This window comes from Pristiophorus japonicus, chromosome 24 (assembly GCF_044704955.1).
Source record: "Pristiophorus japonicus isolate sPriJap1 chromosome 24, sPriJap1.hap1, whole genome shotgun sequence".
NCBI lineage: Eukaryota > Metazoa > Chordata > Chondrichthyes > Pristiophoridae > Pristiophorus > Pristiophorus japonicus.
Window position 1 is genome coordinate 11,069,593 of NC_092000.1, and position 142,500 is coordinate 11,212,092.

The following is a 142,500-nucleotide window of genomic DNA, read 5'->3' on the forward strand; positions in this document are numbered from 1 at the left end:
GGGGGAGGAAGGGGGCGGGGCGTGGGGGAGGAAGGGGGCGGGGGTGGGGGAGAAGGGGGCGGGGTGGGGGAAGAAGGGGGCGGGGTGGGGGAGAGGGGGCGGGGTGGGGGGGGAGAAGGGGGCGGGGTGGGGGAGAAGGGGGCGGGGTGGGGGGAGAAGGGGGCGGGGTGGGGGAGAAGGGGGCGGGGTGGGGGAGAAGGGGGCGGGGTGGGGGAGAAGGGGGCGGGTGGGGGAGAAGGGGCGGGGGTGGGGGAGAAGGGGGCGGGGTGGGAGGAGGGGCGGGGGGGAGAAGGGGGCGGGGTGGGGAGAAGGGGGCGGGGTGGGGGAGAAGGGGGCGGGGTGGGGGAGAAGGGGGCGGGGTGGGGGAGAAGGGGGTGGGGGGAGAAGGGGGCGGGGGGGAGAAGGGGGCGGGGGAGAAGGGGGGGGAGAAGGGGGCGGGGGAGGGAGAAGGGGGAGGGGTGGGGGAGAAGGGGGGGGGGGGAGAAGGGGGAGGGGTGGGGGAGAAGGGGGAGGGGTGGGGGAGAAGGGGGAGGGGTGGGGGAGGGGCGGGGGGAGAAGGGGGAGGGGCGGGGGGAGAAATGGGGGAGGGATGGGGAGGGATGGGGAGGAAGGGGGAGGAAGGGGGAGGAAGGGGGAGGAAGGGGGAGGAAGGGGGAGGAAGGGGGAGGAAGGGGAGGGATGGGGGAGGAAGGGGGAGGGATGGGGGAGGGAAGGGGGAGGGATGGGGGAGGAAGGGGGAGGGATGGGGGAGGAAGGGGGAGGGATGGGGGAGGAAGGGGGAGGAAGGGGGAGGGATGGGGGAGGAAGGGGGAGGAAGGGGGAGGGATGGGGGAGGAAGGGGGAGGCGTGGGGGGGAGGGGGAGAAATGGGGGAGGGATGGGGGGAGGGATGGGGGGGGGGAGGGCTGGGGGCGGGCTGGGGGAGCCACTGGGGGAGAACTGGGGGAGGGATGGGGGAGAAAAGGGGGAGGGATGGGGGAGAAATGGGGGAGGGATGGGGGAGAAATGGGGGAGGGCTGGGGAGAAAGGGGGAGGGGGAAGCGGGAGTCGAGTCGGGTCGGGTCGGGCGGAAGCAGGCGCCGGGCGTGGGAGGCAGCCTTCTGCACGCAGCCCCAGTGAGCCCATTCGGCCAGGGCTAGGGGCTGCGTGCTTTGGCCCCTCCCACACAGTTTTGGGCGCCTGGAGCTACTGCACATGCGTGCCCACTGTAGCGCGCATGTGCAGAGGTCCCGGCACTGTTTTCAGCGCAGGGACCTGGCTCCGTCCCCTACTGCTCCTGTTGCGCTGCGCCGAACTGCAAATGACCTGCAGGGAGCTGGAGAATCTGGAGGGTTTTTTTAGGCGCACTTTGTGGCGCGAAAAACGGGCGTCCAGGTCGGGACTGCGCCGTTCTAGGCGTGGCTCGAAACTTGGGCCCTTTGCTTCCTGTCTGCCAACCAATTCTCTATCTACGTCAATACATTACCCCCAATACCATGTGCCTTAATTTTGCACACTAATCTCCTGTGTGGGACCTTGTCAAAAACCTTTTAAAAGTCCAAATACACCACATCAACTGGTTCTCTCTTATCCACTCTACTAGTTACATCCTCAAAAAAACTCGAGAAGATTTGTCAAGCATGATTTCCCTTTCATAAATTCATGCAGACTTGGACCGATCCTGTCACTGCTTTCCACATGTGCTGCTATTACATCTTCAATAATTGATTCCAGCATTTTCCCCATCACCGATGTCAGGCTAACTGGTCTATAATTCTCTGTTTTCTCTCTCCTTCCTTTTTTAAAAAGTAGGGTTACGTTAGCTACCCTCCAATCCATAGTCCATGGAATGTTGGAAAATGACCATCAATGCATCTACTATTTCTAGGGCCACTTCCTTAAGTACTCTGGGATGTAGACTATCAGGCCCTACGGATTTATCGGCCTTCAGTCCCTTCAATTTCCCTAACACCATTTCCTGACTAATAAGGATTTCCCTTAGTTCCCTCTTCTCGCTAGACCCTCGGTCCCCTAGTATTTTCAGGAGGTTATTCGTGTCTTCCTTAGTGAAGACAGAACCAAAGTATTTGTTCAATTGGTCTGCCATTTCTTTGGTCCCCATTATGAATTCACATGATTCTGACTGCAAGGGACTTACATTAGTCTTCACTAATCTTTTTCTCTTCACATATCTATAGAAGCTTTTGCAGTCAGTTTTTATGTTCCCTGCAAGCTTACTCTCATACTCTGTTTTCCCCCTCCTAATTAAACCCTTAGTCCTCCTCTGCTAAATTCTGCTTTTGCTGCTTTTTCTGGCCAATTTATATGCCTCTTCCTTGGATTTAACACTTTCCCTAATTTCCCTTGTTAGCCACGGTTGAGCCACCTTCCCTTTTTTATTCTTACGTCAGACAGGGATGTACAATTGTTGTAGTTCATCCATGTGATATTTAAATGTCTGCCAGTGCCTATCCACCGTCAACCCTTCAAGTATCATTCTCCAGTCTATCCTAGCCAATTCACGTCTCATACCATCGAAGTTTCCTTTCTTTAAGTTCAGGACCCTAGTCTCTGAATTAACCGTGTCACTCTCCATCTTAATGAAGAATTCTACCATATTATGGTCACTCTTCCCCAAGGGGCCCCACACGACCAGATTGCTAACTAATTCTCTCTCATTAAGGTAGATCTGTTCATTGGGGACAATGAACACAACAGCAAGTCTATCTTTCTGCTGGTCCTGGTTAAGTAACAAAAGCTTCCACCCCAGAAGGGAGACAAATGGGATAGACACACTATCCCACAAAGGAGTACCTTTATTCAATCCCTTTTTAGAAAATCTCTTCGGCAGAATTTTAAGCCAAAGTTCTATAAAAAGCAACCAATGTGGAAGGTTTACACTCTTGTCTGTCCTTCACTGTGAGCTGGGAAAAGCACATTATTGCAGTCCCCCACACTGAAAGCAAAAGTGTATTCACAAAGTCACAAACTGAGCTGCAGAATGTGCTGTTATTGAGCCTCACACTATTGAGAATACAACAGTTCTCATCTAAGGAACAGAAAGCAGGTCCCTGTTTCATACAGCAGCATCAAGCCCTACGGATGGATGACTGGGGGCAAAAATATACTGTCTTTTACCCAGAGCTTCAGATTACATCGTCATCCACAAAGAAGAGGTTTACATAGGTCAGTGATTATATTACAACTTTATGCTTCCCCCTCCACAATCCATAAGAGGATAGTTTCAATAAAATGAGAAGTGCTGTTCATAACTGTTAAATATAGTTCTAAAATTACACTGAAAACAGAGAGCATATTGTCACATATCTCATGAAATCAACAATAACTACTTGTGTTTACATAGGTCCTTTAAAGTAGGAAAATGTCCCAAGGCGTTTCATAGTAATCAAACAAAAATTGACACCGAGACAAAGAAGAAGACATTCGGATGGGCGACTCAGAACTTGGCCAGAGGTAGTTTTTGAAAGGAAGATCTTAAATGAGAAGAGGGAAGCGGAGAATTTTAGGGAGGAATTCCAGAGCTTGAGGCCTAGACGGCTGAAGGCACGGCCGCCAATGGAGGGGCAGGAGGAGTGAGGGATTCGCAAGAGGCCACAGTTGGAGTAAAAGAGTTCTCGGAGTGACGTATAGCTGGAAGAAGTTACAGAGATAGCGAGGGGTGAGGTCATGCAAATCTCCTGGGAGGACAGACGCACCAACGTTAGTGTCCTCGATCAGGCCAACATCCCCAGCATCGAAGTACTGACCACACTCAACCAGCTCCGTTGGGCAGGCCACATTGTTCGCATGCCTGACACAAGACTCCCAAATGAGAGTGGATATGGGGTAGGAAGTTAATTTCAGGGTCAAATAGGGCGCTGAGCTTACGAGCAGTCTGATTCAGCCAGAGACAGTGGTGGTGGTATCAAAGGAAAGGGGGCGTGGGCAATGGCTTTGGTCTGCCCAATGTCCAATTGAAGGAAATGGTGGTGCATCCAGGTCTGGATGTTGGACCCGCAAGCTGACAATGTAGAAGCAGCGAAGGGGTTAAGAGCGATGGTGGTGAGGTAGAGCTGGGTGTCATCAGCATGTCGAACCATCATGTCTTCGGATGGTGTCACCGAGGTGCAGCACGTAGATGCAAAATAGGAGGGGGCCATGGATAGATCCCTGGGGACTCCAGAGGTAACAGTGCGGAGGTAGGAAGAGAAGCTATTGGAGGAGATTCTCTGGCTGCGAATGGCGAGGCAAGAGTGGAACCAGCTGAGGGAGTTCCCACTCTGCTGGACAACGGAGGAGTGGCATTTGAGGAGGCTGCATAGTCAACCGTGTCAACAGGCTGCAGAAAGGTCGAGAAGGATCAGGAGCGATAGCATCTCAAGATCCATAAAACTGAATCATTTAGCAACTTTTTTTCCTACCCCCCTTTTTCAATGATTTCTCTATTCTCTCCACTCTCCCAAAGACTACCGACCGATTCCTTTCTGGGGTATGGTTTCACAGGATCCTTCCAGAACCTCATGCAAAGTTTGTGTTTGAGCCCAGGTAACGTCAGTAGTCTATTTGACCAGAGGGCATCACCGTCAAATTCTGTCCTCACATTCCCAGCGAGTGTTGTTGGGTTCTGATCAGGACAGATTGTCCCTTGTTAATCCAGGAGCATTGAGGCCAACTTCATCATCCTGTCCCACTGGCCCCATTAAGATCAGCTAACTCAACACAGACTCCCCGCTACGTTTAGTAAATAGAATATTAAACAACAGAAAATGCTAATTGGGGGAGTTATTACGATTTAGAAACATAGAATATAGGAGCAGTAGTAGGCCATTTGGCCCTTCGAGTCTGCACCGCCATTCAATAAGATTATGGCTGATCCTCTATCTCAACAATTTAATTTGGGGATTCTGATATTGCAGCCATGTAATAATGCTTCCTAGGGCATCATGAAGGTTGTGAATCTTTGGAATGCTCTACCCCAGAGGGCTGAGAATGCTGAATCGTTGAGTATATTCAAGACAGAGATCGATAAGACTTTTGGATATTAAGGGAAATCAAGGGATATGGGGATGGGCGGATGGGAGTTGAGGCCAAGATCAGATAAGCCAGGATCTTATTGAATAGCTGAGCAGGCTCGAAGGGCCAAACAGCTGACTCGTGCTCCTATTTATGTTCTTATGCATTTGTTTGAATTATCGGGGACTATAATATTATTGCATTATACAGATTTTTGAATAAGGAAGTCAAGGGTTATGGGGAGCGGGCAGTGACGTGGAGTTGAAGCCAAGACCAGATCAGCCATGGTCTTACTGAATGGCGGAACAGACTCGAGGGGCCAAATGGCCTACTCCTATTTCTTATATTCTTATGTAGACTCGAGGGGCCAAATGGCCTACTCCTATTTCTTATATTCTTATGTTCTAAAGCATTGCATAAACATATAATTTCTCAGTAATACTGTAATTGGCATGAAAGATGCACGTGAATTCTTGCAAAAGAGACAAGAAAAAAGGGTGTAGCTAAATATATTGCATCACAATAGAATATTTTTTGAGAGCAGCTAAACAGATAAAATGTTTGCGGTAACATATGTGCATCAACACCCAACAACTTGTATTTATATAGCGCCTTTAACATAGTAAAATGTCCCAAGGCGCTTATCAAACAAAATTTGACACAAACCCATATAAGTTATTAGAACAGGTGACCAAAAGCTTAATCAAAGGCTTTCAGGAGTATTAAAGGAGGAGAGAGAGGTAGAGAGGTTTAGGAAGGGAGCTTAGGGCCGAGGCAGCTAAAGGCACGACCATCAATGGTGGAGCGATGAAAATCGGGGGCCAAGAGGCCAGAATTGGAGGAATGCCAAGATCATGGAGGGATGTAGGGCTGGCGGTGTCCTACACCTGAAACAGAACAGCTGCTTACTCCTTTTGTCTGAGCACTAACCAGATGAAGGACAGACCAGAATAAAGTGCCTCACAGAAACTCAGTGTATTAATAGCAATCGATACCAGGCAGCAACTTCCAGCCTGTAACTTAACCTCGAGTGACGATTATGAAACAGCAGGGGTTCGCGCATGTTATATGATGTTGCCTGAACCCAACTGGATTTAATACTTTGTAATCACCTTCTGCTATATATTCGTCTCTCTCTGTTTTCATCAGAGAAATTCAGCACTCGAAAGGCCTGTTTCTGTGCTGTAAATACTCGTTAATACTGTCATACCAAAAGCTCTGAAGCTGGTTTATTCATTTCAACAAAAAAACACAGCTGATAAGCAGCAAGAAAACTTAAAAGGAAATAAACCTCTAAACAAATCATAGTATTTCGGCGCATAATCTACAATCAGTTTAATCGTTTAATCTCATTATCTTTCTCTCGCTGCAACCAAAATAAATAAAATATTGTCGCCTGCACAACAACCGTTGTAACAGAGCAACCTCAAAAAAAACTCAACCATTTCTGTCTATTGTAAATAGCTCATGTGTATCAAGCCAGGTTCTTTTGTTTCTTCCACGTGTCAAATAAAGATCACTAACTAGTTCACCTCATGGCTCAGTGTGTAAGTGCACTGCCCAGTGTCACTATAAACCACAGGAACTACAAATGTCCATGGGCGTATCTTGAATTCTCTAATCGTGGCCTGGAAGGATAACAATTGTCACCCGGGGCAAGGGAGGGATTAAGACAACCAAGATCCCAGTTCATGATAGGTAACCACTGACTCGAGATAGAAAGTGCAATATCCATATGTGGGTGAGAAGACAGAATTGGTCTGGGCTATGATGCTGCTAACCATTGAATGGCCCTCTGGCACTAGACTCACAAAATGAAAATGGAAACTTCCAACAAGGATATCACAAGGTGCTGAGGTACCAGCTCAAGGAGCGGGGAGTGAACAATTGAGAAAAAGATGAGCAAGGGAACAATTGGGAAAAAATGAGAGGGGGAGAATTGGGGGAAAAGGGAAAGGAGGGGAAGAAGTTGGGAAAAGGAAAGGAGGGGAAGAAGTTGGGAAAAGGAAAAGAGGGGAAAAAGTTGGGAAAAGGAAAGGAGGGGAAGAGTTGGGAAAAGGAAAGGAGAGAATTGGAGGGAGAATTGGGAGTCATTGGGAGAGAATTTGGGGTCATTGGGAGAGAATTTGGGGTCATTGGGAGAGAATTTGGGGTCATTGGGAGAGAATTTGGGTTCATTGGGAGAGAATTTGGGGTCATTGGGAGAGAATTGGAGAGGGGGACTAGTGTCACAATAAACTGAGCCTCAAATCATGATTTAATCCGGCACAGAAGCTATTGATGTGCCTGGGGACCCAGTGATGGCCAGTTTCTCCCTCACAGGGTACCACTTACACACACTTTTGCTGCCAAGTTTTTAATTCCAAAAAATATTTCCTCCTCTCCTCAAATGGCACCTGCACTCGGGGCGCAAAAAACGTTAAACGGGCCTGATTTTCATTATCGTGGGGAGAGGGGGGCACATACACACCCTCCCTCTCTCCCCACCCCAATATAAACACAACGAGTGAGATGGACGGTTCGTCCGTGAGGGGAGGGAGGAACTGTTCCCGGGATCGGGGCTGCAGTCACCCGAAGCCTGAGGTAAAGGAGCCGATTCACACCTGAGCCCGGCCCCCGACCCGCCCAGGTCAGGCCCGGCCCCCGCCGCTTTTCCCATTGTTTTCCTGAGGTAAAAAAAATTACGGGAATTTCTGACTGACTTTAAAAGCTCCCGTGTTTTGGCGCCTCTTTTTCCACAACTCTCTTACCCCCGCCCCCGCCGACGGACTCCGACCCCAAACAAGTTGCCGCCGAGCGAACTCACCGGTTGATTTTCTGAGCGAAAGCGCGGCGCTCACTTGTCGTGGCCATCGCATCTCCGACAGGGAACCCGAGCTCCGAACGGCGGCTCCAGCCCCTCGGCAATCTCCGGAAATACTCGGTAATGCGTCGGGCAGGAGGGACTTCGGGCCGGGCGTGTCTCCGGCAGTTCGGGTGGTTCGAGTTCAGACTCGGCAAATTCCGGCAGCCGAGCGCTCGGGTTCGGAGATCTTCCGGCAGTTCGGGTGACTCGGGTTCAGACTCGGCAAGTTCCTCACCAGTGTGCTGTGACAATAATTTGGTGTTTTTTATAGATAGGTCGATAGATGTACACAGTTGTTTTTCAGGAGGAGTCAGTATGAATTGATCCTCAAGCCCAAGACTTATGGAAAACAAGTTTCTTGGGAGCTTTCTGTCAAATCATCTAAATAATCAATAATAGTGCCAGCCAGTGACTCAGTGGGCATGACTCTCCTCTGAGTCAGAAGGTTGTGGGTTCAAGTCCCGCTCCAGAGAATTGAGCACATAAATCCAGGCTGGCACTCCCAGTGCAGTGCTGAGGGAGTGCTGCACTGTCGGAGGTGCCGTCTTCCAGATGAGAAGTTAAACCGAGTCCCCTTCTGCTTTCTCATGGCTCCTATTTCGAAGAAGAGCAGGGGAGTTATCCCTGTTGTCCTGGCCAATAATTTATCCCTCAATCAACATCACTAAAACAGATTATCTGATCATTATCATGTTGCTGGTTGTGGGAGTTTGCGGTGCGCAAATTGGCTGCCGCGTTTCCTATGTTACAACAGTGACTACACTTCAAAAGTACTTCATTGGCTGTAAAGCGCTTTGGGATGTCTGGTGGTCGTGAAAGGTCTTGGAGTCATTACGGCCCAGAAGGGGGTCCTTCAGCCCATCAAGTTCATGCCGGCTCTCTGTAGTACAATCCAGTCAGTCCCATTCCCCCGCTCTATCCCCGTAGCCCTGCAAGTTTATTTCCCTCAAGTGCCTATCCTTTTGACATTATTGATTGTCTCTGCTTCCACCACCCTCATAGGTAGCGAGTTCCGGGTCATTACCAGTCGCTGTGTGAAAATGTTCTTCCTCACAACCCCTCTGTATCTCTCGCCCAAAACCTTAAATCTGTGTCCCCTAGTCCTTGTACCATCAAATAATGGGAACAGTTTTCCTTTGTCTACCTTATCTAAACCTGTCATCATCTTGTCAGGTGCTATATAAATGCAAGTTTGTTCTTTTAACTTTAACACACAGGATAGCATTTAAAAAGTACTTGGATGTGCACTTGAAGTGCCGTAACCTGCAGGGTTACGGACTTAGAGCTGGAAAGTGGGATTAGGCTGGATAGCCTCTTGTTGGCCAGCATGGACACGATGGGCCGAAATGGCCTCCTTCCATGCTGTAAACTTCTATGATTCTATGATAACACACATACTGGAATGTATTAGACACAGAATAACATGGTCTGAAGTGTGTTACAGAACTGTATTCGACACTATTTTAAAGTATGAGTGCTAAGCTTGTGTAATCTTTTCCCCCTCCCCAGATGTTCCAGCCCAGCTGTTCTCTGGTAGACATTGAAAGAAATAACTTGCATTTATATAGCGCCTTTCATAACCTCAGGACGCTCCAAAGCGCTTTACAACCAATGAAGTACTTTTTGAAGTGTAGTCACTGTTGTAATGTGGGAAACGAGGCAGCTAATTTGCACACAGCAAGCTCCCACATACAGTAATGTTTTCGTGCTGTTGGCTGAACCCATGTCAGAGTGTGCAGACACTCTGTGTTGACTGTTGGGATGCTGTTGGATGTAGTCAAACTGCAGAAGAAGATGAGCCTGAAGAAATGGACTGGTTTCGGGTTGTGTGTTTAATTGTGGTTTAACTGGATCTTCAGAAGCCAGTAACAACATGCTGTGGGACAGGCTGCAACAGTTGGTGCGTAGAGTAGATTCTTAGACTCTTCTTGTGCTGCGACATACACCGGAGAAGTGGTTTGTGTCTTCAGCATAAATTGTTTGTATCTCAGACCCTCCTTTAAATAAACTTTGCAGCAAAGCAGTTGGCAAACTGGTTAAATGGGGAGAGAACATAAGAAATAGGGGCAGGAGTGGGCCATTTGGCCCCTCGAGCCTGCTCTACCATTCAATGAGATCATGGCTGATCTGCTACCTCAACTCCACTTCCCTGCACTATCCCCACATCCCTTGATTCCCTTATTATCCAAAAATCTATCGATCTCTGTCTTGAATTTACTCATGACTGAGCCTCCGCAGCCCTCTGGGGTAGAGAATTCCAAAGATTCACCAACCTCTGAGTGAAGAAGTTTCTCCTCATCTCAGTCCTAAATGGCCGACCCCTTATTCTGAGTCTGTGACCTCCTCACTAGTTCTAGACACCCCAGCCAGGGGAAACATCCTCCCTGCATTTACCTTGTCAAAGCCTGTAAGAGAGGGAAGCACGCTCGGTCCACTGTGGGAAGGATGGTTGCTAGGGTGGAGGTCATTATCAGCCACTGGCAGGCGGTTCCCAGCAACTGGTGGGACAACGGCAATGGCAGTGGCCTGTGCGAACCATCTCAACCGCAAAAAAGCACGTGATCCGAAGATTATAGATCAACAGAGAAAAATACTTGAGAGGAAGCGAGAGATTAATGAACAGGGCAGTGGCAATGTGTAAAGAATGCCCTCTTGTGGCTGTGGTAGCTCACTGAGCGGAAGCCAAGCACCAGCTCGTCTAGATGGCCCTAACCAGGGATTCCCTTTCAGTGGTTGACTCTTTTAATGCCGGCGATTACCGATTTAAGGTTAAGCAGGTGCCCCTTTCTTAAAGGGCCGTCGCAAATAAAGACTCTAAATAAACAAAAACGTTAAAGGAACCGTAACAAATCAAATTCAAATTTGGTTGCCGGGGGTGATGATGCACTCCAGTCCCTCCAGTGCCCACCGGTTGTGGAAGGCCTCGACTGTTGCCGGTGGATACCGTGTGCTCCATCTTCAGGGATATCCTGGCGCCAACGTAGCTGTGGAAGAGAGGCAGGCAGTCAGACCGAACGACCTCCTTGACCTCCCGCTGCCTGGACCGGTTGATGGCCACCTTGGCCATGCCCAGGAGCGGTCCCACGAGGAGGCCCTCCGACCTGCCCGCTCTCCCCACCCGCATCAGGTGACCAAAGATCAGGAGCGTGGGACTAAAGTGCAACCAATAATCGAGGAGCAGCCCCTTCAAATAGTGCCTTTCAGTGGCTGAGAAGGGAAGCACATTAGCCTAAAGTAACTGCTTTGTATTTACTATTGAGTCCACTGTGGGTAGCTCTCTCGCCTCTGTGTCAGAAGGTTGTGGGTTCAAGTCCCACTCCAGGGACTTGAGCACAAAAATCTACGCTGACACTCCCAGTGCAGTACTGAGGGAGCGCTGCACTGTCGGAGGGACAGTACTGAGGGAGTGCTGCACTGTCGGAGGGGCACTACTGAGGGAGCGCTGCACTAATGGAGAGGCAGTACTGAGGGAGCGCTGCACTGACGGAGGGGCAGTACTGAGGGAGCGCTGCACTGTCGCAGGCGCTGTATCTCTGTAACTTCCTTCAGCCCTACAACTCTCTGAAAACTCTGCATTTCTCCATTTCTCTGCCTTCAGCTCCTGGACCTTAAGCGTTGGAATTCCTTCCCTAAACCTCTCTGTCTCTCTAACTCTCTCTCCTCCTTTATGACCCTCTTTAAAACCTACCTCTTTGACCAAGCTTTTAGTCAGCTGTTCAATATCTCCTTTGGCTCGTTGTCAATTTACGTTCCTATGAAGTGCCTTGGAACGTTTCCCTAAAGATGCAAGTTGATGTTGTTATTTAGCACCTTTAATGGAGAAGAACATCCCAGGGTACTTTGCAGGGACTTAATTAGAAGATGGCCATCGCAAAAATGAAGGAGATAAGAGGTAAAAAAACCTTGGTCAAAGAGGTGTTTTAAGGATGGTCTTTGTTGTCTTTAGATGCCCTGATAATGACTCCTTGAGGCAATGTTTTTTCTTATTTCAAAATAAACTTTATTCATATAAAAATTTGCACAATACATTCAAAAGCGGTTCAGTACATTTGGATGCGGTCAGCAATTCCATACATTACATTTGGATGCTGACTGCAGTTCCGTTTAATACATTTCTTTACTTTACATTTTAAGGTACGATTCATACAATCCAGGATACATTGTGGTACGTTCATCAAGTTACATTACATGTGTCACCATACGGTACACAGTGAGGGTACAGTTACATTTCTTTCCAACATGCATTACGCAACAGAACTTGCATTATACATGGCACTACATAGGTGTTTGTAGATCATGGTGCTCTATGTATACAAAAGGTTTACCATTGCAGCCCGAGGGGAGTTTTACACTGATACCAGCCCCTGGGTTTACCGTGGCGGAAGGGCTTTAAACTGTGGCCCTTCCCCACCGTGCCTTTGCGGCGGCTGCACCAATTTTCAGTGCGTCCCTCAGCACGTATTCCTGGATCTTGGATTGCGCCAGTCTGCAACACACAGACGTGGACATCTCCTTGCTCTGGAAAACCAGCAAGCTTCGGCAAGACCAAAGTGCGTCTTTCACCGAGTTGATGGCCCTCCAGCAGCAGGTGATGTCTGTCTCGGTGTGTGTCCCTGGGAACAGCCCGTAGAGCACAGAGTCCTGTGTTACGGAGCTGCTCGGGATGAACCTCGACAGCAACCACTGCATCTCTTTCCAGACCTGCCTTGCAAAGGCGCAATCTTGAAGGAGGTGGGTGACAGTCTTGTCCGCCCTGCAGCCGATTCGGGGGCACCGTGCCATGCTGCTGAGATGCCGGCTGTGCATGAACGCTCTGACGGGTAGGGCTCTCCCCATCGCCAACCAAGCTACATCTTGGTGCTTGTGTGAAAGCTCTGGCGATGAGACGTTCTGCCAAACGAGTTCGACAGTCTGCTCGGGGAACCACCCAACTTCGGGGAACCATCCTGTGTGTGTCGGTCCCTTGATTAGCAAATTGGGAAGGAGGAAGAGAAGTTGCTTGGTGATGGGGGAGGGGGGGCGTGGGATAAAGGCTCTGGTGGACATCCTGTTGCAGTAGGCCCTGTGCTCTGATATGTCTTTAGATGCTCTGATGATGACTCCTCAAGGCAATGTATTGTACTTGAACTGTAGTGACCTTAGTCCGTTTAATATAACTCCAGAGTGAGAATCACACATGGTGGCCTGCCTTTTATATTAGGCCTGGCCTATCTGTACAGGTAACCTACAAGTCTCCCACTGCAGTGCCCTCTGGTGGCACACCTTAGTGACCATACAGCTAGTGTACAAGTTTCCCATAGTAGTGCCCTCTGGTGGCACAGCATATGTAATAGTACAGGCAGTAACATGTCTAGATACATGACAGTCTTAAATGAGGAGAGGGACATGGAGAGGCAGAGAGGTTTAGGGAGTGGATTCCAGAGCATGGAGCCTTAGCGGCAGCTGAAGGCATGGCCGCCAATGGTGGAACCAAAGGCCAGAGTCAGCGGAAGACAGACTCAGGGGTTGTAGGGCTGGAGGAGGTTACAGAGAAAGGGAGAGTCAAGGCCACGGAGGAACTTGAAAGAGGAGGAGAATTTTAAATTGGAGTCGTTAGAGGACTGGAACATAATGTAGGATGGAGAGGGGTGATGGGTGAATGGGACTTGGATACGGGGTATGGTAGCATAGTGGTTATGTTACTGGACTAATGATGCCGGAACATGAGTTCAAGTCCCACCACAGCAGAATTTAAACTCAAATAATTAAATAAATCTAGAATAAAAAGCATGTGTCAGTAATGGTGACAGTTACGCTCATAATAAAGTAATGCAACTGAGTACTCTAGACAGTGAGTAAATGTGACCTTAGCTCCTTTATTTAAACTCCAGAGTGCTGGTACAGCATGGGAGGCCTGCTTATATGCTGGGTTCCCTTGGGACTCCAACAGGTAGGCCCTCTGGTGGCGGTATGATACAGGTTACCTAGGGTTACATACATAACAGTGACCATGAAACTAACGGATTGTCGCAAAAACCCATCCGGTTCACGAATGTCCATAGGGAAGGAAATCTGCCGTCCTTACCCGGTCTGGCCTATTTGTGACTCCAGACCCACAGCAATATGGTTGACTCTTAACTGCTGTTCAAGAGGCGGCACACCACCATTTTCTGAAGGGCAATTCGGGATAGGCAATAAATGCTGGCCTTGCTGGCGATGCCCACATTCTATGAATGAATTTTTTTTAAATATGAGCGGCAGAGCTGATGTTCACAGAATGCAGAGGATGGTGGCCAGCCAGGAGAGCATTAGAATCGCGAGTTAAGATACGGGTAGCAAAATTTCGGATTAGCACAAGTTTATGTCGGGTGCAAGGTGGGAAGTCGGCCAGGAGAGCGTTGGAATAATCAAGCCTCGATGTAACAAAAGCACGGATGAGAGTTTCGGCAACACGACAAAAAAAGTCCATGAGCTCCTCGCACTTTTTGCTGGTGAGGGTTGTGTGTGTGTGTGTGTGTGTGTGTGTGTGTGTGTGTGTGTACAGCGCAATAAATGTACAGGTATCGCTCTAAATAACCTGTGCGGTGATGCGATGACTCAGAGGAGTACTCAGAGAATTGTGATCCTGTGGAATTCTCTACCACAGAAAGTTGTTGAGGCCAGTTCGTTAGATATATTCAAAAGGGAGTTAGATGTGGCCCTTACGGCTGAAGGGATCAGGGGGTATGGAGAGAAAGCAGGAATGGGGTACTAAAGTTGCATGATCAGCCATGATCATATTGAATGGTGGTGCAGCCTCGAAGGGCCGAATGGCTTACTCCTGCACCTATTTTCTATGTTTCTAGGAGTACACTTTCCATTTAAATACTGAAATCCAGTACCGTTTTGTCGTCTTCATCTTTCACGGAGAGCTGTAACCACGACTCGGTTGAGTAATGAGATAGCTGTCGTACGTTCCGATTGCTCAGCCGAGTCAACTCCATAACTCAACCCTTTTTACTTTCAAAAAGTCCAAATATTTACTTCTAACTGGGGGTCTGAATATTTGACAGCTGCCAACAGAGCTTCTATCTCGCTGACTGATTGCTTTCCAAGTGCTGAAGTTGTTAACAACACTGGGAGTAAACATTTACTTTCAGACCTTGTTCGTGGATCCATGTGTAACTCAATGCCCCTCCTTCTCCTCCCCTTCCCTGCCTGGCACCACTTGGCCCCGGGACCCCACGCAGCATTCTAGTCCGCAATCTTATCTAAAGGCTTCACGCTCCCGATTGGTGGCTTGTGACGTGGTCCTGAGTACAGCGAATAAATCTTAATAAAAGGACAGATAAGAATTTGCAATTTACTGGTCTGGCTTCACAGGAACTCACTCACTGCAGCCGTGAACTGGCTTTATTTAGCGGAAACTCCAGGAATCGATAGATGGGCTTTAACCAGTTTGCATAAGGTAAGAAAAAAAATTAATTTTAAGATCCATTTCTCCTGCATTTCACTCAGTTCCTTGTCTGGATGTATCAGACTGAAAATGTCATCTATGCCATTCGGCCCAATTGGTCCGTGGCGGTGTTTATGCTCCACACGAGCCTCCTTTCACCCGACCTCACCTCACCCCATCAGCATATCCTTCTATTCTTTGCTCTCTCGTGTGTGGAGAGACATGATCGGGCCCTGGAGAGGCAAGAGCCCAGGGGCAGCACGGGCCAGCCCACACTGCGATATGTGTGCGCACCAGGCCCGTGCAGCAGAGCTGGTCTCCATTCGTCCTGGTTAACCCTTGCCACTGGACCAAGGCCTAGCTCTGTCAAGCCCGTGTGGTGGCTGGTGTGCAACGGCCACCCCACGTTAAAAAAATCCACGCACAGGCATCTTCCACCCTTCAAGATGTAGTTCGGGATCCGGAATATTAGATCCTTCATTGAAACACCTGTGAACTCATCCCTTTTTGGCGTGGAAGCAAGTCATCCTCGATACGAGGGACCGCCTATGATGATGATGATAAGGTAAGAACTCTGATCTCTACAGGGTTCAGAAGAGTTTTTTTAAAGATTCATTCGTGGGGATGTGGGCGTCACTAGCAAGGCTGGCATTTATTGCCCATCACTTAGTCGCCTGTGAGAAGGTGGTGGTGAGCCGCCTTCTTGAACAGCTGCAGTCCCGTGTGGTGAAGGTGCTCCCACAGTGCTGTTAGGGAGGGAGTTCCAAGATTTTGACCCAGTGCCGGTGAAGGAATAGTGCATTTACAAGCACCGCAGAACAGGGAATGCGCAATGGCTCGGTCCTGAGAGAGACACAATTAACAGCATCGGTCCCTGAGCACTACAGGCCGAGAAAGGCTCCAGTCCGCTCACTGTGAGGGCCAGTGCAGCTGAGCATTCAAGCAGGGAGATTTTAGTTCATCCATTGTGAAGAAAAGTAAGGAGCTGGAGAGTTTTTTTCATTTATTGTAAAGGGTGCAGAGGATGTTGCCAGGACTGGAGAATTTTAGCTATGAGGCAAGATTGGATAGGCTGGGGTTGTTTTCTTTGGAACAGAGGAGAATGAAGGGAGGTGTATATTATAAGGTGCCTAGATAGAGTGGATAGGAAGGACCAATTTCCCTTAGCAGAGGGGTCAACAACCAGGAGGCATAGATTTAAAGTAATTGGTAGGAGGTTTAGAGGGGAGATGAGGAAATATTTCTTCACTCAGAGGATGGTGGGGGTCTGGAACTCACTACCTGAAAGGATGTAAGAGGCAAAAACCCTCATCATATTTAAAACTATTTGGATGTACACCTGAAGAGCCGTAACCTACAGGGCTACAGACCAAGAGCTGGAAAGTGAGATTAGACGAGATAACTCTTTGTCGACCAGCCTCCTTCTGTGTTGTAATTTTTCCATGATTCTAAAGCTCCCGGGTCTGTGCTGAGTTACTCGATCTCAGCACCGTATTTGGCCACAGATGACCTGTGATGGAGAGGGGGGAACCACACAAAGGTCACCCACTCCTGACGGTCAGCCTGTGACTCCTGCTGGAGCATGCGTGACTGCTTATGGCGGACGAGGACAGGATTGGGCTCGGCTGTGCCGGCCCCCACGGTGGAATAGCCTGCCAGCACTTATTATAACGAGGGTTAGTCCCTTCAGCCGAGGAATGGCAATGATTGGAGGGATAGAGCACGACAGAATGGAGTGTGTCAGCTCGTTGCTGCGGGCCATAACAAATTCTATCAGCCCAAATGCTACTTTAAACCTGCCCTGATTAACCGATGTACATCTTTCATTTTCATGTGCAAAAAAATGAGTGGAACGGCTTGATATTACTGCTTATTTTGATTAAAGGATTTTACTACACCATATTATCAGCCATAGATGTCAAAGAAAGAAAGATTTGCATTTATATAGCATCTTTCACGACCACCGGATGTCTCAAAGCGCTTTACAGCCAATGACGTACTTTTGGAGTGAAGTCATTGTTGTATTGTGGGAAACGCGGCAACCAATTTGCACACAGTAAGCTCCCACAAACGGCAATGCAATAATCTGTTTATTGTTATGTTGATTGAGGGATAAATATTGGCCGGGTCACCAGGGGTAACTCCCCTGCATCTTCTCCAAAATAGTGCCATGGGATCTTTTACGTCCAGGCCTGAGGCCTCGGTTTAACATCTCATCTGAAAAACGGCACCTCCTCAGTACTGCACTGGAAGTGTCAACCTAGATTTATGTGCTCAAGTCCCGGGAGTGGGAATTGAACCCACAACCTGCTGACTCAGAGGTGAGTGTGCTGCCCCCCTGAGCCATGAGTGACATTTTAAACAGCTGTTGTTCAACACAGGTAATATGTCTACCAGCCGACGGGCTGGTTTGTGCGTGATGGAGACACTGAACCCACTGTTTCCTCTGTCACAGTAACGAGCTACGGGCAAGTATCCGAGCAGTAGCTCCAGCACTCTGCGCAGGCCCAAGAGGTTCACTGAGCTTCAACACATCCCAGCATGGACAGAAGGAGAGTGAGCCTGGTCCCTGCCCGAGTCACAGAGAAAAGAATGTCTATCTCAACCAGAGGAAGGACCAATAGCATTCCTTTACTAAGCAAAGCAACAATCGAGGTAAAGTATGTCACAGCTAGGGCTCAGGTGTAACAGGAGAATGGCACGAGTGTGTCTGCTTGTTTATAAGTTATTTATTTTGCTTTTGTTTTGTGCACAGTTTTGGCCTCTTTATCTGAGGAAGGACATACATGCCTTAGAGGTGGTACAACATAGGTTTACTAGATTGATTCTTGGGATGAGGGGGTTAGCCTATGAGGTAAGATTGAGTAGAATGGGCCTATGCTCTCTGGAGTTTAGAAGAATGAGAGGTGATCTCGTTGAACTATTTAAGAATTTGAGGGGGATCGACAGGGTAGATGCTGAGAGGCTGGATGTTTCCCCCTGGCTGGAGTGTCTAGAACTAGTGGGCATCACCTTAGGATAAGGGGTTCGGCCATTTAAGGCTGTAAGGAGGATTTTTTTCACTCAGAGGGTTGTGAATCTTTGTAATTCTCTACCCCAAAGGGGCTGTGGACGCTGAGTCTCTGAATATATTCAAGGCTGAGCTCGATAGATTTTTGGACTCGAAGGGGATGAAAGGATATGGAGATTGGGCGGGAAAGTGGAGTTGAGGTTGAAGATTAGCCATGATCTTATTGAATGGTGGAGCAGGCTCGAGGGGCCATATGGCCGATTCCTGCTTCTTATTCTTATATTCGCTGACATTTCCTCATGGCACGCATTTTAACCTGCTCCCTGGTTGGTGTTAATCCCCCTCTGGCTATTAAGAGATTGAGAGGAGTTGTCTCAGGATGAAGTTCCCTCAAATGGCTGCTCACACCGTCCTAGTCTGACAGATACTTAGAATCATACAGCACAGAAGGGGGCCATTTGGCCCATCGTGAGTGCACCACCACTTTGAAAGAGCGATCCAATTCGTCCCACTCTGCCTTTTCCCCACAGCCCTGCAATTTTTCCTTGACAGGCATATATCCCCTTTTGAAAGTTATGGTCGAATCTGCTTCCACCACCCTTTCAGGCAGTGCATTCCAGATCAGAACATTCACGTAAACAAAATCTCCTCTGTTTCTTTGATTGTGTCCATTGGTTACCAGCCCTTCTGCCACTGGAAACAATTTCTCCTTATTTAGTCTAAGCAAAAACCTTTCATAACGTCCCTTTGGAAACATGAACACTCCCACTTAGTCTCTCTAATGAGAGACTCTCGCCCTCGCTCCTTGAACAGGGTCTGGTTAGAAACTCTATGCTTGACTGGAGACATGCCTCCTTTACTCACTGGCAATTAATTCCTTAACTCCCTCTAATCTTCTTTTACAGCTTGCAAGGCTGAAAGGGAGAGCCTCTCTGGGGAATGTTTTAAGTGAAGCACACCCTCCCTCCTTTACCTTCAGTGGGCTTCTCGTTGCCAAGAGACTGACAAAGAATTTGAAGGTGACTGAAAATGCACAGTTGGTGGCAAAGAATTGCAACTTCTCTGTCAACAGAGGCTTAAGAGTAACTAAACCTTTCTGTTTTTTATGTTGGAAGGAAAGAACTGCTTTGAGGATAACGGCAAAGAAACCAGCTGTCACCAAGATCATAAATGAACAGGTCTGTGATATTCCCTCTCTCGCCCAATGGGAGTGCGGGTAATCCACGCTCTCCCCTCTGCCAATGCTGCTAGGTTAACCGTTGTCAGGAGGCCAGGGTTGCCAACTCTGATTGGACGTATTCCTAGAGGTCTCATCACATGACCTTCGGCCTCCAACTGCCCCGCCTCCCCCCTCAGTCTCTCGCCATTGGTCGCCCAACATGTCCATCCTCGTGGCGGGTCCACCTTCCCCAGCCAATCGGAAAGCATAAAAGACTCTTCATGACCTGATTGGATGATTCTCGATTGTCACTTTTCCCATCACCAAATTTTTATAACTAATAAACAGAAGAGTTCAAATGAAATGAGAAAAAGCACACACAATGACCCGAAGATTGTGGTCGGAGGGTTCCTCCGACCGAAATTGTTTTAACGAAAATACCTGATGGTCCCAGAGGAACGTAGACATTCGCTCCGAGGCCGAGCTGCGCAGTCCAGCGTACGGGAACACGTCTTCCAGAAGCGTGTGCGTATCCTGGGATCACGTGGGCCTGAGTCACCAATCATAATGTAATATTCTCATTGATAATAATGAGCTTCGAGCTCCCATTACTATCAATGAGAATACCCCGAAAATCAAATAAATCATCAACATAAATAAAAAAAACACCACTTTTTAAAAATTAATAAAAATTGCATTAAATTAAATGTTTTAGAGAGAAAAAATTATTTTTGTGAATTGAACAAAAAATGTTTTAATTATGTTCAAAATAAACTTACCTTCATAGACAGGGTTTTTAATATAAAAATAAGTAATAACATTTATTTTTGTTATGTTTTAAAACTCTTACACTGGTAAAAGTAACCTACACGCCTGCTTTTACCAGGCGTAGGAGTCTGAAAGCCATTCGCTGGGCAAGAGTTGGGCAAATAGCCCAAATCGCCGCCCGCAAATGTCCTTCCCCCGGAGATGCGTGCGATCTGTCAAAAGACATTCTGACAGATCGCAAATGCCGGTTCTCGGCGTAGGCACATTGGGTGGCGAGAACCGGCATTTACGAGGCCTCTTCGGCTGTGCGGGCACATCGCCGCGGTTTTCGTGCCAATATTTTTTTATGCCCCTATATTTTTCTCCAGGGTTGCTTGCAGCAGTGTCCTCGAGATTAATCATAAGTTCCTGGACACTGCAGGCCAATCCTGGAGGGTTGGCAATCAAAGTTCCCGCTGATTTTTTGTGGGTCAAATTTCCGGGCGTGCGCGCCTTCTTCTATTTAAATGCCGGTGAGCGGCCTGCGTGGGACCCGCCAGACTGCTGCGCAGCGGCAGTTGGCGAGAGGCGGGAGCAGCGTCGGAGTGGCCTATAAAGGCCGAGCGGGTGTTCCACAGGCAGCAGCAGTTGGTGAGAGGCGGGAGCAGTGTCGGAGCGGCCTATAAAGGCCCAGCGGGTGTTCCACAGGCAGCGGCAGTTGGTGAGAGGCGGGAGCAGTGTCGGAGCGGCCTATAAAAGGCGGGACTTGTGCAGCTACAGCGGGGAGAGAAGGCAAAAAAGAAGTAGAAAGGAAACAAAAAGTGACGTCACAGCCAAGGGGGTAAGTGATTGGCTGGTGATTGGTGAGTAGCTTTTCTTTTTATTTTTTATATCAGTAAGTAAACTGTAACATTGTTGTTACCAATTTAAGGGTATCTAAGGGTTAAGGCATGTCGGGAGAGCTCGGTCACGTGTTATGCTCCTCCTGTACCATGTGGGAACTCAGGGACACGTCCGGTGTCTTTGACGACTATGTGTGTGGGAAGTGTATCCACCTCCATCTCCTGACGGACCGCGTTGCGGAATTGGAGCTGAGAGTGGATTCACTCTGGAGCATCCACGATGCTGAGAATGACATAAGTGGCACGTGTAGTGAGTTGGTCTTACCGCATGAGAAGGATCCACAGCCAGCTAGGGAATGGAAGACCAGCAGGAAGAGTAGTACAAAGAAGGTAGTGCAGGGGTCCCATCTGGTCATCCCCCTGCAAAACAGATACACTGCTTTGAGTGCTGTTGAGGGAGATAACTCATCAGGGGAGAGCAGCAGCAGCCAAGTTCATGGCACCGTGGCTGGCTCTGTTGTACAGGAGGGCATGAAAAAGAGTGGGAGAGCGATAGTGATAGGGGATTCAATCATAAGGGGAATAGATAGGCATTTCTGCAGCCGCAACCGAGACTCCAGGATGGTATGTTGCCTCCCTGGTGCAAGGGTCAAGGATGTCTCTGAGCGAGTGCAGGACATTCTAAAAAGGGAGGGAGAACAGCCAGTTGTCGTGGTGCACATTGGTACCAATGACATAGGTAAAAAAAGAGATGAGGTCCTACGAGACGAATTTAAGGAGCTAGGAGCTAAATTAAAAAGTAGGACCTCAAAAGTAGTAATCTCGGGATTGCTACCAGTGCCACGTGCTAGTCAGAGTAGGAATCGCAGGATAGCACAGATGAATACGTGGCTTGAGCAGTGGTGCAACAGGCAGGGATTCAAATTCGTGGGGCATTGGAACAGGTTCTGGGGGAGGTGGGACCAGTGCAAACTGGATGGTCTGCACTTGGGCAGGACCGGAACCAATGTCCTAGGGGGAGTGTTTGTTAGTGCTGTTGGTGAGGAGTTAAACTAATATGGCAGGGGGATGGGAACCAATACAGGGAGACAGAGGGAAACAAAAAGGAGACAAAAACAAAAGACAGAAAAGAGATGAGTAAAAGTGGAGGGCAGAGAAACCAAAGGCAAGAAACAAAAAGGGCCACTGAATATAAAAGGGCTGCAGGAGGGGTCAAAACTAAAAATCATGGTTTAAAAACTAGGATGAAAACACTCTATCTAAACGCATGCAGCATTCGAAATAAAGTAAATGAGATGATGGCACAAATCATTACAAATGGGTATGATTTGGTGGCCATTACAGAAACATGGTTGCAAGGTGGCCAAGACTGGGAATTAAACATTCAGGGGTATCTGACGATTCAGAAAGATAGGCAAGAAGGGAAATGAGGTGGGGTAGCTCTGTTAATAAAAGATGATATCAGGGCAGTTGTGAAGGATGATATTGGCTCCAATGAACAAAATGTTGAATCATTGTGGATGAAGATTAGAGATAGTAAGGGAAAAAAGTCACTGGTCGGCATAGTTTATAGGCCCCCAAATAATAACTTCACGGTGGGGCGGGCAATAATCAAGGGAATAATGGAGGCATGTGAAAAAGGAACGGCAGTAGTCATGGGGGATTTTAACCTACATATCGATTGGTCAAATCAAATCGCACGGGGTAGCCTGGAGGAAGAATTCATAGAATGCATACGGGATTGTTTCTTCGAACAGTATGTAACAGAACCTACAAGGGAGCAAGCCATCTTAGATCTGGTCCTGTGTAATGAGACAGGAAAAATAAACGATCTCCTCGTAAAAGATCCTCTCGGAATGAGTGATCACAATATGGTTGAATTTGTAATACAGATTGAGGATGAGGAAATTGTGTCAGAAACGAGCGTACTATGCTTAAACAAAGGGGACTACAGTGGGATGAGGGCAGAGTTGGGTAAAGTAGACTGGAAACAAGGACTAAACGGTGGCACAATTGAGGAACAGTGGAGGATTTTTAAGGAGCTCTTTCATAGTGCGCAACAAAAATATATTCCACTGAAAAAGAAGGGCGGCAAGAGAAGGGATAACCAGCCGTGGATAACCAAGGAAATAAAGGAAAGTATCAAATCAAAGACCAATGCGTATAAGGTGGCCAAGGTTAGTGGGAAACTAGAGGATTGGGAAAATTTTAAGCAACAGCAAAGAATGACTAAAAAAGCAATAAAGAAAGGGAAGATAGATTACGAAGGTAAACTTGCGCAAAACATAAAAACAGATAGTAAAAGCTTTTACAGATATATAAAACGGAAAAGAGTGACGAAAGTAAATGTTGGTCCCTTAGAAGATGAAAAGGGGGATTTAATAATGGGAAATGTGGAAATGGCTGAGACCTTAAACAATTATTTTGCTTCCGTCTTCACAGTGGAAGACACAAAAACAATGCCAAAATTTGCAGGCCACAGGAATGTGGGAAGGGAGGACCTTGAGACAATCACTATCACTAGGGGGGTCGTGCTGGACAGGCTAATGGGACTCAAGGTAGACAAGTCCCCTGGTCCTGATGAAATGCATCCCAGGGTATTAAAAGAGATGGCGGAAGTTATAGCAGATGCATTCGTTATAATCTACCAAAATTCTCTGGACTCTGGGGAGGTACCAGCGGATTGGAAAGCAGCTAATGTAACGCCTCTGTTTAAAAAAGGGGACAGGCAAAAGGCAGGTAACTATAGGCTGGTTAGTTTAACATCTGTAGTGGGGAAAATGCTTGAAACTATCATTAAGGAAGAAATAGTGGGACATCTGGATAGGAATAGTGCAATCAAGCAGACGCAGCATGGATTCATGAAAGGGAAATCATGTTTAACTAACTTACTGGAATTCTTTGAGGATATAACGAGCATGGTGGATAGAGGTGTACCGATGGATGTGGTGTATTTAGATTTCCAAAAGGCATTCGATAAGGTGCCACACAAAAGGTTACTGCAGAAGATAAAGGTACGCGGAGTCAGTGGAAATGTATTAGCATGGATAGAGAATTGGCTGGCGAACAGAAAGCAGAGAGTCGGGATAAATGGGTCCTTTTCCGGTTGGAAATCAGTGGTTAGTGGTGTGCCACAGGGATCAGTGCTGGGACCACAACTGTTTACAATATACATAGATGCCCTAGAGGAGGGGACAGAGTGTAGTGCAACAAAATTTGCAGATGACACTAAGATTAGTGGGAAAGCGGGTTGTGTAGAGGACTCAGAGAGGCTGTAAGGAGATTTGGATAGGTTAAGCGAATGGGCTAAGGTTTGGCAGATGGAATACAATGTCGGAAAAAAAACAGTAAAAGGGAATATTATTTGAATGGGGAGAAATTACAACATGCTGTGGTGCAGAGGGACCTGGGGGTCCTTGTGCATGAATCCCAAAAGGTTAGTTTGCAGGTGCAGCAGGTAATCAGGAAGGCGAATGGAATGTTGGCCTTCATTGCGAGAGGGATAGAGTACAAAAACAGGGAGGTCCTGCTGCAACTGTATAAGGTATTGGTAAGGCCGCAACTGGAGTACTGTGTGCAGTTTTGGTCACCTTACTTAAGGAAGGATATACTAGCTTTGGAAGGGGTACAGAGACGATTCACTAGGCTGATTCCAGAAATGAGGGGGTTACCTTATGATGATAGATTGAGTAGACTGGGTCTTTACTCGTTGGAGTTCAGAAGGATGAGGGGTGATCTTGTAGAAACATTTAAAATCATGAAAGAGGTAGACAAGATAGAGGCAGAGAGGTTGTTTCCACTGGTAGGGAAGTCTAGAACTAGGGGGCACAGCCTAAAATACTGAGGAGCCAATTTAAAACCGAGTTGAGAAAGAATTTCTTCTCCCAGAGGGTTGTGAATCTGTGGAATTCTCTGCCCAAGGAAGCAGTTGAGGCTAGCTCATTGAATGTTTTCAAGTCAAAGGTAGATAGGTTTTTAACCAATAAGGGAATTAAGGGTTACGGGGAGCGGGCGGGTAAGTGGAGCTGAGTCCACGACCAGATCAGCCATGATCTTATTGAATGGTGGAGCAGGCTCGAGGGGCTAGATGGCCTACTCCTGTTCCTAATTCTTATGTTCTTATGTTCTTAACATTGTTGGCTAACGACTGGGGGGTGCCGGCTTTCCTCTGGCCGTCTCTCTCTCTCTCTGGGGGAAGCACCAAGCCTCGAAGTGGGCCTCCCGGCAACAGCACAGCTGACACAGGCAATCCCATCGCCATGTTGGGAAGCACGGGTGTGAACCCATTTCTGTTTCTCTTTGAAAAGAAAGCAAGGACGCGCATTTCCATAGCGCCTTTCATGACCTCAGTACGTCCCAAATCGCTCCACAGCCAATTTTGAAGTGTGGTCACTGTTGTAATGTTATGAAACGTGGCAGCCAATTAGCGCATAGCAAGGTCCCATGAACGGCAATGAGACAACGGCTAGATAATCTATTTTTAAGGTGTTGGTCAAAGGACAAATATTGACCAGGACACCGGGGGAAACACCCCTGCTCGACTTCGAAATATTGCCATGGGATCTTTTACATCCACCTGAGAAGGTTGACGGGGCCTCAGTTTCCTGATAATGCAGCACACCTTCAGCACCGCACTGGAGTGTCAGCCTAGAGTTTGTGTTTGAGTCTCTGGAATTAAACCAATAACCCGCTGACTCAGAGTTGAGTGTGCTGCCCATTGAGCCACGGCTGACACAGGGTATCGGAGTGAAAATAGCACACAGATAGCGGATGCTCGCCGAAGTTGGGGATCTGAGTACCTGGAGCTTACTCTGCATCCAACCAGTGCTATACATCCTTCACTTGGTTACACAAAATATAAAAAGCTAATAGGAACAGTGGAATATCATTGGAGCTGTGGCTCAGTGGGTAGCACTCTCGCCTCTGAGTCAGAAGGCTTTGTGGGTTCAAATCCCACTCCAGTGACTTGAGCATAAAAATCTAGACTGACACTCCCAGTACAGTGGCTGAGGGAGCGCCGCACTGTCGGAGATGCTATCTTTTGGATGAAACGTTAAACCGCTGCCCTGTCTGCTCGCTCAAGTAGACGTAAAAGGTCCCGTGGCACTATTCAAAGAAGAGCAGGGGAGTTCACCCCCGGTGTCCTGGCCGATATTTATCCCTCAATCAACATCACTAAAATAGATGATCTGGTCATTATCACATTACTGTTTGTGGGAGCTTGCTGTACGCAAATTGGCTGCCGCGTTTCCAATATTACAACAATGACTACACTTCAAAAAGTACTTCATTTGCTGTAAAGCGCTTTGGGACATCTGGTGGTCGTGAAAGGCGCTATATAAATGCAAGTCTTCCTTTTTAGGAAGAGGCCATTCAGCCCCTCGAGCCTGTTTCGTCATTCAGTTAGCTCATGACTGGTCATTACTTCAACTCCATTTACCCGCCTTAGCTCCATATCCCTTGCCCAACAAAAATTGACCGAGCTTGATTGTCCCCCCAACATCCAAAGCATTTTGGGGGAGTGAGTTCCATGATTTCTACTGCCCTCTGTGTGAAAAGGTGCTTCCTGTTACAAACACCTGACAATGACCATCTCCAACAAGCGAGAGTCTAACCACTGCCCCTTGACATTCAACGACATTACCATCGCCGAATCCCCCATCATCAACATCCTGGAGGTCACCATTGACCAGAAACTTAACTGCACCAGCCACATAAATACTGTGGCAACAAGAGCAGGTCAGAGGCTGGGTATTCTGTGGCAAGTGTCTCATCTCCTGACTCCCCAAAGCCTTTCCACCATCTACAAGGCACAAGTCAGGAGTGTGATGGCATACTCTCCACTTGCCTGGATGAGTGCAGCTCCAACAACACTCGAGAAGCTCAACACTATCCAGGACAAAGCAGCCCGCTTGATTGGCACCCCTTCCACCAATTAAACATTCACTCCCTCCACCACTGGCTAACCATGGCTGCAGTGTGCACCATCTACACGATGCACTGCAGCAATTCGCCAAGGCTTCTTTGGCAGCACCTCCCAAACCCTCGACCCCCACCACCTAGCAGGACATGGAACACCACCACCTCCAAGTTCCCCTCCCAGTCACACACCATCTTGAATTGGAAATATATCGGCCGTTCCTTCATCGTGGCTGGGTCAAAATCCTGGAACTCCCTCCCTAACAGCACTGTGGGAGCACCTTCACCACACAGACTGCAGCGGTTCAAGAAGGTGGCTCACCACCACCTTCTCAAGGGGCAATTAGGGATGGGCAATAAATGCCGGCCTTGCCAACGATGCCACATCCCATGAACGATAAAAAAAAAGAAATGTAACTAATTACTTAATTGCCTGAGCGCAGCAGGAAGTGACCCCCAGACTTGCTTTCCCATTTCCAGGTGCCCCCGTTCTGCTCAAGCCCCCCGCAGAAGTTTTGCACCTTCCCCGTTCAGCGTTTCCTGGAGGAATACCTGCCCGACAAGCTGAAGGGCGTCTCCTATGGCCCCGCTCTCGCAGGTAGGCTCGCCAAGGAGATGAGCGAGGAGATCAAGGAGTTTGCGAAGGTGGATCTGCCGCCCAGATACAAGCTGGTGTGCATCGTGACGCTGGGCGAGAGGAGCAACGAGGATGCCCTGCTGACCAGCCGTGCTCTCTGGGACTCCCACGCCGACACCTTTGTTTCGCACTGTTACGAGAACGGAACCGTGTTCTGCGCAGCCAGCATCTTTGCCGTATACTGTGAATGAGCAGCTCCTGGGGAGAAACGGGTTAAATTACTAATAACATAAGCGTTAGGAGCAGGAGTTGGCCATTCGGCCCCTTGAGCCTGCTGTGCCATTTAATGAGATCATGGCTGATCTTCTACCTCAACTCCACTTTCCTGCACTATCCCCATATCCCTTGATTCCCTAAATATTCAAAAATCTATCGATCTCTGTCTTGAATATACTCGAAGACTGAGCATCCACAGCCCTCTGGGGGTGGAGAATTCCAAAGATTCACCACCCTCCGAGTGAAGAAATTTCTCCTCAAATCAGCCCTAAATGGCCGACCCCTTATTCTGAGACTGTGACCCCTGGTTCTAGACTCCCCAGCCCGGGGGAAACATCCTCTCTGCATCTACCCTGTCAAGCCCTGTAAGAATTGTGCATATTTCAATGAGATCACCACTCATTCTTCTAAACTCGAGAGAATATAGGCCTAGTCTACTCAATCTTTCCTTGTAGGACAATCCCCCCCATCCCAGGAATCAGTCTGGTGAACCTTCATTGCATTCCCTCTATGGCAAGAATATCCTTCCTACGGACAGCTTGCATAGACTAGGCTTGTATTCCCTTGAGTATAGAAAATTAAGGGATCTAATTGAGGTCCTTCAGGGTAGGTAGAGATAAACTATACCCGCTGGTATGGGGAGGAGGTGGCTTGGTGGGCGAGTAGGTGAGGGGAGTCTAAAACAAAGGGGTATAACCTTAACATAAGAGCTTGGGCATTCAGGGGTGATGTCAGGAAGCATTTCTTCAAACAAAGGATCATGGAAATCTGGAACCCTCACCCCGAAAAATCTGGGGGTCAATTCAAAATTTCGAAACCAAGATTAATCATCATCATCATCATAGGCAGTCCCTTGGAATCGAGGAAGACTTGCTTCCACTCTAAAAATATGAGTTCTTAGGTGACTGAACAGTCCAATACGAGAACCACAGACCCTGTCACAGGTGGGACAGATAGCCGTTGAGGGAAAGGGTGGATGGGACAGGTTTGCCGCACGCTCCTTCCGCTGTCTGCGCTTGGTTTCTGCATGCTCTCGGCGATGAGACTCGAGGTGCTCAGCGCCCTCCCGGATGCACTTCCTCCACTTAGGGCGGACTGGTCTATGGCCAGGGACTCCCAGGTGTTGATGGGGATGTTGCATTTTATCAAGGAGGCTTTGAGATTAATAGATTTTTGTTCGGCAAGGGTACAGTATTAAGGGTTAAGGAACCAAGGCGGGTAGATGGAGTTAGGATACAGATCAGCCGTGATCTAATCGAATGGCGGAACATGTTCGAGGGGCTGAATGGCCTCCTCCTGCTCTGATGCTCCTCACCTGTTTTATGGATATGTGCTCATAAATCACTCCTTCACTATCTCACTTTCTGCATGAAAACGAGAATGAGATGGTGCAAGTGTTCTGACAAAGATGTTGAACCGCAATGCGGAGAGTTGGGGGAAGGGAATGGGGAGTTTGCCACTTCTGAGTGTGACCTATCTCATTCCAGGGTCTCTCTCATAATGGCTTGGAATTCCCATTGTATGATTTTTCCCTAAGCGCTGGGCTGGGTTGCCAACCCTCCTGGATTGCCCCGGAGTCTCCAGGCATGAACGATTTATCTCCTGGATTTATCTGCTGAGAGCAAACTGGGGAGTAAAATCACAGGGGGCATTCTAAAACAAAAATGCGTTTCTTTTTCATGATCTTTGAAGACTTGAAAATACCCATTTGACCGGGTGGGGGCAGCTGGAGACAGGAGGTCATGTGATGAAACCTCCAGTAGTACATCCAATCAGTGTTGGCGACCCTAATCGCGACCTTAATACTGCACCGTTGCCTAACAAAAATCTATTAATCTCAAAACCTCCTTGATAAAATGCAATATCCCCACCGACACCTGGGAATCCCTGGCCAAAGACCGACCTAAGTGGGGTGCCGCAGGGTTCAATGCTGGGACCCCAGCAATTTACAATATACATTAATGATTTAGATGAAGGAATTGAGTGTAATATCTCCAAGTTTGCAGATGACACTAAGCTGGATGGCGGTGTGAGCTATGAGGAGGATGCTAAGAGGCTGCAGGATGACTTGCACAGGTTCGATGAGTGAGCAAATGCATGGCAGATGCAGTATAATGTGGATAAATGTGAGGTTATCCACTTTGGTGGCAAAAACATGAAGGCAGAATATTATCGGAATGGCGGCAGATTAGGAAAAGGGGAGGTGCAATGAGACCTGGGTGTCATGGTACATCAGTCATTGAAAATTGGCATGCAGGTACAGCAGGCGGTGAAGAAGGCAAATGGCATGTTGGCCTTCATAGCTAGGGGATTTGAGTATAGGAGCAGGGAGGTCTTACTGCAGTTGTACAGGGCCTTGGTGAGGCCTCACCTGGAATATTGTGTTCAGTTTTGGTCTCCTAATCTGAAGAAGGACATTCTTGCTATTGAGGGAGTGCAGCGAAGGTTCACCAGACTGATTCCCGGGATGGCTGGACTGACATATGAGGAGAGACTGGATCGACTGGGAGTTTAGAAGGATGAGAGGGGATCTCGTAGAAACATATAAAATTCTGACGGGACTAGACAGGTTAGATGCAGGAAGAATGTTCCCGATATTGGGGAGGTCCAGAACCAGAGGACACAGTCTAAGGATAAGGGGTAAGCCATTTAGGACCGAGATGAGGATAAACTTTTTCACTCAGAGAGTTGTGAACCTGTGGAATTCTCCACCGCAGAGAGTTGTTGATGCCAGTTTGTTAGATATATTCAAAAGGGAGTTAGATATGGCCCTTACGGCTAAAGGGATCCAAAGGGTATGGAGAGAAAGCAGGAAAGGGGTACTGAGGGAATGATCAGCCATGATCTTATTGAATGGTGGTGCAGGCTCGAAGGGTCAAATGGCCTACTCCTGCACCTATTTTCTATGTTTCTATGTTTCGATGAGATCCGATTGTGTGGTGGCTCATGTTAGAAAGACAGGAAACTGTCTACTGCGGCAGACCATATGAAGTCTCGATAATAGGTTACAGATGATGTTGCAGGCGAGTGTCTCACCTTCTGACTTCCCAAAGCCTTTCCACCATCTACAAGGCACAAGTCAGGAGTGTGATGGAACACTCTCCACTTGCCTGGATGAGTGCAGCTCCAACAACACTTAAGAAGCTCGACACCATCCAGGATAAAGCGGCCCGCTTGATTGGTACCCCATCCACCACCTTCAGCATTCACTCCCACCAGCGCACCGTGGCTGCAGTGTGCACTGCAGCAACTCGCCAAGGCTTCTTCGACAACATCTCCCAAACCCACAACCTCGACCACCTAGAAGGACAAGGACAGCAGGCGCATGAGAACACCACCACCTCCAAGTTTCCCCCCAAGTCACACACAATCCTGACTTGGAAATCATAGAATCCTAGAAATTTACAGGACAGAAAGAGGCCATTTCGGCCAATCGTGTCCGCACCGGCCGACAAAGAGCTGTCCAGCCGAATCCCACTTTACAGCTCTTGGTTCGTAGCCTTGTAGGTTACGGCACTTCAAGTGCACATCCAAGTACTTTTAAAATGTGGTGAGGGTTTCTGCCTCTACCAGCCTTTCAGGCAGTGAGTTCCAGACCCCCACCACCCTCTGGGTGAAAAGATTTCCCCTCAAATCCCCTCTAAACCTTCTATCAATCACTTTAAATCTATGCCCCCTGGTTGTTGACCTCTCTGTTAAGGGAAATAAGTCCTTCCTATCCATCCGATCTAGGCCCCTCATAATTTTATACACCTCAATAAGGTCTCCCCTCAGTCTCCTCTGTTCCAAAGAAAACAACCCCAGACTATTCAATCTTTCCTCATTGCTAAAATTCTCCAGTCCTGGCAACATCCTCGTAAATCTCCTCTGTACCCTCTCTAATGCAATCACATCTTTCCTGTAATGTGGTGACCAGACCTGCACGCTGTACTCCAGCTGTGGCATAACTAGTGTTTTATACAATTCAAGCATAACCTCCGTGCTCTTGTGTTCTATGCCTCGGCTAATAAAAACAAGTATTCCATATGCCTTATATATCGGAGTTCCTTCATTGTTGCTGGGTCAAAATCCTGGAACTCCTTCGCTAACAGCACTGTGGGAGCACCTTCACCACACAGACTGCAGCGGTTCAAGATGGCTGCTCACCACCACCTTCGCAAGGGCAATTATGGATGGGCAATAAATGCCGACCTTGCCAGCGACGCCCACATCCCAGCAACGAATAAATAAAAAATTGATGTCATTTTTTCTCTGTATTTTGCTGAGTTGTTTCTGCATCAAATTAAATGTTCGTTGTGATTTTTATATTCAATTTAAAAGTGGTATTAAAATAAAATCAAGTTTGATTCTTCTAGCCCCCTTCCTTTATTTTGCATTCCCAGATTCTGAGGCTACAAGGTAATTGGATGCACTGCATCTCTTAACGTCTGAACAAACTCTATCCTGAGCCAGCAGTCATAGCACTGATGGTTGAAAGTCTAGATGGCTCAGTTGCTAACCGCAATGCAGGTGTGTCCCATAGACCAGGAAGGTCCTGGATTCAATTCTCTGTTTGTCCCTGGATAAGGATATGGGGCAATTCATCCAGAGGTTCTGCACCAGGGGTGACATCCAGTAAACCCCTCCCCTGCCCCAGCCGGCAAGTACATGTCCAGATGTTGAGTGAGGGCAGGATTGGATTTGAAGCAACGTCACTGCGAATAGTCTTTCTTAGATGGATAAAAAGAAAGGAATACTTGCATTTATATAGCACCTTTCAGCATGTCCCAAAGCGCTTTACAGACCATGAAGTACTTTTTCAAGTGTAGTCACTGTTGTAATGTAAGAAACGTGGTAGCCAAATTGCACACTGCAAACTCTTACAAATGTGATGATGACCAGATAGTCTGTGGATGTGTTTATTTGCACCGCCAAAATGGCCACCTTGTCTCTGATTGGTTGTCCATTATCAATGTCCTATTGCTGATTGGACCCCTTGGAGGATGAGTCACACCCTGAAGTTTCTTTGGAAGGTGTAACTGGAACCAATTAGCCCAATTTTTGACTGACTTTGCAAATTGTAATTCAATCCATTTTGACTTCAGAAGCCACAGAAGATAGATCTCCCCAAAAGCCACCAAGTTCCAGAGGAAGTCCCTTACCCCAATGCAAGTGTATCCCTTCACCAGCTGAAGATCCTTACCCCAGGACATGTACTGCTCCCCCCAGCCGAAGTGGGGCACTGTGTGTGGGTCAGGGATTGTTAACAGGTTTATTGGGTATGAAGTGAATAGTGACAGTATCATGACATCTGGATCATCCACTCTAATGATTTCCCTTGTTTCCTTTCCCCCGCCCCCCCGACCCCCACCGTCTCTCTCTCCCTTCTCTCTCCCTCCTCTCTCTCTCTCTCTCTCCCTCCTCTCTCTCTCCCCTCTCTCTCTCACCCCCTCTCTCTCACCCCCTCTCTCTCCTCTCCCCTCTCGCTCTCTCCCTCGCTCTCTCCCTTTCCTCTCTCTCTCCCTCCTCGCTCTCTCCTTTACCTCGCTCTCTCATCTCCCTCTCCCTCTCCTCTCCCTCTCTCCCTCGTCTCTCTCCCCTCTCTGTGTCCCCCCTCCCTCTCTCCCCCCTCCCTCTCTCCACACTCTCTCTCTCTCCCCCCCTCTCTACCCCTCTATCTCTCTCCCCCTCTCTCTACCCCTCTATCTCTTCCCCCCTCGCTCCCCCCAGCCTCGCTCTCCCCCCCTTGCACTCTCTCTCCCCGCCCCCTCACTCTCTCCTTTCCCTCACTCTCTCCCCCCCTCTCTCCCCCCCTCTCTCCCCCATGTCTCTCTCCCCTTCTCTCTCTATCCCTCCTCTCTCGATCTCTCCCCTCCTCTCTCTCTCCCCAACTCTCTCTCTCCCCAACTCTCTCTCTCCCCCACTCTCGCTCTCCCCCACTCTCGCTCTCCCCCACTCTCTCTCTCTCCCACTCTCTCCCACCCCCTCTCTCTCCCCTGATGTTATGTATGTAACTATGTAATACTTGCCACCAGAGGGCGAGACTGTTGGAGTCCTAATGGTCACCTGCACACATGTGCAGGGCCAGTATAAAAGGTTGGCTGCCATGTTGTTTAGGCACTCTGGAGTTGTAATAAAATAGACTAAGTTTAGCTCACAGTACTCAGCCTCGTGGAGTTCTTCAATACCAACAATTGGGGATGAGGGTGGGAACCCGCAGACTTGCTACTGGTCATGGATGCTTTTGAGAGTGAGGGGTCACCCGTCACAGCTCGCCAGATCAGGACCTGGACCAGCCAAGATCCTGTGCTATCATTAGTAAAGAGTTGCATCCTAAATGGGAACTGGTCGGCCGTTCCCGGGGAAATGCAAGATGAAATTAAGCCATTTCACCGACACAAAGAGGAAATGTACATCCAGTCGGATTGTCTCTTATGGGGTAATCGCGTGGTTTTACCAAAAAAAGGCAGAGAAACGTTTATACGCGACCTACACAGTACCCACCCAGGCATTGTCATGATGAAGGCAATTGCCAGGTCGCATGTTTGGTGGCCCGGCATTGACTCGGATTTGGAGTCATGCGTACATCAGTGCAATGCTTGATCGCAGCTGAGCAATGCACCAAGGGAGGCTCCAGTGAGTCTGTGGTCATGGCCCTCCAAATCGTGGTCCAGGATCCACATAGATTTTACCGGCCCCTTTCTAGGAAAGATGTTTTTAGTAGTAGTGGACGCTTACTCCAAATGGATTGAATGCGTAATCATGTCATCCAGCACATCCACAGCCGCCATTGAAAGCCTCCGGGCCATGTTTTCTACCCATGGCTTGCCCGACGTCCTTGTCAGCGACAATGGACCATGTTTCACCAGCTCGGAATTCAACGAGTTTATGACCAGCAATGGCATCAAGCATGTCAGGTCTGCTCCATTTAAGCCCGCGTCTAACGGTCAAGCAGAGCGGGTAGTCCAAACCATCAAGCAGAGCATGAAATGCGTGATGGACGGTTCCCTGCAGACCCGCTTGTCTCGCATTCTGCTCAGTTACCGGACGCAACACCACTCGCTCGCCAGGGTTCCCCTGGTAGAATTGTTACTAAAGAGAGCCCTCAAAACCAAGCTCTCCCTAGTCCACCCCGATCTTAATGATCACGTGGAAACCCAGCGACACCGGCAGAACATGTACCACGATCGCGCGGCTGTTTCACGTGACATTGATGTTAACGACCCCGTGATTGTCCTGAATTACGGTCATGGTCCCAAGTCGGTTGCTGGCACTGTTTTGGCCAAGGAAGGGAATAGGTTGTTTATATTCAAACTGTTAAATGGCCAAATGTGCAGAAAGCATTTAGATCAGACCAAATTGCAATTTACTGATAACCAGGAATGACTTGAAGAGGACATCACCATCAACGATCCACCAACACACACCCAACCAACAATCGACCTCGCTGTCAATCGCGAGGATGAACCCACCGTTCCTGACAGTCCGGTCAGACCAGTCACGGTGCAGTGCAGCAATGGTCCGGCCAACTCACACACGCCAGGGTTTGAACTTAGACGATCAACCAGGGAGCAAAGGGCTCTGGATTGCCTCAACTTGTAAATAACTTGTACCGAAGACTTTGCGGGGGGGGAAATGATGTTATGTATGTAACTATGTAATACTTGCCACCAGAGGGCGCAATTGTTGGAGTCCTAATGGTCACCTGCACACACGTGCAGGGCCAGCATAAAAGGTTTCTCCCCCGTTTCTCACCCCCTAGCTTTCTCCTCCCCTCTCTTGCTCCTCCCTCTCTCTCTCCCCCCACCTCTCTCCCTCCCTCTCTCTTTCCCTCCCTCTCTCTCTACCCTCCATCTCTCTCTACCCTCCATCTCTCTCTGCCCTCCATCTCTCTCTCTACCCTCCCCCCTCTCTCTACCCTCCCCCCTCTCCCTCTCTCCCCCTCCCCCCTCGCTCTCTCCTTTCCCTCCTCTCCTCTCCTCTCTCTCTCCCCACCCCCCTCTCTCTCCTCCCTTTCTATCTCCCCTCCCTCCCTCTCTCGCCCCCCCCTCTCTCTCTCCCCCTCTCTTCACCCTATCTCTCTTTCTCTCCCCCTCTCTCTTTCTCTCTCCCCCCTTTCTCTCTTTCCTCTCTCTCCCTAACCCCCTCTCTCTCTAACCCCCTCTCTCTCTCTCTAACCCCCTCTCTCCCCCCGCTCTCTCCTTCTCTCTCTCCCCCCTCTCTCATTCTCTCTCTCCCCCTCTCTCTTTCTCTCTCTCCCCCCTCTCCCCTCTCTCTTGTGCTCTCTCCCCCTCTCCCTTCCTCTCTCTCTTCCCCCCTCTCTACCCTTCCCCTCTTTCTACCCTCTCTCCACCCCCTCCCTCTCTCTACCCTCTCCCCACCCCCCTCTCTCTACCCTCCCCCCCACTCTCTACCCTCTCCCCCCCACACTCTCTACCCTCTCCCCCCCCCCACCAACCCTGCCCCCCCACTCTCTGACCTCCCCCCCCCCCCCCCCCACTCTCCCCCCCTCTCTCTATATCTCTAGCTTATCTCTCAATCAACACTACAAAAAACAGATTATCTGGTCATTATTACATTGCTGTTTGCGGGAGCTTTCTGTGCGCAAATTGGCTGCTGCGTTTCCCACATTACAATAGTGACTACACTCCAAAAGTACTTCATTGGCTGTAAAGCGCTTTGGGACATCCGGTGGTCGTGAAAGGTGCTATATAAATGCAAGTCTTTCTTTCTGTAAAATACTGCGCGCATTTTCCTACTTCTTGCTCCGCTTTGAGCCACAGCTACAGACACAATCACTGCGTGTGTGGGATGCTTTATTGTGAAGGACTCAGTTCCTGCATGACCTCAGGATTGCAGGAGGTGTCCCAACACCAGCCTTGAATGAACAGGCTGTGGTGTACAAGCCCGGACATGCTGGGATGTGCACGGCCTACGACCCTGCATCTCCATTGGCCAAGGCTGATCATTGTCAGCCCACATTGTGTAGATTGTTCTCACGGCAACAGGTCACACTGGGGTTATCTGCGGCCAATCAAATACAGCTCAAAGCAAACAGCTTTTGGTCAACATGCCAACCACCTTTGAACACTGTCGTAGTTCATAATAAAAGAAAGACTTGCATTTACATAGTGCCTTTCACGATCTCAGTCCCAATGAGGACTTTTAAAGTGAAGTAATGTAGGAAACGCGGCAGCCAATTTGTGCACAGCAAGGTAGGGCGCTGAACACCTCGAGTATCGTCGCTGAGAGCATGCAGAAAACAAGCGCAGGCAGCGGAAGGAGCATGCGGCAAATGAGACTCCCCACCCACCCTTTCCTTCAACCACTGTCTGTCCCACCTGCGACAAAGACTGTAATTCCCGTAATGGACTGTTCAGTCACCTAAGAACTCACTTTTAGAGTTGTCATGTATGTACTTTTGGGATCACCAGCCACTAGATGGCTTCACTGTTGGAGGCCATTGGGCTGCACGCCTGTGCAGCCCAAGTATAAAAGGCCAGACATTTTGTATATTAGTCATTTTGGGCCTTAATAAAGCAGAGCCAAGGTCATACCTCTTGGAGTTAAACAGTACTCAGTCTAACAGTTATTGCATACACAACAAGAGTGGAAGCAAGTCTTCCTCGATTTCGAGGGACTGCCTATAATGATGATGAGCAAGGATCCAGAAACAGCAATGTGATAATGGCCAGATAATCCATTTTTAGTGATGTTGGTTGAGGGATAAATATCGGCCCGGGACACCGGGGAGAATATCTCCTGCTCTTCTTCTAAATAGTGCTGTGGGATCTTTTACATGTACCCGAGGGGGCAGACGGGGCCTCGGTTTAACGTCTCATCTGAAAGACGGCACCTCCGACAATGCAGCACTCCCTCAGTACTGCATCGATTTTGTGCTGAGGTCTCTGGAGTGGGACTTGAGCCCAAAACCTTCTGACTCAGAGGTGAGGGAGCTACCCACTGAGCTGTGGCTTGCAGCTAATAAGTAATAATTGTCGTAAGAACCTAAGAAATCGGAGTATGAGTAGGCCATACGGCCCCTCGAGCCTGCTCCGCCATTCAATATGATCACGGCTGATCTGATCATGGACTCAGCTCCACTTCCCCGCCCGCTCCCCATAACCCCTCATCCCCTTGTCAGTGTCAAGGAAGAGCTGTCAATGGGAAAGGGTGTCACTGACATTAGGAAGCAACAGATAAATTTAAAGGGATCCAGTTAAGTGCTTACAGCAGCTCAGGAGACAACTGATCTGTGTCTTGAACCTGGGAGAGGGGGTAAAAGCAATCGACACTCCAGTGAGGCCTTGTCTGAAAATGTCCGCTCAGTGAGATGGCAGGCAAAGAACAGGAGCCTGGTCAGCAGCAAATAGTTGAAGATAAAAGTTTATTTAATCAGTTCTGAACTTGCTGACAAACGGAGTGATTACTAATGTAGTAACAATGTATTGTACAATTGCAAATCGTGGAAATAGATGATTAAAAAAACAGTAAGTTCCCTTTGGCCTCTTCCTCCTCTCCTGGAAGCTCACCGTCTCTTTGCAGGCAGCAGTTGCACCTCCGTCCATCAAGGTCACAAGTGGCTAACCGTGTGACAATCATTCACCCTCCCTCATCTGGTGGCGTTAGTTTGCTGGCCGCGGTAAGACCGGCCGGACGCATGGACCCTCAATCCTCCTTCCACTGAGTTCCCAATCTCAACCCGCAAGCCCCCTTATTAAAAAGGGGCACTAAAACCAACAATTTAAAAATTAACTTTTAACAATAATGGTTCAATTTAAAATTTGGTTGCCGGGGGTGATGGTGCACTCCAGTCCCTCCGGCGCCCACCTCTGGCGGAAGGCCACGAGCGTACCGGTGGACACCGCGTGCTCCATCTCCAGGGACACCCTGGCTCGGATGTAACCGCGGAAGAGAGGCAGGCAGTCGGGCTGAACGATCCCCTCGACCGCCCGCTGCCTGGACCGGTTGATGGCCCCCTTGGCCGTGCCCAGGAGCAGTGCTACGAGGAGGCCTTCCGACCTGCCCGCTGAAGTTCTCTTTGGTCATTATTCTAGTTTTCTCTCCCGCTTTTTCGAGATCGGGCGGAGACAGCAACAGGTGAGCAAGGGAGGGACTTCCTGCCATCCCTCGACTGGCCACTCAGCTGGTTGTCACTCCAATGTTCCCCGAGGCCGTGCTTCCCACTGCTTGCAGGTCGAGATTGGGAACTCAGTGGAAGGAGGGTCGAGGGTCCATGCGTCCGGCCAGACAGCCATCGGCAGCTCAGAGTCTTACCATGGCCAGCGAACTAACGCCACCAGCTGAGGGAGGGTGAATGATTGTCACACGGTCTCGGGGTTCATGACAAGGCAGCAGAAATGACCATGGTCCCTTTTTTCTGGGCAACCTGCTGACCCTGGTGGAGACCGTCAGGTCAGAGTGAGTGTAGCTAGGCATGTTCTACTGTTCCATTGAGCCACAAGAGATGAATGTTGACCCTTCCGCTTGTCTCTCTTTGGCGAGCTGCAAAAAAATTTAAACAGATCAGAGTTAAGGAAAGACTTGCATTTATATAGCACCTTTCACGACCACCGGACATCTCAAAGTGCTTTACAGCCAATGAAGTACTTTTCATGCCAGACACGAGACTCCCAAAGCAAACGCTCTACTCGGAACTCCTTCACAGCAAACGAGCCAAAGGTGGGCAGAGGAAACATTGCAAGGACACCCTCAAAGTCTCCCTGATAAAGTGCAACATTCCCACCGACACCTGGGAGTCCCTGGCCAAAGACCAGTCCACCCTAAGTGGAAGAAATGCATCCGGGAGGGTGCTGAGCACCTCGAGTCTCATCGCCGAGAGCATGCAGAAATCAAGTACAAGCAGCGGAAAGAGCAGGCAGCGGCAGTGGCAAACCAGTCCCACCCTCCCTTACCCTCAACGACTGTCTGTCCCATCTGTGACAGGGACTGTGGTTCTCGTATTGGACTGTTCAGCCACCTAAGGACTCATTTTAAGAGAGGAAGCAAGTCTTCCGAGGGACTGCCTATGATGATGATGACTTGTGGAATGCAGTCACTGTTGTAATGTAGGAAACGCGGCAGCCAATTTGCACACAGACAGCAATGTGAGCATGACCAGATAATCTGTTGATTGAGGGATAAATATTGGCCAGGACACCGGGGAGAATTGCCCTGGAGTGGGACTTGAACCCACAGCCTTCTGACTCGGAGGCGAGAGTGCTGCCCACTGAGCCACGGGCTGACGCTGTAGGAGGTGAATGGGGCACTTGGCTTTCGTCCAACAAAATGAAACGGTACAGAAGTATGTGGCCTCGGCGGTCTCTCCCAGCCCCACCGGACCTGCCTGGGCTGTTATATCTCGCATCCGCCCCAACCACACGAGGCTCCTTCCTGCTTAATTGGAAATCCCATCTATTCCTGTTCACCCGAGTCCACATTCCCTGCATTCGCTGACACTCCCCAAGTGTCAGCTTAGATCAGATTTAGCTCCACACCCTAGTGCTCACTCTCGCTTGCTGCTTCCACCCAAACTCCCTGGGCCCTTCAGTATTTTTAAGAATCTTACAGCGTACCTGCGCCATTAATCTTACTGCCACTGGGAACGGGCTCTACTCGGAACTCCTTTGCGGCAAACGAGCCAAAGGTGGGCAGAGGAAACGTTACAAGGACACCCTCAAAGCCTCCCTGATAAAGTGCAACATCCCCACCGACACCTGGGAGTCCCTGGCCAAAGACTGCCCTAAGTGGAGGAAGTGCATCCGGGAGGGCGCTGAGCACCTCGAGCCTCATCGCCGAGAGCATGCAGAAACCAAACGCAGACAGCGGAAGGAGCGTGCGGCAAACCTGTCCCACCCACCCCTTCCCTCAATGACTATCTGTCCCATCTGTGACAGAGACTGTGGTTCTCGTATTCGACTGTTCAGCCACCTAAGGACTCATTCTAAGAGTGGAAGCAAGTCTTCCTCGATTCCGAGGGACTGTCTATGATGATGAGTCTCCTCATCTATTCATCTTACTTTTATGATCGGAGACCTAATTATCTCCTCCTTGCTGAACTGGGCCAATCTTTCCCCATGCGGACATGATATTCCACATGCGGGGGGCGGTAAAATTCAGGCGTTATCGCATCTTCCGACCGTCGTACGCCTGGACCGCTGCTCAGTTCGGTTGACTTCAGTGGGATTGAATATCAGGCAGGGCGTATAATGGGGGACGTATAATGGGTGATGTATAATGGGCAACGGATAATGGGCGACGTCCGTTTTGCGTCCCGCCCAAGTCAGACAAACACCCCGTCTACCATCGCCCTTTGCTTCTTGCCAATGAGCCAATTTCAAATCCAACTTGCCACTTTCCCTTGAATCCTTTTTACTTTTCTGAGCGGTCTGCCATCTTCTTTGAAATAGTGCCGTGGGATTCTTAACATCCACCTGAGAGAGCAGACGGGGCCTCGGTTTAATGTCTCATCCGAAAGACAGCACCTCCGACAGTGCAGCGCTCCCTCGATTTATGTGCTCAAGTCTCTGGCCTGGGACTCGAACCCATGACCTTCTGACTCAGACGAGAGACTGCTGCTCACTGAACCACAGCTGACACCTAAATGACTTTACCATTCCACATCTATGAGGACCAGCAGAGATTGTTTGCAAGGCTCTTGCCTCTGTCACCCTGGTGCTGGCCTCTAGGAGGTTCACTAATGTCCTTTCGGGAAGGAAATCTGCCACCTTTACCCGGTCTGGCCGATTTGTGTCTCCAGACCCACAGCAATGTGGTTGACTCTTAACTGCCCTCTGAAATGGCCCAGCGAGACACTCAGTTTAGGGCAATTATGGGAATGGGCAATAAATGCTGGCCTTGCCAGCGACGACCACGTCCAGTGAATTAATAACGAAAAAAGAAACACGATGGCACGTTTGAGTTGACTGCTTTTCCGATTCTCCTTCCCCAGAGGGATTACTACGGAGCTCAGTGTCTGGGGAATCATCGATCTGCAGCCCAGAGTGCTGCCCCATAACCAGTTGCTGCGTCGCACCATTTAATAGCATCTTTAGAATGTTTGGACTGGATTTTCCGGTCATTTGCGCTCCAGGTTTCGCCCCGGAGCGGCGTGAAAGGCGGCGATGAGGTCTCCAGCGCCATGCCGCGATCTTCGGGTCCGGTTTTGCCGGGAAGAGCTGCGTCCGGCGTGCAACGCCCCCTGGTTGCGACACCGGCGCGAGATTTGAGTCTTGCCCGAGCTGTCCGCCCGGAAGTGCGCCCACAATGACCGCCTGGGAAATCAGCGTGGTCCCACAAACCCGGCGTTGGGAGGAAGGTAAAGTGCTACTAAAGTAATTTTAAGTGTGTTTTTCTTTCAATTTTTTCATGCAATTTGTGTTGTGGTGGCGTGGGCGATGTTTTGGGAATGTTTTTGTGGGGTTTTTTAGGTTCCCCTCACCCCCGCCCCTTATCCCAGGCATCTCTGGGAGCGCTCCCGGCCCGGCTTTTTAGCTCGGGAGTTTCCCATGATAGTGCCCACGAGAGGTGTACAACGCCTCCCTTCGCGCTGCACCCCCGACTCAGGACCCAGTGCCCAAACTTAACAACGAAGACGCAAACTATTCCCAGCCGCTAACTTTCCCGCCCCGCCGCCATTATCGCCCCGAAAACATAAAAGCCTAAACATCCAGCCATTTATTTCAAAAGATCAACAGAAACAAAGAACCTCTCTCCAGCACGAGTCCACCTGTAGCTAGAGCACGCTGGTGTCACCCATCACCGTCTAACACTGCCGGCAGCCAGGGTGGGCTGACTGAATGGCCTGCTTCTGCGGCGTATATACTCATCATCATCATAGGCAGTCCCTCGGAATCAAGGGAGACCTGCTTCCACTCCCAAAGCGAGTTCTCTGGTGACTGAACAGTCCAATACGAGAGCCACAGACTCTGTCACAGACAATGGGGACAGACATTCGTCGAGGGAAGGGGTGGGTGGGGCTGGTTTGCCGCGCGCTCCTTCCGCTGCCTGCGCCTGACCTCTTCACGCTCTTTGCGTTGAGACTCGAAGGACTCAACGCCCTCCCGGATGCACTTTCTCCACCTCGGGCAGTCTTCGGCCAGGGACTCCCAGGTGTCAGTGATGATGTCACGCTTTACCAGGGAGGCTTTGAGGGTGTCCTTGTAACACTTCCACTGCCCACCTTTGGCTCGTTTACCATGAAGGAGCTCCGCATAAAGCATTTGCTTAGGGAGTCTCGTATCAGGTGTGCGAACTATGTGGCCTGCCCAGCGAAGCTGATCGCGTGTGGTCAGTGCTTCAATGCTGGGGATGTTAGCCTGGGCGAGGACACTGATGTTGGTGCGCCTGTCCTTCCAGGGGATTTGTAGGATCTTGTAGAGACATCGTTGGTGATATATCTCCAGCGACTTGAGGTGCCTTCTATACATTGTACATGCCTCAGATCCATACAGGAGGGCGGGTATTACTACAGCCCTGTAGACCATGAGCTTGGTGGTAGATTTAAGGGCCTGGTCTTCAAACACTCTTTTCCTCAGACGGCCGACGGCTGCACTGGTGCACTGGAGGCGGTGTTGAATCTCTGCATCAATGTCTGCCTTTGTTGATAAGAGGCTTCCGAGATTTGGGAAATGGTCTACTTTGTCGAGGGCCACGCCGTGAATCTTGATGATTGGAGGGCAGTGAGATGCCTCCTCCCTCATCTAAATGAGTCTTTCCTCATCTAAATCTATCAGCATTACCCTCTATTCCCTTCTCCCCCATATGCTTGTCCAGCCTCTCCCTTAATTGCAAGTATACTATTCGCCTCAACCACTCCCTGTGGCAGCGAGTTCCACATTCTCACACACCCTCTGGGTAAAGATGTTTCTTCTGAATTCCCTATTGGATTTCTTCGTGACTATCTTATACTGATGGCCTCTAGTTATGCTCTTCCCCACAAGTGGATACATTTTCTCTGTATCAACTCTATCAAAACCTTTCATAATTTTTTAAGACCTCTATTCGGTCACCCCTCAGCCTTCTCTTTTCAACAGAAAAGAGACCTATCCTGTTCATCCTTTTCCAACTGGTAAACCCTTGCATTTCAAGTATCATCCCAGTTCTGAGCCTTTTTGTCTTCTCGAAGACTTCCATCCCATTGATATCAAAGTCCTTAGGTCTACTTAGGTTGCTACTTCTCTATTCCACAGTGGGACGTTCTGTCTGTTAGATAACTGACTCCAGCTGTACTTCACCGGTATAGTGCAGGGAGCAGCATGCGGCGGTCCGGCCCGGAAATTGACGCGGTCCCGGCCTGCAGGCCGGGGCCATCGGAGGGAGCAGCGTGCGGCGGTATACCACTGCAGGGAGCAGCGCGTGCTGCTGCAGGAGGGCGACGGCTGCGAAGCCAGGTCGCTGATTGCAGCGCGGGCAGGCACAGCAGGAGGGGCGAAGGAGCGGCAAGAGTCCGTCGAGGGAAGTGACCGGGGCCCAGGAGAGGTGAGAGCCCAGGGGCAGCACGGGCCCAGCCCACACTGCGATATGTGTGCGCACTAGGTCCGTGCAGCAGAGCTGGTCTCCAGTTGTCTTGGGTAATCCTTGTCACTGGACCAAGACCTAGTTCTGTCAAGCCCGTGTGGTGGCTGGTGTGCAACAGCCACCCCACGTAAAAAAATCCACGCACAGGCATCTTCCACCCTTCACGATGTTGTTCGGGATCGGAAATATTAGGTCCTTCATTGAAACACCTGTGAACTCATCACTTTTTGGGGTGGAAGCAAGTCATTCTCGATACGATGGACTGCCTACGATGATGATGATGGTGGGATGCTTGCTGCTTGTTCCTGCTGCGCTTTTCATTCCCCATGGCTTACCTTGAACTAGGCTGTCGTTGGATTATAGCTTTTGACTCTGTAAACGTTTTCGTAAACGGCCTCACTCGCCTTAAAAGAGAAATGAAAAGCATCAGTTAGTGAGACGCACGGGTCCGGAGACTAGCCGGTGCAGTTGTTGCAATCCCTTTCAGTAGCAGTCATTAGACCTGGATTTTAGATTACACAGGAGACGGAGGGCTACCCCAGTGGCTGTCAAAGATCCATTTTAATCACCTTCTCAGTGATCAGGAACAAAATTCCTTAAAATTCAATTAATGGAGAGGAACACAGAAGATACAATGGATTTAAGTTTCCCAGAACTTGCAGGAAGAACTTAAGAATTAGGAGCAGGAGTAGGCCATTCGGCCCCTCGAGCCTGCTCCACCATTCAAGGGACTGGAGGGTAGCTAATGTAACACCACTTTTTAAAAAAGGAGGGAGAGAGAAAACGAGTAATTATAGACCGGTTAGCCTGACATCAGGAGTGGGAAAAATGTTGGAATCAATTATTAAAGATGAAATAGCAGCACATTTGGAAAGCAGTGACAGGATCGGTCCAAGTCAGCATGGATTTATGAAAGGGAAATCATGCTTGAAAAATCTTCCAGAATTTTTTGAGGATGTAACGAGTAGAGTGGACAAGGGAGAACCAGTGGATGTGGTGTATTTGGACTTTTAAAAGGCTTTTGACAAGGTCCCACACAAGAGATTGATGTGCAAAATTAAAGCACATGGTATTGGGGGTAATGTACTGACGTGGATAGAGAACTGGTTGGCAGACAGGAAGCAGAGAGTCGGGATTAACGGGTCCTTTTCAGAATGGCAGGCAGTGACTAGTGGGGTGCCGCAGGGCTCAGTGCTGGGACCCCAGCTATTTACAATATACATCAATGATTTAGATGAAGGATTTGATTGTAATATCTCCAAGTTTGCAGATGATACTAAGCTGGGTGGCGGTGTGAGCTACAAAGAGGACGCTAAGAGGCTGCAGGGTGACTTGGATCGTTTAGGTGAGTGGGCAAACACATGGTAGATACAGTATAATGTGGATAAATGTGAGGTTATCCACTTTGGTGGCAAAAACACGAAGGCAGAATGTTATCTGAATGGCGGCAGATTAGGAAAAGGGGAGGTGCAACAAGACCTGGGTGTCATGGTACATCAGTCATTGAAAGTTGGCATGCAGGTACAGCAGGCGGTGAAGGCGGCAAATGGTATGTTGACCTTCATAGCTAGGGGTTTTGAGTATAGGAGCAGGGAGGTCTTACTGCAGTTGTACAGAGCCTTAGTGAGGCCTCACCTGGAATATTGTGTACAGTTTTGGTCTCCTAATCTGAAGAAGGACATTCTTGCTATTGAGGGAGTGCAGCGAAGGTTCACCAGACTGATTCCCAGGATGGCTGGACTGACATATGAGGAGAGACTGGATCGACTGGGCCTGTATTCACTGGAGTTTAGAAGGATGAGAGGGGATCTCATAGAAACATATAACATATAAAATTCTGACGGGAAGAATGTTCCCAATGTGGGGAAGTCCAGAACCAGAGGACACAGTCTAAGGATAAGGGGTAAGCCATTTACGACTGAGATGAGGAGAAACTTCTTCACTCAGAGTTGTTAACCTGTGGAATTCTCTACCGCAGAGAGTTGTTGATGCCAGTTCAAGAGGGAGTTAGATATGGCCCTTACGGCTAAGGGGATCAAGGGGTATGGAGAGAAAGCAGGAAAGGGGTACTGAGGTGAATGATCAGCCATGATCTTATTGAATTGCGGTGCAGGCTCGAAGGGCCGAATGGCCTACTCCTGCACCTATTTTCTATATTTCTATGTTTCTATAACATCATGGCTGATCTTCTACCTCAACTCCACTTTCCCACCCGATCCCCATATCCCTTGATTCCACTCGAGTCCAAAAATTTATCGATCTCAGCCTTGAATATTGTCAAAGACTGAGCCTCCACAGCCCTCTGGGGTAGAGAATTCCATAGATTCACCACCCTCTGAGTGAAGAAATTTCTCCTCATCTCAGTCCTAAATGGCCGACCTCTTGTTCTGAGACTGTGACCCCCAGTTCTAGGCTCTCCAGCCCGGGGAAAGAGCCTCTCAGCATCTCCCCTGTCAATCCCCCTCAAAATCCTGTGTTTCAATGAAATCACCTCTCATTCTTCTAAACTCGAGAGTATACGCCCCTTCTACTGAATATCTCCTCATCGGACAGCCCTCTTGTAATGTCTGTAGCTCCACACTGTGGATGCTTGTGTTACTGCAGCTAGTGCTGTTAATAAAGAGCAGGTTACCTGACCAGCAGGTCAGGGGTCACCAGAACCTGCAGCCATTTTACAGGTTCTGTGATGTGTGTGCTCTCTAAGATATGACATTGGCGTCGGGAATGGGATGTAATCAGATAATACAAAGCTGAAATTTTTGGTGGTGAATGATTCAGCCAGCTGACAGAGAGACTTTGAAAGCTTCTCTGTTTTTGGAAATAGCTACAAATCCGAGGTAAATTACGAGCACACTTGGTGAAACTGCCAGAGTCAAAATGGCTGCCCCTAAGGGAGCTATAGGACATGTGGGGGAACGCGACTGTGAAAGTTTCAGAGCATATGTCTATCAGATAGAAATGTTTTTCACTGCAAATAATATTATCGAAATTCCCGATAATGAATACAATAACCGGGCGGTGTTGGAACGAAAAAGAGCTATATTCTTAACTGAGGCTGGGCCCGAGTTGTATGAAACGCTAATAAATTTTCTTGTACCTGACAAGCAAAAGGATACAACGCTGAAACAGATTCTAACTAAGCTAGAACAACATTACAGCCCCGTTCCGTTAGAAATTGCTGAAAGTTATCGTTTCGGAATACGAAATCAGAAGGCCGAAGAAAATATCAGTGAGTACGTTGTAGCATTAAAAAAGCTATCTATTCACTGTAATTTCGGAGACTTTCAGAACCGAGCATTGCGAGACCACTTTGTTTGTGGGATGAAAAATGATGCGATCAGAAGGAAGTTATTGACAACGCCTGACTTGACTTCTGACAACTTGGTCGATGAGCATGGCCGACCAATATTCCCAAGAATTTCATACTAATTTCAGTCATCAGACAACCGAGATGAACCGCCTGCAGGTTCAAAGTAAAAGGCAGTGGGGCCCCAAAGTCTCAGAAACTGGAAATGGGAACAGAGCATTGACATCCTGCTACCGGTGCCTGGGACAACACATTGCTCAACATAGAAACATAGAAACATAGAAACATAGGGCTCAAGTTTCGGACTCCCGCTACAGCGGCGTACATCGGAGAGGGCCGCCTAATTTGTAGAACAAAAATTGCGCCGAATACTTACCTCCCGACTCTCAGATAGCTGTAGGCCCATTTCTAGCTTGGCGCGGCCCAGCAGGAACTGCTGGGGGCGGAGCTACAGCCCTGCGCCAAAAACAGTGCCGGCAGCTGAGCACGTGCACAGTGGCGGCTGCGCGCATGCGCAGTAGCTCCCGGCCCTCCCAGCGCATCCTGTCTCTGGGCGACGACCCTATCCCAGGCCGAAGGGACGTCGCCCCTATCGAAAATAGGTGCAGGAGTAGGCCATTCGGCCCTTCGAACCTGCACCACCATTCAATAAGATCATGACTGATCATTCACCTCAGTGCCCCTTTCCTGCTTTCTCTCCATAACCCTTGAGCCCTTTAGCCGTAAGGGCCATATCTAACTCCCTCTTGAATATATCCAATGAACTGCCCATATGTGAAGGTAGAATGCAGGAAAACTGGGCATCTTGTGAAGGCATGTCGACTGAAGGTTAACCAGCTTTCAAAGCTATGGGTAGAAATCCCCAGAGACTACATAGCATGGAAGAACAACAACAGGACGAGGAGATATTAGAGTTAAATATCATCAGGAGCATGAGGTTAACAGACAGCGATTTGAAAAGTATCATAATCCACATAGATGTTGCAGGATTCAAGATACCCATGGAAATCAACACTGGTGCGTCCATGAGTGTAGTACCGGAGTCGCAATACCGCAACAAATTGCGGGATTTCCCATAGGAGAAAGCCAAGATAGAGCTGTGACGCTACTCGGGAGAGAACATTCTGGTGGTAGGTTGTATCACCGTACTGGTGAGATACAAGGATCAAGTTCAGAGCTTGCCTCTAATAGTAGTGGCAGGAGACAAACCTACCATACTAGGAAGAAATTGGTTGGGATCACAAACTGGATTGGAGTGAGATTTTTTGTGTCAAAACGGGATTTGTGTGAAAGGATGATGTCATCAAGAATTGTCCGAAGGTGTTCTGCAAAACAGGCAGTCCGATCCAAGGCGTCAATGTGAATGTCAGGGTACAGAAGGACGCTAGATTGGTTTATTGCAAGCCACGTTCCGTACCATATGCACTCAAGGAGAACGTTGAGCAAGAACTCAAAAGACTAGAGACTGAGAGCATTATTTCTAAGATAGATCGATGTACCTACGTCCGATGGTAAGGTAAGATTGTGTGGTGATTATAAAGTAACCGTAAACCAGGTTCCAGAGAGTAATGTCCCCAATACATTGCCAAATGTAGAAGATTTGTTGACAACATTGACAGGTGGTCAGATCTTCTCAAAGTTGGATCTGACGAACGCCTACTTAAAGCTGGAACTAGATAAGGAGTCCAAGTCATGCTTGACTATTAATACACATCTAGGCCTATCTCAATTTAATAGGCCACCATTTGGAGTGTCTTCCACCCCTGCCATATTCCAAGGGGTAATGAACCAGATTTTGCAAGGTATTGAAGGGGTAGTATGTTATTTAGATGACATACTCATTTCAGCACCAAATAGGCAAATTCATAACATATTGAATGAAGTCCTCAAACGGCTAGAGAAGCACAGTGTACGAGTGGCTGCTCACAAATGTGAGTTATTTCAAACTCAGTGGAGTACTTAGGGTACAGAGTAGACAAAGATGGTTTACATCCAACCAAGGAAAAACTGGATGCAATCAGAAATGCACCCACTCCCAAGAATATCACTGAACTTCGATTATTTTTGGGTCTTTTGAACTATTATGGGAAGTTCCTACCAAATTTGGCTAAAGTATTACATCGACTAAATGAATTATTGATAAAACAGGTCCATTGGAAGTGGTCAAAAGAATGTGATACAGCATTCAAGGAGTGTAAAAACAACTTGGTAGAGAGCACCATGTTAGTTCACTATGACATATCTAAGGAGATTAAGCTAGCATGTGATGCCTCTCCATATGGAGTTGGGGCAGTAATCTCTCATGTATTAAGTAGTGGGGAGGAGAGACCAATTGCTTTTGCTTTATGCACTCTCAGTGCCAGTGAGCGTAATTATGTGCAAATCGAAAGGGAAGCTTTGGCATTAATTTTTGGGGTCAAGAAGTTCCACAAATACTTGTATGGTCGTAAGTTTACTCTCGTTACAGACCATAAGCCCCTGACAGCAATCCTCCATCCAAAGTCCCCAGTTCCAACATTAGCTGCAGCCCAAATGCAGAGATGGGCTTTGATTTTATCAGCATATATATATGATATTGAATACAGATGATCAGCGGATCACAGTAATGCTGATGCTATGTCTAGATTGCCTTCCACATCACAAGTTACACCTGATAGGGAAGAGGTGTTCTATTTTTTATCCATCGATGAACTGCCAGTCACAGCTGAAGAGATTGGGCGAGCAACGAAATGTGACCCAGTTATGTCAAAGGTGTATGATTATATTGCAAACGGATGGCCAAACCAGCAGGGAATAGACAAAGATATTCATCCATTCTTCATTCGTAAGAATGAATTATCAGTCGATAAAGATTGTATCATGTGGGGTGCAAGAGTGGTTATACCAAATAAATTCAGGTCCAAATTATTAGGAGACCTCCATGACCAGCACCTGGGAATGTGCTTGACCAAGAGTTTTGCTTTGCACACAGTTACTTATGGTGGCCAGGTCTTGAAAAAGAGACAGAGTACATCGTCAGTCAATGTACAACATGTCAATCGGTAAGCAAGCAACCACCACCAATACCATTACAGCCAGGGTGTGGCAAGGGCTACATATCGATTTTGCTGAGCTAGAAGGGCAACAATTGTTCATTGTGATTGATAGCCATTCGAAGAGGTGTTTCCAATGTGGAAAACAACAAGTAAAACATTAGACATTTTGCGAAGATTATTTTCTTCATTTGGCCTGAAATTGTTTCGGATAATGGACCACAATTTAGTCAGAAGAATTTGCACAGTTCATGAGCAAAAATGGTGTGAAACATATCAAGGTCCCACCTTGCTTCGAATGGTGTAGCAGAGCGCACTGTCCAAATTGTAAAACGTGCCCTCATCAAACAAATGTTGGATCCAAATCCAAAGAAACGACAGTTGTCATTGGACCACAAATTGGCTAATTTTCTAATAACGTATCGTAATACTCCTCACACAACTACTGGTAGACCAGCAGAGTTGTTTCTCAAATGACAGCCATGAACCAGATTCTCGTTGTTAAAACTAAACTTGGCACAATCCGTAGAAGAGACACAATTAAGACAGGAAGAGAATCATGATAGAGGTAGAGTAAAAGAGAGAAGTGTGAAATTAAATCAGAAGGTGAGAGTGAAGAGCCATCACCTTAAATGGGTGAAGTGGTTACCAGGAAGAGTGGTGAAGTTATGTGGTCCTCGCACATATTTGGTCAAGATGTTTGATAATGGACAGGTTAGGTTTGTTCACATTGATCATATTTTATCTACAGACATGGAAGGTGGGACCGATTCCATTATTTCTGACTCATCAGATAGTTTTGATACACCAGTAGCAAATCCTACATCCAATGTACTGGAAACAAATCCAAGGGAAAGTCAGAATTTAAGTCTGAGTCCGAGTCAGGAAAACAAACAGTCTGAAGTTAGAGAGAGTTCAAATGGAAATCAAGGACATCCCTTGGTGGAAAACTTCCCTCAGGATCAGCCTCGAATGAGTTTAAATTCAACACCATGTTTGGAAGGTTCTGTTCGAGAGCGAAGGTATCCTCTTCGAAACAGAAAACAAGTGGTTAAGCTTGATTTGTAAATATGGCAAAATAAGTCCATATCCTTTGTTATGTATAACCATGCAAGTTATGTATGATGATTGTTTGTTATAATAACTCTTCATTAAGGAGGGAGAAGTGCAATGTCTGTAGCTCCACACTGTGGACGCCTGTGTTACTGCAGCTAGTGCTGTTAATAAAGAGCAGGTCACCTGACCAGCAGGTCAGGGGTCACTGGAACTTGCAGCCATTTTACAAGCTATGTGATGTGTGTGCTCTCTAAGATATGACATCTCTCATCCCAAGAATTAATCTAGTGAACCTTTGTTGCACCCCCTTGAAGGCAAGGATATCCTTCCTTAGGTATGGAGACCAAAACTATGCACCGTACACTAGGTGAGGTTTTATTTCCTTGTTAAAAAAATGGGTCAGATTCATCTGGAGAAATACAGATTGGGTTTCCATGGAAACGGATGGGTGGAGCTCCTGGAGGTTTACATCACGGTATATGAATATCACTGAACACAAATCAGGCACCGCCCCACCCCCAAGCATAACATGATCCACCTCACCCACTAATCATCATGCATACACACCCCCAAAAACTGTACACTGTTCACCGTGCCCACTGAACACCTTCCAGAACCAACCACCCCCAACCTGAATAATGCACCCAAGCCACACCTTGTTGAATGCCATACTGCACCCATACCCACCCCCATGCCCGCCGACTCACTACACACTCTCTCCCTGCGGGTGAGCTGGTCCCTGTAATATAAAGCACCGCCTAATGGACAACTGTGGTAATGCAACTGCTGATGCAAAAAAAGCATCATGTGACTAGGTCACCTGACAAGTTCCTGTTGAGCCACCTTGTATGTGTGTGTTTATGATGTCGTAAGAATATATCACAATCCCAGCCTCTTCTCAAGCTGTCCCCAGCTGCTCGGAGTTATGAGCAACCCTGCCAAATACACACCATCAGCCCCGCTGCCCCGTGCCTGCACCCATCAGATTGTGCCCGCTGCGAGTTACCTTTGCTGGGGCGCTGGGTTCCTTCGGCTCGTCTCTTTTCAGAGTGTCGTAGACCACAGCAGAGGGCACCTTAAAAGGGAGAAAAGCATAACCGTGAGGGAGTCATTCTGAATCGTGGGCTTGACAGAGCCACATCAGTGAGTGGGCACCCCAGGGGCACATCTGCAGCTTTCCTGAACAGGCACAGACCGAGTTGTAACCCCACATTGTCCCATCCATGCTGGACACCACGTCCTGCTCACCTGTAGGAAGTCATGTGGGTTAATCCCATGATGCTGGAGAAAGAAAGACTTGCATTTATATAGCGCCTTTCACGACCACTGAATGTCGCAAAGCACTTCAAAGCCAATGAAGTACTTTTCAAGTGTAGTCACTGTTGTAATGTGGGAAACGCATCAGCCAATTTGCACACAGCAAGCTCCCATACACAGCAATGTGATAATGGCCCAGATAATCTGCTTTTTGTTGTGCTAATTGAGGGATAAATATTGGCCAGAACACCGGGGGTAACTCCCCTGCTCTTCTTTGAAATAGTGCCAAGGGATCGTTTACGTCCAGCTGAGAGAGTAGACAGGGCCTCGGTTTAACGTCTCGTCCGAAAGAAGGCACCTCCGACAGTGCGGCACTCCCTCAGCACTGCACTGGGAATGTCAGCCTAGATTTTTGTGCTCAAGTCTCTGGAGTGGGACTTGAACCCACAACCTTCTGACTCAGAGGCAAGAGTGCTACCCACTGAGCCACAGCTGACACAAGTAGTGGGGAAATAAAATGTTAAAAATCAGCTTTTGATTGCAATCAAGTGATTTGTTCTGTTCGATGAGTCTGTGTTTACATGAGGGGATTCCAAGATCATATTTGGCTGCGAATTTCCCTCCCCTCAAACAATAATTAACATATATAGCACCTTTAACGTAACGTAAGGTTTTAAGGTGCTTTGCAGGAGGAGCATTAACAAACAAAATTTGACACCGAGCCACATAAGGAGATATTAGGACAGGTGACCAAAAGCTTGGGCATTGAGGCACGTTTTAAAGATGGTCAGAATGGAGGAGAGAGAGTTAGAGAGACGGAGAGATTTAGGGAAGAAATTCCAACGCTTAAGGTCCAGGCAGCTGAAGGCACTTCTGCCGATGGAGAAATTGTGCCCGCAGCCCCGTGCCAGCGCCCATCAGGCTGTGCCTGCTGAACTGTGCCCGCTGAACCATGCCTGCACCCATCAGGCTGTGCCCGCTGGCCTGCACCCATCAGATTGTGCCTACTACCCCGTGCCCGCACCCATCAGATTGTGCCCGCAGCCCCGTGCCCATCAGATTGTGCCCGCTGCCCCATGCCCGCACCCATCAGATTGTGCCCGCAGCCCCGTGCCCACACCCATCAGATTGTGCCCGCAGCCCCGTGCCCATCAGATTGTGCCCGCTGCCCCATGCCCGCACCCATCAGATTGTGCCCGCAGCCCCGTGCCCATCAGGTTGTGCCCGCTGCCCCATGCCCGCACCCATCAGATTGTGCCCGCTGCGAGTTACCTTTGCCGGGGCGCTGGGTTCCTTCGGCTCGTCTCTTTTCAGAGTGTCGTAGACATCAGCGGTGGGGCGTGAGGGCACCTTAAAAAGGAGAAAAGCATAACCGTGAGGGAGTCATTCTGAATCGTGGGATTGATGGAGCCACATCAGTGAGTGGGCACCCCAGGGGCACATCTGCAGCTTTCCTGAACAGTACTGGACAGGTACAGACCGAGTTGTAACCCCACATTGTCCTATCCGTACTGGACACCACGTCCTGCTCACCTGCAGGAAGCCATGTGGGTAATGGCTTAATCCCATGGTGCTGGAGAAAGAAAGACCTGCATTTATATAGCGCCTTTCACGACCACTGAATGTCTCAAAGCACTTCACAGCCAATGAAGTACTTTTCAAGTGTAGTCACTGTTGTAATGTGGGAAACACGTCAGCCAATTTATGCACAGCAAGCTCCCACACACAGAAACGTGATATTGGCCCTGATAATCTGTTTTTTTGTTATGTTGATTGAGAGATAAATATTGGCCCCAGGACACCAGGGATAACTCCCCTGCTCTTCTTTGAAATAGTACCAAGGGATCGTTTACGTCCACCTGAGCGAGCAGACGGGGCCTCGGTTTAACATCTCATCCGAAAGGCGGCATCTCCGACAGTGCAGCACTCCCTCAGCACTGCACTGGGAGTGTCAGCCTAGATTTTTGTGCTCAAGTCCCTGGAGTGGGACTTGAACCCACAACCTTCTGACTCAGGCGAGTGTGCTGCCCACTGAGCCCCAGCTGACACAAGTAGTGGGGAAATAAAATGTTAAAAATCAGCTTTTGATTGCAATCAAGTGATTTGTTCTGCTCGATGAGTCTGTGTGCACATTAGGTGATTCCAAGATCATATCTGGCTGTGGTTTCCCCTCCCCAAAACAATAATTAGCATTTATATAGCACCTTTAGTGTAGCGCAAGGTTTTAAGGGGCTTTGCAGGAGCATTAACAAACAAAATTTGACACTGAGCCACATAAGGAGATATTAGGACAGTTGACCAAAAGCTTGGACATTGAGGCACGTTTTAAAGAGGGTCTTAAAAGAGGCGAGAGAGGTAGAGAGGCGGAGAGGTTTAAGAAGCGAATTCCAGAGCTTGGGGCAGCTGAAGGAACGGCCTCCAATGGTGGAGCCATGAAATTTGGGAATGGGCTAGAGGCCAAAAGTGGAGGAGTGCCGAGATCTTGGTGGTTTGTGAAGCTGGAGGAGGTTATAGAGATCGGCGAGGGGCGAGGTCATGGAGGGATTTTGAAATTGAGGTGTTGCTGGACAATGGTCAAACAACTTGCCAATATTCACAGTCTCGGTTAGCGCACGAAAACTAACGATTTGGTTTGTCAGCCGTGGCTCAGTGGGTAGCACACTCGCCTTTGAGTCAGAAGGTTGTGGGTTCAAGTCCCACACCAGAGACTTGAGCACAAAAATCTAGGCTGACACTCCAGTGCAGTAGTGAAATTTACAGTGGAGAAAGAGGATAACATGCCAGAAATCCCAAAGATACAATATTAAATCAGGGACTTAATGAAAATAAAATAATAGTAATGAAGAAAATAATGGCACGAAAGAGTGACAAATCCCCAGGGCCAGATGCTTTCCATCCCAGGGGTTTAAAGGATGGAGGTGAGCACATGCAGATGTCCCAACTATAATCTTCCAAGGTTCTTTTGATTCAGGAACCGTTCCTTGGAAAATTGCGCATGTCACTCCGCTATTTAAGAATGGGGAGAGAGGGAAACCAGGGAATTATAGACCAGTTAGCCGAACATCTGTTGTCAGGAAATTGCTAGTGTCTATACTTAAGGAGAGGGTGACTGAACACCTTGAACATTTTCAGCTGATCAGAGAAAGTCAGCATGGATTTGTGAAAGGTAGGTCATGCCTAACAAACCTGATTAGTTTCATCATCTCCACAAAAAATTCAGTGGACAGGGGAATGTCTATGGATGTTATTTATCGGGTGGGGTGGAGTGTATATGTCGTGATACACAAGGTATCGCAATTCTGTAGTACAGTTTTGGTTTCCATATTTATGAAAGGATATACTTGCTTTGGAGGCAGTTCAGAGAAGGTTCACTAGGTTGATTCCGGAGATGAGAGGGTTGACTTATGAGGAAAGGTTGAGTACGTTGGGCCTCTACTCATTGGAATTCAGAGGAATGAGAGGTGGTCTTATCGAAACGTCTAAGACTATGAGGGGGCTTGACAAGGTGGATGCAGAGAGGATGTTTCCACTGATAGGGGAGAATAGAACCAGGGGACATTATCTTAGAATAAGGGGCCGCCCATTTAAAACTGAGATGAGGAGGAATTTCTTCTCTCAGAGGGTTGTAAATCTGTGGAATTTTCTGCCTCAGAGCTATGGAAGCTGGGTCATTGAATAAATTTAAGACAGAGATAGACAGTTTCTTAACCGATAAGGGAATAAGGAGTTATGGGGAGCGGGCAGGGAAGTGGACCAGTGATAGATCTCTTAATTTCCAATGAAATACGAACTCCGATGGTAGTTTTAACTTTTTAATACTGGCAGAGAGCAACAAACTGCTGGCTGATTGCCAGTTTCTTTGTTCTACTGAGACACATGGTCAAAATGGCTGTACTTTATACCTGGATCAATTTACAGAAAAGAACTCGCCTTCTTTGACCTTATTGGCTCAATTGAAAGTCTTTTAACGTTTTATTGGCTCGCTACCCAAGGTCCGAAAATGTCAAGTTGATTGATGAGTTAATGCAACATGCTGAGCAGCACGTAGCAGCCTTGACTTGGGGGTCTGTGAATTTTCACAGAAAGTCTAAATGAGCCTGTTTGAATACTCTATCAATACCGATAAGGGAATAAGGAGCTATGGGGAGCGGGCAGGGAAGTGGACCAGAGTCCATGATCGTATTAAATGGTGGAGCAGGCTCGAGGGGCCATGTGGCCTACTTCTGCTCCTATTTCTTATGTTCTTATGTTCTCATGGTCTTTACCTGTCCATCATTGCTCGTATGTTCGTAACTCTCACTTTCACACTCACCATGTAAACCGGTTCCTCCTCCGGCCGCCCTGTCACTCTGCACTTCCTTACGATCTGAAAGAGGGAGGCAACTAAGATTAACAGATTTGTCCGACCACCGCTTGATTGTAAATACAAAGGGCAACAGGCTGGAGATGCACGGCAGGTCGGGCAGCATTGGTGGAGCAACAGAAGTCTGTTGGTCGAGGTTGCAGCTCTCGAGGACACCTGAGCAAGGGTCTGAGGACCTCAAAGCGCCGAAATGGCCGATTCAGTTTCTCCGTGGCTGCTGCCTGACCCGCCCGGTGTGGCCAGCCGTTGCCGGTCGAAGATTTCCAGCACCAGCGGCAATATGATTTTGCGCGGCTAACTGCACCATTGGCTGGCGGGCTTCACCGAAAAAGATGTGGAACAAGTGGAGCTCCAAAATAAAAGTCAACAAGGTACTTACTGTTATGTATGTAACTATGTAATACTTACCACCAGAGGGCGCGACTGTTGGAGTCCTAATGGTCACCTGCACACATGTGCAGGGCCAGTATAAAAGGTTGGCTGCCATGTTGTTTAGACTCTGGAGTTGTAATAAAGATGACTAAGGTCACACTAACTTTAGCTCACAATACTCAGCCTTATGGAGTTCTTCTATACATAATAATTGGCGACGAGTAACAGAATACGAACCTTCACACAACCATGGCTGCCATTGGACTATTAGAGAGATTCGTAGAGGGTGATGATTGGGAAGCCTTCGTCGAGCATCTCGACCAATACTTCGTGGCCAACGAGCTGGAAGAAGTCACTAATGTGGTCAAGCGCTGGGCGGTTCTTCTCACCGTCTGTGGGCCTAAAATATACGGCCTCATCAAGAATCTGCTCGCACCCCGACAAAACCAATGGAGAAGGAATATACAGAGTTGTGCATGGAGGTTCGGGACCACCTCAAGCCGAAGGAGAGTATCCTCATGGCCAGATATCGTTTTTACACGCACCATCGCTCCGGGGGGCCAGGGCGTGGCGGATTATGTCGCCGTCCTGAGACTTCTCGCGGGACCTTTCGATTTTGGCGCTGCGTTGGGGCAAATGCTGCGAGACTTTTTCGTGCTGGGCATCAGCCACGAGGTCATTCTTCAAAAGCTGCTGGCTGCCGAAACCCTAGACCTGAACAGGGCCATCGCGATCGCCCAGGCATGCATGGCCACGGATGATAACACCAAACAGATATCTTCTCAACATCGATGCTCACCGGCAAGTACTGTGCATGAAATGATTTCGCGAGCAGGCCGAACTGCATATGGCAGGGCCTATACGTCTGTGGCTGCAAGACCTGTGATACTCAGAGTCCGCCATCGGGAGTGAATGTGAATCCATTAACACCGTGTTGGCTCTGCGGGGGTAATCATCGGGCCCATCAATGTCGATTCAAGCACTACGTGTGCAAAGGCTGCACAACAATGGGGCACCTCCAGCGAATGTGCAAACGTGCTGCGACACACCACGTGGCAGAGGATGATCGATCCGGCGCGGATCACGCAGCACAGGCAACTCAACCTGAGGAAGAAATGTATGGGGTGCATACCTTCACCACCAAGAGCCCTCCTATAATGCTGAAAGTCAAATTAAATGGAGTTCCAGTATCCATGGAGTTGGACACGGGTGCGAGTCAGTCAATAATGAGCCAGAAGGCTTTCGAGAAACTGTGGGGCAATAAGGCACAAAGGCCTAAACTGAGCCCGATTAATGCAAAGCTGCGTACCTACACCAAAGAGCTCATACCAGTCATTGTAAGTGAGGCAGTGAAGGTATCATATGATGGGGCTGTGCATGATCTATCATTGTGGATTGTTCCAGGCAATGGCCCAAAGCTGTTTGGCAGAAGCTGGCTGGAAAAGATTAGAATGACATCAAAGCACTATCTTCAGTGGATGACGCCTCGTGTGCTCAAGTGCTGAGCAAGTTTCCCTCGCTATTCGAACCAGGCATCGGCAACTTCACAGGCGCCAAGTTACAGATCCATCTAGGCCCTGAAGCACGGCCCATCCATCACAAGGCTCGGGCGGTTCCATACATGATGAGGGAGAGAGTCGAGATCAAACTGGACAGACTCCAACGCGAAGGAATCATATCGCCAGTCAAGTTCAACGAGTGGGCCAGTTCAATTGTTCCGGTGTTGAAAAGCGATGGCACAGTCAGAATCTGCGGAGACTACAAGGTAATGATTAACCGAGTCTCACTACAGGACCAGTACTCGCTGCCCAAGGCAGATGACCTGTTTGCAACGTTAGCGGGGGGGGGGGGGGGGGGGGGGCGGCGGGCGGAAGTCGTTCACCAAGTTGGACCTAACCTCCGCCTACCTGACACAGGAGCTGGCTAAATCTTCGAAAAGACTGACGTGCATCAGCACACACAAAGGACTGTTCATCTGACCTAGATACATTTTAAAAAGAGGCAGCTCGTGCAGAGCACGGAATGCAACAGCATAGAGTGGCATTTGTGAGTTTGGTAAGTGGGTGAGTTTTAAGGGTTATTCTCGTTAAACCATTTGGAGGCTGGAGTAAATTGTTAGTGGCAATTGCCAGTAGCTTCTAAGTAAGTAGCAGTTTAATTTAAAGGGGAAAAGTTAAATAGTTGGAAATCTTTCAGGTTTAGGCAGAGAAAACGAAGGTAACTCTCCAGTAGGAGGTAATTAGCAGCTAGTTAAAACCAGTTCTGTAAACGACTGACCAGTAGTGAGTCATCTGACCTAGATACAGTTTAAAAAGAGGCAGCTCGTGCAGAGCACGGAGTGCAGCAGCATAGAGTGGCATTTGAGAGTTTGGTAAGTGGGTGAGTTCGGGCGGCAGGTGCTGTTTTGTCTTGTTTTTCCTACCAGTGCTGACACTAGAGCAGCTAATAAGGAGTGCGAGAGTAGGAGACGGAGGCCCAGAGACCAGCCCAACCAGTTGCAGACAAAGAGAGAGGGATGCGAAATCGAGAGGTGACGTCACAGCCAAGATGGTAAGGGGTTAGCTGTTCGACTGGTAAGCATAACTCTCTTTTAGACTGACTTTTAGATTGGTTTAATTGGCAGCCAACCAATAAGTAGCTGTTTGGTGTTTAAGTAAATTTTAGTAAGTAAATTAATTTAAGGGTTAAGTCATGGCAGGAGAGCTCGGACCCGTGTTATGCTCCTCCTGTGCTATGTGGGAAGTCAGGGACGCTTCCAGTGTCCCTGACTACTATGTGTGCGGGAAGTGTGTCCAGCTGCAGCTCCTGACAGACCGCATGACGGCACTGGAGCTACGGATGGACTCACTCTGGAGCATGCGCGATGCTGAGAATGTTGTGGATAGCACATTTAGTGAGTTGGTCACACTGCAGGTAAGGGTTAGGACAAATAGTGAATGGGTGACCAAGAGACAAGGCAAGAGCAGGAAGGTAGTGCAGGAGTCCCCTGCGGTCATCTCCCTCCAAAACAGATATACCGTTTTGGATACTGTTGGGGTAGATGACTTACCGGGGAAGGCACCAGCAGCCATGGCACCGTGGGTGGCTCTGCTGCACAGAAAGGTGGGAAAAAGAGTTGGAGAGCTATAGTGATAGGGGACTCTATTGTAAGGGGAATAGATAGGAGTTTCTGCGGCCGCAACCGAGACTCCAGGATGGTATGTTGCCTCCCTGATGTCTCGGAGCGGCTGCAGAGCATTCTGGAGAGGGAGGGTAAACAGCCAGTTGTCGTGGTACATGTAGGTACCAACGATATAGGTAAGAAGCGGGAAGAGGTCCTACAAGCTGAATTTAGGGAGCTAGGAGTTAAATTAAAATGTAGGACCTCAAAGGTAGTAATCTCTGGATTGCTACCAGTGCCACGTGCTAATCAGAGTAGAGGGAGCAGGATAGTTAGAATAAATACGTGGCTTGAGCAGTGGTGCAAGAGGGAGGGATTCAAATTCCTGGGACATTGGAAGCAGTTCTGGGGGAAGTGGGACCTGTACAAAAGGGACGGTCTGCACTTGGGCAGGACTGGAACTGATGTCCTAGGGATAACATTTGCTAATGCAGTTCGGGAGTGTTTAAACTAATATGGCAGGGGGATGGGAACCTATGTAGCGAGATAGGGCGAAGTAATATGGAGTCAGAAACAGATGGTAGAAAGGTAAAAAGCAATAGTGGAAGGCCGAGTAAACAAAGGCAAGAAACAAAAAGGGCCACACTACATCATAATTCTAAAAGGACAAAGGGTGTTAAAAAACAAGCCTGAAGGCTTTGTGTCTTAATGCAAGGAGTATCCGTAATAAGGTGGATGAATTAACTGTGCAAATAGATGTTAACAGATATGATGTGATTGGGATTACAGAGACGTGGCTCCATGATGATCAGGGCTGGGAACTCAACATCCATGGGTATTCAATGTTCAGGGAGGATAGAATAAAAGGAAAAGGAGGTGGGGTAGCATTGCTGGTTAAAGAGGAGATTGATGCAATAGTTAGGAAGGACATTAGCTTGGATGATGTGGAATCTATATGGGTAGAGCTGCAGAACACCAAAGGGCAAAAAACGTTAGTGGGAGTTGTGTACAGACCTCCAAACAGTAGTAGTGATGTTGGGGAGGGCATCAAACAGGAAATTAGGGGTGCATGCAATAAAGGTGCAGCAGTTATCATGGGTGACTTTAATATGCATATAGATTGGGCTAACCAAACTGGAAGCAATACGGTGGAGGAGGATTTCCTGGAGTGCATAAGGGATGGTTTTCTAGACCAATATGTCGAGGAACCAACTAGAGGGGAGGCCATCTTAGACTGGGTGTTGTGTAATGAGAGAGGATTAATTAGCAATCTCATTGTGCAAGGCCCCTTGGGTAAGAGTGACCATAATATGGTGGAATTCTATATTAGGATGGTGAATGAAACAGTTAATTCAGAGACCATGGTCCAGAACTTAAAGAAGGGTAACTTTGAAGGTATGAGGCGTGAATTGGCTAGGATAGATTGGCGAATGATACTTAAGGGGTTAACCGTGGATGGGCAATGGCAGACATTTAGAGATCGCATGGATGAAATACAACAATTGTACATTCCTGTCTGGCGTAAAAATAAAAAAGGGAAGGTGGCTCAACCGTGGCTATCAAGGGAAATCAGGGATAGTATTAAAGCCAAGGAAGTGGCATACAAATTGGCCAGAAATAGCAGTGAACCCGGGGACTGGGAGAAATTTAGAACTCAGCAGAGGAGGACAAAGGGTTTGATTAGGGCAGGGAAAATAGAGTACGAGAGGAAGCTTGCAGGGAACATTAAGACGGACTGCAAAAGTTTCTATAGATATGTAAAGAAAAAAAGGTTAGTAAAGACAAACATAGGTCCCCTGCAGTCAGAATCAGCGGAATTCATAACGGGGAACAAAGAAATGGCAGACCAATTGAACAAGTACTTTAGTTCGGTATTCACTAAGGAGGACACAAACAACCTTCAGGATATAAAAGGGGTCAGAGGGTCTAGTAAGAAGGAGGAACTGAGGGAAATCCTTATTAGTCAGGAAATTGTGTTGGGGAAATTGATGGGATTGAAGGCCGATAAATCCCCAGGGCCTGATGGACTGCATCCCAGAGTACTTAAGGAGGTGGTCTTGGAAATAGCGAATGCATTGCCAGTCATTTTCCAACATTCCATAGACTCTGGATCAGTTCCTATGGAGTGGAGATTCGCCAATGTAACCCCACTTTTTAAAAAAAGGAGGCAGAGAGAACACAGGGAATTATAGACCGGTCAGCCTGACATCGATAGTGGGTAAAATGATGGAATCAATTATTAAGGATGTCATAGCAGCGCATTTGGAAAGAGGTGACATGATAGGTCCAAGTCAGCATGGATTTTTGAAAGGGAAATCATGCTTGACAAATCTTCTGGAATTTTTTGAGGATGTTTCCAGTAGAGTGGACAAGGGAGAACCAGTTGAACCAGAAGGCTTTCGACAAGGTCCCACACAAGAGATTAATGTGCAAAGTTAAAGCACATGGGATTGGGGGTAGTGTGCTGACATGGATTGAGAACTGGTTGTCAGACAGGAAGCAAAGAGTAGGAGTAAATGGGTACTTTTCAGAATGGCAGGCAGTGACTAGTGGGGTACCGCAAGGTTCTGTGCTGGGGCCCCAGCTGTTTATATTGTACATTAATGATTTAGAAACATAGAAACATAGAAAATAGGTGCAGGAGTAGGCCATTCGGCCCTTCGAGCCTGCACCGCCATTCAATGAGTTCATGGCTGAACATGCTGAACATTAGACGAGGGGATTAAATGTAGTATCTCCAAATTTGCGGATGACACTAAGTTGGGTGGCAGCGTGAGCTGTGAGGAGGATGCTATGAGGCTGCAGAGAGACTTGGATAGGTTAGGTGAGTGGGCAAATGCATGGCAGATGAAGTTATGGGCCCAAGTTTCCACACGATAAAAAACGGGCGCCCCTCCGAGCTGGGCGCCCGTTTTCCGCGCCTAAAACGGCGCCTAAAAACAAAATCGCGATTCTGGAGCGTTCTGCAGCTCCTTGTCTGCTTGGCACGGCGCCCAGGGGGGGCGGAGCCTGCACTCGCGCCGATTTTGTAAGTGGGAGGGGGCGGGTACTATTTAAATTAGTTTTTTTCCAGCCGGCAACGCTGCGCGTACGCGTTGGAGCGTTCGCGCAGTGTGAAAAAAACATTGGCACTCGGCCAATTTTGTAGTTCTTTGTAGCTGTTTAATTTTTGAATTTTTTTTTAATAAAAGCACATTGCCATCAGCACATCAGCACTTGCAGCCTTCTCACTGTCTCCTTCCCCTGCCCCCCCGCAGGAAGAACGGGCGCCTCCCCCCCCCCCTGCGGGAAAGAACGGGCTCCTCCTCCCCCCCCCCCCCGCAGGAAAGAATGGGCGCCTCCTCTTCCCCCCCTACCCCCGCGGGAAGAATGGGCGCCTCCCCCCCCGCGGGAAAGAACGGGCGCCTCCCCCCCCCCCGCGGGAAAGAATGGGCGCCTCCTCTTCCCCCCCCACCCCCGCGGGAAGAATGGGCGCCTCCTCTTCCCCCCCCACCCCCGCGGGAAGAATGGGCGCCTCCCCCCCCGCGGGAAAGAACGGACGCCTCTTCCCCCCCCCCCGCGGGAAGAACGGGCGCCTCCTCCCCCCCCCCCCCCGCGGAGTACGTTTTCACTGTGGAAACTTTGAAATCAGGCGTCAGTGGCCGGACACGCCCTCTTTTGAAGAAAAAATTCTGTTCCAAAGTAGAACTGTTCTACCTGACTAGAACTGCAGAAAAAAAAATGTGGAGAATTGTGATTTCTAAGATAGTCCGTTCTCCACCAGTTGCTCCTAAAAATCAGGCGCAAATCATGTGGAAACTTGGGCCCATAATGTGGATAAATGTGAGGTTATCCACTTTGGTGGTAAAAAGAGAGAGACGGACTATTATCTGAATGGTGACAGATTAGGAAAAGGAGAGGTGCAACGAGACCTGGGTGTCATGGTACATCAGTCATTGAAGGTTGGCATGCAGGTACAGTAGGCGGTTAAGAAAGCAAATGGCATGTTGGCCTTCATAGCGAGAGGATTTGAGTACAGGGGATTTGAGTACAGGGCTTTGGTGAGGCCACACCTGGAGTATTGTGTACAGTTTTGGTCTCCTAACTTGAGGAAGGACATTCTTGCTATTGAGGGAGTGCAGCAAAGGTTCACCAGACTGATTCCCAGGATGGCGGGACTGACATATCAAGAAAGACTGGATCAACTGAGCTTGTATTCACTGGAGTTCAGAAGAATGAGAGGGGATCTCATAGAAACGTTCAAAATTCTGATGGGTTTAGACAAGTTAGATGCAGGAAGAATGTTCCCAATGTTGGGGAAGTCCAGAACCAGGGGTCACAGTCTAAGGATAAGGGGTAAGCCATTTAGGACCGAGATGAGGAGAAACTTCTTCACCCAGAGAATGGTGAACCTGTGGAATTCTCTAGCACAGAAAGTTGTTGAGGCCAATTCACTAAATATATTCAAAAAGGAGTTAGATGTAGTCCTTACTACTAGGGGGATCAAGGGGTATGGCGAGAAAGCAGGAATGGGGTACTGAAGTTGCATGTTCAGCCATGAACTCATTGAATGGCGGTGCAGGCTCGAAGGGCCGAATGGCCTACTCCTGCACCTATTTTCTATGTTTCTATATAGCACAGGTGCCCTTTCGCGATTCGCTCGGCTGCAGCCATTTTCCAGAGAAACATGGAGAGTTTGCTGAAATCTGTTCTGCACACCATTGTGTTTCAAGATGACATCCTGATCACTGGTCGTGACACCATCGAACATCTGTACAACCTGGAAGAGGTTCTAAGTCACCTAGACAGAGTGGGACTCAGGCTGAAACGCTCCAAGTGTGTTTTCCTGACGGCAGAATTTTTGGGGAGAAAGATTGCAGCAGACGGCATCAGGCCCATGGACTCAAAGACAGAGGCCATCAAGAATGTACCCAAACCACAGAATGTGATGGTGCTGCGTTCTTTCCTGGGACTCCTCAACTATTTCGGTAACTTTCTACCCGGGTTGAGCACGTTGTTCGAGCCTTTGCACATGTTGCTATGCAAGGGTGACAGCTGAGTTTGGGGCAAATCTCAAGACACAGCCTTTGAGAAGGTCAGGAATGTTGAAATAAGTTAATTTTACACTATGACTCATGGAAACATTTAGTGCGAGCTTGTGACGCCTCATCGTACAGGGTCAGCTGTGTGTTACAGCAAGCCAATGTATTGGGCAACCTTCAACTGGTTGCATACGTATCTAGAAGTCTGTCTAAGGCTGAGAGAGCCTATAGTATGGTCGAGAAAGAGGCATTAAGAAAATGCACCAATACCTATTTGGACTTCGGTTTGAGCTTGAAACTGACCACAAGCCGCTCATTTCGCTGTTTTCAGAGAGCAAAGATATAAATACCAATGTTTCATCCGCATCCAAAGATGGGCACTAACATCATCTGCTTATGACTGTTATCCGCCACAGACCAGGCACTAAAAACTGTGTCAATGCTCTCAGCTGGCTACCATTACCCACCACTGGAGTTGAAATGGCGCAGCCCGCAGACTTGCTACTGGTCATGGATGCTTTTGAGAGCGAGGGGTCACCCGTCACAGCTCGCCAGATCAGGATCTGGACCAGCCAGGATCCTGCGCTATCATTAGTAAAGAGTTGCGTCCTAATTGGGAACTGGTCGGCCGTTTCCCAGGGAAATGCAAGATGAAATTAAGCCATTTCACTGACGCAAAGATGAAATGTCCATCCAGTTAAATTGTCTCTTGTGGGGTAATCGCGTGGTTTTTCTAAAAAAAGGCAGGGAAACGTTTATACGCAACCCACTCAGTACCCACCCAGGCATTGTCATTGAAGGAAATTGCCAGGTCGCATGTTTGGTGGCCCGGCATTGACTCGGACTTAGAATCATGTGTACATCAGTGCAACACTTGATCGCAACTGAGCAATGCACCAAGGGAGGCTCCACTGAGTCTGTGGTCATGGCCCTCCAAATCATGGTCCAGGATCCACATAGATTTTGCCGGCCCATTTCTAGGAAAGATGGTTTTAGTAGTAGTGGACGCTTACTCCAAATGGATTGAATGCGTAATCTGTCATCCAGCACATCCACAGCCGCCATTGAAAGCCTCTGGGCCATGATCGCCACCCATGGCTTGCCCGAAGTCCTTGTCAGCGACAATGGCCCGTGTTTCACCAGCTCGGAATTCAACGAGTTTCTGACCAGCAATGGCATCAAGCATGTCAGGTCTTCTTGGTTTAAGCCCGCGTCTAACGGTCAAGCAGAGTAGGCAGTCCAAACCATCAAGCAGAGCATGAAACGCGTGACGGACGGTTCCCTGCAGACCCGCTTGTCTCGCATTCTGCTCAGTTACCGGACGTGACCCCACTCACTCACCAGGGTTCCCCCGGCAGAATTGTTAATGAAGAGAGCCCTCAAACCAGGCTCTCCCTAGTCCACCGGGATCTTAATGATCCCGTAGAAACCCAGCGACACCGGCAGAACATGTACCACGATCGCGCGGCTGTTTCATGTGACATTGATGATAACGACCCTGTGATTGTCCTGAATTACGGTCATGGTCCCAAGTCGGTTGCTGGCACAGTTTTGGCCAAGGAAGGGAATAGGTTGTTTATAATCAAACTGTTAAATGGCCAAACGTGCAGAAAGCATTTAGATCAGACCAAATTGTGATTTACCGACAACCAGGAATGACTTGAAGAGGACATCACCATCGGCGATCCACCAACACACACCCAACCAACAATCGACCTCGCTGTCAATCACGAGGATGAACCCACCGTTGCTGACAGTCTGGTCAGACCAGTCACGGTGCAGTGCAGCAATGGTCCGGCCAACTCACACATGCCAGGGTTTGAACTTAGACGATCAACCAGGGAGCGGAGGGCTCCTGATTGCCTCAACTTGTAAATAACTTGTACCGAAGACTTTTGGGGGGGGGGGGGCGGGTGGAGTGATGTTATGTATGTAACTATGTAACACTTGCCACCAGAGGGGGTGACTGTTGGAGTCCTAATGATCGCATGCACACACGTGCAGGGCCAGTATAAAAGGTTGGCTGCCATGTTGTTTAGGCACTCTGGAGTTGTAATAAAGAAGACGAAGGTCACACTAAGTTTAGCTCACAGTACTCAGCCTCGTGGAGTTCTTCTACACGTAATACTTACAACATATGTGACGATGGATGTCACAATGACCAGGAAAAGCACAGCACTGACACTGATCACAATGACCATCAACTGTTGGTCGGTAATCTCATCTGTAACACAAACAGGAAATCAGGAGTCACTACCACAGGATTACACAGGATATACGGCACAGAAACAGGCCATTTGGCCCAACCAGTCCATGCCGTCGTTTATGCTCCACTCGAGCCTCCTCCTGTCTTTCCTCATCTAAATCTATCAGCATAACCCTCTATTCCCTTCTCCCTCATATGCTTGTCCAGCCTCCCCTTAAATGCATCGATACTATTCGCCTCAACCACTCCCTGTGGTTGCGAGTTCCACATTCTCATCCCTCTCTGGGTAAAGAAGTTTCTTCTGAATTCCCTATTGGATTTCTTGATGACTATCTTATATTGATGGCCTCTAGTTATGCTCGTCCCCACAAGTGGAAACATTCTTTCTGCATCTTCCCTTTCATAATTTTAAAGACCTCTATTAGGTCACCCCTCAGCCTTCTCTTTTCAAAAGAAAAGAGACCCATCCTGTTCATCTTTTCCTGATACGTATACTCTCGCATTTCTGGTATCATCCTTGTAAATCTTCTCTGCTTCTCCTGTATATTCTTTTTATAATATGGCAACCAGATGCACACAGTACTCCAAGTGTGGTCTAACCAAGGTTCGATAGTTTAGCATAACTTCACATTGAGTGGTTTGTCTTTATTATTAATTCACGGGATGTGGGCATCGTCGGCAAGGCCAGCATTTATTGCCCATCCCTAATTGCCCTCGAGAAGGTGGTGGTGAGCCGCCATCTTCAATACGGCTGAGTGTCTCGCTGGGCCATTTCAGAGGGCAGTTAAGAGTCAACCACATTGCTGTGGGTCTGGAGTCACATATAGGCCCAGACCGGGTAAGGACGGCAGATTTCCTTCCCTAAAGGACATTAGTGAACCCGATGGGTTTTTATGACAATCTGGTAGTTTCACGGTCACCATTACTGATTCCAGCTTTTTATTCCACATTTATTAAATTAACTGAATTTTTTAATTCCCCAGCTGCCGTGGTGGGATTTGAACTCGGGTTTCCGGATCATTAGTCCAGGCCATAACCACTATGCTACCGATCCCTAAATTGAGACGAATAACATCGATGCATTTAAAATGAAGCTAGATAAGTATATGAGGGAGAAAGGAATAGCAGGATATGCTGATGGGGTGAGAAGAAGAGAGGTGGGAGGAGGCTCGAGTGGAGCATAAACACTGACACAGAGTCGGACCTGTTGGGCTGAATGGCCTGTTTCCGTAGGTTCTGTCATTCTGTGTATTACAAAGTATATGTAGTGTCTGGTTCTTTTGCTAATTCTCTTATATCTGTGTCCTCCAGTTACCGACCCTTCTGCCAGTGGAAACAGTTTCCCCTTCTATGACAACCCATTAACAATGTGAATGCTTCCATTACATCTCCCCTTAACCTTAGGCGTACGTTTGCGCACACATTGGACGAGAGCGTTGGGCTGGGCTTTAGGCAGCTGGGGAATTTAAAAATTCAGTTAATTTAATAAATGTGGAATAAAAAGCCTGACAACTGTTCCTTGTTCCTGGAGCGTATCCGGTGTGCATGGAACTGCCACACAGCAACAACAACAAAATCGGCGCTTTTGGGAAGGAGGGAAGAGAAACATGAAAAGAAAAAAAAAAAAGCACACAACAAAGCCACAACAATAAAACTTGCGTCCCATTCTGGGCACCGCACTGTGGCGACAGGGCAGGGGTGTGGAGCTAATCGCCAGCCCTTTCAGAGATCGAGCACAGGCAGGATGGGCTGAACGACCTCCTTCTGTGCTGTTGGACTTTCCCGTCCTTTGCGCTGCGGGGTTTGGCCCCGGAGCGGCGTGAAAGGCGGCGGTGCGGTCTCCAGCGCCCTGCCGCGATCCTCCGGTCGAGTTTGCGGTGGCGCGGAGCACGAGCGCCGGGAAGAGCTGCGCCCGGTGTGCAACGCCCCCGGGTTGTGACACCGGTGCGAGTTTGAACTCCTGCCCGAGTCGTCCGCCCGGAAGTGCGCACCGCAATGGCCGCCTGGGAAATCAGAGCGGTCCAGCATAGCCGGCGGCATGGAGGTAGGGTACTCGGCAGGTAAGTGCGAGTCTTTCTCGTTTTAATTTTTTGTGCGATTTGTGTTGCTGTGGCGTCGGCAATATTTTAGGAATGTTTTGTGTGGTTTTTATAGGTTTTCCCTCCACCCTTACCCATGGCTTCTCTGGAAGCGCTCCCAGCCCGGCTCTTTAGCTCGGGAGTTTCCCATCCTAGCGCCCCGAGAGGCGTACACCGCCTCCCTTAGCGCTACGCCCCCTAACGCGGGGCCGAGCTGCCCAAACTTACAGACTGAGGCACAAACTATCCCCGGCCGCTAACTTTCCCGCCCCGCCACCATACGTAGGTCCCTTGCAGTCAGATTCAGGTGAATTTATAATGGGGAACAAAGAAATGGCGGATCAGTTGAACAAATACTTTGGTTCTGTCTTCACGAAGGAAGACACAAATAACCTTCCGGAAGTACGAGGGGAGCGAGGGTCTAGTGAGAAGGAGGAACTGAAGGATATCCTTATTAGTCAGGAAATTGTGTTAGGGAAATTGATGGGATTGAAGGCCGATAAATCCCCGGGGCCTGATAGTCTAGAGTACTTAAGGAAGTGTTCCTAGAAATAGTGGATGCATTGGTGATCATTTTCCAACAGTCTACCAATTCTGGATCAGTTCCTATGGACTGGACGGTAGCTAATGTAACACCACTTTTTAAAAAAGGAGGGAGAGAAAAAAATGGGTAATTATACACCGGTTAGCCTGACATCAGTAGTGGGGAAAATGTTGGAATCAATTATTAAAGATGAAATAACAGCACATTTGGAAAGCAGTGACAGGATCGGTCCAAGTCAACATGGATTTATGAAAGGGAAATCATGCTTGACAAATCTTCTGGAATTTTTTGAGGATGTAACTAGTAGAGTGGACAAGAGAGAAGCAGTGGATGGCGTGTATTTGGACTTTCAAAAGGCTTTTGACAAGGTCCCGCACAAGAGATTGGTGTGCAAAATTAAAGCACATGGTATTGGGAGTAATGCACTGACGTGGATAGAGAACTGGTTGGCAGACAGGAAGCAGAGAGTCGGGATAAACGGGTCCTTTTCAGAATGGCAGGCAGTGACTAGTGGGGTGCCGCAGGGCTCAGTGCTGGGACCCCAGCTATTTACAATATACATTAATGATTTAGACGAAGGAATTGAGTGTAATATCTCCAAGTTTGCAAATGACACTAAACTTGATGGCGGAGTGAGCTGTGAGGAGGACGCTAAGAGGCTGCAGGCAGATTTGGACAGGTTAGGTGAGTGGGCAAATGCATGGCAGATGCAGTATAATGTGGATAAATGTGAGGTTATCCACTTTGGGGGCAAAAACACAAAGGCAAAATATTACCTGAATGGCGGCAGATTAGGAAAAGGGGAGGTGCAAAGAGACCTGGGTGTTATGGTACATCAGTCATTGAAAGTTGGCATGCAGGTACAGCAGGCAGTGAAGAAGGCAAATGATATGTTGGCCTTCATAGCTAGGGGTTTTGAGTATAGGAGCAGGGAGGTCTTACTGTAGTTGTACAGGGCCTTGGTGAGGCCTCACCTGGAATATTGTGTTCAGTTTTGGTCTCCTAATCTGAGGAAGGACATTCTTGTTATTGAGGGAGTGCAGCTAAGGTTCACCAGACTGATTCCCAGGATGGCTGGACTGACATATGAGGAGAGACTGGATCGACTGGGCCTTTATTCAGTGGAGTATAGAAGGATGAGAGGGGATCTCATAGAAACATATAAAATTCTGACAGGACTGGACAGGTTAGATGCAGGAAGAATGTTCCCGATGTTGGGGAAGTCCAGAACCAGGGGACACAGTCTAAGGATAAAGGGTGAGCCATTTAGGACTGAGATGAGGAGAAACTTCTTCACTCACAGTTGTTAACCTGTGGAATTCCCTACCGCAGAGAGTTGTTGATGCCAGTTCATTGGATATATTCAAGAGGGAATTAGATATGGCCCTTACAGCTAAAGGGATCAAGGGGTATGGAGAGAAAGCAGGAATGGGGTACTGAAATTGCATGATCAGTCATGATCATATTGAATGGTGGTGCAGGCTCGAAGGGCCGAATGGCCTACTCCTGCACCTATTTTCTATGTTTCTATGTTTCTATCGCCCCGAAAACAAAAGCCAAAAATCTAGTTCTTAACATGATTCTACGAAAAACTCAAGACGCCTTCAGTACAAAGCGGAGATACAAACAGTTTATCTGCGGGTCAATCACAGTGACTATCAGCATGGACTGCCTCTTTCCCAGCTTGTTGCTCGCGATGCAGCGGTAGACACCCTGGTCGTTGGATGAGATGTTATGCACCCTGATCCTCAGGTGTCTCGTTTTTCTGACCAGCAAGACCATGCTATTTCGGTACCAACTCATTTCGGCTGTAGGGTTGCTACTGGCCAAGCATGTCAACTCGAGCAGCTCACCCGTCGTCTTCACAATATTTCCCTCAGGTTCCACCCGAAGATTTACAGGCCCATCTGTTAAAAGAAAGAAAGACTAAGCAGAGCCTCCATTTCAAAATTCTCAGCCTTGTTTTCAAATTCCTCCATATCCCTAAGCTCCTCCAGCTCCCCACCCCCCACCCACTACCCCCCTCCCCTCCAGCTTCCCCTCCCCTCCCACCCGAGATGTCTGCGCTCCTCTAATTCTGCCCTCTTGAGCATCCCTGATTATAATCGCTCAACCATCGGTGGCCGTGCCTTCAGCTGCCTCGGCCCCAAGCTCTGGAACTCCCTCCCTAATCCTCTCCGCCTCTCTTTCCTCCTTTAAGACACTCCTTAAAACCTCCCTCTTTGATCAAGTTTTTGGTCACTTGCCATAATTTCTCCTTATGGGGCTTGGTGTCAACTTTATTTTTTTGTCTTAAAACACTCCTGTGAAGCGCCTTGGGACATTTTACTATGTTAAAGGCGCTATATAGATACAAGTTGTTGTTATTTATATAGCACCTTTCACGACCTCAGGACGTCCCAAAGCGCTTTACAGCCAATGAACTACTTTTGGAGTGCAGTCACTGTTGTAATGTGGGAAATGCGGCAGCCAATTTGCGCACAGCAAGCTCCCACAAACAGCAACGTGACAAATGACCAGATAATCTGTTCTTTTGTCACTTTGAGTGAGGGATAAATATTGGCCAGGACACAAGAACATAAGAACATAAGAACATAACATAAGAAGGCCATCTAGCCCCTCGAGCCTGCTCCGCCATTCAACAAGATCATGGCTGATCTGGCCGTGGACTCAGCTCCACTTACCTGCCCGCTCCCTGTAACCTTTAATTCCCTTATTGGTTAAAAATCTATCTATCTGTGATTTGAATACATTCAATGAGCTAGCCTCAACTGCTTCCTTGGGCAGAGAATTCCACAGATTCACAACTCTCTGGGAGAAGAAATTCCTTCTCAACTCGGTTTTAAATTGGCTCCCCCGTATTTTGAGGCTGTGCCCCCTAGTTCTAGTCTCCCCGACCAGTGGAAACAACCTCTTTGCCTCTATCTTGACTATCCCTTTCATTATTTTAAATGTTTCTATAAGATCACCCCTCATCCTTCTGAACTCCAACGAGTAAAGACCCAGTCTACTCAATCTATCATAAGGTAACCCTCTAATCTCTGAAATCAGCCTAGTGAATCGTCTCTGTACCCCTTCCACCAGGGACTAGTGCCATGGGATTTTTTTATGGCCACCTGAAAGAGCAGATGTGGCCTCGGTTTAACATCTCGTCCGAAAGAAAAGAGTCTCTGAAAAAACACGAACAAAAAAATCATTTTAAACTCCCCCCAGATTAAAACTTGCCTGAAATAGTAGATATAAGGAACATACTCTCGCCTAGTGGGCAGAAGCATGGTACTAAGTCAAACAGACCAGAAGATCCTAGTCTGTCTGATACCTGCCGTGTGTCGAGTTAGCCAATCCCAGCTAGGGCAGCAGTAAGGGTGCCTTCATGGATTTGGCCTCAGTGCCCTTTAGCTCAGAAATAGACAAAATCAGCCACGGTTCCTCATCACCTTCCAGCAATCCCTGCTGCCACAGTGAGTGTTTGAGGACATGAGGAGAGGAGCAGGCTTGGCTATGGTTGGATAGCCTGCTGATGCTCACTGTTCAGGGTCACTCGTGGAGAATAGCCACTCTGCCAAGATCATAGAATTTCATTGAGGGGATTGACTTAGGAGGAAAGGTTGAGTAGGTTGGGCCTCTACTCATTGGAATTCAGAAGAATGAAAGGTGAGCTTATCGAAACACATAAGATTATGAGGGGGCTTCACAAGGTGGATGCAGAGAGGATATTTCCACTGATGAGGGAGACAAGAACTAGAGGGCATAATCTTAGAATAAAGGGACCACCCATTTAAAACTGAGATGAGGAGAAATTTCCTCTGAGGGTTGTGGATCTGTGGAATTCGCTGCCTCAGAGGGCTGTGGAAGCTGGGACATTGAATAAATTTAAGACAGAAATAGACAGTTTCTTAAACGATAAGAGAATAAGGGGTTATGGGGAGTGGGCAGGGAAGTGGAGCTGAGTCCATGATCAGATCAGCCATGATCGTATTACATGGCGGAGCAGGCTTGAGGGGCCGTATGGCCTACTCCTGCTCCTATTTCTTGTGTTATGTTCTTAGTAGCACAGAAGGAGGCCATTCGGGCTCATCATGCCTGTGCCGGCTCTTTGGTAGAGCTGTCGAATTGGTCCCACTTCTCCCGCTGATCTTTCCCCATAGCCCTGCAAATGTCTCCTATTCGAGTAGCTGTCCAATTTCCTTTTGACAGTTACTATTGAATCTGCTCCCACCGCCCTTTCAGGCTGCGCGTTCCAGATCACAACAACTCGCTGTATTAAGAAGAAACTAGAAAATACTTGGTGGACGACCAGGTCCAGCCCAACAAGGGGTTAGCACCTTCAGGGAAGGAGGAAGAGAAAGTATTTTGTTGCTGGATGTTCTGGCTGTCCAATACTTACATAAAACATGGAGTCTTTGAGACCACGATGAGTTCATAGATTTGTGAGTGATCCGGCAAGTAATTGTTTTACCGTGGTCGTTTATCTGCGGTACAAATGAAACCGTGGACATAGCTTTGAAGGTTCCATTGACATACATGGTGATAGATAACCCAACTCTTTCTCGTAGCGGAATCCCATCCTTCAGCCAATGCATCAGAATCTCTTTTGGATAAAATCCAATCGCACTCAAACTCAAAGTTGCAGCCTTCTTCACCTCCAACTGGGGCACATTCAAAATAGCCTGAGCAATTGGCACAGCTTAAAGAATAAATGAGAAAAGTATCGTTGAAATATTTTGCCACAACAGGAGGAATAAGTCGTCAGACATAGAAACATAGAAACAGAAAATAGGTGCAGGAGTAGGAGCCTGCATTGCCATTCAATATGATCATGGCCGATCATGCAACCTCAGTACCCCACCCCTGCCTTCTCTCCATATCCCCGATCCCTTTCGCCGTAAAGGCCTTATCTAACTCCCTTTGGAATATGTCAGAGCTGGAATAACAACTTTATGTGGCAGAGAATTCCACAGGCTCACAACTCTGGGTGAAAAAGTTTCTCCTCATCTCAGTCCTCTATGGCTTACCCCTTATCCTTAGACTGTGACCTTTGGTTCTGGACTTCCCCAACATCGGGAACATTCTTCCTGCATCTAACCTGTCCAGTCCTGTCAGAATTGTATAAGTTTCTATGAGATCCCCTAAATTCCAGTGAGTATAAGCCTAGTCGATCCAGTCTCTCCTCAAATGTCAGTCCTGCCATCCCAGGAATCAGTCTGGTGAACCTTCGCTGTAATCCTTATTAGGCTGGACCTGGTCGTCCACCAACTTCTATATTTGTAATTAATTGCGTACATGGTTTGTGCTCAAGTACATTCCTGCTTCAAAAAAGTTGAGAACAAATATTTGTTCTTTTGACTTCCAGTCGCTCTCCTCTCTCATCCTTACCTGTGCTGAAGGCATTCACTCATGTCAGGCAATTGTATGAAGACTGCCATGGCCAGGGTGTCCACCGGTATGCTCGCGACCTTCCGCGAGAGATGGGCACCGGAGGGACTGGAGTGCATCATTTCAACAAGGAACAGAATTTTAATTTGATCTGGTTTGAAAAAGGTTCCCTTTAATTTCCAATTATTAAATTGTGGTTTATGGTGCCCTCAAAAAAAAAGGGCCACTTGATTTAAAATTGATTTAAAGTTACTTTTCAAAATAGTTGAAGACTGCCGCCATGTCTCTCATCCTCATAAGCATGCAAAGGACTAGACATCAAGTGGCTGTAGGGTACTCAACCACAGCCATGAAGGTAGCAGGCCAGGACGATAAGGTGGTTAAGAAGGCATATGGGATACTTGTCTTTATTAACCGAGGCAAGGAGGTTATGCTTGAACTGTATAAAACACTAGTTAGGCCACAGCTAGAGTAATGAGTGCAGTTCTGGTCACCACATTACAGGAACAATGTGATTACACTAGAGAGGGTACAGAGGAGATTTACGAGGATGTTGCCTGGACTGGATTTTAGCAATGAGGCAAGATTGGATAGACTGGGTTTGTTTTCTTTGGAACAGAGGAGGCTGAGGGGAAACCTTATTGAGGTGTATAAAATTATGAGGATCCTAGATAGAGTGGATAGGAAGGACCTATTTTCCTTAGCAGAGGGGTCAGAAACCCGGAGCCATAGATTTAAAGTAATTGGTAGAATAATTAGAGGGGATTTATGGGGAAATGTCTTCACCCAGAGGGTGGTGGGGGTCTGGAACTCACTGCCTGAAAGGGTGGTAGAGACAGAAACCCTCACCACATTTAAAAAGTACTTGGATGTGCACCTGAAGTGCCGTAACCTACAGGGCTACGGACCAACAGTTGGAAAGTGGGCTTAGGCTGGAGAGCTCTTTGTTGGCCGGCACGGACACAATGGGCCGAAATGGCCTCCTTCCGTGCTGTAAAACAAGGCACAGGAGTGTTCTCAAACTAAATTTGACACCGAGTCACATGAGATAGTAGGACAGATGACCAAAAGTTTCGTCAGAGAGGTAAATTTTAAGAAGGGTCTTAAAAGAAGAGAGAGAGAGAGAGAGAAAGAGAGAGATCCAGAGTTTCAGAGTTTAAGTTCTAGGCAGCTGAAGGCATGGCCGCCAATGGTGGAACGATGAAAATTGGGGATGTGCAAGAGGCCAGAATTGAAGGAGCGCAGAAATCTGAGGTTGTAGTGCTGGAGGAGGTTACAGAGACAGGGAGGGGTAACCAGGAGTCATCTGCCATTTCCCCCTCCCAGTCAGAGATGGCAAGGTACCTATTGTCTCCGCTTCCAACTGGTAACAACTCATTCAGGACAGGCCAGAGATCAACAGCTGGACTTTCCTAGTCTGTATCATTTACTCACTATGTATACTCGCTGAACCATCGGGGAGCCATTCTCCGCCTCCCCCCTGCCCCACTCTCTTAGCACCCGCAGTGTTCCCTAGGTTGAAAGGGCAATCAGCTGGCCCACCCCTAGGAGCCTGATATTTGTGGGAGCTTGCTGTGTGCAAATTGGCTGCCGTATTTCCCACATTACAACAGTGACTACACTTTAAAAAGTACTTCATTGGCTGTAAAGCGCTTTGGGATGTCCTGAGGTCATGAAAGGCGCTATATAAATGCAAGTCCTTTTTTTTTTTCAAGGTTAAATACTCTTCTTGGGATCACATGGGTCTCCACACAGCCTCAGTACAGCATCAGATAGTCCATTTCCTCACTGAGTCGTTGGGGAGGAACCCTGAGGTGTTTCCACTGCAATAAGCACTAGACCAAGAGCCCGATCTCAACCAGTGTTGAACCCCAGCCATGACTGTCAGACAATCACCAACATCCAATCACTCTAAAGCTAAGTTACCCGCCTAGTCAGGAAAAAGCTATATGGACCATATACAGTAGACACCTCAAAGCGCTGGAGAAGTACCACCAGCGCTGCCTCCACAAGATCCTGCAAATGCACTGGGAGGATAGACACACCAATGTCAGTGTTCTCGCTCAGGCCAACATCCCCTGCATTGAAGCACTGACCACGCTTGACCAGCTCCGTGGGGCAGGCCACATCGTCTGCATGCCCAATACGAGACTCCCAGAGCAAGCGCTCTACGCGGAACTCCTACACAGCAAGCGAGCCCCAGGTGGGCAGAGGAAACGTTTCAAGGACACCGTCAAAGCCTCCTTGGTAAAGTGCAACATCCCCAATGGCACCTGGGAGTCCCTGGTCAAAGACCGCCCTAAGTGGAGGAAGAGCATTCAGGAGGGCGCTGAGCACCTCGAATCTCGTCACCGAGACCATTAAGAAGTCAAGCGCAGACAGCTGAAGGAGCATGCAGCAAACCAGGCTCCCCACCCACCCTTTCCCTCAATGACTGTCTGTCTGTCCCACCTGTGACAGAAACTGTAATTCCTGTATTGGACTGTACAGCCACCTGAGAACTCACTTTGAGTGGAAGCAAGTCTTCTCCGATTTTGAGGGACTGCCTATGATGATGATGATGGTGGTATAGCCGACTTGTGATAAGAGACCAAGAGCCCAATCTCAACCATGAACACCAGCCATGACTGTTTGACAATCACTAATATCCAATCACTCTAGGGTAAGTTATCCGCTTTATTTCTAACTTGGCCAGGCCCTCCCCCATCCAATGGCACACCCTCTACAAGGGCTTGGACTTCAGCAGACCAGCACCCACCTTTGAATAAGAGCTGTGTAACATCAGGCACAAATTCAACTGCTTCCTTTACACTAGAACTTGGAACACTGTAATAGAATCCAGCATCTGTCACTTGCAATCCTTTGATGTGAAGCTGTGCTGTGAACGAGGGGCTCGTAACACTGAATAAAAAACGATCACCTTGCAGAAATCTACACAAGTTCTTTTGGTGTTCGCGGTGTTTGTAATAGCACCAACGCACAATCAGCAGTTCATCCGTCTTCCGGCTGGAGTTATCCAGCTTATCGCTCAGCCCCAAAGGTGCCGCCAAGCTGAATTTTGCATACTTGCTGGTGATTATGACGTCTTCCTTCACTACGCCGTAGATTGTCTTTATGCGCTGCTCCTCGCCTCTACTTGTATCTGGAAAACAAGTTAAAATGCACAAGGGAATGAAATGGGCATCAGCGCCAACTGCCTGCGAATGGTTAAGAAACTCGCTCGAGAAAGACAGGACCTAAACGGTCACGCGGCCATAATCAGTGACCTCAGCATTGCAGCACAACAACAGCAACTTGTATTTATATAGCGCCTGTAACGTAGATCTGATCTGTGGTAGTCTTGATACCAACTTAGTGAGGACTTGATACCAACTTAGTGGATGAATATAAACCCCTTTGTGTGTGTTGAAAGTCAGATACTGCTGACTTTCCTTATCAATGTGGAATTTAGCACAGGCGTGGGAGAGATCCAGTTTTGTGAAGACTTTGGTTCCCGCTAGTTCTACATACAGGTCCTGTGATGCCGGTCAAGGGTACTGTACATCATCAAATGCTCGAGTCAGGGTAATTTTATAACCCCCACAAAGCCATACCGTTTTGTCGGCCTTCGGAACTACAACTAACGGGGTGGCCCAGTCACTCCTATCCGTCTTCACCAAAACTCTGTTTTTCTCCAACTTATCAAGCTCTCGCTCTACCTGCGATTTTAATGCTTTTGGTACCGGCCTTGGTCTACAAAAAATGGGTCTGACATCCAACTTAATCCAAATTTGTGCATTATATCCCTTGATGCCCTCGTATCAGTCCTCAAACTTGTTAGTATATTTCTCCAGCAGAGTATCTTGCCGAGACTTAACCATTTCTGTACTACAGATGCTGTACCAATCCAAACAAAGCACTCTTAGCTATCTTTGCCCATAAGTGTTGGCCAATTGACGTATTTCGCTACAATAATAATAAGTAATCTTGCTTGTTGCCCCTGGTATTGTACGACACACCCCATTTGTCCAAGCTTCTGCAGTTTTTCCCCTGAATATGTTTTCAGCTTCGCTGAGCTTGCCTTTAGTGGCATGCCCCTGAAATTCTTGTAATACACATCTTGACTCATTATTGAGCAATCAGCCGCTATATCTATTGTCATATCAATCCATCGATTATTATTCAGTGCTAACGTTCTGAAATCCTGACTGAATGAATGTATTGCCTTGCCCTTCACTGTATATACACCAAAACCTACACTGCCTTGATAAAGTGCAACACATCCCCACTGCCACCTGGGATCCCTGGCTAAAGACCGCCCTAAGTGGAGGAAGTGCATCCGGGAGGGCGCTGAGCATCTCGAGTATCATCGCCGAGAGCATGCAGAAATCAAGTGCAGGCAGCGGAAGGAGCATGGGGCAAACCAGTCCCACCCTCCCTTTCCCTCAACAACTGTCTGTCCCACCTGTGACAGGGACTGTGGTTCTTGTATTGGACTGTTCAGCCACCAAAGGACTCATTTTAAGAGTGGAAGCAAGTGTTCCTCGATTCCGAGGGACTTCCTATGATGATGACATTGTTCTGATCGCTTTCCACCCAGTGAAGTCTTTGATTATCGTTGGGGCTGCCCTTGGATTTACATACGGCTACAATGTGTCCCCTTACTTGACACCGGTAGCATCTTTCCCACTTGAACCAACACAGTTGTGTGGTATGGTTGCCATTTCACATACAATATTTTGGTTTCATAACTCTCCCTCCGACTGGGCTCACTATCTTCTGTGTTTGTACAGCCCTGTACAATTTTTTTCTGCCATCTTCATGGGAGGTGGCTATGTTGCAAGCTCTCTCAAAAGAGAGAGATCATCCATACTTAACAATTATGACTGGATGCGTTCATCCCTTAGTCCACACACAAATTAATCTCAAAGAGCCCTGTTTAGGAATCCTCCAAAATTGCAGTGTAGAGACAATTTTCTTATGGCAATAATATATTCACTGATGGTTTCATCACGCATTTGGTTTCTCATTGCAAACGTATAGTGCTCTGCTATTTCGTAAAGCTGTGGATCAAAATGATTGTCCAATATCTATAGCATGGCTGTGAATGAAGCATTCTTAACCTTTCTCGGGGGTAACAAATTCATTAAGATGTTATAATTCTCTGCTCCAACCATGACTGACAAAATATCTTTCATCTTCTCCTGAACTACTTGATTCCTTGATTGCGATTTTGCCATCCTGCTGTGACTTCATTGACATTAGCTCTAAAAAAAATATTGCAATCTTTCCCTGAAGGATCTAAATGATTCCTTATTCTTGTCAAAATCTCACAAGTTACTGACAACTATTTTGAGTTGTATCAGTAATCAAGTGCCCCCTGATTAAAGTGGGGGTTGGGGGAGGTCACACTCCAAAAACTTTTCAAGTGCCACCTTGTTTTTTTTGGGGGGGGGCACTAAAACCACAAATTATACAAGTGCCCCCTGGCTAAAAGCAGGGGGGGGGAGGCACTAAATCCAACAACTTAAACGAATTAAACTAGACAGTAAAATCAAATTAAAATTTGGTTGCCGGGGGTGATGATGCACTCCAGTCCCTCCGGCGCCCACCTCTCACGGAAGGCCGCGAGCGTACCGGTGGACACCGCGTGCTCCATCTCCAGGGACACCCTGGCTCGGATACAACCGCGGAAGAGAGGCAGGCAGTCGGGCTGAACGATCCCCCTCGACCGCCCGCTGCCTGGACCGGTTGATGGCCCCCTTGGCCAGGCCCAGGAGCAGTGCTACGAGGAGGCCTTCTGACCTGCCCGCTCCCCTCCGCACAGGGTGCCCAAAGGTCAGGAGTGTGGGACTGAAGTACAACCAGAATTTGAGGAGCAACCCCTTCAAATATTGGAAGAGGGGCTGCAACCTCGCACACTCAATCTAAATATGGAACACGGACTCCTCCAGACGCAGAAATTGCAGGCGGCCTGGGAGTCTGTGAACCATCTTAAAAAACCGATTGCACGGGACTGCTCCATGCAACACTCTCCAGGCCAAGTCCCCACTAAATAAAGGGGGGACTCCCGCGTAGAGAGCATTCCACTGGGGACCCCCTGCCTCTTTCGGACGGCAAGATGTTGCGTTATGGCGTGTCCGGACGGCAAACGAGGATCGCAAAGTGGAGAGTGTGCAAGAGCATCCTGTACAGGAATCCCCACCGCGCAGAAATGAAAGGCACGGAGTGGATTTCCCGGAGGAGTCTCAAGCTGTGATGCGCCGGCTCCCGAGGGAGGTTTCGGGGCTTGGCGGCGATGAGGAATTCCGTCCGGACTGGGGTCAGTTCGGACGGGATCGCCCGACCTGCTTGAGCCTCCTCGACACACCTAACGGAGTCAGGGGCAACAGATCAACAAACCACATTACATATATATATATATATATATACACTAAAGATCCCCAAAAAGTTTGAGTGAAATGGGAAGAATGAATAAAAATAGATGCAATCAAATATATCGTATACGAACAATGACAGACAGGTAAAGACCATCTGGTGCATCGAGCCTGTCCCACACAATTGTGATACCTTGTGTATCACAACATAGACACTCCACGCCACCCAAACCATGTGATCTCCTGGGAAAGGCAAAAAAAAATTGGTAAAAATAGCATGGCAATTTGGGGAGAAAAATCTGGGAAATTCCTCTCCGAACCATCTAGGCGATCGAAACTTATCCAGGAAATCACTCTCGCCTTGAATTCCCTGCGGCACCTACCTGCTGTAAGGAGACCAAATGAGATCTCCCCTCCCTCACACAGTAGTTGGACAACCAGTTAAGCCCAACACACTTCAGCCTTATTCCCCAGAGTATCCCAACTCCTTAACACACAATGAAAGGATGTGGTGGCTCACTCAGCCCATGAGACAATCCATTTAAGCACAAAATCAGCCAAACCAACATGCTTTCCATTCCCCCAAACTCCACGGACAACCAACTCATTGATGCACGAGAGGGAAAGAGTAAAAACGAAAGTTAAAGTGTACCTGTAAAACAAAGGCCAGTGAGAGAAAAGAGGAAAACCAACAAGGAGAGACCTGGACGATTCATGTTGCTCTGCAGGCTTCTGCCCTTCTACAAAGTGACTGTGTGTAATACTCCTTAACAGGAAGAGAGACCCATATGATGGTGCAATTTTACTGTCCTTCTTCCCTTGTGCAATAGGAAATGAATGTGTTATACAGTCAGACCATGTTCCTTCATTTCCCACCATCTGTACAGTTTTTAAATGCAATTGGAATGTGTCTCATTTCCGACAGCCACTGAAATCTGACTTTTTTTCATCCTCCCCAACGAACTATGGTGGAACGATGGAGCAGCCAGCCACACCGCCAGTGATAGGTGGACAACGCCATCACTTAACATAGAAAATAGGTGCAGGAGTAGGCCATTCGGCCCTTCGAGCCTGCACCACCATTCAATAAGATCATGGCTGATCATTCCTTCAGTACCTCTTTCCTGCTTTCTCTCCATACCCCTTGATCCCTTTAGCCATATCTAACTCTCTCTTGAATATATCCAATGAACTGGCGTCAACAACTCTCTGCGGTAGGGAATTCCACAGGTTAACAACCCTCTGAGTGAAGAAGTTTCTCCTCATCTCAGTCCTAAATGGCCTATCCCTTATCCTAAGACTGTGTCCCCTGGTTCTGGACTTTCCCAACATTGGGAACATTTTTCCCGCATCTAATCTGTCCAGTCCCGTCAGAATCTTATACGTTTCTATGAGATCCCCTCTCATCCTTCTAAACTCCAGTGTATAAAGGCCCAGTTGATCCAGTCTCTCCTCATATGTCAGTCCAGCCATCCCTGGAATCAGTGTGGTGAACCTTTGCTGCACTCCCTCAATAGCAAGAACGTCCTTCCTTAGATTAGGAGACCAAAACTGAACACAATATTCAAGGGGAGGTCTCACCAAGGCCCTGTACAACTGCAATAAGACCTCCCTGCTCCTGTACTCAAATCCCCTAGCTATGAAGGCCAACATACCATTTGCCTTCTTCACCGCCTGCTGTACCTGCATGCCAACTTTCAATGACTGATGAACCATGACACCCAGGTCTTGTTGCACCTCCCCTTTTCCTAATCTGCTGCCATTCAGATAATATTATGCCTTTGTGTTTTTGCCCCCAAAGTGGATAACCTCACATTTATCCACATTATACTACATCTGCCATGCATTTGCCCACTCACCTAACCTGTCCAAGTCACTCTGCAGCCTCTTAGCATCCTCCTCACAGCTCACACTGCCACCCAGTTTAGTATCATCTGCAAACTTGGAGATATTACACTCAACTCCTTCATCTAAATCATTAATGTATATTGTAAAGAGCTGGGGTCCCAGCACTGAACCCTGCGGCACTCCACTAGTCACTGCCTGCCATTCCGAAAAGGACCCGTTTATCTCGGCTCTCTGCTTCCTGTCTGTCAACCAGTTTTCTATCCACATCGGTACATTACCCCCAAAACCATGTGCTTTGATTTTGCACACCAATCTCGTGTGTGGGACCTTGTCAAAAGCCTTTTGAAAGTCTAAATACACCACGTCCACTGGTTCTCCCTTGTCTACTCTGCTAGTTACATCCTCAAAAAATTCCAGAAGATTCGTCAAGCATGATTTCCCTTTCATAAATCCATGCTGACTTGGTCCTATCCTGTCACTGCTTTCCAAATGTGCTGCTATTTCATCCTTAATGATTGATTCCAACATTTTCCCCACTACTGATGTCAGGATAACTGGTCTATAATTACCCGTTTTCTCTCTCCTTTTTTAAAAAGTGGTGTTACATTAGCTACCCTCCAGTCCATGGGAACTGATTCAGAGTCGATAGACTGTTGGAAAATGATCACCAATATATCCACTATTTCTAGGGCCACTTCCTTAAGTACTCTGGGATGCAGACTATCAGGCCCCGGGGAATTCATCGGCCTTCAATCCCATCAATTTCCCACCTAATAAGGATATCCTTCAGTTCCTCCCTCTCACTAGACCCTCGATCTCCTAGTACATCCGGAAGGTTATTTGTGTCTTCCTTCGTGAAGACAGAACCAAAGTATTTGTTCAATTTGTCTGCCATTTCTTTGTTCCCCATTATAAAATCACCTGAATCTGACTGCAAGGGACCTACGCTTGTCTTCACTAATCTTTTTCTCTTCACATATCTATAGAAGCTTTTGCAGTCAGTTTTTATGTTCCCAGCAAGCTTCCTCTCGTACTCTATTTTCCCCCTCTTAATTAAACCCTTTGTCCTCCTCTGCTGAATTCTACATTTCTCCCAGTCCTCAGGTTCGCTGCTTTTTCTGGCAAATTTATATGCCTCTTCCTTGCATTTAACACTATCCTTAATTTCCCTTGTTAGTCACGGTTTAGCCATCTTCCCCATTTTATTTTTACTCCAGACAGGGGTGTTCAATTGTTGAAGTTCATCCATGTGATCTTTAAATGTTTGCCATTGCCTATCCACCGTCAATCCTTTAAGTATCATTTGCCAGTCTATTCTAGCCAAATCACATCTCATACCGTCAAAGTTACCTTTCCTTAAGTTCAGGCAATTTGGGAGATGGCAGGCAGCACTATTCTATAAATCAGTACAGGTACACAGAGTGTGTTCGACCTTGTTGTAAGCCCAAGAACTGCACTGACTTAACCAATTCATCTTAGTCAAGAATGGCCTTTTTTGGTCATGATTGGACTTTTTTGGCCAAAACTTTGAACATGGTTCTAGGCTCCCCAGCCAGGGGAAACATCCTCCCTGCATCTACCCTGTCAAGCCCTGTAAGAACTTTGTATGTTTCAATGAGATCACCTCTCATTCTTCTAAACTCTAGAGAATATAAGCCTAGTCTACTCAATCTCTCCTCATAGGACAATCTCCCCATCCCAGGAATCAGTCTGGTGAACCTTCGTTGCATTCCCTCAATGGCAAGCATATCCTTCCTTGGGTAAGGAGACCAAAACTGTACACAATACTCCAGGTGTGGTCTCACCAGGACCCTCAAAGCCTCCCTGATAAAGTGCAACATCCCCACTGACACCTGGGAGTGCCTGGCCCAAGACCGCCCTAAGTGGAGGAAGTGCATCCGAGAGGGCGCTGAGGACCTCGACTCTCAACGCCAAGAGCATGCAGAAAGCAAGCGCAGGCAGCGGAAAGAGCGTGCGGCAAACCAGTCCCTTCTCTCAACGACTATCTGTCTCACCTGTGACAGAGTCTGTGGCTTTCGTATTGGACTGTTCAGCCACCAAAGAACTCACTTCAGGAGTTGAAGCAAGTCTTCCTCAATTCCAAGGGACTACCTATGATGATGATGATGATGATGATGATGAAGATGATATAATTGCAGTAAGACTTATTTACGCATATACCATTAGGTTAGATTCCCGCACTCGACTATTAGAGTTACAGAAATCTTCTAGGAGTATATTTCTAAAAAATCTTTTGTCAATTTTATTTTTTCCACTCTTACCCTTCATCCAATATATCGTTTATCTAACCCCCGTTGCTATGGGTATCTGGTTGCAGACACCACGGGTAGGCTTTCCCTAAAGGCCCTCAGCGCCCGATTGCCTGCTGAGAAACACCACTAATGTTTGGCAAAAAATGCTGGCGAGCGTTTCCATTTTAATGGTAATAGTCAGTAGAACTGATCCCCCGGCGAGAAAATGGGCATTGCACACTCATTGTCGACGGTTTTCTCGGTGGGTAAGTGCAAAGTTAGCCAAATGGGCGTTCGTTACCGCAATGGACGGTAAGTAGTAAAATTCCGTCCGAGGCTGCGGTTGGGCCTATGGAGGAGGGAAACTTAAAAAAAAAATTAAACATGTACATAGCATTCCCAAGATAGTTTTAACTCCAATCACTGTGTTAAAATTTTAAACAAATAAATAAAGAACCTTTAACTGACCTTTCTTTGCAGGGTCCCCCCCTTACCGCCCTGTTTAAGCAGCTTTTGCAGGCCGGGTCTCTCGGCGATCAGGACGTCGGTGGTTGAGGCCAAACTTACGCCTTGGCGATTGTTCTTGGCGTTGCACGTGGGTGGTTTGGTACCGGCGGGCGATTTCAGAAGTGGGCGATACCAAGGCAAAAACTTACATGGAAACTCTCGCCGGGCGTAAAACCAGATGTAACGGCGAGAAAATCGCCGACAATGAAGTTGAACGTCTAGCCCAATGTTCCATCCGGTACAGATCCGGTTATAGACTCTGGTCCTCATTCTATAAGGATCTGGTTAGACACCATCCTCCAATCCATATGGATCTGCTTACCGAAAGCACACGCATCTTATTGTAGGACCTGGTTACAGACATGGAACCCTATCCCATCCAGGTCTGAAGTATACACAGTTGCAATATATTTGCTTCATGGATTCTTTGCTTAAGCATCTATAGCAACACATTGCTATGAAGAACTAGTTGGTTTATTAGCAAAGGATTACACATTACACATTACACATTACACATTACACATTACACATTACACATTACACATTACACATTACACATTACACATTACAAGTTCATCCACCAGGCTCACAACCACCAGCCCCATCGTGGATCCCCCAAACCCAACTGGCCGGGGTTTTATTGAGTCTTGTGAACAGCGCGTGACTGGCTAAGCCACTCCCAACTTAACAGCTCTACAACTATTTTAATTAACAGATAAAGCCGAGTGCTCCCTTATTAAAGGGCCACTAGAACCCACAAATTAACAATAAAACATTAAAGGAACCTTAACCGATCAAATTAAAATTTGGTTGCCGGGGGTGATGATGCACTCCAGTCCCTCCGGTGCCCACCTCTCGCGGAAGGCCGCGAGCGTACCGGTGGACACCGCGTGCTCCATCTCCAGGGACACCCTGGCGCGAATGTAACCGCGGAAGAGAGGCAGGCAGTCGGGCTGAACGACCCCCTCGACCGCCCGCTGCCTGGACCGGTTAATGGCCCCCTTGGCTGTGCCCAGGAGCAGTCCTACGAGGAGGCCTTCCGGCCTGCCCACTCCCCTCCGCACAGGGTGCCCAAAGATCAGGAGTGCGGGACTGAAGTGCAACCAGAATATGAAGAGCAGCCCCTTCAGATATTGGAAGAGGGGCTGCAACCTCACACACTCAACATAAATATGGAACACGGACTCATCTAGACCGCAGAAATTCTCAGCGGCCTGGGAGTCCGTGAACCTACTTAAAAACTTATTGCACGGGATTGCTCCGTGCAACACCCTCCAGGCCAAGAGCCCAATAAATAAACGGAGGACTCCTGCATAGAGAGCCCTCCATTGGGGACCCCCGCCTCCTCCGGACAGCAAAATGGTGCGCCATGGCGTGTCCGGACGGCAGACGAGGATAGCAAAACAGAGAGTGTGCAAGAGCAACCCGTACAGGAATCCCCTCCATGCAGAACTGAAAGGCACGGAGGGGATTTCCCTGAGGAGGCTGAAGTTGTGAGACGCCGGCTCCCGAGGGAGGTTTCATGGCTTGGCACCAATGAGGAATTCCGTCCGGACGGGGGTCAGTTCAGGCGGGATTGCCCCATGTGCTTGAGCCTCCTCGACACACCTAACGGAGCCAGGGCCCAGTGCTGTTTTTAGCGACTTGATGGCATTGGCCACGCGCCAGACGTTGGCCCAGGATCAGCGCCATCCAGCCCGCTCCTCCACCCTGGTCACCTTGCCAAACACAGCCCTCTCTCGTCCGTCCGCCACCTAAAACTGCGCTCGTGGCGGTACGGACTCCTGAGCAGCGGCTCCTGAAGGACAGCCGCCACTCCAGACGGGGAGAACTGCGCTTGCAACTCTTTTGAGGTAAACAAAATTAAACATTAAATCAAGTGCCTGCCCGATCTGGGGGACACTCCAGACACTTTTAACTGCCCTCTTTTTTTATATATTTTTTTGTTGTTGTTTTTTTGGGGTTTTTTTGTGATTTTTTGGGGGGCATTAAAATCATATATTTTACAAGTGCCCCCTATAAAAGGGGAGGGGGACACTAAAACCGGCAATTAAAACAAATTAAACTTTAAAACATATAAAATCAAATTAAAATTTGGTTGCCGGGGGTGATGATGCACTCCAGTCTCTCCGGCGCCCACCTCTCGCGGAAGGCCGCGAGCGTACCGGTGGACACCGTGTGCTCCATCTCTAAGGGCACCCTGGCCCAGATGTAAGCACGGAAGAGAAGCAGGCAGTCAGGCTGAACGACCCCCTCGACCGCCCGCTGCCTGGACCGGCTGATGGCCCCCTTGGCCGTGCCCAGGAGCAGTCCGACAAGGAGGCCCTCGGACCTACCCACTCCCCTCCACACAGGGTGCCCAAAGATCAGGAGTGTGGGACTGAAGTGCAGCCAGAAATTGAGGAGCAGCCCCTTTAAATAATGGAACAGGGGCTGCAGCCTCGCACATTCGATAAAAACGTGGAACACGGACTCCTCCAGACCGCAGAAATTGCAGGCTGCCTGGGAGCCCGTGAACCGGCTTAAAAACCGATTGCACGGGACTGCTCCGTGCACCACCCTCCAGGCCAAGTCCCCGATAAATAGTGGGAGGACTCCCGCGTAGAGTGCACTCCATCGGGGACCCCTGCCTCCTCCGGACGGCAAGATGGTATGCCATGGCGTGTCCGGACGGTAGACGAGGATGGCAACTTTGAGAGTACGCAGGAGCAGCCCGTACAGGAAACCCCTCCGCGCAGCACTGAAAGGCACGGAGGGGATTTCCCCGAGGCGGCTCAAGTTGTGAGGCGCCGTCTCCCGAGGGAGGTTCCAGGGCATGGCGCCGATGAGGAATTCCGTCCGGACGGGGGTCAGTTCGGACGGGATCTACCCACGTGCTTGAGCCTCCTCGACACACCTAACGGAGTCAGGGCCCAGTGCTGTTTTTAGCGACTCGATGGCATCGGCCGCGCGCCAGACGTTGGCCCAGGATCAGCGCCATCCAGCCCGCTCCTCCACCCTGGTCACCTTGCCAAACACAGCCCTCTCTCGTCCGTCCGCCACCTAAAACTGCGCTCGTGGCGGTACGGACTCCTGAGCAGCGGCTCCTGAAGGACAGCCGCCACTCCAGACGGGGGAGAACTGCGCTTGCAACTCTTTTGCGGGGGGGGGGGGAGGGGACAAATAAACATTAGATCGAGTGCCCCCCGATCTGAGGGACACTCCAAACACTATTAACTGCCCTCTTTTTTTTTGTTTTTTTGGGGTTTTAAAAAAAAATTTTGGGGGGGGCATTAAAACCATATAATTTACAAGTGCCCCCTATAAAAGAGGATGGGGACACTAAAAACACCGGCAATTAAAACAAATTAAATTTTAAAACATAAAATCAAATTAAAATTTGGTTGCCGGGGGTGATGGTGCACTCCAGTCCCTCCGGTGCCCACCTCTCGCGGAAGGCCGCGAGCGTACCGGTGGACACCGCGAGCTCCATCTCCAGGGACACCCTGGCTCGGATGTAACCGCGGAAGAGAGGCAGGCAGTCAGGCTGAACGACCCACTCGACCGCCCGCTGCCTGGACCGGCTGATGGCCCCCTTGGCCGTGCCCAGGAGCAGTCCTACGAGGAGGCCTTCGGACCTACCCGCTCCCCTCAGCACAGGGTGCCCAAAGATCAGGAGCGTGGGACTGAAGTGCAGCCAGAATTTCAGGAGCAGCCCCTTTAAATATTGGAACAGGGGCTGCAACCTCACACATTCAATAAAAACGTGGAACACGGACTCCTCCAGACCGCAGAAATTGCAGGCGGCCTGGGAGCCCGTGAACCGGCTTAAAAATTTATTGCACGGGACTGCTCCGTGCAATACCCTCCAGGCCAAGTCCCCGATAAATAATGGGAGGACTCCCGCATAGAGTGCACTCCATCGGGGACCCCCGCCTCCTCCGGACGGCAAGATGGCACGCCATGGCGTGTCCGGACGGTAGACGAGGATGGCAAGGTTGAGAGTACGCAGGAGCAGCCCGTACAGGAAACCCCTCCGCACAGAACTGAAAGGCACGGAGGGGATTTCCCCGAGGCGGCTCAAGTTGTGAGGCGCCGGCTCCCGAGGGAGGTTCCAGGGTTTGGCGCCGATGAGGAATTCCGTCCGGACGGGGGTCAGTTCGGACGGGATCTACCCACGTGCTTGAGCCTCCTCGACACACCTAACGGAGTCAGGGCCCAGTGCTGTTTTTAGCGACTCGATGGCATCGGCCGCGCGGCGGACGTTGGCCCAGGATCAGCGCCATCCAGCCCGCTCCTCCACCCTGGTCACCTTGCCAAACACAGCCCTCTCTCGTCCGTCCGCCACCTAAAACTGCGCTCGTGGCGGTACGGACTCCTGAGCAGCGGCTCCTGAAGGACAGCCGCCACTCCAGACGGGGGAGAACTGCGCTTGCAAACCTGTGAGCATACTCACAGGTGCATATATTACAACAGTGAACAGGTACCCATAAGGATGCCAGTTGTAGCTGATACCACACCCACAGAGCTATAAAGAATGATTCATTCGAAACTATGTAAGGATGTGGTCTGCATTTACAGAAGTACCAGGAAGGTCTGATGTAACCATTTACTGTCAAATTATCTTTCCCAACAAGGAGATAAAATAATGTCGTTCTCATTGGTGGTGAGTGGGGTTACTTTTACACGACTGATCCTGTACTTCTTTCTAACTCAGAGACAATCTGCTTTAGGAGTTGACTGATTATAGATATCCCAGTAATCAATGCACTGAGAGAAAAAGAAAGAAAGGCTTGCATTTATATAGCGCCTTTGACGATAACCGGACGTCCCAAAGCGCTTTACAGCCAATGAAGTACTTTTGGAGTTTAGCCGCTGTTGTAATGTGGCAAACACGGCAGCCAATTTGCGCACAGCAAGCTCCCACAAACAGAAATGTGATAATGACCAGATAATCTGTTTTTGTCATGTTGATTGAGGGATAAATATTGGCCGGGACACCGGAGATAACTCCCCTGCTCTTCTTCAAAATAGTGCCATGGGTTCTTTCACATCCACCTGAGAGAGCAGACGGGGCCTCGGTTTAACGTTTCATCCTAAAGAGGGCACCTCCGACAGTACAGCACTCCCTCAGCACTGCACTGGAGTGTCGGCCTAGATTTATGAGCACAAGTCTCTGGAGTGGGACTTGGACCCACGACCTTCTGACTCAAAGGTGAGTGTGTTACCCACTGAGCCACGGCTGACACTTACACAAAGTTGGTAGCCCACTTCGAATTTCTGAAGCCAAGCACAAAGTTAATATCAATTCGTAACAAAGATCGGAGTCACACACCATCCCAGCAGGAACTAGGATCTACACATGAACCTCATCCAGACAGAATCTCGGGGTCATTTATTGACTCCATTCCATCAGGACCCTGGTAACGCATTGACCTTATCCCATTGAGATTCAGGGTACACACTGACTGACCCCATCCCCATTGCCTCTATGTTACGTGCACACAGACGCTATTCCATGGAGATCTAGATTGCACAGTGGGATGTACATTACACACACCTGTTCCAATCTCAATGGAAGGGACCAATGTATGTGTAATCCAAATCTCCAACCCAGCCCAATCCCCCCCTGAACAAGAAGACCAGACCCCACCCTCCACTGAATACCCAGCCCAGAGCCCCCCCCACACCCAGATCCCCCCTACACCCAGCCCAGACCCCCCTCCCAAACACCCAGCCCAGGCCCCGCCCACACCCAGCCTAGATCCCCCTACACCAAGCCCAGACCCCCCTATACCCAGCCCAGACACCCCCCTACACCCAGCCCTGACCCCCCTACACCCAGCCCAGATCCCCCTACACCCAGCCCAGATCCCCCTACACCCAGACCTCCCCTACACCCAGACCTCCCCCCACAGCCAGATCCCCCCTACACCCAGCCCAGACCCCCCTACACCCAGACCTCCCCCCACAGCCAGATCCCCCCTACACCCAGCCCAGACCCCCCTACACCCAGCCCTGACCCCCCTACACCCAGACCTCCCCCCACAGCCAGATCCCCCCTACACCCAGCCCAGACCCCCCCTACACCCAGCCCTGACCCCCCTACACCCAGCCCAGACCCCCCTACACCCAGCCCTGACCCCCCTACACCCAGCCCAGACCCCCCTACACCCAGCCCAGACCCCCCTACACCCAGCCCAGACCCCCCTACACCCAGCCCTGACCCCCCTACACCCAGCCCAGACCCCCCTACACCCAGCCCTGACCCCCCTACACCCAGCCCAGACCCCCCTACATCCAGCCCAGACACCCCCCTACACCCAGCCCAGACCCCCCTACACCCAGCCCAGATCCCCCTACATCCAGACCTCCCCTACACCCAGACCTCCCCCCCACAGCCAGATCCCCCCTACACCCAGCCCAGACCCCCCTACACCCAGCCCAGACCCCCCTACACCCAGCCCAGACCCCCCTACACCCAGCCCTGACCCCCCTACACCCAGCCCAGATCCCCCTACACCCAGCCCAGATCCCCCTACATCCAGACCTCCCCTACACCCAGACCTCCCCCCCACAGCCAGATCCCCCCTACACCCAGCCCTGACCCCCCTACACCCAGCCCAGATCCCCCTACACCCAGCCCAGATCCCCCTACACCCAGCCCAGATCCCCCTACACCCAGCCCAGATCCCCCTACATCCAGACCTCCCCTACAGCCAGACCCCCCCCCACAGCCAGATCTCCCCTACACCCAGCCCAGACCCCCCCTACACCCAGAACCCCCCCCCCGAATACACACCCCAGACACCCCCCCACACCCAGATCTCCCCTACACCCAGCCCAGACCCCCCCTACACCCAGACCTCCCCCCCCCCCGAATACACACCCCAGACACCCCCCCCACACCCAGATCCCCCCTACACCCAGCTCAGATCCCCCTACACCTAGACCCCCCCTACACCCAGACACCCCCTCCCCCCGCCAAACACCCAGTCTAGACCCCTAGACCCCGAGACACACACACACTAGACCAATTACTACACGTTTGGACCCCGTTCCATGGCGATTCAGTGCATTCATGTTGTTGATTGTTGATGGAATCGGTTTAATAACAACTTGTGTTTACAGAGCACCTTTAACATCGAGAGATTATCCGAGGCGTAATCTGAGAAAAATGGATGCTGAGGCAAAGAAGGAGGTACTAGGAGGGGTAACCAAAAACTTGGTGGGTTTAAAGGAGAAAAGGGAGATGGAGGCAGAGGAGGGATAGGAGTGTCAGAGCAGAGGCCTGGTCACCATTAGTGGGACAAAGGGATGGGGGTGCACAAGAGAACAGAATCCACCATCTACAAGGCACAAGTCAGGAGTGTGATGGAATATTCTCCACTTGCCTGGGTGAGTGCAGCTCCAACAACACTCAAGAAGCTCGACACCATCCAGGACAAAGCAGCCCGTCCACCACTTTAAACATTCACTCCCTCCACCACCAACAGACCTGGATTTCCATTCATTTCAGTTTTACTCTGGCTCCTTGATGCCACACACGGTCAAATGCTGACTTGATGTCAAGGGCAGTCACTCTCAACTCCTCTGGAATTCAGCTCTTTTGTCCATGATTGGACCAAGGCCGTAATGAGGTCTGGAGCCGAGGGGTCCTGGCGGAACCCAAGCTGAGCATCGGTGAGCAGGCTATTGGTGAGTAAGTGCCGCTCGATGGCACTGTGGATGACACCTTCCATCACTTTACTGATGATTGAGAGTAGACTGATGGGGCGGTAATTGGACTGATTGGATTTGTCCCGCTTTTTGTGGACATAAATTCTAGGGCTGGGGGAGGTTAGAGAGAAAGAGAGGGTCAAGTCCATGAAGAGATTTAAACACAAGGATGAGAATTTTAAATTGGGGGCACTGGATGGCCAGGAACAAATGATCATCATCATCATAGGCAGCCCCTCGAAGCGAGGATGACTTGCTCCCACGCCAAAAAGGGATGAGTTCACAGGTGTTTCAATGAAGGACCTAATATTCCGGATCCCGAACTACTTCGTGAAGGGTGGAAGATGTCTGTACCTAGATTTTTTTAACGTGGGGTGGCCGTTGCACACCAGCCACTACCCAGGCGAATAGTATCGATGCATTTAAGGGGAGGCTGGACAAGTATATGAGGGAGAAGGGAATAGAGGGTTATGCTGATAGAGTTAGATGAGGAAAGACGGGAGGAGGCTCGAGTGGGGCATAAACGCCGGCACGGACTGGTTGGGCCGAATGGCCAGTTTCTGTGCCGTCTATCCTGTGTAATCCTGTGTAATCTTGAAAAGCCTACAGTGACTTCATCGCACTATGTTGATAACCTATCCCCCCCTGACAGCAGCTGTATCTCTATGATGCTGCTGGCTGCAGTATGTGCAGGCTGCAGTAAGGTCCACAGCTGGGGTTGTCCCCTCTTTCCTCCTAGGAACCTTGAGCAGTCGAAGAAGGACATATTTTCCAATGCCTGCAGCAAGACGAAGGATAAGGGGTAAGCCATTTAGGACCGAGATGCGGAGGAACTTCTTCACCCAGAGAGTGGTGAACCTGTGGAATTCTCTACCACAGAAAGTTGTTGAGGCCAATTCACTAAATATATTCAAAAAGGAGTTAGATGAAGTCCTTACTACTAGGGGGATCAAGGGGTATGGCGAGAAAGCAGGAATGGGGTACTGAAGTTGAATGTTCAGCCATGAACTCATTGAATGGCGGTGCAGGCTAGAAGGGCCGAATGGCCTACTCCTGCACCTATTTTCTATGTTTCTGTGTTTCTAAGACATTCCATGAAGCATGGCTCCACCTGCCAGCTCAGCAAATGCTGACAGCTTCAATAAACTGACACAGCACGCACTCCCCCCCCCCCCCCCCACTCCCCCCACCCCCGCTACACAAAAATAAATTGCAGACAGCTTAAAAAGCGTCTGACAGCTCGGAAACAGACACTGCATCTTGGCGATGCCTCTGTGACCCTTACGGTCCCTGCACAAGACACCGTGACATCTTTCCTGAAATACATTTAATGCAGGAGTCGGGTTGTTCTCGAGGCTTCAGTAAACCTGCTGCGAATTTGCTCCGTCCGCACAATGTTACTTTGTTTTAAAACATTGATTGCTCCCTGGCAATCAGTGTGGGTCGGGTTGAGATTCTATGATGCTGTACCATCATTGCCCAGGTGAGGGCAGCTGTGAGCAATGTCCAGCTGAATTGAGCCACCTTTGCTGAAGGCAAATTCATCATCATAGGCAGTCCCTCGGAATCGAGGAAGACTTGCTTCCACTCTAAAAATGAGTCCTTAGGTGGCTGAACAGTCCAATACGAGAGCCACAGTCCCTGTCACAGGTGGGACAGATAGTCGTTGAGGGAAGGGGTGGGTGGGACAGGTTTGCCGCGCGCTCCTTCCGCTGCCTGCGCTTGGTTTCTGCATGCTCTCGGCGATGAGACTCGAGTTGCTCAGCGCCCTCCCGGATGCACTTCCTCCACTTAGGGCCGCCTATGGCCAGGGACTCCCAGGTGTCAGTGGGGATGTCGCACTTTATCAGGGAGGCTTTGAGGGTGTCCCTTGTAACGTTTCCTCTGCCCACCTTTGGATCGTTTGCTGGATGAGAAAGTTGTAATGAGAAGCAACACAAATTCAGGGCAAACCTGAGTCATTATGTAAATGTACTTACGATAAATACAAAGGAGGGAATTCATTTGACACACCTGGCTCATCCTTCTTATAACACTGCTCCGAAGCGCCTTGGGACATTTTACTACGTTAACGGTGCTATTTAAATAAAAGTTGTTGTTGTTGTTCCGATACCGCAATTTGCCCCCTCCCCAGTCACAGCATCATTGAGTAATTGCCAATCTTTTGCTTCCAACAGTCCAGCCAGAGGTTGTGAAAGGTGCTATATAAATGCAAGTCTTTCTTTTTTACATTGTCCAGCAGTTGTATTGTAAGTTAGTAATGCTTTGAGTTAAGCTTTTCTCTCTCTCCCTTGCTCCTTGCTATCTTGTATCCATCCTTGGGTGCATTACCAATACAAGTGTACCATCACTGTGAAGGGGTTAGGCTTCAGGGATCTCTCACCTGCAAAGAATGAAAGACTTGCATTTATATAGCGCCTTTCACGACCACCGGATATCCCAAAGCGCTTTACAGCCAATGAAGTACTTTTGGAGTGTAGTCACTGCTGTAATGTGGGAAATGCGGCAGCCAATTTGCGCACAGCAAGCTCCCACACACAGCAATGTGATAATGACCAGATAATCTGGGTTTTTTTGGATTATGTTGATTAAGGGATAAATATTGAGCAGGACAACGGGGATAATTCCCCTGCTCTTCTTTAAAATAGCACCATGGGATCTTTTATGTCCACCCGAGAGAGCAGACAGGGTCTCAGTTTAACGTCTCATCTGAAAGACGGCACCTCCGACAGTGCAGCGCTCCCTCAGTACTGCACTGGGAGTGTCAGCCTGGATGTTTGTGCTCAAGTCTCTGGAGTGGGATTTGAACCCACAACCTTCTGACTTAAAGGCGAGAGAGTGCTACGCACTGGGCCACGGCTGACACAAGCTGCAGTCTGAAAATAGTCTCAGGGCCTGTGCAGACACCTGAAGGAAGCCTTATGGTGTGGGCGTGGTCTAATTGCCAATTCCTTTGTCAGTTCTGAAGTGAAATGTCGCCACTGAGCGTCAGGCTGTATACACTGGTCTGGGAACATTATATGGCTTCTCGTGATTGACTGGCTGGCTTGGTGTAGTATTGGGCAAAAGAAGTCATCCAATCAAAGATCAGTGTTGAATAAGCCATGATTTTCTCTAGTTAAACATTGGGAAGACCGAAGCCATCGTCTTTCAGTCTTCACCACAAATACCTTACCCAAACCAAACTGATTCTTATGAAGAGAGATTGAGCAGACTAGGCCTATATACTCTAGAGTTTAGAAGAATGAGAGGTGATCTCATTGAAACGTACAAAATTCTTACAGGCTCGACAGGGTAGATGCAGGGAGGATGTTTCCCCCTGGCTGAAGAGTCTAGAACCAGGGGTCCCAGTCCCAGAATAAAGGGTCGGCCATTTAGGACTGAGATGGGGAGAAGGGGGCTTGACTATGAGGAAAGGTTGAGGAGGTTGGGCCTCTACTCATTGGACTTCAGAAAAATGAGAGGTGATCTTATCGAAACGTATAAGGTTATGAGGGAGCTTGACAAGGTGGATGCAGAGAGGATGTTTCCATTGATGGGGGAGACTAGAACTAGAGGGTATGATCGTAAGATAAGGGGCCGCCCATTTAAAACTGAGATGAGCAGAAATTTCTTCTCTCAGAGGGTTGTAAATCTGTGGAATTCGCTGCCTCAGAGAGCTGTGGAAGCTGGGACATTGAATAAATTTAAGACAGAAAAAGACAATTTCTTAAGCGATAAGGGGATAAAGAATTATGGGGAGCGGGCGGGGAAGTGGAGCTGAGTCCATGATCAGATCAGCCATCGTCTTATTGAATGGCGGAACAGGCTCGAGGGGCCTTATGGTCTACTCCTGCTCCTATTTCTTATGTTCTTATGTAAATTTCTTCACTCAGAGGGTGCTGAATTTTTGGAATTCTCTACCCGAGAGGGCTGTGGAGGCTCAGTCATTGAGTATATTCAAGACAGAGGTCGATAGATTTTTAAATATTAAGGGACTCAAGGGATATGGGGATAGTGCAAGAAAGTGATGTTGAGATAGACGATCAGCCATGATCGTCATCATCATAGGCAGTCCCTCGAAAGGTGTTTCCACTCTAAAAGTGAGTTTTTAAGTGGCTGTACAATCCAATGCAGGAATTACAGTCTCTGTCACAGGTGGTTGAAGGAAAGGGTGGGTGGGGAGTCTGGTTTGTCACACGCTCCTTCTGCTGCCTGTGCTTGGTTTCTGCATGCTCTCGGCGACGAGACTCGAGGTGCTCAGCGCCCTCCCGGATGCACTTCCTCCACTTAGGGCAGTCGTGGGTCAGGGACTCCCAGATGCCGGTGGGGATGTTGCATTTTATCAAGGAGGCTTTGAAGGTGTCCTTGTAACGTTTAGTCTGCCCATCTGGGGCTCGCTTGCCGTGCAGGAGTTCCGAGTAGAGCGTTTGCTTAGGGAGTCTCGTGTCGGGTATGCGGCCGATGTGGCTGCCCAACAGAGCTGGTTGAGTGTGGTCAGTGCTTCGATGCTGGGGATGTTGGCCTAAGCGAGAACACTGACCTTGGTACGTCTGTCCTCCCAGTGGATTAGCAGGATCTTGCGGAGGCAGCGCTAGTACTTCTCCAGCGCTTTGAGATCAGCCATGATCTTACTGAATGGCGGAGCAGGCTCAAGGGGCCGAATGGCCTACTCCTGCTCCTAATTCTTATGTTCTTAAGCCATGGATTACAACCCCTCCCCGGCCATTGCCTCAAACCAAACCAGACTGTTCACAATCCTGGCGTCCAGTTTGACCCTGAGTTGAGCTTCTGATCCCACATACTCTTCCACCTCCGTAACATCGCCATCCTCCATCCCTGCATCCGCCGATCTGCCAGCGAAACCTTCACCCACATCTTTCGACCTCCAGATTTGATTATTCCACTACTCTCCTGGCTGGTTTCCCATTTTCCGTTGGTCATCTATTTCAGTACATCCAAAACTTGTCTGCATTGGTTCCTGCACGTTTAATGCAAGACCATTGGCAGACCGGGGCCATCGGAGGGAGCAGCATGCAGTGACATACCACTGCAGGGAGCAGCGCGTGCTGCCGCAGGAGGGCGACGGCTGCGAAGCCAGGTCGCTGATTGCTGCGCGGGCAGGCACAGCAGGAGGGGCGAAGGAGCGGCAAGAGTCTGTCGAGGGAAGTGACTGGGGCCCAGGAGAGGCGTGAATCTGGGGCCCAGAAGAGGCGAGGGCCCAAGGGCAGCACGGGCCCAGCCCACACTGCGATATGTGTGTGCGCTCGGTCTGTGCAGCAGAGCAGGTCTCCAGTCGTCCTGGTTAACCCTTGCCACTGGACCAAGACCTAGCTCTGTCAAGCTGCTGGGTAGAGGGCTAGCCCCTGGGGCCTTTCAGCTACTGAGCCCAGCGTTTCGGATCTCACTGTTCCTGCCTACAATCGTTAAAAAAAAAAACGCCTTTCACGACCACCGGATGTCTCAAAGCACTTTACAGCCAATGAGGTACACTTGAAGAATAGTTACTGTTCTAATGTAGGAAACACGGCAGCCAATTTGCACACAGCAAGCTCCCACCAATAGCTATTTGGCAATGGACAGATAATCTGTTTTAGTGATGTTGATTGAGGGATAAATATGGGCCCCAGGACACCGAGGATAACTCCCCTGCTCTTCTTCGAAATAGTCCCATGGGATCTCTTACATCCACCTGAGAGGGCAGACGGGGCCTCAGTTTTACGTCTCATTTGAAAGACGGCACCTCTGACAGTGCAGCACCCCCCAAAGTGTCAACCTGGATGTTTATGCTCAAGTCCCTGGAGTGGGACTCGAACCCACAACCTTCTGACTCAGAGGCGAGAGTGCTGCCCACTGAGCCACGGCTGAAACAAGAGCCAGTTAGCCAGCTCCGCAGATAATATTTAAACTGTTTGCTGTTCAAGCAAAAACAATGCAGCAGAGAAAATAAATACAGGATAATTAAAGGTAAATCTCCGTTGGAAGAGGATAATACAGAAATCAGATGATGACAAACTCCAGATCCCACTGTCAAATAAGCTAACAATATTTACCCAAACACGGCATTAAGGTTAAATTCTGCGTTCCCACACTCCCAGCAAGCAGTCCCCTTCAGAGAGCGAGATACAGAGAGAGCAGTAACACTGTCCGAGCCGTGATCCCTTCCAGTGAGACTCCCTTCTTCACACCAGGAGTGCTCAGGGAGGAATGGACTTCTTGATTGGGCAACAACCTGGAGCCATTCAAGAGACAGTCGAATAGTGCAGTGAAGTCACTGTAGGCTTTTCAAAATTACACAGGATATATGGCACAGAAAGAGGCCATTCAGCCCAACCAGTCCATGCCGGCGTTTATGCTCCACTCGAGCCTCCTCCTGTCTTTCCTCATCTAAATCGATCAGCATAACCCTCTATTCCCTTCTCCCTCATACGCTTGTCCAGCCTCCCCTTAAATGCATCGATACTATTCGCTTCAATCACTCCCTGTGGGAGCGAGTTCCACATTCTCACCACTCTTTAGGTAAAGAAATTTCTTCTGAATTCCCGATTGGATTTCATGGTGACGATCTTATATTGATGGTCTCTAGTTATGCTCTTCCCCACAAGTGAAAACATTCTCTCTGTATCTACTCTATCAAAATGTTTAATAATTTTAAAGACCTCTATTAGGTCACCCCTCAGCCTTCTTTGTTCAAGAGAAGAGAGACCCAGCCTGTTCATCCTTCCCTGTTATGTATACCCTCGCATTTCTGGTTATCATCCTCTCCAGTGCCTCTATATCTTTTTTGCTCTTATACCACTCCAACTTCCAGCGTGAGCCGCTCCAAGTGTGTGATGGCTTCGAGGCGGGTGACTGGGTGACATCATCAAAACCCAGGCTGTCATTTAGAGCGTGGGTAGGAACATCAGCAGGGCCCTGGTACAGCGGAGAAGCGGGAAGGTCGGGGCAGATGAGCGGCGAGAGATCGTTGCAGAGATGCGGCGAACGTAGGTCCCCTGCAGTCAGAATCAGGGGAAGTCATAACGGGGAACAAAGAAATGGCAGACCAATTGAACAAGTACTTTGGTTCGGTATTCACTAAGGAGGATACAAACAACCTTCCGGATATAAAAGGGGTCAGAGGGTCTAGTAAGGAGGGGGAACTGAGGGAAATCTTTATTCGTCGGGAAATTGTGTTGGGGAAATTGATGGGATTGAAGGCCGATAAATCCCCAGGGCCTGATGGACTGCATCCCAGAGTACTTAAGGAGGTGGCCTTGGAAATAGTGGATGCATTGACAGTCATTTTCCAACATTCCATAGACCCTGGATCAGTTCCTATCGAGTGGAAGGTAGCCAATGTAACCCCACTTTTTAAAAAAGGAGGGAGAGAGAAAACAGGGAATTATAGACCGGTCAGTCTGACCTCAGTAGTGGGTAAAATGATGGAATCAATTATTAAGGATGTCATATCAGTGCATCTGGAAAATGGTGACATGATAGGTCCAAGTCAGCATGGATTTGTGAAAGGGAAATCATGTTTGACAAATCTTCTGGAATTTTTTGAGGATGTTTCCAGTAAAGTGGACAAAGGAGAACCAGTTGATGTGGTATATTTGGACTTTCAGAAGGCTTTCGACAAGGTCCCACACAAGAGATTAATGTGAAAAGTTAAAGCACATGGGATTGGGGGTAGTGTGCTGACGTGGATTGAGAACTGGTTGTCAGACAGGAAGCAAAGAGTAGGAGTAAACGGGTACTTTTCAGAATGGCAGGCAGTGACTAGTGGGGTGCCGCAAGGTTCTGTGCTGGGGCCCCAGCTGTTTACATTGTACATTAATGATTTAGACGAGGGGATTAAATGCAGTATCTCCAAATTTGCGGATGACACTAAGTTGGGTGGCAGTGTGAGCTGCGAGGAGGATGCTATTAGGCTGCAGAGTGACTTGGATAGGTTAGGTGAGTGGGCAAATGCATGGCAGATGAAGTATAATGTGGATAAATGTGAGGTTATCCACTTTGGTGGTAAAAACAGAGAGACAGACTATTATCTGAATGGTGACAGATTAGGAAAAGGGAAGGTGCAACGAGACCTGGGTGTCATGGTACATCAGTCATTGAAGGTTAGCATGCAGGTACAGCAGGCGGTTAAGAAAGCAAATGGCATGTTGGCCTTCATAGCGAGGGGATTTGAATACAGGGGCAGGGAGGTGTTGCTACAGTTGTACAGGGCCTTGGTGAGGCCACACCTGGAGTATTGTGTACAGTTTTGGTCTTGAGGAAGGACATTCTTGCTATTGAGGGAATGCAGCGAAGATTCACCAGACTGATTCCCGGGATGGCGGGACTGACCTATCAAGAAAGACTGGATCAACTGGGTTTGTATTCACTGGAGTTCAGAAGAATGAGAGGGGACCTCATAGAAACGTTTAAAATTCTGACGGGTTTAGACAGGTTAGATGCAGGAAGAATGTTCCCAATGTTGGGGAAGTCCAGAATCAGGGGTCACAGTCTGAGGATAAGGGGTAAGTCATTTAGGACCGAGATGAGGAGAAACTTCTTCACCCAGAGAGTGGTGAACCTGTGGAATTCTCTACCACAGAAAGTAGTTGAGGCCAATTCACTAAATATATTCAAAAGGGAGTTAGATGAAGTCCTTACTACTCGGGGGATCAAGGGTTATGGCGAGAAAGCAGGAAGGGGGTACTGAAGTTGAATGTTCAGCCATGAACTCATTGAATGGCGGTGCAGGCTAGAAGGGCTGAATGGCCTGCTCCTGCACCTATTTTCTATGTTTCTATGAACGATCGGGGCAGAGGAGCGGTGAGGGATTATGGCTGAGAGTCGGCGAGTGATCGTGGCGGAGGTGCGGAAAATGTTTGGTGCGGAGGGGCGGCGAGAGATTGTGGCAGAGGTGCAGCGAATGAGGGTACGGGGCCCAGAAGAGCCGAGGGCCCAGGGGCAGCACGGGCCCAGCCCACACTGCGATATGTGCGCGCACTGGGTCCGTGCAGCAGAGCAGGTCTCCAGTCGTCCTGGTTAACCCTTGTCACTGGACCAAGACCTAGCTCTGTCAAGCCCGTGTGGTGGCTGGTGTGCAACGGCCACCCCACGTTAAAAAAATCCACGCACAGGCATCGTCCACCCCTGGAGTTCAGGACTGGAATATCGGGTCCTTCATTGAAACATCTGTGAACTCATGTGGAAACAAGTCATCCTCGTTCGAGAGACTGCTTATGGTGATGATATACTTTCCATAATACGGCGACCAGAACTGTACGCAGTACTCTAAAGGTGTCAATTAGTGAAGAGACAACTTGGTGAAGTACAGATGAATGAGCTAATATATATTCCTCCTCCCAATTTATTTTGTAAGCCCAATATTGTGGCAGAACAAAGTGCTCTCCACTACGGCAGTGACCATTGTTAACCTTAGGCAGTTCAGATGTGTGCATGCTAATTTATTTTTATTTATTCTCGGGATGTGGGCGTCGCTGGCAAGGTGGCATTTATTGCCCGTCCCTAATTGCCCTTGAGAAGGTGGTGGTGAGCCGCCTTCTTGAACCGCTGCAGTCCGTGTGGTGAAGGTGCTCCCACAGCGCTGATGGGGAGGGAGTTCCAGGATTTTGACCCAGCGACGATGGAGGAACGGCCGATATATTTCCAAGTCAGGATGGTGTGTGACTTGGAGGGGAACGTGGAGGTGGTGGTGTTCCCATGCGCCTGCTGCCCTTGTCCTTCTAGGTGATAGAGTTCACGGGTTTGGGAGTCTGGGCGATCCTACAGAAGGGAAGACTAGAATAGAAGCGAGGCTAGAGGTTCCAATCATGTTGGAAGTGAAAGGAATGCAGCAGAATCTGTCTCGGGGTCAGTTGTTTCCCTCAGACTGGAACATTACGATGAGCTAGTTTTCCATTTTTCGGTGGTAGAGGTCGCGGGTTTGGGAGGTGCTGCCGAAGAAGCCTTGGCGAGTTGCTGCAGTGCATCATGTGGATGCAGCCACTATTCTTGTCTGCTGTCAGTCTGCTGCCCAAGTGGTGTTCCAACCACTTCATGTTTCGGCAAAAATATTCTGCAGAAATAGTCGATTAAAATGCCCAGAACAGTATTAACGTTAATTACAGCTCTTTTAATAAGACCAGAAAAATTCAAAGGGAATTTAATTTTCTCCATACCCCTCCTCTACTCCTGAAGACTGACTCTTTGCTAGATTATAGATTAAATATATACAGGCCCTTAGAGAAATTCAGCTATTAATATTTATATACTTGAAGTCATTCAAAACTCAGCAGACCGTGTCCTAACCCGCACCAAGTCAAGATCATCCATTACCCCCTGTGCTCGCTGACCTACATTGGCTCCCGGTTAAACAACGCCTCGATTTCAAAATTCTCATCCTTGTTTACAAATCCCTCCAGGGCCTCGCCCCTCCCTTATCTCTGTAATCTCCTCCAGCTGTACAACCCCACAAGATGTCTGCGCTCCTCTAATTCTGGCCTCTTGAACATCCCTCATTATAACTCTCAACCATTGGTGGCCGTGCCTTCTGTTGCCTGGGCCCCAAGCTCTGGAACTCCCTCCCTAAACCTCTCCGGCTCTCTACCTCTCTTTCCTTCTTTAAGACGTTGGTTAAAACCTCCCTCTTTAAACAAACTTGTGATAATCTGCCTTCATTTCTTCTGTGGCTCGGTGTCAAATTTATCAGTTTGTCTGTAACACTGTTGTGAAGCGCCTTGGGACATTTTACTACGTTAAAGGCACTAGATAAATTAAAGTTATTATTATATATGGAATTTAAATTGCGAAAAAGGCAATAAATTCTTGCTAATGTTCTGTCGGCCTGCAGATGGCGCACCAGAGGCCATTAGACATCTGATTCCATTGAAAACTAGCAAATGGGAGTCTGATTGTGTCAGTCCATGAGAAAGAGAGTGAAACAGAATCTGTGAAGGTGGGCCAAACCACGAGACTGGTATTTCTAACTGTAATCCAGAGGATAATAAACTGTGCCAGCCACAAAACACACCCATAAACACAGTATGCAACAGTCAAATGACTCAACTCTCTCTCCCAGTAATGTCTCCATATCTACTGGAATTTATTTTTACACGAATACGATTACAGGTACAAGGAAACAGTAAAGGAATTAAGAGAAAGAAAGAGAGGGTTGTAAATCTGTGGAATTCGCTGACTCAGAGAGCTGTGGAAGCCGGGACACTGAATACATTTAAAACAGAAATAGACAGCTTCTTAACCGATAAGGGATTAAGGGGTTATGGGGAGCGGGCAGGGAAGTGGACCTGAGTCCATGATCGGATCAGCCATGATTGTATTAAATGGCGGAGCAGGCTCGAGGGGCCGTATGGCCGAGTCCTGCTCCTATTTCTTATGTTCTTATTATGTTCTAGATAGACAGGGTTTGATCGAGAGGTGTGTCACAGTTCACAGAATGCATTGATTTTGAAACTAGGACATTAATAGGAGCAGGAGTCGGCCATTCAGCCCCTCTAACCTGCTGCGCCATTCAATGAGATCATGTCTGATCTGTACCTCAGCTCCATTTACCCGCCTTAGCTCCATATCCCTCGACACCCTTACCGAACAAAAATCTAGCGATCGCAGGCTGACACTCCCAGTGCAGTGCTGAGGGAGCGCTGCACTGTCGGAGGTGCCGTCTTCTGGAGGAGACGTTAAACCGAGGCCCCGTCTGCTCTCTCAGGTGAGCGTAAAAGATTCCCACGGCACTGTTTCGAAGAAGAGCAGGGGAGTTATCCCCGGTGTCCCTGGGGCCAATATTTATCCCTCAATCAACATCACTAACAAAAAAATGTGATCTGATCATCACGTTGCTGTTTGTGGGCTCTTGCTTTGCGCAAAATTGGCTGCTGCGTTTCTCACATTACAACAGTGACTACACTCCAAAAAGTACTTCGTTGACGGTTAAGAGCTTCGGGACCTCCTGAGGTTGTGAAAGGGGCTATATAAATGCAAGGCTTTCCTTTTTTTTTCTTGAAAGCCCCAATTATCCCCAGTATCCACAGCCTTGTGAGGGAGAATTCCAGATTTCCACTACCCTTTGCATTTAAACCTGTTTCCTGATTTTCCTCCTGAATGGTCTAGCTCTAATTTTAAGCTTATTCCCCCTCGTTCTTGATTCTCCCATCGGAGGAAATATCTACCCTATCGAATGCTTTGAGCATTTTAAAACTCCTCGATCAAATCAGCCCTCAAGCTTCTATACTCAAGGCAATACAAGCCAAGCTTATGCAACCAGTCCTCATAGTTTAACCCTCTAAGCCCCGGTATTGTTCTTGTGAATCTGCGCTGTTCCCTCTTCCAATAGATCTTCCTGAGGTGCAGTGCCCAAAACTGAACGGGTTAGTCCAGTTGGGGGTCTGACCAAGGCTCTGTACAACTGAAGCATCCCTTCCTCCTGTTTGTAACCCAGCCCCCCTCGAGACACCCTCAAAGCCTCCCTGATAACATCCCCACTGACACCTGGGAATCCCTGGCCAAAGACCGCCCTAAGTGGAGGAAGTGCATCCGGGAGGGCGCTGAGCACCTCGAGTCTCGTCGCCGAGAGCACGCGGAAATCAAGCGCAGGCAGCGGAAGGAGCGTGCGGCAAACCAGACTCCCCACCCACCCTTTCCCTCAACGACTATCTGTCCCACCTGTGACAGGGACTGTGGTTCCCATCATCATCATCATCATAGGCAGTCCCTCGGAATCGAGGATGACTTGCTTCCACTCCTGAAGTGAGTTCTTAGGTGGCTGAACAGTCCAATACGAGAGCCACAGGCCCTGTCACAGGTGGGACAGATAGTTGTTGAGGGAAAGGGTGGGTGGGACTGGTTTGCCGCATGCTCTTTCCGCTGCCTGCGCTTGATTTCTGCATGCTCTCGGCGACAAGACTCGAGGTGCTCAGCGCCCTCCCGGATGCACTTCCTCCACTTAGGGTGGTCTTTGGCCAGGGACTCCCAGGTGTCAGTGGGGATGTTGCACTTTATCAGGGAGGCTTTGAGGGTGTCCTTGTAGCGTTTCCGCTGCCCACCTTTGGCTCGTTTGCCGTGAAGGAGCTCCGAGTAGAGCGCTTGCTTTGGGAGTCTCGTATCTGGCATGCGGACAATGTGGCCTGCCCAGCGGAGCTGGTCGAGTGTGGTCAGTGCTTCAATGCTGGGGATTATTCAGTCACCTAAGTGTCATGTGTGCAAACTCTTTGTATTCACTATGTACAATGTACCACCTGAGGGCGCTGTTGTTGGAGGCCCCAGGGGTTGCCTGCCCTGATGTGCAGGGGCATGTAAAAGGCAGCCAACCATGCTACCTCTCACTTTGCAGTCGTCTTAAATGGACTGAAGTCACACAGCTCTTACTCACAGTACAAGGCCTCGTGGAGTTATTCGATGGTAATTGCAAACATAATACTCATTTTTGGAGTGGAAGCAAGTCTTCCTCAATTTTGAGGGACTGCCTATGATGATGAACCCAGCCCCCCTCGAGATAAAGGCTAATGTTCCACTGGCGGGTTTGATTGATTTTTGTACCTGGCTGCGAGCTTCGAATGATTTGGAACAAAACAAATTGAGATGCGACCAGGCATCAACAAATTAGCCATGTTCTCTGTGCAAGCCCATTGTGGAAGTGTTACCAGTGAGTTATCAACCTCCATCATTGCTCTTCCCTCTTTCCTCCAGTTCCACCCCCCCCTCCCTGGTTTCTCCCGAAGGCCGTGACTTGTGCTGTGGTGCGTTTCCACAGGTTGCCATCTTTTGCCGAGGCCAAAGCGGAACGCAGGCAAAGGAACAGGTTGAGGTTGAGGTCTTGGTTTGAGTTCTGACCTCTGCTGTGCTGACGGCGAACACTTGTCGGAAACCTTAAATCACCTCAGCAACTAATGCCTCTCCGTCACGGAGCACAGGAGTAAGTGGCAAAAGTGGCCAAGCGTTTACAGACATAGGCCTGGAAATTCTGATCATTTGCAACTCCCGTCAGCGGGAGCGGGGGGGGGGGGGTGGGGGGCGGCTAATGGGGCGCAAATGGCTTTTCACCCGCTACTAACGACTCCCGCTAAATTCGGCGGGTGTTTCGCAGCGGTAACCGGTAGTGCCCCGCTCCGCTGCACCAGGCATGATGACGTCATCACCGAGTGCAGCGCCCCTTTAGCAGCCCAGACCCTAAATTGGATATCCACCCCGCCACCCCCCGAAGCTGCACTGGGCAATGACAGCGATAGTTTCACGGGACGTGAACTGGAAGCCATGTCGCTCGCGGGGCGCTGCTTAAAGGGGAGGTGTGGTGCATTTAGAAAAAAAAAATGTTGCCACTTTTTCCTGCGCCCCGCTGGCGCTTTGAATGTGGGTGCCCGTGCCGCGATCGGTCAGACCGCTGCTCTGCTTGAGTGCTGGTCTGTTCGCACGGTTTCCCCCCCGCCTCCATGGGGGTCCAGGTAGGACCCTTTCATTACTGCAGAGTATGCAGCTTGGGCCCTTCCCTTTAATTAAGGTGAGAGCCCATCCCATGGGCAGCACTACACGGCCCAGTGCATAGCGCCGCGCCCCGCTCCTGCCACGCCCCGCCCCGGGGAGAGAGGGAGGGAAGGGGAGAAGGATGGTGGGGGAGAGAGGAGGAGAGAGGCAGGGGGAGAAAGGGAGGGAGTGAGGGGGGAGAGGGAGGGAGGGAGTGAGGGGGGAGAGGGAGGGAGTGAGGGGGGAGAGGGAGGGAGGGAGAGGGAGGGGGGAGGGAGGGAGAGGGAGGGGGGAGAGGGAGGGGGGAGAGGGATGGGGGGAGAGAAAGGGAGGGAGGGAGGGGGGGGAGAGAAAGGGAGGGAGGGAGGGGGGGAGAAAGAGAGGGAGGGAGGGGGGAGAGAAAGGGAGGGAGTGGGGGAGAGAAAGGGAGGGAGGGGGAGAAGAGAAAGGGAGGGAGGGGAGGAGGAGGGAGGAAAGAGGAGAGAGGGGGGCGAAAGGGAGGGGAGAGAGGGAGAGAGAGAGGGAGAGAGAGAGGGAGAGAGGGAGGGGAGGGAGGAAGGGAGGGGGAGAGAGGGAGGAAGGGGAGAGATTGAGGGAGGGAGGAGGAGAGAGGGAGGGAGGGGGAGAGAGAAGGAGGGGGAGAGAGGGAAGGAGGGGAAGGGGAGAGAGAGGAGTGAGGGGGAGGGAGGGGGAAGGAGGTGGAGAGGGAGGGGGAAGGAAGGGGGAGGTAGGGGGAGGTAGAGGGAGTGAAACAATGCCTGATAAGTGTGTGAAATGGACTCCCAGATAAAGTATTGTAGCTAGGATCCATTGAAGATATAATTGGATGCTGCAAAGGGTATGGTTAACTTTGGGTATCTATAGAAGGATGGGCCAAATGGCCTTCCTCATGCCAAATGCACTAGAGGGGAGAAGAGGAGAGATGTCTTCACACAGAAGGTTGTTTAGTCCTGGAAAGTACCCTGGAAAGGGTTGTGCAATCAGATTCCACAGCAACTTTCAAAAGGCCATTGGACACCTGCTTCAAGAGGATTGATTTTCAGGGTTATGGAGGAAAACTAGGGTGTGGGGTTAAATTAGACAGGCCTTTCAAAGAGCCGGCACAGGCACGATGGGCCGAATGGCCTCCTTCTGTGTTGTTAGAATCATAGAAATTTACAGCAAACAAGGAGGCCATTCGGCCCATCGTGTCTGTGCCAGCCGACAAAGAGCTATCCATCCTAATCCCACTTTCCAGCTCTTGGTCCGTAGCCTTGTAGGTTACGGCACTTGAAGAGCATATCCAAATGTGATGAGGGTTTCTGCCTCTACCACCCTCTGAGTGAAAAACATTCTCCTCAACTCCCCTGTAATCCTTCCAACAATTACATATTGTACTTGACTTGCATTTTTAAAAAAATATAGCGCCTTTCATGACCATCGGACGTCTCAAAGCGCTTAAGAACATAAGAACATAAAAAATAGGAGCAGGAGTAGGTCACCTGGCCCCTTGAGCCTGCTCCGCCATTCAATAAAATCATGGCTGATCTGATCATGGACTCAGCTCGCTCCCCATAACCCTTTATTCCCTTATCGCTCAAAAATCTGTCTATCTCCGCTTTAAATATATTCAATGACCCAGCCTCCACAGCTCTCTGGGGCAGAAAATTCCACAGATTTACAAACCCTCTGAGAGAAGAAATTCCTCCTCATTTCAGTTTTAAATGGGCGACCGCTTCTCTTCTGAGACTATCTCCCCTAGTTTTAGTTTCCCCTATCAGTGGAAATATCCTCTCTCCATCCACCTTGTCGAGCCCCCTCATTACCTTAAGTGTTTCGATACGATCACCTCTCAATCTTCTGAACTCCAATGAGTATAGGCCAATGAAGTACCTTTTGGAGTGTAGTCACTGTTGTAATGTGGGAAACCTGGCAGCCAATTTGCGCACAGCAAGCTCCCACATACAGCGATATGATAATGACCCAGATAATCTGTTTCAGTGATGTTGATTGAGGAATAAATATTGGCCCAGGACACCGGGGATAACTCTGTTGCTCTCTTCGATATAGTGCCATGGGATCTTTTACATCCACCTGAGAGAGCAGACGGGGCCTCGGTTTAACGTCTCATCCGAAAGACAGCACTTCCGACAGTGCAGCACTCCCTCAGCACTACACTGGGAGTGTCAGGGTGGATTTAAAATAAGACGGTGATCTAAAAGAAGGCACTCCCACCTCCATGTAAATGGGTTGCCACGCCTCCAGGCCATGTATGACCGACCATTGTTCCTTTGAGAGGAACTTAGCAATTTCTGCGGTCTGGAAGAGTCCGTGTTCCATGTCTATGTTGAATGTGTGAGGTTGCAATATTTCAATATTTGAGGGGGCTGCTCCTCAAATTCTGGTTACACTTCAGTCCCACGCTCCTGAGCTTTGGGCATCCTGTGCGGAGGGGAGCGGGCAGATCGGAAGGCCTCCTCATAGGACTGCCCCTGGGCTTGGCCAAGGGGGCCATCAGCCGGACCAGGCAGCGGGCGGTCGAGGGGGTCGTTCAGCCCGACTGCCTGCCTCTCTTCTGCGGTTGCATTCGAGCCAGGGTGTCACTGGAGATGGAGCACGCAGAGTCCACCGGTATGCTCGCGGCCTTCCGCGAGAGATGGGCGCCGGAGGGACTGGAGTGCAGTATAATGTGGATAAATGTGAGGTTATCCACTTTGGTGGCAAAAACATGAAGGCAGAATATTATCTGAATGGCGGCAGATTAGGAAAAGGGGAGGTGCAACGAGACCTGGGTGTCATGGTTCATCAGTCATTGAAAGTTGGCATGCAGGTACAGCAGGCAGAGAAGAAGGCAAATGGCATGTTGCCTTCATAGCGAGGGGATTTGAGTATAGGAGCAGGGAGGTCTTACTGCAGTTGTACAGGGCCTTGGTGAGGCCTCACCTGGAATATTATGTACAGTTTTGGTCTCCTAATCTGAGGAAGGATGTTCTTGCTGTTGAGGGAGTGCAGCGAAGGTTCACCAGACTTGATTACCGGGATGGCGGGATTGACATATGAGGAGAGACTGGATCGACTGGGCCTGTATTCACTGGAGTTTAGAAGAATGAGAGGGGATCTCATAGAAACATATAAAATTCTGACGGGATTGGACAGGTTAGATGCAAGAGAATGTTCCCGATGTTGGGGAAGTCCAGAACTAGGGGACACAGTCTTAGGATAAGGGGCAAGCCATTTAGGACCGAGATGAGGAGAAACTTCTTCACTCAGAGAGTTGTTAACCTGTGGAATTCTCTACTGCAGAGAGTTGTTGAGGCCAGTTCATTTGATATGTTCAAGATGGAATTAGATGTGGCCCTTACAGCTAAAGGGATCAAGTGGTATGGAGAGAAAGCAGGAAAGGGGTACTGAGGTGATGATCAGCCATGATCTTATTGAATGGTGGTGCAGGCTCGAAGGGCCGAATGGCCTACTCCTGCACCTATTTTCTATGTTTCTATGTATAATGTGGTTTTTTTTGTGTCCTCAAAAAAAACCCCCAAAAAACAAAAAAAATCAAGGGGGCACTTGTTTGAATTGTTTCACTGTTTTTCTACAAAAGAGTTGCAGGGGGCATTTGTTTAAAGTGCACAACTAAAATAGTTGCGAGGAACTGGGTCAATCAGTCAAAAAAGAGAAGGGGAGCAGATTGCATAGAATGAGCACACGCCTGACTGTGAGTCACACGGATTGTTGCAGAGCTGGTGGTGAGGACTCGGACCTCTAGATGGTGCTGTGAGTGAAGGCACAGGGACACCTGAACCGCTTGAAAAATGACGAGGGAGGCAGAGCCCAGCCTCCCAGCTCGGGTGTGAGTCAGCGCGCAGTACCTGGATCCGAGAGCCGGTGGAAGAGGAGGTGTTGAACTGCAGGGGCAAGGACAGGAATGGGAGCTCCTCTCCCACAATGGTCTACAGCTGTCGGCACCAGCGCTTAAACACCAGCCACTGCTGAGAGCAGCAGGCACTGGGGAGGTGCAGGGATCAGCGCTGACTTGTCTTTAATCGCCTTGTGTGTGTTTTTTTCCCGGCCCCCGACGCCGTGTATGGCCGCTCTTTCTTTTTGCTATGGTCGATGTGGATGAAATGAGGAAGACATTCCTAGTCCCGGAGATTAAGCCTCTGGATCAGTACGACTTTCTCCGGGCCAAGATCGCAGGCAGCCTGTCGTGGCTTCTGGCCAAATCCTACGGACCAGGTACATGGTTGTCCAAGGCTCTCTTGTTGTTCCATAGGAAAGGTTTCTCTCTTTCCTTCTCCCCTATTTGTGTGTGTGTGTGTGTGTGAGAGAAAGTCAATGCAATGCGCAAACCGGAAGGTGTCTAATTAAAACAAGCCAACGGCATTGAACCTGCCTTGCGGTCCCAAGCTTGGAATAGAACATGCATTTGAAGGAGGGAATCCCAGTATATTGTAAGCCTTTATTGGCCCCTCAAATTTCCATTTGCTTGTTTTAAGGCGTCTTTAATCAGTGACCTATGTGTGTGTCCCTCTCCCTATTTATTTAATAAATTTAGAAGCCCATTTTCTCTCACTCTGCTCCCTGATTGATGAGCCATTGTTGCCAGCTCCCTCAACCCTCCTGGACCATTATTTGGGCTTGTTAGAAGCCAAGCACTAATGTATATTGTTTTAAAACAGGGCATTCAGTTATTGATCCAATACATTCGGGCGCAATCACTAATTAATTAAAACTGGTTAAGAGGATTGAGAAGCAATTGGGGTTTCAGTTTGTGTGTGTGTTTTTAATCTCCCCGCTGCTTTTAAATGAAATGGCCTTTTTCTCAAAGGGGTTTATTTGTGTTTTTTTTTAATCAGCAGCGCCCTTTCAACCGTGCCATGAACATATTTTACCGACATGTCGAGGTTTAATGGAATTGTAGAAGGGGTGTGTGTGTGTGTGAGTTTCAATAGCGATATTGACAGCTGGCATTTATGGACTGGGTTTTCCCGAGCAAGTGATAAGGTTGGGATGCTGTGTTCATCCACGTTTTATTTTAATCCCTTTGGCGGTTCCAGCTTCAACAACCCTTGGCTTCCCCCCGCCCCCCTGACCGCGAGTGACATCATGGTATTGTTAAAATATCGCTTGTAAACTGTCGTTTGATCGTGACTCAAGCCAGCTAATGTATAACCAGTAGGTGAGGTCAACCTGCTCTTAACCCTTTCAAGTGCGGCTGGCTAGACGAGCTGTTTTTTTTTAAAGCCTTGGGGAGAGAGTGAGGAGAGAGACTGTTAAATTTAGCTTATTCCACAATCTCATGCTGCAACCGCATAGATGTGGCCCTTACGGCTAAAGGGATCAAGGGGTATGGAGAGAAAGCAAGAATGGGGTACTAAATTTGCATGATCAGCCATGATCATATTGAATGGTGGTGCAGGCTCGAAGGGCCGAATGGCCTACTCCTGCACCTATTTTCTATGTTTCTAATTGATTTGTGGTTCCAGATACTCGTCATGCAATGAAAAGATTCTGTGTGTGTGTAGAATAAAACATACTAGGAGTGTTTTAGATCACCTGAACCCTTACTGAGAGCATTTGTCGAGCGAGAGTGGGTAAGGTGTCTGTATAATGGACACTGGGCCACTGGAACATAACATAATAGGAGCAGGAGTAGGCCATTCAATAAGATCATGGCTGATCTGATCTTGGCCTCAACTCCACTTCCCTGCACTGTGTCCCTTGATTCCCTAAATATCCAAGTTAGACTAGGTTTATTAGCTCCATGTTTTGGTTGCAAACCTGTGATATTCCAAGTTGGAGGAGGATTAGGAGAGGCTCAGTTTTTTTTAAGCTGGCGCTGCAATCACGACCATTTAAAGCCCGCGATGGGATGGGTGAAAATGATGTTTTGGACAACGGTATTAATTGATTTATGTCGCTACTGCAGCAAGTTTACGACATCATAGCAGATCAGCCATGATTTCATTGAATGGGGGGAGGAAGCGGCTAGAGGGGCTGAATGGGCCTACTCCTGTTCCTAGATGATCTCAAGCTCTGTCTGCCAGACGTTATTGTATAATTACTATATTCCACCAATTTATGATACAATGCAGAGTACGCTGGATGTCGCGAGCGATATTAACTATAGAAAGGGTTACCTGGAGGAATCCAGTCAGTGGCTGGGTCTTGTGCAATCCTAAAAGTTTTTTTGGGGGGGGAAGGGAGGGGCAGTAGGTTTTGGTCCAGATTCTCAGGGCGCACCTCACTAACAAAAAGATATCAGATCTTCAGGATAATGAATCTCCGATATCGGGTGAGATACACCAGTTAACATCCCAGCTGAGAAATGGCATCTCTGACAATGCAGTCCACCCAATTACTCCAAGGCAGTGTATCTAATTGTGTGAGAGGGGATTTCACCAACCTCGACTGAGGCACAGCTCCGGGTCTGCAGTCAATTTCACGTGATCTTCAGTGTCCCGGCTTTATTGATTCCTCGGTATTATTTAATCTTCAGCATAGATTTGCACTGTGGAGGGAATGGGGGCCTGGCCTGGGGGGAGGGGAGGAGGGGGGCTCCCTTTAATTATGTACAAATAGAGCGATGGAGATAATTACAGATTCTATTAATCTTGCCAATTTGTAATCTTTTCGTTCTGACCGATATCTAATTGAGAGAGGGGATTTCACCAACCTTGACCGAGGCGCAGCAGTCAATTGGACGTAATCTTCAGTGTCCCTGGAATATTTGTGCTTGAAAGTTCTCTTGAGGCTTTGCTAGTCTCCGCAGTTTCCAAGCCGCTGTGGCGTTGCGGCTGATCAGCTGGAACCGCTTACCAGGAAGTGTCTATTTGAGGCCAGGGGACTGAGCTAATGTCAGAAGGCGCTCAGTGCTGTAATGGGAAAATGATGCGGTTGGTGTTTAGCGAGCTTGAGATCAAATGGGCTGACCGGTTCTCTGTGAAGACCCATCTTGCCATACATGTTCATTTCAAGAACACGACCCAATTTTTCCGTGCTTAATCTCGTCGCCGCTTTGAATTGGGCCTTTGGTTAATGATTTTACAAATTCAGTATGTCATTTCGTGTGAGTTGGTAGCACCCTCGCCTCTGAGTCACAAGGGGGCTTCAAGTCCCAGTCCAGAGACTTGAGCACAAAAATCTAGGCCGATACTCCCAGTGCAGTGCTGAGGGAGTGCTGCACATTGAGGTGCCGTCTTTCGGATAAGACGTTAAACCGAGGCCCAGTCTGCTCTCTCAGTTGGACGGAAAAGATCCCATGGCACCATATTGAAGAAGAGCAGGGGAGTTGTCCTGGCCAATATTTATCCCTCAATCAACATAACCGATTAATCTAGTCATTCTCACATTGCTGTTTGTGGGAACTTGCTGTGTGCAAATTAGCTGCTGAGTTTCCCACATTACAACATTTTACACTCAAAGTAGTTCAGTGGCTGTAAAGCGCTTTTGGTGGTGAAAGGTGCAGGTCTTTCTTCCAGGTCAGTTACACTCAGTACTATCAATACTGACCATAACCATGTTTTATAGACCTGGATTCTCAGTGTACAGGTGGTTGTGCTTGTGGAAAATAAGTACAGCAGAATCACACAGAATTATTACTCCCCTTCTCCCCCCCCCCATGGAGGAGATTCAGAAGGTTGGTTGTGTCCGATCTCAAAGTTCGAGACCCCAAACCTCCCCAGGTTCTCATTTGCCTTCGCCACATCTTCTCAACCTGTACCCGAACTGAAAAGATTCATAGAGACATAGAAAATAGGTGCAGGAGTCGGCCATTCGGCCCTTCAAGCCTGCACCACCATTCAATATGATCATGCAACTTCAGTACCCTACTCCTGCCGCCTTCTCCATACCCCCGATCCCTTTAGCCGTAAGGGCCACATCTAACTCCCTTTTCAATATATCCAACGAACTGGCCTCAACAACTTTCTGTGGTAGAGAATTCCATAGGTTCACAACTCTGAGTGAAGAAGTATCTCCTCATCTCGGTCCTAAATGGCTTACCGCTTATCCTTCAACTGTGACCCCTGGTTCTGGACTTCCTCAACATCGGGAACATTCTTCCTGCATCTAACCTGTTCAATCCCGTCAGAATTTTCTGTTTTATGAGATCCCCTCTCATTCTTCTAAATTCCAGTGAATATAAACCTAGTCGATCCAGTCTTTCTTCATATGTCAGTCCTGCCATCCCGGGAATCAATCTGGTGAACCTTCGCTACACTCCCTCAATAGCAAGAATGTCCTTTCTCCAATTAGGAGACCAAAACTGTACACAATATTCAAGGTGTGGCCTCACCAAGGCCCTGTACAACTGCAGTAAAACCTCTCTGCTCCCATACTCACATGCTCTCACTATGAAGGCCAACATGCCATTTGCTGCCTTCACCGCCTGCTGTACCTGCATGCCTACTTTCAATGATGTACCATGATACCCAGGTCTTGTTGCACCTTCCCTTTTACTAATCTGTCACCATTCAGATAATCTGCCTTCCTGTTTTTGCCATCAAAGTAGATAATCTCTCATTTATCCACATTTATACTGCATCTGCTGCTTTGCCGAATCGTGCGTTGTCCTGGCACCATTGCCCATTTCTCTACCTTGCTCCTTTCACTCTTTACCTCACTTCAATATGCCACTCTGATCTTGGCAGGTGATGGTTCATATATTGGGGAGGGTGGGGGGGCGCAGGGTCAGCCCACGCTCCTCAGTGTTGGCCAATCTCTTTTAGATTATTGTGCAGCTTGATCAACACTAAGCAGAACGGGTCGCTCCTGAAGCAGGCGAGGAAAAGCAATATTGTGTCGAGGAAATCAGTCGCTCTTGCTCGTTTCCAGAGAACAAGTGGGAGCTCAGTACAAATGGTCTTTTGACAGTCAGTACAACATGTTTTGCATGTGATTGTCTATCTGTATTGCAGGCTGTTTCACATTGGAGGAAGAGGAGCATAATGTATTTGACTAGTCATTTGAGAGGGGGAGGAAGAGACATAGATATTAATTGCGCACATTTTCGAAGGAAATGGGTCTTAATCGCCGAAATTTTGAGACCAGCCTTCCCTAAAATGGAAACGGTCCCCTGTCTCATGGACAAACTGTAGATGTTAATCTCCATAGATCGTATGAGATTAGCAGCTGAAGAGGGAGGGATTGAGCGATATTGTAAAAGAGTTTATGGGGTTAACTTGCCAAGGTTTGGGCAATGCTGGCAAGGCCACATTGATTGCCCAACCCTAGTTGCCCTGTGAAGGTGATGGTGAGATTCCTGGTGACTGGATAACTGAGCGGTTTGTTAGACCACTTCAGACGGTGTTAAGAATTGACTTGGACTAGTCGCATGGGTCAGACTAGGTATGGGAGAGTGTAATATATGCTCCCAGGTAGTTGCAGAGCTGTTGAGTGGGAGTAGCTTAGCCAGTCACGTGATGTTGAAGACTCCATAAAACCCCAGCCAGTTGGTTTTGGGGATCTGTGATGAGGTTTGCAGTTGTGAGCCGAGTGGATGAACTGGTAATGTGTAGTGTGATTAGTAAACCTTTTGTTAATAAACCAACTAGTTCTTAATAGCAATGTGTTGCTATGGATTCTTAAGCAAAGAACCCATGAAGAAAATACATTAGAGGTGGATTCTTTCCCCGGAAGGGCATGAATGAATCAGTTGAGATGTTGCAACAATCTGGCATCTTTCATGGTCATTGTTTCTGGTGCCAGCCCACAAATGAGCAGATTTATTGAAATCACTTAGTCAGCCTCTGTGTTGCAAGTTCAGTACCATAAACACTGTACTATTATACCTGTGGGGGTTATGGTCTATCCCTTTCCTTAATTTATAAATAATCATGTTGCTAATTAGCTTGCTCAGATCATGTTAAGTTCTTTGTAGTGTCCTTCTTTTAAAATTTTATTCCTGGGATGTGGGCGTCGCTGGCAAGGTCGGCATTTATTGCCCATCCCTAATCGCCCTTGAGAAGGTGGTGGTGAGCCGCCTTGAACTGCTGCAGTCCGTGTGGTGAAGGTGCTCCCACAGTGCTGTCAGGGAGGGAGTTCCAGGATTTTGACCTAGCAACGACCTTAATTGCACCTCTTTCTCCAACTTTAAAACAACCATAACAGCATGTATTTATATACTGCCTTTAATGTAGTGAAACATCCCAAGGTGCTTCACAGAGGAGTATTATGCGATTGTTAAAAAAATTTGACAGCGAGTCACATAAGTAGGCATTAACGCAGGTGACCAAAAGCTTAGTCAAAGAGATTTGTTTTAAGGAATGTCTTGAAGGAGGAAAGAGAGGTTTAGGCAGGGAGGTTCAAAGCTTAGGGCCGAGGCAACAGAAGGCATGGCCACCAATGGTTGAACAATTATAATCTGGGACGCTCGAGGGCAGCATTAGAGGAGCGCAGATATCTGGGGGTGGGGGGAGTCTGGAGGAGATTAGAGGTAGGGAGGGGCGAGGCCATGGAAGAATTTGAAAATAAGGATGAGAATTTTGAAATCGAGGCGTTGCTTAACTGGAAGCCAAAGTAGGTCAGCGAGCACAGGGGGTGATGGGTGAGCGGGACTTGGTGCGAGTTGGGACATGGGCAGCCGAGTTTTGGATCACCTGTAGTTTGCGTAAGGTCAGCTTGCAATACAGATGGAAAATAACATCTAAAACATTTTCTACTGACTGTCGAGACCATTTGTATGAAAGTGATAAAAAGAGTCATAAATACCGCGAAGTAAAAGATGCGAAAATGGTGGGTAGAATCCACGGGTCTCCGAGGAGCATCACCTTGTATGAATGCATAATGTGCCAGAGTTATTGTTCTTGGAGCAAAGAAGGTTAAGGGGAGAATTAATAAAGGCATTCAAAATCATGAGGGGTTTTGATAAGAGTAATTGAGAAATTGTTTCCAATGGCGCTAGGATTGGTAACCAAAGGATAGAGTTAAGATCATTGGCAAAAGAACCAGAGGGAGATGAGAATTTATTTTATATAGTGAGTTGCTATAATCTTCAAATCACTGCCTGAAAAGGCGATGGAAGCAGATTTAATTGTAGCTTTCAAAAGGGGATTTTGGCTTGGAAATGGAAACATTTGCAGAGGTATGGGGAGAGTGTGGGGGAGTGGGGCTAAATCGACCTTTCAAAGAGCCGGCACAGGAATGATGGCCCGAATGGCCTCATTCAGTGTTCTATGATGTGGATCTACACTGATTCGATTTCCTTATTAATGCAGATGCATTATCTTTGTCTCTGAGTCTCTGCACCTCTCTATTATCTTTGTAATCTCCTCCAGCCCCGTGAGATCTCTGTGCTCCTCTAATTCTGACCTCTTGAGCATCCCTGGTTTATAATCGCTCAACCATGGGTGGCCGTGTCTTCTGTTGCCTGGGCCCCAAGCTCTGGAACTCCCTGCCTAAACCTCTCCGCTTCTCTTAACCGATAAGGGAATAAGGCGTTATGGGGAGCGGGCAGGAAAGGGGAGCTGAGCCCATGATCAGATCAGCCATGATCGTATTAAATGGCGGAGCAGGTTCGAGGGGCCGGATGGCCTACTCCTGCTCCTATTTCTTATGTTATGTTCTTGCCTCTCTTTCCTCAAAACCTACCTCTTTGACCGAGCTTTTGGTCACCTGCGCTAATTTCTACTTGTGCGGTGTAAAATATTTTATTTCTTTATACTCCCTGTGAATGGCCTTGATGTTTCACTATGTTAACGGTGCTATATAAATACAAGTTGTTGTGTTGCTGCCAATCACTATGGTACACATGTCCGATCATTGTGTTTGTGTTTTGGTTCTTGATTGACTGCTTCGTAGCCTGAATCTGAGGATAAACGCGATGGGCGTCACTCTGGTTCACTTCCATCATCGCTCGTGCAAATCACTGTACTGCGAGGAACAGCGTGTTCTCAGGCAAAAATTGTGTCAAAAGATGTTTTCAAGGAAAAACAAACTGTTTTGCAGTAAGTGATAGTGGATTTAGTCTTGCTTCTGAATTTTAGCTTCTGAGGAACACAATCTCGTAGTTTAGAGCTTGTCATGTGGTGTGTCAGTGTGTTAATCAGTTCAGAGAGCTGGAGCAGATCCAGTTACGTCTGGGCATTCTGATTTTTAGTTATTCGTTCACGGGATGTGGACATTGCCGGCTAGGCCAGCGTTAATTGCCCATCTCTAATCGCAGTTGATGATGAGCTGCCATTTTAGAGGGCAGTTAAAAGTCAACCACATTACTGTGGGTCTGGAGCCACATCTAGGCCCAGACCAGGTAAGGGACGGCAGATTTCCTTCCCTAAAGAGAACTGGTGAACCAGATGCGGTTTTTACGGCAATCCGGTAGTTTCATGGTCACCATGACTGACACGAGCGTTTTATTCCATATTTGTTTAGTAACTGAATTTAAATTCCCCCAGCTGCCGTGCTGGGATTTGAACTTGCGTAGCCGGGTCATTAGTCCCGGCCTCTGGATTACGAGTCCAGTGACATCATAACAATGCTATCTTACCACAACGCTGGTAGAAGACTTCATGGTTCATCCAGAGTCTCGCTGTCCCTGATATGTTATGTCCAGAATAAAGTGATGTGTTTGAGTGCGGTAGACATGAATAATTGTGACTTTAGTCTCTTTATTCTAACTCCAGAGTGTTGGTACAGCATGGGAGGCCTGCTTATATACAATGCTCCCAAGGGATGCTGGGATCCCTTAGGATGCCAACAGATATGCCCTTTGGTGATGGTCTAATGCTGGTTACATAGGGTTGCATACATAACAAGATATGTCCTGCATAAGATTGAGTTTTGGGTCATTGGAAGGTGGGGGAGGGTAGAGAGGGGTGGGTGGCGGATGGGTTGGAACCTAACCAATGAAATGAGCCTGAGTCGAACCTCTTGAATTGTAACTGTTCCCTTGTCTTGCCTGAATATCTATCTTCCTGCCCCTGCGCTCCAGAAAATGAATAGGGGGATGATCTTGAGGTGATGTGCAAGATTTGTTAAGGACAATGCGAGTTTTTGGAGTGGGGTAGGTGGGGGGACCTCTCTGCTGTGAGATCCTGCATTTACCTTGAATCAGGAAATTAAAAGCATCAGAGAGATATCCACTAGATAATAATCAACGCATGAAGGGTTCCATTGCTGTAGAAATGGCTTTTTTGAATTGATCCTGTTGCATATAGATACTCTGTATTTTGTTAGCAAACAATATGGACATTAACTCATCATAGGCAGTCCCTCAAAATCGAAGGAAACATAGAAAATAGGTGCAGGAGTAGGCCATTCGGCCCTTCGAGCCTGCACCATCATTCAATGAGTTCATGGTTGAACATGCAACTTCAGTACCCCATTCCTGCTTTCTCGTCATAACCCTTGATCCCCCTAGTAGTAAGGACTACACTAACTCCTTTTTGAATATATTTCGTGAATTGGCCTCAACAACTTTCTGTGGTAGAGAATTCCACAGGTTCACCACTCTCTGGGTGAAGAAGTTTCTCCTCATCTCGGTCCTAAATGGCTTACCCCTTATCCTTAGACTGTGACCCCTGGTTCTGGACTTCCCCAACATTGGAAACATTCTTCCTGCATCTAACCTGTCTAAACCCGTCAAAATTTTAAATGTTTCTATGAGATCCCCTCTCATTCTTCTGAACTCCAGTGAATACAAGCCCAGTTGATCCAGTCTTTCTTGGTAGGTCAGTCCCGCCATCCCGGGAGTCGGTCTGGTGAACCTTCGCTGCACTCCCTCAATAGCAAGAATGTCCTTCCTCAAGTTAGGAGACCAAAACTGTACACAATACTCCAGGTGTGGCCTCACCAAGGCCCTATGCAACTGTAGCAACACCTCCCTGCCCCTGTACTCAAATCCCCTCGCTATGAAGGCCAACATGCCATTTGCTTTCTTAACTGCCTGCTGTACCTGCATGCCAACCTTCAATGACTGATGTACCATGACACCCAGGTCTCGTTGCACCTCCCCTTTTCCTAATCTGTCACCATTCAGATAATAGTCTGTCTGTCTGTTTTTACCACCAAAGTGGATAACCTCACATTTATCCACATTATACTTCATCTGCCATGCATTTGCCCACTCACCTAACCTATCCAAGTCACTCTGCAGCCTCATAGCATCCTCCTCGCAGCTCACACTGCCACCCAACTTAGTGTCATCCGCAAATTTGGAGATACTACATTTAATCCCCTCGTCCAAATCGTTAATGTACAAAGTAAACAGCTGGGGCCACAGCACAGAACCTTGTGGTACCCCACTAGTCACTGCCTGCCATTCTGAAAAGTACCCATTTACTCCTACTCTTTGCTTCCTGTCTGACAACCAGTTCTCAATCCATGTCAGCACACTATCCCCAATCCCATGTGCTTTAACTTTGCACATTAATCTCTTGTGTGGGACCTTGTCGAAAGCCTTTTGAAAGTCCAAATATACCACATCAACTGGTTCTCCCTTGTCCACTTTACTGGAAACATCCTCAAAAAATTCCAGAAGATTTGTCAAGCACGATCTCCCTTTCACAAATCCATGTTGACTTGGACCGATCATGTCCCCTCTTTCCAAATGCGCTGCTATGACATCCTTAATAATTGATTCCATCATTTTACCCACTACTGATGTCAGGCTGACCGGTCTATAATTCCCTGTTTTCTCTCTCCCTCCTTTTTTAAAAAGTGGGGTTCCATTGGCTACCCTCCACTCGATAGGAACTGATCCAGGGTCTATGGAATGTTGGAAAATGACTGTCAATGCATCCGCTATTTCCAAGGCCACCTCCTTAAGTACTCTGGGATGCAGTCCATCAGGCCCTGGGGATTTATCGGCCTTCAATCCCATCAATTTCCCCAACACAATTTCCCGACTAATAAGGATTTCCCTCAGTTCCTCCTTCTTACTAGACCCTCTGACCCCTTTTATATCCGGAAGGTTGTTCGTGTCCTCCTTGGTGAATACCGAACCAAAGTACTTGTTCAATTGGTCTGCCATTTCTTTGTTCTCCATTATGACTTCCCCTGATTCTGACTGCAGGGGACCTACATTTGTCTTTACTAACCTTTTTCTCTTTACATACCTATAGAAACTTTTGCAGTCCGTCTTAATGTTCCCTGCAAGCTTCCTCTCGTACTCTTTTTTCCCTGCCCTAATCAAACCCTTTGTCCTCCTCTGCTGAGTTCTAAATTTCTCCCAGTCCCCAAGTTCACTGCTATTTCTGACCAATTTGTATGCCACTTCCTTGGCTTTAATGCTATCCCTGATTTTCCTTGATAGCCACGGTTGAGCCACCTTCCCTTTTTTATTTTTACGCCAGACAGGGATGTACAATTGTTGTAATTCATCCATGCGGTCTCTAAATGTCTGCCATTGCCCATCCACTGTCAACCCCTTAAATATCATTCGCCAATCTATCCTAGCCAATTCATGCCTCATACCTTCAAAGTTACCCTCCTTTAAGTTCTGGACCATGGTCTCTGAATTAACTGTTTCATTCTCCATCCTAATGTAGAATTCCACCATGTTATGGTCACTCTTCCCCAAGGGGCCTCGCACAACGACATTGCTAATTAATCCTCTCTCATTACACAACACCCAGTCTAAGATGGCCTTCCCCCTAGTTGGTTCCTCGACATATTGGTCTAGAAAACCATCCCTTATGCACTCCAGGAAATCCTCCTCCACCGTATTGCTTCCAGTTTGGTTAGCCCAATCTATATGCATATTAAAGTCACCCATGATAACTGCTGCACCTTTATTGCATGCACCCCTAATTTCCTGTTTGATGCCCTCCCCAACATCACTACTACTGTTTGGAGGTCTGTACACAACTCCCACTAATGTTTTTTGCCCTTTGGTGTTCTGCAGCTCTACCCATATAGATTCCACATCATCCAAGCTAATGTCCTTCCTAATTACTGCATTAATCTCCTCTTTAACCAGCAATGCTACCCCACCTCCTTTTCCTTTTATTCTATCCTTCCTGAATGTTGACTACCCAAGGACGTTGAGTTCCCAGCCCTGATCATCCTGGAGCCACGTCTCTGTAATCCCAATCACATCATATTTGTTAACATCTATTTGCACAGTTAATTCATCCACCTTATTACGGATACTCCTTGCATTAAATCACAAAGCCTTCAGGCTTGTTTTTTTTTAACACTCTTTCTTTGTCCTTTTAGAATTATGTAGTGTGGCCCTTTTTGTTTCTTGCCTTTGTTTACTCGGCCTTCCATTTTGCTTTTTACCTTTCTACCATCTGTTTCTGACTCCATATTACTTCGCCCTATCTCGCTGCATAGGTTCCCATCCCCCTGCCATATTAGTTTAAACACTCCCGAACAGCATCAGCAAATGTTACCCCCAGGACATCAGTTCCAGTCCTGCCCAAGTGCAGACCGTCCCTTTTGTACAGGTCCCACTTCCCCCAGAACTGGTTCCAATGTCCTAGGAATTTGAATCCCTCCCTCTTGCACCACTGCTCAAGCCACGTATTTATTCTAACTATCCTGCTCCCTCTACTCTGATTAGCACATGGCACTGGTAGCAATCCAGAGATTACTACCTTTTTGAGGTCCTACTTTTTAATTTAACTCCTAGCTCCCTAAATTCAGCTTGTAGGACCTCTTCCCGCTTCTTACCTATATCGTTGGTACCTACATGTACCACAACAACTGGCTGTTCACCCTTCCTCTCCAGAATGCTCTGCGGCCACTCCGAGACATCCTTGACCCTTGCACCAGGGAGGCAATATACCATCCTGGAGTCTCGGTTGCGGCCGCAGAAACTCCTATCTATTCCCTTTACAATCGAGTCCCCTATCACTATCGCTCTCCCACTCTTTTTCCCGCCCTTCTGTGCAGCAGAGCCAGCCACGGTGCCATGAACTTGGCTGCTGCTGCCCTCCCCTGATGAGTCATTCTCCTCAACAGTACCCAAAGCAGTGTATCTGTTTTGCAGGGGGATGACCGCAGGGGACCCCTGCACTACCTTCCTTGCACTGCTCTTCCTGCTGGTCTTCCATTCCGTAGCTGGCTGTGGACTCTTCACCTGCGGTAAGACCAACTCGCTGCACTTGCTACTCACGTCATTCTCAGCATTGTGGCTGCTCCAGAGTAAATCCACCCTCAGCTCCAACTCCGCAACGCGGTCTGTCAGGAGCTCGAGGCGGATACACTTCCCGCACACGTCGTCGTCAGGGCCATCGGAAGCGTCCCTGAGTTCCCACATGGTACAGGAGGAGCATATCACGTGACCGAGCTCTCCTGTCATGACTTAACCCTTAGATTGCTTCCACTCCAAAAATGAGTTCTCAGGTGACTATACAGTCCAATACAAGAATTACAGTCTCTGTCACAGGTGGGGCAGACAGTGGTTGAAGGAAAGGGTGGGTGGGGAGTCTGGTTTGCCGTACATTCCTTCCACTGCCTGCGCTTGATTTCTGCATGCTCTTGGCAATGAGAATCGAGGTACTCAGCGTCCTTCCGGATGCTCTTCCTCCACTTGGGGTGATCTTGGGCCAGGGGTTCCCAGGTGTTGGTGGGGATCTTGCACTTTATCGAGGAGGCTTTGAGGGTGTCCTTGAAATGTTTCCTCTGCCCACCTGGGGCTCGCTTGCCATGCGGGCGTTCCGGGTAGAGCGCTTGCTTTGGGAGTCTTGTGTCGGGCATGCGGACGATGTGGCCCGCCCCACGGAGCTGGTCGAGTGTGGTCAGTGCTTCGATGCAGGGGATGTTGGCCTGATCGAGAACACTGACTGACCCGCCATTGAGTGTCGTGTGTCTATGATCAAATTCCAGGATAAAGCTAACTAAACCATAATCGTGACCCATTCCCTTCTTCCCCCTTGTCGTCACAACTGTACTGGAGAGGGCTCCCACACTGTCCACTGCCTATTCTCCCACTGGATACAGCAACAAATTGTAATGCTACAGTATCTTTTAATATAGTAAAATGACCCGAGGCGCTTCACAGGAGCGTTGACTGACAGTTTGACAGCGAGTGAGCTCCTGACTACTGTTTCCCGAATTTCAAGCGATACAGAAGTGGACCCATGCTATGATATTTTGATGCCTAGAAGAATTTGTGCGACATCAGTTGAAGGTACAGTTAGTGAAAATTCCCCAAGGCTTATGAAGTGCCCCAGTTGTCTCTACCTAGACCATCCTGGTTTAGTCTGCGCTCTTGTAATCCTGGTTACCCAGTCTGGTTTAGTCTATCCTGACCTGCAGAGCCACGATTCGACTGCAGTCGGGCTTTGATTGTATTCAGAGACTGTAATTCCCGTATTGGACTGTTCAGTCATTGAAGAACTCACTTTGAGTGGAAACCAGTCTTCCTTGACTTCGAGGGACTGCCTATGATGATGATCGTGGAATTGCAAAGCACAGAATGAGGCCATTCTGCCTGTTGCACCTCTGCTGGCCCATTCTGCTGAGATTCATTTGGTCCCTTTCCTGGACCCCTTTTAGATTTTTACTTTTGAAATAGACTTCTGACACTTTTTTTTTTAAAAAAAGCTATTGAGAGTCATGCTCCCACCATCGGAATGTTTCCGATGGAGCATTCTATGTCCCTACTCTGCGCTCCTCTAATTCTGCCCTCTTGAGCATCCCTGATTTATAATCGCTCAACCATCGGTGGTCCGTGCCTTCTGTTGTCTGGGCCCCAAGCTCTGGAACTCTCTCCCTAAACCTCTCCGCCCCTCTTTCCTCCTTCAAGACACTCCTTTGACCAAGCTTTTGGTCACCTGCGCTAATTTCTCCTCATGCCGCTTGGTGTCACATTTTTTATCTCTTAACACTCCTGTGAAGCACCTTGGGACCTTTCTTGATCTTTATGCCTTCTAGTTCATGATTACCGATGGAAATCATTTGTTCTTATTGAGTCTCCGTTGTGACTTAGTGGGTAGCACACTCGCCTGAGTCAGAAGGTTGTGGGTTCGAGTCCCACTCCAGGGACTTGAGCACAAAAATCTAGGCTGACACTCCCAGTGCAGTGCTGAGGGAGCGCCGCACTGTCAGGTGCCGTCTTTCGGATGAGACGTTAAACTGAGGCCCCGTCTGCTCTCTCTGGTGGATGCAAAAGATCCCATGGCACTATTTCGAAGAAGAGCCGGGGAGTTATCCCCAGTGTCCTGGGGCCAATATTTATCCCTCAATCAACATAACTAAAAAAAAAACAGATTCTGGTCATTATCACATGGTTGTTTGTGGGAGTTTGCTGTGCTCAAATTGGCTGCCACATTTCTCCCATTACAACAGCGACTACACTTTAACAGTGCAGATACTTCATTGGCCGTAAAGTGCTTTGAGACGTCCGGTGATCGTGAAAGGTGCTTTTATAAATACAAGTCTTTAACCTCATCAAAACCTTTCATAATATTGATCTCCTCATAACCTTCTTTGTTCTAAGGAAAAGGGCTCCAGTTTTTCTAGTCTTGGGTGAAACACTTTCAATTCAATCGGCCATCAGAACATTTTGTGACTGGTATGTATGGCCGTTGAGATATAATTGTAACACCGGTGGGGGGAAAAGGCATCCTTTTTACACCATACAGCTTGTATCTCTTTAAAGTTGAGGGGCAGGGAAGACAATCATTTTGACTTGACAAAACCGAGTAATATTGATGCGGGACTAAGCTTCTGAACACTGTCTCCTTTAGTTACGCTTTTTACTCATAACCTGGACAATGTATTCCACTACCATAGTCCAATAATTCATTATTTTGTGCAGTTACTGCTTGTGGGAAAGGAGCAGATGAATTGTGGGAAGCGATTTAAACAACAAAAGGTCTTCAGTCTGTTTATTAAAAAAAAATTAAGCCAATAATCTGAAGTCTTGATTTGAATGGTAAATTTATTGAACACAGCTTGATTTTCGATGGCCCTTCAGTCAGTGGGTGTATTTGCTATAAATACTAATATTCCACGTGGCCTCGTGTTTCTGAATCACATAACTGTACATAGACTCCAGATGTAGCCTGAACACACACTCGTACGCTGAAGCTCCAGTGCAGTGCTTGCTGCACTGTCGGAGGTGCAGTCTTTCGAATGAGACGTTAACCCCAGGCCCCGTCTGCGCGCTCAGATGGATGCAAGAGATCCCACGGCACTATTTTGAAGAGGAGCAGGGAGGAGTTCTCCCCGGTGTCCTGGCCAATATTTGTCCCTCAATCAACATAACACAAAAATATATTATCTGGCCATTATCACATTGCTGTGTGTGGGAGCTTGCTGTGCACTAATTGGCTGCTGCATTTCCCACATTACAACAGCGACTACACTTTGACAGTACTTCCTCGGTTGTGAAGTGTTTTTTCACGATGCCCTGCGGTGGTGGTAAAGTGCTGCATAAATGCTTTCTTTATTGTCGACATCAGTTTCATTAATCTTTTCCTGTACTTTTGTGCCTTGTGGGCAAATGGAGATGAGGAGGTCTCCGATTCAGTCCTTGGTCTGTGCTGATCTCAGCCGGGGCAGTGATTAGCGTGCAGCACCATTGCCTCCGGTGGCTTTAAGCTGGGGAGCAGTTAGCTGAAGTCCTGCTGCTGATCACGATCCAGCGACGCATGTGTGAAGGTGCACATGCAGCGATATTGGGCGAGGGCAACATCTGGTTGTCGTGTTGTCCACCGTGACTGAATCGTCCGCTGGCACCCTTGACATGAATGGCCATTTGAGCGTGGGCGAAAACCTTGCAGCCACTCCCAGGCCTGAAAGCCTTTGGAAGGGAAAGGCCAAGAGGCAGAGTGGAAGAATATTTCTTGTGGATAAGGTTCAGAGTGCTATCCACGGCCAACGATCCAGCACACTGGACAGCGATGGCCTGGCCTAGGCTCTACCAGCAGCTTACTGATATAACATGAGAAGGGCTCAACAACAACTTGTATTTATATAGCGCCTTTAACATAGTGAAACATTCCAAGGCGCTTCACAGGAGTATTATTTGACACTGAGCCACAAAATGAGAAATTAGTGCAGGTGACAAAGAGGTAGGTTTAAGGAGTGTCTTAAAGGAGGACCGAGAGGAGGGAGTTCCAGAGCTTGGGGCCCAGGCAACAGAAGACACGGCCACTGATGGTTGAGCAATTTTATAATCAGGGATGCTCAAGAGGGCCGAATTAGATGAGCGCCGACATCTCGGAGGGTTGTGGGACTGGAGGAGATTACAGAGATAGGGAGGGGCGAGGCCATGGAGGGATTTGAAAACAAGGATGAGAATTTTGAAATCGAGGCATTGCTTAACCGGGAGCCAATGTAGGTCAGTGAGCACAGGGGGTGATGGGCGAGCGGAACTTGGTGCGAGTTAGGACACAGGAAGCAGAGTTTTTCATCACCTCTAGTTTACGTAGGGTAGAACGTGGGAGGCCAGCCAGGAGTGCGTTGGAGTAGTCCAGTCTAGAGGTAACAAAGGCGTGGATGAGGGCTTCAGCAGCAGGCCTCCAGCATTTAATAAAGATACCAAGCTCCCCTGTTACCTCACAGCAATGTAACCCGATTCCACAAATTGTAAATTATTCCACAAGGAAATAACGACCCTTGTGAGCGGCCGTCACTTCGAGACCACCCTCCACGTCTAGCCCTGGGCTTCAGTGGACTAACCCAAATGAACAGGAGAGAATTTTGTGAAATTCCCGCAGGCTTGGAACAACTGGCGCTGTCTGGAAAGCTTCCTAATCCCCTCGTGGTTGTGACAACTATTGAACTGCAATTTAGTTTGCAAAAAAACCCTGTTGCACCTTGAGTAAAAGAACAAACTTGCATTTATATAGTGCCTTTCACGACCTCAGGATGTCCCAAATCGCTTTACAGCCAATGAAATACTTTTGGAGTCCAGCCACTGTTGTAATGTGGGAAATGCGGCAGCCAATTTGCCCACAGCAAGCTCCCACAAACAGCAATGTGATAATGACCAGATAATTTGTTTTTTGTATGTTGATTGAGGGATAAATATTGGCCCAGAACACCCCTGCTCTTCTTCGAAATAGTGCTGTGGGATCTTTTACGTCCACCTGAGAGAGCAGACGGGGCCTCGGTTTAACGTCTCACCCGAAAGACGGCACCTCCGACAGTGCAGCGCTCCCTCAGCACTGCACTGGGAGTGTCAGCCTAGATTTCTGTGCTCGAGTCTCTGGAGCGGGACTTGAACCCACAACCTTTTGACCCCGAGGCGAGAATGCTGCCAGGTTACAGATCCCGTGACCCTCTTTCGAAGAAGAGCAGGGGAGTTCTCCCCGCTGTGCCTCGACCCATATCATTAAAACAGACGAGCTGTGCACAAACTGGCTGCCGAGTTTCTCGCATTACAACAGTGACTACACTCCAAAAAGTACTGTATTGGCTGTAATGCGCTTTGAGGCATCCAGTGGCCGTGAAAGGCGCTATAGAAATGTATTTCCTTTTTTAGTGAAGAGGCAACCAGTTTGTTATAGGCAATATTTTAAAGACCAAATTGGGAATGGTGGAGGTGAGGGTGTCATAGTTCTGGGAAGTGTGTCCATGTTTAGCGTTACTGCATGGGCTAAACAATGCAGTCACCGATAAGACCACAGAACAAAGTGGTCCTGCACCTTGTAACTGTACAGTACATGATATTCAATTGCTGTAAATCCCTGTCCTGCTGCTTAACACCATGTATAGCTGTCCGTCTGTGTCGAACTGCTCCGTGCTTGTCCATTTATGACCAGTATATTTCTGTTTAGTCAATGCCCTTTTCTGCTCGAATCAAGATTTCTATAAACGGCTGATGTAAAAGAAAAATCTCACACACCAGTCTGCAGTTCTTTGCACTGCCTCCCTCCATGGCCTTGCCCCTCCCCATCGCTGTAGTCTCCTCCAGCCCTACGAGAACTCGCCATTCCTCCAAATCCAGCCTCTCGGGCATCACCTCGCTCCCTTTACCTCCCCATTGGCGGCCGTGCCGTCAGCTGTCTGGGTCACCAAGCTCTGCCTTGTCCACCTCTGACCAAGTTTTTAGCAATCCCTCCAATTCTCTCCTCCTTTGGCTCGGTGTCAGTTCCTGTCCGATTCCTTCATTACCTCTAGATTTGACTACTCCAACACACTCCTAGCCAGCCTCCCATGTTGTACCCCATGTAAACGAGAGGTCATCCAAAACTTGGTTGCCCATGTCCTAACTCGCACCAAGTCCCACTCACCCATCACCCACTGTGCTCGCTGACCTACCTTGGCTCCCAGTCAAGCAACAACTCAATTTCAAAATTCTCATCCTTGTTTTCAAATCCCTCCATGGCCTTGCCCCTCCCTATCTCTGAAATCTCTTCCAGCGTGTTACCCCACCCCAGATGTCTGCGCTCCTCTTGAACATCCCTGATTATAATCACTCAATGATCAGCAGCCGTGCCTTCTGTTGCCTGGGCCCCAAGCTCTGGAACTCCCTCCCTAAAGCTCTACCCCCTCTTTCCTCCTTTTAAGACGCTCCTTAAACCTACCTCTTTTGACCGAGCTTTTGGTCACCTGCCCTAATTTCTCCTATTGTGGCTCGGTGTCAAATTTTTGTCTTGTCTCCCGTTAAGCGCCTTGGGACGTTTCACTACGTTAAAGGTGCTATATAAATGCAGGTTGATATTAATATTGTGGAGATATTGTTCCCTGCCTTTTTTGTAGGCCACGTTTTTCTCTCTCTACCTTAGCAAATCCTTTAATTGTCTCAAACATGGAGTGTTGCACAGAGACCTTTTTGAAAATAGGTAGTGTTAAAGTTGTCGCCCGTCCCACCTTAAAGCAGGATAGGCCAGCAGAAGTACAGGTTCGGCAACATCGGTGCTGCCACCTGTCTTTACAGGTAGCGTCAGAATGACGACACCCTGGTTAATGCCTGTGGGATAGTGGCTGTTGCTGTTGTCAATATTGTCATGTTATGGCTTTTGACAATTGCTGCTGAGCGAGGAATGCACTACTTTGGTGCTTCTAAGGTGTCAGCCGTGGCTCAGTGGGCAGCACTCTCGCCTCTGAGTCAGAAGGTTGTGGGTTCAAGTCCCACTCCAGGGACATGACACATACATCCAGGCTGACCCTCCCAGTGCAGTGCTGAGGGAGCGCTGCACTGTCGGAGGTACCGACTTTCGGATGAGACATTAAACCAAGGCCCCGTCTGCTCTCTCAGGTGGACCTAAAAGATCCCACGTCACTATTTCGAAGAAGAGCAGGGGAGTTATCCCCAGTGTCCTGGGGTCAATATTTATCCCTCCATCAACATTATCCAAAAAAAAAAACAGATTATCCGATCATTATCACATTGCTGTATGTGGGAGCTTGCTGTGCGCAAATTGCCTGCTGCGTTTCCCGCATTACAACAGTGACTGCACTTTGAAAGTACTTCATTGGCTGTAAAGCGCTTTGAGCTGTGAAAGGCGCTATATAAATGCAAGTCTTTCCTTTTTAATAATTTCTGAAGCCCACAAGGGGCCAGTACCACCAAGTCTACATCAGTCCTTCTGGAAACTGAAGGTGTGAAAATATTTAAATGTAATCATTTTTTTTTGGTCCCGTGGGATGTTTACCCCTTTTGTTTACACGACTGGAGCTTGGGTTGTTTCCTCAGGAGTGTGGAGACAGCATCTCCGTGACCTTGGACCAGTTGGCTACGTTCACGCCTCGCGATCAGGAGGTCATGGATTCGAGCCCCATGCCAGGATTTGAGACTGTAGCATAGGCTGTTCAGGGGAGCTTTAACAGAAGTGTTGAGGGAGTTGAGTAAATGAGGGGGAACTGTTTCCACGGCAGGAGGCTTGGTAACCAGGGGACACAAATTTACGATAATTGGCCGAAGAATCAAAGGAGCGATGAGGATCATTTCGATTACGCAGCGAGTTGCGATCTGTAATGCGCTGCCTGAAAGTGCGGAGGAAGCAGATTCAATAATAACTTTCAAAAGGAAATGAAAAGACTTGCATTTCTATAGCGGCCTTTCACGGCCACTGGCTGTCTTAAAGCTCTTTGCAGCCAATGAAGTACTTTTGAAGTGTAGTCACTGTTGTAATGTGGGAAACGCGGCAGCCAATTTGCGCACAGCAAGCTCCCACAAACAGCAATGTGATAATGACCAGATAATTTTTTTTGTCGTGTTGATTGAACGATAAAGATTGGCCCCAGGACACCGGGGATAACTCCCCCTGCTCTTCTTCGACATAGTGCCATGGGATCTTTTACGTCCACCTGAGAGCAGACGGGGCCTCGGTTTAACGTCTCATCTGAAAGACGGCACTATTTTGAAGAAGAGCAGCGGCGTTATCCCTGGGGCCAATATTTATCCCTCAATCACCATAACAAACAGATTATCTGGGTCATTATCACATTGCTGTGTGTGGGAGCTTGCTGTGCACAAATTAGCTGCCGTGTTTCCCACAATGCAACAGTGACTACACTCCAAAAGTACTTCATTGGCTGTAAAGCTCTCTGGACTGTGGTTGTAAAAGGCGCTATATAAATGCAAGTCTTTCTACAATTTAAGGAGGACAAAGCTGTGTTCCACAATGACATGCCGGTAATCCAGTGATGCAGCAGGTGTCTGTGGGTTGCGGCACTCCTGCGGCAAGTTGTTCCCGCGTCCAATGGAAACACGGCGACATGCAATCTGGCAGGCCGAGGGCGTGTGATAGGAGGCCCTCGCTAGATTCACAAGCACAAAGGATTTATTCTGAACTTGCCACGGAGGCAGATCATGGACTTGCTACAGTAACCTTGATTCGTTTGCAATGGTTTACCTCGTACTTTATCGCTTGGCATTTGTCCGAATGCTTGTCAGCAGCTGGCCTTAAAGAGGGACGGTGTAACCGTGGTAACGTGTCCCAAATGATCATTTGGTCAAATTGGTCTTGTAAGGATTACCACTGTTGCTGCAAGCTGCTCAGCTTCCCCTGCCCACCCCCACCTTTTTGAAGCTGCTGATTCATTCAAATGCACCCTGCTAAGTGGCCCAGATTGGCTATTCAACCGGGTAGGGCATTGTAGTATATTTGCTTAAGAATTCTTAGAACACATTGTGGTCAAGAACGAGTTGATTTATTAGCAAAGTTTAACAATCACACTGCACATTACCAGTTCATCCACCAGGCTCACCACCACCTGCCTCATCGTGGATTCCCCCGAACCCAACTGGCTGGGGTTTTATTGAGTCTTGGGAACAGCACGTGACTGGCTAAGCCAATCATAGTGCAACAGCTCTACAAACCGGTGAGCATGCTCACTGGTGCATACGCTACACGCTTCGAAGGCCAACGCACACGTGTGTCTTTCATCCTCTTGTGATCAGGAAAGGGGGAATCCATTCTAACGTTTCCTGGCCCAGACCCCAGCAGTGCCGTGATTCGGAGGCATGAACTCCGCCCGGATCTGGGATGGAACCCAGAGGTGGGGGCTGTCCGCTCGGTCTGCACAGTGGCCGCGGGAGATTGCCAACAGCGTGTCGGGGGAGCTTCAATAAATTGCCCCCCCCCCCCCCCCCCCCCACTCACTCCCAGTGTGGCACGGGGCCCAGTCGGATCCGGAATGCCTCTCCCCACCTGCCATGTTGCCCCTCTGATATTGAGCTGCCTCCGGAGCAGAGTGCTGCTTCTGATTGGACAGTGGGGACTGCCAGTTCCTGGCCCAATTTCCCTTTTTTCAGCTTGGCGGTGTTAATTGGTACTAGACTGTGGTGTGTTTTGACGGTGTTTAACGTTCTGCTCGGTGTTGCTAAAGGACTTTGTTAATTTTCCTCGTCCGTGTGCCTTGGGAGAAAGATCGCCATCGGCGGGATTTCAGGTGTCCGTGGGAAATGCACTGGTCATTGCGTTATTTCCGAGCCCTCCATTGTCACCATCTTGTTGCAAGGATCTGTCATTTGTACTGAAGCGGCAAGTGTTCTGACTCCCTCGCAGGTGGACGTAAAAAGATTCCGTGGCACTATTTAGAAGAAGAGCGGGAAAGTTATCCCCGGTGTCCTGGGCCAATATTTATCCCTCAATCAACATAATAAACCGATGATCTGGCTATTATCACATTTCTGTTTGTGGGAGCTTACTGTGCGCAAATTGGCTGCCGTGTTTCCTACATTCCAACAGCGACTACACTTCAAAAAGTAGTTCATTGGCTGTAAAGTGCTTTAGGACGTCCTGAGGTGGTGAAAGGCGCCAGTCGATCTTCATATTTTGCAGATGGGAGTTTAATAGACGAGTTTCTCTGTCTAGTGAGGTACTGGAGGGTCACTGCAATTGTATGTTCAGGCAAGGGGTTGAGAGTAAACTGGAACTACAATTCAGTTTGAGGTTGTATGTTGAGGAGTGAGGAGGGGCAGAGTTAACTCTGGGCAGTGAGTTACTCCTCGTTCAGAACAAAATATTTAGATTCATAAGTGTCATATATTTAACCATCTTGCAATGACATAGTCATGTAACTGTAACTCATGTACACTGTACCCTAGAAATGCACATCCTGACGACAGGGTGTGAACTTGTGGGAGACACTCCTCACCTGGGTTTCCAGGTATAAAAGGGGAGGTCCCACCCAGGGTCAGCACTCCTTGGTCCTGGCAATAAAGGTGAAGGTCAGCGTGACAGTGTCTGATATATCTATGCCTCGTGTGAGTTTGTAGTAAGGTGCAGGGACACTACAATGAGAATATAAGAAATATAAGCAGGAATAGGCCATACAGCCCCTCAAGCCTTCTCCGCCATTCAGTAAGACCGTGGCTGATCCGATCTTGTCCTCAACTCCACTTCCCCACCTGCTCCCCATAACCCTTGACTCCCTTATCATTCAAAAATCTGTCCATCTCCACCTCAAATATATTCAATGACCCAGCCTCCACAGCTCTCTGGGGCAGAGAATTCCAAAGATTCACGACCCTGAGAGAGAAGAAATTCCTCCTCATCTCAGTTCTAAATGGGCGACCCCTTATTCTGAAACTATGCCCCCTAGTTGTAGATTCCCCCCACGAGGGGAAACATCCTCTCTGCATCTACCCTGTCAAACCCCCTCAGAATCTTGTATGTTTCAGTAAGATCATCTCGCATTCTCTTAAACGCTCTTAAATGAATATAGGCCCAACCTTTCTTCATAAGACAACCCCTTCATCCCAGGAATCAATCCCACACTTTTTGTTGTTGGAGGCTTTGCATCCGTTTATTGCAACATATTCTCTCCCTCTCTTTTCCCCTGCAAGCTTTTACATGTCGATTTACAGTTGACAGCTGATCATCCGTACGATCGGAGGGGCACTTTTATTTCTGGTTTTAGGAGTTAACTTTTGACTCCTTCTTGAAGTGAATCATTGCTGATGGACGGGAAAGTAAATTAAATTAAAATTAATCTGCGTGGGAAACTGGGAGAATAAATCTAACTATTGGTGTGATTCTTAACCATTCTGGTCCAAATCCTCGCCTTCCAATAGGGATTCGGGAGAAATGTTATTGCTCAAACAGGAGTAAGATTGAGGAAGGCGCGACCACAAGAAAAAGGACAGACTTGCATTTATATAGCGCCTTTCGGGACGTCCCGAAGCGCTTTACAACCAGTGAAGTATTTGTGAATTTTATTCCCAATTGTAATGTAGGAAATGCGGCAGCCAATTTGCGCACAGCAAGCTCCCACAAGCAGCAATGTGATGATGACCCAGATAATCTGTTAATTGAGGGATAAATATTGACCAGGGCACCAGGGATAACTTTCAGGCCCAGAAGAGCCGAGGGCCCAGGGGCAGCACGGGCCCAGCCCACACTGCGATATGTGTGCGCACTGGGTCCGTGCAGCAGAGCTGGTCTCCAGTCGTCCTGGGTAATCCTCGTCACTGGACCAAGACCTAGCTCTGTCAAGCCCGTGTGGTGGCTGGTGTGCAACGGCCACCCCACGTTAAAAAAATCCACCCACAGGCATCTTCCACCCTTCAACATGTAGTTCGGGACCTGGAATATTAGGTCCTTCATTGAAACAACTGTGAACTCATCCCTTTTTGGCGTGGAAGCAAGTCATCCTCGATACGAGGGACCGCCTATGATGATGATGATCTTCGAAATAGTGCCGTGGAGTCTTTTACATCCACCTGAGAGGGCAGACTTGGCCTCAGTTTAACGTCTCATCCGAAAGACGGCACCTCCAACAGTGCAGCGGAGTCGGCCTAGATTTTTGTGCTCAAGTCTCGACCTGCTGACTCAAGCGGAGTGTGCTACCTACTGAATCACGGCTGGCATAGAAACAAAACTATTTAAAGTGTGTGGTAAAACGTGCAAGGGGAAAAATCGATTGTTCTTTGAGAGCTGGCACAGTCACGATGGGCCGAATGGCGGCCTCCTGTGCTGTGAACATTCTATAAATTTAAAAGGACTTGAATTTACAAGTTTTTTTTTTTGCACATTATTCAGTGACTGCTCCTGAAGGCTGCAGAGGTAAATGATTAACCAGAGAGCTATACAAGTGACCTGGAGGTTTTGTTTGTCAATGTTGCTTCTGTATTCCGAAGGGGGAAATTATCTGACTGTAGTTCCAACCACTGTTTGTTTTGCTCTCTGGCGATGTTTATTAAACATATAAAATGGGTAACGTAGCGGTCGCCCTTTAACCTCTGGGATCTGGGTCCTACGCCAAGCTGGAGTGAAAGAATTTCATCTCTGCTGCCCTACAGGTCAGATGTTGAGTGAGAAAGAAAGACTTACATTTTCATAGCTCCTTTCATGACCACTGGACGTCTCAAAGCGCTTTACTGCCAATGAAGTACTTTTTGGAGTGTAGTCACTGTTTTAATGGGGGGAAATGTAGCAGCCAATTTGTACACAGTAAGCTCCCGCAAACAGCAATGTGATAATGACCATATCATCTGGTTTTGTTATATTGGTTGAGTCATCAATGTTGGCCATGACACTGGGGACAACTCCCCTGCTCCTCTTCAAAATAGTGCCACGGGATCTTTTCCGTCCACCTGAGTGAGCAGACAGGGCCTTGGTTTAAGGTCTCATCCAAAAGACGACACCTCCGACAGTGCAGCACTCCCTCAGCACTGCACTGGGAGTGTCGGCCTAGATTTCTGGAGTGGAACTTGAACCCACGATCTTCTGACTCCGAGGCGAATGTGCTACCCACTGAGCCACGGCTGAGTGGGAGGGGGCCAGTGCAAGACCTGGTGTAATGGATGATTGAACTTAATTTGGGGAAAGCGAGCTTCAAGGCGACGATTTAAAATTTTTCAAGTTCACGGGCCGAATTTAAAAGCCGAGGTTGGAGGAGAAAAATCAGGGCGTCACGTGGTGGCTTTAGGGCAGGTTAAAGGTCGAGGGTTTGATACAACTGCCGACCATCTCGCTGTGATCACCTCAATCAAACGTTGTCAGCCTCGTTTACTAAACCCTCTGCTTTCTGGAGAAAGGAGATTAAAGGATTTTTTTCTTTTTGCTCTGTTATCACGGATTTAAAAAAATCAGCCGTTCAGGGTTTTCGAATGGTGTCTCCCAACTAAACCAGAGGGCGGAGGTGAAGCTATAGTTTAGTCGATGACCGACGACGACAACAACTACCATTTATATAGCGCCTTTCATGCAGTCAAAGCTCCCAAGGTGCTTCACTGGAGCGTTATCAAACAAAAATTGACTCCGAGCCACATAAGGAGACACTGGGGGCACAGGTGACCCAAAAACTTGGTCAAAGATGGGCTTTTAAGGAGCGCCTTGAAGGAGGAGACTGAGGCGGAGAGGTTTAGGGAGGGAATTCCAGAGCTTGGGGCCTCGGCAGCTGAAGGCACGGCCACCGATGGTGGCGAGAAGAAAATTGGGGATGTGCATTGAGCTCTGGGTGTGAGAGACGCCCATCGTGCCCTCTGCGCCCACGTGCCTCTGCTGTCTTGCACTCTTTGGATGTTATTAGAAAAAAGGCACTTGTTTTTTTTTTCTAATAACCTTCAGCTTCTAGACTCTGGACAACATGCAGGTACAGCAAGCAATTAAGAAAGCAAATGATATGTTGGCCTTTATTGCAAGAGGGTTTGAGTACAAGAGGTCTTGCTGCAATTATACAGGGCCCTGGTGAGACTGCACCTGGAGCATGGAGTACAGTTTTGGTCTCCTTACCCAAGGAAGGATATACCTGCCATTGAGTGAGTGCAACGAAGGTTCACCAGACTGATTCCTGGGATGGGCGGGGGGGTGGGGGGTGTATATTGTCCTATAAAGCGAGATTCAGTAGACTAGGCCTATATTCTCTCGAGTTTCGAAGAATGAGAGGTGATCTCATTGAAACATACAAAATTCTTGCAGGGCTTGGCAGCGAGGATGTTTCCCCTGGCTGTGGGGAGTCTAGAACCAGGGGTCACAGTCTCAGAATAAGGGGTCAGCCATTTAGGACTGAGATGAGGAGAAATGTCTTCACTCAGGGTGGTGAATCTTTGGAATTCTCTGCCCCAGAGGGCTGTGGAGGCTCAGTCGTTGACTGTATTCAAGGCAGAGGTCGGTACATTTTTGAATATTAAGGGAATCAATATGGGGATAGTGGAGTTGAGGTAGAAGATCAACCATGATCTCATTGAATGGCAGAGCAGGCTCGAGGGGCCGAATGGCCGACTCCTGCTCCGAATTCTTATGTGCTACTCGACTGCTTTGTGGGTAGGGAAGAGACATGATATTGTCGGGCACCTTGCTCGGAGACATGCCAACTGTACGAAATGAACTGTTTGGATTAAGTCTGTGGGAATTAATTCCCCTTCTATCATCCTGCGAATGAAACATCCCATTTTCCAATTCCCCTTGTCCTCCGTGATACCATCAGCACTCCATCACACATTGTGCGGATTATCATCCAGACCAAAGGTTTATATGGGATTCCAGGAATTTGGTGTCCTGTTTGGGGGGAGGGGTGGTGGATTTCTGCAAATCCGTAAATGTTTATTTCTGTGAACATTGCAATCGAGGCCATGGTTATTTTTATAAAAAGATAACCTCAGGCTTCTGGCTGATTTATGCTTCGTCTGCTGTGAGTTCTTGGTTCAGTGTTTCTGCCGTTGACACTCTATCTTAATTCCTGAAGGACGCTCTGTCCCACACTCTGTGCCAACTCCACACTTAACAGACCAACCGCCTTCACAGACAGGAGTCACGAGAGAAATTCCTGGGGCTGCCTTCTCTCTTATCAGCGACCTGATCTGCACGGACCTGGTGTGGTGGTGGTGGGGTTCCCAGGCCAACCTCCATCAGCTGTGGCTCAGGTGGGTAGCACACTCGCCTCTGAGTCAGAGAAGGTCGTGGGTTCAAGTCCCACTTCAGGGGCTTGACCACATAAATCTAGGCCGACACTCCCAGTGCAGTGCTGAGACGTTAAACCGAGGCCAGTCTGTCCCCTCGGGTGGACGCAAAAGATCCCGGGGCACTATTTCGAAGAAGAGCAGGGGCGTTATCCCCGGTGTCCTGGCCAATATTTATCTCTCCATCAACAAACCAAAAACAGATTATCTAGTCCATCTGGGGTTGGGAGGCACATGGTGGGCGACCAATACTGTGGGGCATGTATCTTAAATGGCCCCTGTTGGCACCATATCAAGGTGTGCCACCAGAAGGCACAGCAGTGGGAGACTTGTAGGTTACCTGTACAGGTGTGCCTGGCCGAGTGTAAAAGGCAGGCCACCAGGTGTGATCGCCACTCCGGAGTTAACTAATAAAGGATTAGGGTCACTACAGTTCAAGTACAGCACACTGTCTCGTGGAGTCATTGTTAGAGCACCTAAGGACACAACAGGGATGGGGCGGTTGCTGGCAGTAGGTCATGTGACACATCGGGGGACGTCGTCTGACCAGGGTTGGCAATCCATCGGTCTGCTTTTCGAGCCCAAATCCCAGAGTGGCAGGGAAAGGAGGTTGTGGTTTTGTGCGTAAAGCCATCTGGTGTCCCTGCTTCCTCCCCCTCCCTCCCACCCACCCCTCCAACAGATGCTGTAACGTGGGCAGAAGGCATCACCAGCAGTGTTGTTTAACACAGCCGAGCCTGTGGGTGCACTTTTTAAATGAATAATGTTGAAAGCTCTGGGTGGGGCTGCTTATGACTTTTTTTACTAAAAAGAGAAGGAAGCAGAGTGTTCGACAATGACCAAAACATGACCACTCCAGGAATATGTCCATCCAGAGTTCGTCTCATCCGGCGGGAACAATGGGAATGTCAGTGATTCCTGTGACTTCCTCTGAGCCCGTGTTGATAAAGCACATTTTATCACTCGCTAGCTGTCTGCCAGCCATTGCATGTTGTTTCACCAGTCCAGGGTCGACCTGTAACTTGTGACCTTAAATCGGCAGGCCTCTTGGTCACTGAACGCGTGTAAAATTAATGTTCAGTTCTTGTCCGAATGGCCCAGGTTCCTTCGGGTGAGACCGCACCTGGAGTATTGTGTGCAGTTTTGGTCTCCTTACCTGAGAGAGGATATACTTGCCATAGAGAGAGAGCAGCGAAGGTTCACCAGACTGATTCCTGGGATGGCAGGACTGTCTTATGAGGAGCGATTGGGTC

The 142,500-nt window shown here is 48.5% G+C and overlaps 4 protein-coding genes across 11 annotated transcripts in view; 2 read left to right on the forward strand and 2 right to left on the reverse strand.

Annotated features, from left to right (window-relative positions):
* The window catches only part of dock6 (dedicator of cytokinesis 6), a 180,494-nt gene extending 172,592 nt beyond the window's left edge, over window positions 1-7,902 (reverse strand). For all 7 annotated transcript variants that reach the window (XM_070867242.1, XM_070867245.1, XM_070867244.1 and 4 more), the window contains exon 1: window positions 7,798-7,902. In XM_070867242.1, the coding sequence (XP_070723343.1) occupies window positions 7,798-7,844 (47 nt within the window). In that variant the 5' untranslated portion in view covers window positions 7,845-7,902. The remainder of the gene's footprint in view (window positions 1-7,797) is intronic.
* Window positions 7,903-17,734: 9,832 nt separating this feature from the next.
* LOC139237805 (dynein light chain Tctex-type 5-like) lies at window positions 17,735-27,806 on the forward strand. Its single transcript, XM_070867024.1, has 4 exons — window positions 17,735-17,905; window positions 19,166-19,279; window positions 19,376-19,438; window positions 27,408-27,806. Exons 1-4 carry the CDS (start codon window positions 17,792-17,794, stop codon window positions 27,753-27,755), a joined length of 639 nt encoding a protein of 212 aa, XP_070723125.1. The 5' UTR covers window positions 17,735-17,791; the 3' UTR covers window positions 27,756-27,806.
* Window positions 27,807-38,128: 10,322 nt separating this feature from the next.
* On the reverse strand, window positions 38,129-83,097 carry LOC139237929 (sialic acid-binding Ig-like lectin 8). Of its 2 annotated transcripts, XM_070867247.1 has the most exons (10): window positions 82,998-83,097; window positions 78,748-79,131; window positions 75,001-75,300; window positions 72,242-72,520; window positions 67,918-68,009; window positions 57,242-57,295; window positions 54,202-54,279; window positions 52,679-52,747; window positions 44,613-44,681; window positions 38,129-39,264 (listed from the first exon to the last, which is right to left on the reverse strand). In XM_070867247.1, the coding sequence occupies exons 1-9, from the start codon at window positions 83,059-83,061 to the stop codon at window positions 44,619-44,621; spliced, it is 1,383 nt and encodes a 460-aa protein (XP_070723348.1). In that variant the 5' UTR covers window positions 83,062-83,097; the 3' UTR covers window positions 38,129-39,264; window positions 44,613-44,618. The 2 variants fall into 2 exon arrangements, with proteins under 2 accessions (XP_070723348.1, XP_070723349.1); XM_070867248.1 differs by lacking the exon at window positions 75,001-75,300.
* A 29,822-nt stretch (window positions 83,098-112,919) lies between these two features.
* Window positions 112,920-142,500, forward strand: part of camsap3 (calmodulin regulated spectrin-associated protein family, member 3) — a 224,681-nt gene continuing 195,100 nt past the window's right edge. The window contains exon 1 of the mRNA XM_070867249.1: window positions 112,920-113,289. Within this exon, the coding sequence (XP_070723350.1) occupies window positions 113,160-113,289 (130 nt within the window). The 5' untranslated portion in view covers window positions 112,920-113,159. The remainder of the gene's footprint in view (window positions 113,290-142,500) is intronic.

Coding starts and splice junctions, on each gene's coding strand:
- LOC139237805 (XM_070867024.1), top strand. CDS start 17,792: ATGGACAGAAGGAGAGTGAGCCTGGTCCCTGCCCGAGTCACAGAGAAA. Junction 17,906..19,165: donor TAAGCAAAGCAACAATCGAG/GTAAAGTATGTC, acceptor CTTCTTTTACAG/CTTGCAAGGCTGAAAGGGAG. Junction 19,439..27,407: donor CCAAGATCATAAATGAACAG/GTCTGTGATATT, acceptor TCCCATTTCCAG/GTGCCCCCGTTCTGCTCAAG.
- LOC139237929 (XM_070867247.1), bottom strand. CDS start 83,061: ATGAATCGTCCAGGTCTCTCCTTGTTGGTTTTCCTCTTTTCTCTCACT. Junction 79,132..82,997: donor CACTGGCCTTTGTTTTACAG/GTACACTTTAAC, acceptor CTTGTTTTCCAG/ATACAAGTAGAGGCGAGGAG. Junction 44,682..52,678: donor AACCCAGCGCCCCAGCAAAG/GTAACTCGCAGC, acceptor TTCTCTTTTAAG/GCGAGTGAGGCCGTTTACGA.